This window comes from Knufia obscura (genome assembly GCF_036327395.1).
Source record: "Knufia obscura strain CCFEE 5817 isolate CBS 148926 chromosome Unknown scaffold_22, whole genome shotgun sequence".
NCBI classification, from domain to species: domain Eukaryota; kingdom Fungi; phylum Ascomycota; class Eurotiomycetes; order Chaetothyriales; family Trichomeriaceae; genus Knufia; species Knufia obscura.
Genome location: NW_027042708.1, coordinates 1 through 136,696, shown reverse-complemented (window position 1 = coordinate 136,696; position 136,696 = coordinate 1). Strand labels below are relative to the sequence as shown.

Genomic DNA, 136,696 nt, shown 5'->3' with positions numbered 1-136,696 from the left:
CGTAGATCAAAGTGAAGATCTGTAGTTTATACCCAAAAGAGTTGCATAAAATTTATTTTCACCTAGCGAATTCGTGTTTGTCCAAAAGAAGAAATTCTCTGATCTGCGCTCTCTTTTCCTCCTACTTGATTCTTCCCAGTAATTAATGAATATACATATGGAAGATCAGAGACGACGCCCTGGGTTGAGCGACTCTGTCGGATGATACCCCGCCCCCCTTGACCGCTACACGTGACAGTGGTTATCCGACTCGTCGCGGGTCGGCTTCAACCTTGCAGCCCTTGCAGCACCTTGCATAACACTAAAATACCCCAAAAGGCCGACTGACTGATGCACTTGAACAGCTCTTTCCTCAGTAACTAGGCAAAGGACCGTGCTTTCTTACTGCATGATCTAATCTCAAATACAACTACCTTGACCTCACTCCTCACCGCAATACACCGCCGCAGACTCTAACACCTCATACCCACCGAAATCTTACAGACATAGAATGCATCTTCTGCCTCGGTCATCGTCCGCTACCTGTCACTTCCTGTTGGCATTCTCCGCCGATTCGTGTCAACGACCGGAAGGTGACGCTTGATTGACCGACGACAAGAGGCGCAAGCAACAGAAAACAGGAAAGTGAGGAATGCGACAAGACTTTTGTCACATAACCGACCGTCTTGGGCTCTTACAAAAGACTTGGGCCCTCGGTTGCTGGAGGGTTACATCCGTGACTCCAAGACTCGGACAAGATCAGAATTACAAACATTAGATGAGCACAGCTTGAAGAGGACCCGCATGAAGAACATTTTGACGAGATAGAAAGAAGTTGGCTGTGTTGTGTGTTTGCGCATGCGAACGTCATCGAATGACCCGTCATGGTATTTTTATGGTGCTTCGGTCGCGGCAACATGGAAGAGCCGCAATCTGAATACGACGAGCTGCCATATGGGCTGCGGTGGCGTATGCACTTCGGAAGTCTGGAGAGGGATCCTCACAGCGGGAACGAGGTGATGCGGATGTCGAATAACCGAATTGTACAGACACACTGCGAGAGCACGGAATACCAAGCGCTACAGCTCATAGACAAGCACACTTCCATACCAGCTTACCGGGTGATATCAATCTTCAACCGGCCGGAAGGCAAAGTTGTCGAGTACGAAGCAATACCAGGGAAACCACTGGAAAGTGTTTGGTCTGCTCTGAGCATGGACAAGAAGCGTCGCATAGTATCTGATATGGGACGTTTCATGGAACAGCTGAGGAAGATGACCCCTCCGAAGCATTTCGTCATCGGAGACTCGACCATGGGCGCCGCCCTGGACAGAAGATTTGGGCCCGGCAAGATCGGACCGTTCTACACATTAGACGCCTTTCATGACTACCTTCGACGAGGACACAAGCCGCAAGAGTTCCGGGGCGATTGCGTCGAGAAGGTTCACGAGAAACGACCTACAAGCGACCAATCGTATGTGCTCAAATTCACGCATGGGAACCTCACACCGAACAACATACTGGTCGATGATTCAGGGCGAGTCCGTGCACTAATTGGCTGGGAATGCTCAGGCTGGTACCCCGAATACTGGGAATACGTTCAGATGTGCCAGAACACGGACACAAACAGTTTGGCCGGGGAGGAATGGTTAGACATGATGAAAGGGGTTACGACAGCATATGACGATGAGCTACAGTGCGATCAAGCTATACGAACGAGATTTCGATCAGAAGATTATGGACGACCGAGAAGTGTTCGACCTCCAAGTCCGAGTCCTAGCGTTTTGAGGATGGAGCGAGATGAGATCGATGATAAGAATACTGAGAATACGAGTGGTTGAAACATCTACGAATTGGGCAAAGAGCTCTCCGGATGATAGACAGTACGGGGCAGACTCGTCTACATGCACGAACAGCAGCCGGATCGACGAGCGCAATCAATCCTAGGAGCCTTTTCCTCCCCGCTAGGCAAACACCAGCAGACCAATATTCCTCGGCGCCGTGCACGAGACCCCCTCGTGCCGAGACAATAGCTGTGGTCGATCAAGGAGCTCGGAATGCTTGGCGCTCTTCGTGCCGGTCATCATCTTCTACTGTGACGACTTGCATGCTTCTCACAGAATGAACAAGCTCGAGCACAGCACCCAAACAAGTTGGGGGCACAACGGTCTTGCTTGTAAACTGTGAAGCACGTCATTTATGCCATGTTCTCTATTTTATCTATCTTATCTACGACCTGACGATCGATATCTCAGATCGGCCAGCTAAATATCGTCTACCAAGCATTGTTGGTCGTCAATGTCGCTGCATTCAGTCCGAGGAACACGGTGCCATCCGTATGTGCTATGGCAGAATGTACATCTTGTCAGCTTTCTTGATCTTGAAGAAATGCAGCCATACTTGGTGGAAAAGGCGATCAATTCATGGACGTTTGCTGGAACATTTCTATCTCAGATTATGACTTATGGCTAACGGAACTATGGAGTACTGGGATTTACGAAGATGAAGTGTTTCTGCATAGCATAGCGATGGAGTAACATATGGAAAGCACTGGCATCAGCTGTCCGGGTCTGATTTGAGATATTTTAGCTACTACATGATTAATAGATTGGTAGACAGAAAGAAGTCGATTGCACTTTACATCCATATCTTTCCTGAAAACCCTATCAAGAGGTATCGATCGATCTGCTTACCTGTGAAGTCGAACGCGTGCTGCGTCCACTTTCATGCCGTCCGAGTCTACTACCATGTCTCGAGAGTAGGTCTGGCTGGCACAATCCGCGCCTTGTGATAAGGGTGATTAGCTTCATGTCCGTGGCTATTGTTGTTTCGTCTGCTACATGTGACTACGACGTCATATTGGATGTGACTCTGATTCTGGCTATGGTTCGTGTGGTAGGATCGTCCATGCTGAATTAATTTGTGAGTGTTACACGTTGTTGATACATCAAGGAGGGAGTTAGGGTTCGAGCTTCGACCCATAAGCGAGCGGGTGGATGTGGTATGGCGCAGAGGCACTCTGCCAGGTGCAGTTCATGCCGGAGCTTCCATAGGCAGCATCCCTAGAGAAATGATTCACGGTCGTTATTGCCGTGGGCGTCGTCGGCTTTGTTTCACTGGAGTATATCGATGAGATCAAGGTCCGAGTATGAGACGTGGGTCCGCGCATAGACGAACAGCCTACATACGGTGAGCGCGCCGAAGGTGTGAAGCGGCTTCGGTACGTTGTTGCACAACTTTTGCGGGCACCGGATGCTTGGGGAGCTTTGAAACATCGCGTCAACTTGGTGCCGTCTGCGGGTGGTCGTCGATGATTCGAATGCTCATTGGATGCCTAGAGCGCCGTTGTGGTTGACATGGTACTTTTCTCAGTTGCGTCCGGGGATGTCGCTGCATACTCGTGCATGCATAAGCGATAGAAAAGGAATAGAAGCCAACGAGCGCATGAACACGTAGCATGCTTACCAATGTGTAATCGTGCGTCTGGTTCGCGCCGAGATGCTTAGTTGCATCATTAGCTGAGTCGATCGAGGTTAGGATTCAGTTTTTGAGGATCCGATATGTGGTTCGTTGGAGATTGGGTCGCTGTGCATATCTATAGAATCGGCAGATCAAGTGACCCGGTACTCACTGGACAGTACAAGGACCGATGCGATATCGGAAGTAAAATGGCCGTGCGTTGATGCTCGTATCGTGCTACTCATAACGCCGTTCTTGTCGGCGAGCCATGCTCGCTTTCGAGCATGCCGTTGATGGCGTGGAGATTGTGCTCAGCCGCAACTGCGTCAACTGGCGCAGCCTCGATAGTGGCAGAGATTCGTCGTCAGCTGGCCTCGATGGTGGTGACCGTGCGCAAGACGGTCGAAGCACGATGACGGTGCATTGTCGTGTCAGATCGGAGTTGCTTCTTCTTCTGCGTGGGCCAAACACGTGGGGAGACGAGGTCTCTGGTTATGAGAAGCCACCGATGAAATCTCCGAACGTGAGCGGAAGCTCACAGACATAGAAAATATTGCTGGTGCACACGCAATTTGATGGCACTGCTGCATTGCATCGTCACTCGAAGGATGGAGAGAGGCGCTGCAGGACGAGGAAACTTTATAAGAGTGCTTTGCAGCCCAACTGCAATGCTACCAATGAGGTGTGGTCTGCCCATTTGACACTGGTCGAATGCGCGAGGGCCTGAGCGCAGGCATAGATGAAGGAATAAGGCAGCCTCAGATTACTCTGCGGGCCGTGACGCGGGACTGCGGAACCTTTGATCAGATGTGATAGATAGAATACGCGATGCACCTGGTATCATGCACATGTGAGGTGTACTCAGCGCTAGAAAATGACACACGGAAGATTGGAAGGATAAATGCAGTTGTGTTTAGAAGTAGCGAATGAGCGTTGGCAGCCCCCAGAGGCTGCAGCACGACTGGTCAGAACCTCCGCAACTTTATTGTTTTGTCTGTGTTACGAGGCAGAACGGGGGGCAGCACAGACCTCGTTGCCCGACTTCAGAACAGGATCTGAAGGCAACGACCTCCGGATCCTAGACAAGCATACGAGGCCCAGCATCAGGCTTTGCCTATTCTTCGTTTGCGGCGTGCGCTATGCTATACTTATATGAGCTGCTCAAGGCGCACAAATGACCAGCCGGTATGCGAAGGGAAGTTGGTTGGGACGCCGCGGCCTAGAGTAGGGCTGGATGATCTGACTGCGAGCCGCTGGCAGGAGCTTCATACCCAGTCATGGTTCGCTGCCTTTCCTTTGTATCCTGCTGTCGATGACGATAACGTTGGTGAGCACGATAGCTGTTGTTGGGTGAAAGGGCTGCATGTTAGTAATTCGGAAGCGGCTCGGGCAGCACCTTCACATTCTTCTTCGTTGTGTCCCATCGCGGTGTCCCTCAACTCCTGCATAATGCATCATACTAGAGACTCAGACCAGAACTCCAGTCTATCCACATCGATGGCATGCACCGTAGTCCTGGTAGTTGTGGCTTCAATCTCTTCATCCGCGCGACACGCCAGGCAAGGGAGCTAGCCCGCATATGAATATGGACTTTGCTCGTCGGTAGGCGGTGAAGGCAGATTTGTTTTATGGTGAAGGAGTCGAAGGCACAAAGCATTGCTGCAAAGCCACTCTCGGCGTCTGCCGCCTCATCCAGCGAAGCAAGACAGACCTGAGTGACGCCAATTCTTTAGCCCGCATGCAACCCTGGATGCTTGAAAAATGGCAACGTTAGGCATAGATTTCTTCCCCACTTGGTGTGCGTCGGATTTCTTTGCTGGGCCAATATTCATGAGGACAGTCCCCAGGGCTTCTCAATTCACATCGCTGAGCAATTCAGCATCGTTTGACGACTGCGAACATTATCTTACAGGCTTCAGCAGCAATAGATCGGAGCACGAGAACTGCCATTCTGCTGCATCCCATTACACACAGACATCATTCTCGTTGCTTTAGCCGCTTTGGAGGATTACTGAGGGACTACAGTCAACGAGCTCGGTGGTACGACATCTGCTCAGCATCAAATCAGCTCAAGTCCTCGAGCAATACTCCGACACTCAAGTCTCCTGTTCGATTTCATTCGAGTCTCTTAACCCACCCATCAAATATCGTGCTACCTCAGATGCGCATACCGGTATTTCTAGCCTGTGCCTCGTCGCACTTTGTGCTTGTCCGACGGCGAATGGCCATTGGCCAAGTTGAGCACAATGGATTTGGGAAATAGACATACCTCGCCGCCCCGGCCAATGACGCCGGACCAACCTCAACACCGCCATTTCCCCTTCAAGTCAATGCTGATGCAGAGGCTTCATTCCATCTTTGTCAGAGATGAGTCACGCTCTCAGAGTCCGGAACAGATTGATGATGGCTGTGATGACATCTCACCGTGGCCTTCGGTCTTGTCGAACGACCAACAGAAATTGCCACGCCCATCGAAGGACAAGGAACGGCCAATTACCGGCTTGCCGCGGCAGGCTACTTTCAGACGACAGAACTCGGAACGCAGAGAGAGATTATGTCCTGTCGAACCATTGCCCCAAGAAAGGCGGACCGTATCTGCATCACGACACGTCTCGACCAGTAGCGTTAGAAGGTTAAGGGCGCGATCATCGCCTCCTCCTACGAACCCATACCATTCATCAGCCCCAGCTGTGGCTTCGACCACAGAGACCGCACCGTCTGAGACTGCTCCGATCGACGTTCTTGCCGCATCGGACGATACAGAACCGGGGCCTGATCGAATACACGATGACAGTGTCTTCGACTACGAGGAACGACCTTCTCGGCCTCATTCGAGGACATCGTCTGTGTCGTGGATGGACGATGAGCAACAACGAGCTCAACTGCAGATGGAACTCGACACACGGTGGATTTTGAACTTGAGCATGCACTTCCGTGATAAGTCTGATCGAGAGAAGTTCTTCGTAACATATGCTGAGACACCCACAAGGTGGCGGAGAGTCACTGTGTCCTGCGACTACCGTGATGCTGAGCCTGGCTCGCTAGAAAACGACCTCAGAGAGCTACAATTTCAACGCGACAAAAGTTTGGCTGTCTACGAAGCGATCCGTGAGTCTTTACCGGACATACAATTCTACGAGACTGTGACCAACCTCAAACTCGAGACGAGTGAAGGCCGTTTGCACGTACATGTCACCGAGGATGTGAATGAGATCATTCAGTACCCTTCTCGATGCATGGTCAGGCACATCCTTGATGATGAGAATCACACCTCCAAACCTCTAGAGCTTTGTGAGAAGGACATCGCCTTCGATGCACATCTATCAGGATTTGTATACCGAGTGTGGCACGAGAGCAAGGTCTACATCAAGAAGGAGATTCCCAGTCCTGATACGATTGACGAATTCCTGTACGAGATCAATGCCCTTCATGCCTTGCAAGATTCAGAGAATGTCATTAAGCTCGAAGCCATCATCCTGGATGATCACAAACAGGTTGTCAAAGGACTTCTCATAAGCCATGCCGAACGAGGTGCCGTCGTGGATCTTCTATACGACGATAGAGGTAGAATTCCTTGGCATCATCGCGAGCTTTGGGCTCGTCAAGCGATAATCGGTCTTCGTGACATTCATGAGGAGGGGTATGTGCAAGGTGACTTCACTCTTTCGAATATTGTTGTCGATGAGAAAAACGACGCGAAGATCATCGACATTAACAGGCGTGGTTGTCCAGTTGGCTGGGAGCCTCCTGAGATTGCACAGAAGATTGCTAGCAACCAGAGAATTTCCATGTATATTGGTGAGAAGTCCGACTTGTATCAGCTCGGCATGACTCTGTGGGCTCTCGCTATGGACGACGATGAACCAGAAAGACACGACCCTCCGCTTATGACAGACGAATTCCCTTCCGAAGTGCCTGAATGGTTCCGAAACATTGTCCGCATTTGTCTTTCTCAAAGACCACGAGATCGCTTGTCGGCAAAGGAGCTTGTCAAACTGTTCCCTCTCCCAGCAGAACCTGACATGTGTCCTCCTCAACAGGTAGAAATTCCGCCTCGGCCGCACGCGGTTTTCCGAACAGAACCCAAACACTACATCGATCCCAACGCAGCAGTCGAACGTGATGATCTGGAACGCTTTAAGCAGGAAGAAGAAGAGCTCCTGTACTCACCACAGAGCTCAAAGGAAGATTGGACCTTCACCTATCCAATATCGTCAGACCAGGATTTCGAGAGTTCGGCGTCCGGAGCGGAGGGTCACCGTGGGCGCAGGCCGGTGTACAATGTTGAGCAGCCATCCATTGACGAGCAAATGAAGCGGACTGTGGTATACCGGCCGAACGACAGGGCTTATCGCGATGCAGACCCTCTGGTTTTCGAACCCATAGCCGACCAAGAGCGGAAATACGATGGAGATGCAGCGGAAACAAGCCTTTCCCCTGTCAAAAATGATATCCCTAGCCTAGGTCAAACGAGTACAACTAGTAGGCACGAACGGTTTGTGGACGTCAGCAACGAGCAAGCTACTGGCTGCTTAAGTACCATGACACTAGCGCCTACAATCATCGCGAAATCACCAAGTCCTTTCCGACTACCAGTTTGGCGACGTTCATTATCAGAGAGCACGCCACGCAACAGTGGTGCGAGACTGGGTCTGGGCGCTAGAAGCGAGTCGCCCGAGGTTAGCCCTCGATCTACCTCAATTTCCCTGCCTGGACGGCCTCAATCTGCTGAGCCAGCCTCATCTGCTCGTAGTAGTAACGAAACGATTTCTGTTTGTGGTGGGAGTGTGGGTGAGACGACTTTCTCAGGCACAACCTGTTTCACAGATTCCTCGGCCAGGGATGATCTCCACCACAAAACTTCACGACCCAGGATCCCTGATGAGCCTCGGCACGCTGAAGCCACGGATCCAATTCTCTTCGAACTCCCCGTTATTCCCAGCGTCACCTGAAGATACTAGTTAACGAGGGTGCTTTGCATTGCATTTATAAAGTGATGAAGACACGAACCATCGGGACGAACCCGGACCATGAGAATGTGGGGCTGTCGTTTGCATTCCTTCTTGATTTGGCGTTCCGGGTGCAAACAGGTGCATTTGTCAAGGTCACAGCTCAACTTGACGGCGGTATAGGATCGAATATTGCATTTTTGACAGGACAGAACGATGCTTCACAGCGGCTATCAAATGGGCAACGAACAGTACGAGGACATGAACACGACCTAATGGCATTAGCGATGGATACCAGGAGGCATGGTGGCGTTATCTGGAGTCATGGGCGGCACGAATCTTGGACATGTCCATATTGGCCCCCGGGCGGGCTGTCGATTTTGAGCGAGCATAGTAACATGGTCCTTCTTGGACCATTTTTGAGACCCCACCCTAGCGAGCAAGCTTCAGCTGGGACAAGCATCAACGATGATCATGAATTGCAGTAGCAAATATGGAAGAATGCATGGTGTGCACGTCCTCTTGGTATTGGTGCCTGCCCAGTCTTCCATCTCTAGCACTGATAGCACAATGCGAGGCAAGCAAGGTACTCCTTGGTCGTAGATGAGCTAGCTTGTGCATGCCCAAAATATGGCAAGTGAGCCGAGTCGGAGTGGTCGGTCTTACTCCGTACTGCTTAACTTACTTTCCATCTCTTCTCTTCTTCAAACGACTCTGTGTCGGCGTTCACCGTCTCGAATTTAGGCTGAATGCTAAGCTTAAGCTTAGATGACTGCCGTTCGAGCAGACCATGAAAAAACTATGAGGATGAGGTGGTCAATATCGATGACGTTTGTGTAGAACGAGCACTTCTCAGCCAATCATGACCCCCAGCTTGCTCAGAACTGATGCAATGTGAGACAAATGTGGCAGGTGAGTAAAATCTCATTGTGAGGGATCTAGAAGCTCTCAAGCAGAAAAGACTGGGGTGTGCCACGTAGGATCACTTTTATACCAACACTGAAGCTGTTGTAAGAACGTAATTCATCCTCACTTCGACCCAAACACAGCTATCAAATTCTGGAAAGTCTACTACAGAACAGTCCAACATGGCACCGGCAGCATCATTCAAAGCCGACTTCGCTCTCGGCGAAGCTCAACGCAAGCATGACAAGCCTCGAGTCGTCGTTACTGGCGGCTCCGGTAAGCTAGGACGAGCTACCGTCGCTCACCTGTCAGAGTCATGGGAGGTCATCAGCGTCGATACGAGAAGACCAGCAGGCATCTCGGAAGATGGCAAATCTGGTCTGAACGGCGCCTACCGACTAGTCGAGATCGATCTCGAGGACATGGGCTCTGTACTCGAGACGTTCCACAGTATCGACATGGGCTACGCTGGCGTCGATGCGGTCGTGCATCTTGCAGCCATTCCTAGTCCAGGCCAGACAAGCTCGAGCAGACAATTTCGCACTAATGTTATGTCCACCTACAATGTCCTTGAAGCCTGTCGAAAGCTCAACATCAAGAACATTGTATTGGCAAGCTCGGAGACACTGATCGGTATCCCATTCGACCCTCATCCACCAGAGTATCTGCCCATTGACGAAGCAACACCAAGACGACCAGAAAGTGCATACAGCTTGAGCAAACTGGTTGGCGAAACTGTTGCCGAGGAGTACACCAGATGGGATCCCACCACAAAGATTGTCAGTCTCCGTTTCTCGAACGTTATGCTTCCTTCCGAGTATGCCAACTTCGAGGGTTGGCAGGAAGACCCAAAACTGAGGTATTGGAATGCGTGGGGTTACATCGGTAAGCAATCATACTGTGCCTTCAGCGAGAGATGCTAACAAACACTTTCTAGATGCACGCGATGGCGCTCAGTCGGTTGGCCTCGCTCTCAAGAAGGACTTTGTTGGTCACCATCAGTATCTCATCGCAGCGTCTGACACCTGCATGCGCAAATCCAACGATGAGCTCGTCAAGCATAGCTTCCCGAACGTCAAGTATACACCAACTAAAGGACCAAATGACACGTTGCTTTCCATCGACAAGGCCAGGAAGGAGCTTGGGTTCACCCCTCAGCATACTTGGCAGGAGGAAGCCAAGAAGCTCACAATCTAGAATGAATGACTGATTGTTGTCGGTCGTCAAGCAGTCTAGCCTCGAGGAAGACACCGTCTGTACCAGAATATGGATGACTGCAACAAGGCTGCCCCGGCATTCCCAGCTCATCTCCTCAGCCTGTTTTACGCATAACTTCCATACGCTGATTAACAACTACACCGACTCTAGCTCCAGCGCGGCCCTGGTCATCATCTGGCACGAGATGGCAGAAGACCATCAGCATGCAAATATGTGGACGGCTAATTAGCTCGAAAAGACGTTGGAGCTTTCAAGACCGGATACGGTCTTGTGCCAAAGTTGATAAACCGAGAATGTGCCAGCGAAGCCTTCAAGGTGTTCTGGAGTACGTTCGGTCGAGGCTTGAGCGTATGTCGGCGGCGATGTTGACCAACTAACGCATCTTTGATTCGATACGGAGTGTGGCAATGAAAAAGAAGCTAGAGAGTCGCGCGAGGCGACAGTGAAAGCCTTGCCAACCGCCAAGCAAATATCGAAGCAACAGGGTGAAGGTTTCATACACCTTTACCTGCTTAGCTTTGTTGCACTTCGCCACTTCTGAAAACCTTTCAGCCTTCGCACTTCCTCTGCGAACTTCGTCCCTACATTCCACCTTCGTTACCCCTTCAATTGTTTACTGCTCTCGGTGCCCAGCTCGTCCATGTTCCGTGTCACCAACATGGCACCTTCAACCTACATCATGGACGAATCGCATGTCCAAAAGAGACTGTTGAACAAACATTTGCCAGCTGTTCGGGACATAGCATGGGCACAACTCCATGCCTCATACCTTCTGGACAGACACAGACATCGCGCGCTCACAGATAAGCAGATAGACGTTGTGCAGAAATTGTACGAAGACCAAGGAGGATTGTCCGCACCACGACTCGAAGCCCGCGAGCATCTGATTCGTTTTGGGTTCGGCGACGAGTGGTCAATCGCTGACAAGGAAGAGCAAGAGCAAGACGAAGAGAGTGAAGCGCCGGCAGCGAAGCGGCAGAAAACAATCGGCAAGAACAAGATTGCGTACACACCTATCTCTCGACTCAAAACCAGATATGGCGGTCTCATCGTCGATGAAGAGGACGAAGTTTTGTTACAAGAGACTCCAGATATCGGCACGAACCAAATTCCTGTGGGTGTCCTGCGAAACGATAGCACTCCAGCAAGACTAGTCACAGCAACAATCGACACCACAAACACGAAGCTCAAGTATACAGTTCAGTCGGCTGACAAAGATTTCGTGAGCGTGCCGGTCGACAAGGAGTATGAAGTCCAATCTGGCGAATCGTGGTACACAACAGGAGACATGGCGACAGATAGCAAGAAAATCATTTTTGGACGGCACCTACGGGAAAAGTCGTACAACGAGATACGCGAGTACGTCTTCACAGAATTGCGAAAAGATGCTGGCTTCTACAATGTATGGGGTTCATACGGTGATATGGTCAGTTACCCAGCCCTGGTGAGTGCTGTAAAGGAGATCGAACACTTCACTCACCATGCGAATACTTCCGGTGTCTGCGAGAACGACACAGCTCAGGCGGCTTTACATTGCGCTCAAGACATGGTGGACAGGCTGGAGCAAGCACACGAGTCGGCTGAAACTGCCATTCGCAGTATTAAGAACAAGAAGGACAAGGACGAGGTGGCAGACAAGATGAAAGGTATATGGATTTTCACAGGAGACGCCGTCAAGACTATGCTTTTGCGACGGGCCATCCTTGTCGACCAGGGACTGAGATGGCAGGCAGCGAAAAAAGGGTAGCCTCTGGCTACCATAGCGAGCCACTCTCGTGAGGGTGCTTCTTGGTGAGGACTGATCCACGTTTATGAAGAATCTGGTTCGTTATCAATCACCATACGCGACTGACATACTGGCCTTTCGGCGCACCCTCTCAAGCTTGAAGCACTCGCACATCAATCCATTTCTACTGCTTAATTCTGGCCACTACCGGTCCATTGCTTGTTTGTGTCCCTTCCTGACTCATACATTCTGCGACTTGCATTCATCGATACATCCACCACCCAACCGAACTCCCACCTTCAGGTCCAACCGGGCCCCCCTGCCCAGCATTATACCAACTGCTCTGCGGCATCCCTGGCGCATGCTGCATAGGATATGCATACCCTGAAGTCCGTTGCGCCGGCACGAACCTGACATGACCAGTGAGCCAGGACGTGGCTGTTGTGGTTTGCTGTGGTTCGCGCTGCAGCTCGCTATGTCTGAGTCTATCCGTTGCATAGGTAAAATTAAAGCGCGCGCGTAAAATGCGACGGGGCTTTTAGATCAGCAAGGCAGACCAGTCGGAATGCGATATCAAACGCGTCAAGCACATGATTCTGGTTGTCACCTGGGTATTGATTCAGGTCTGATTTCATAGACTCCTCTCACATTCTCATTCATACAGAGTATCTGTTCATCCTCTTTGACTCAGATATCCTGTTATATCTTCCTCGTCCAATAACGGCTTTCACCTGACGAATTCGCATCAGCATCTCATGGAAGAAAACAGAGTTATCCGTGTTGACAATGAAATACTGGAGAAGCTTAAAACATGGGCACGCGGGAGACCTGGATCCTCCAACCGCCAGGCACTAGAGCTACTAGGTCCGCAACTCGAGCCCGATATGAAAGCAGCACTGACTAAGTCTGTGGGAGAGGTATGGCTACATCTGAAGCATACAGGTTTAATAACAATCACTAACAAAGTATAGAGTTGTATGTGGCAGGTCGCAAGAATAAACGGACCAGCAGCTCTAAAGAACACAGAGCGTGATATGACCTTTATGGCCATCATTTGCTCGCAGACTTGTACATTCGATGGCGATCTCGTTGCAGAGGGGCAACAACATACCATCAAGAAAGGGAAAACAAGGGTCTGTGAGCCGACGGGAACATTCCTATGGGTTGAATTTAAGGTCTGAGATACCGTACTATATTCAACTATTCATTGCGCCGAGAACGGTGGATCTACCAAGTCTTCCACCCTCCACTACCAGACAGCCTTCCATTCTGATCTACTGCCGGAGTCCACTAACTCCCAGTGAAGGGTCCCTGAGGCCCCTGGAGCTGCTGGGGTACGAACGGCGGAGCGTAAGCAGGAAACGTAAAACCTACACGGTAGGGGTGGATGCCCCAGTAGTTTGGGGAGGGTGGTGAGGAATTTGGAAGTTGTAGGTGTTCGGATGAGAGCCGGCGATGTAGTTGTAGCCGCTGGATTGGTTGGGGTTGGGGTTCATTGTTGCGAAGGTGCATGAGGGTCAGTGTCTTGCGGTTGGAGCCAGGTGCTGGGGTTGTTAGTAGGTTGTTGCTGGCTTGTGATGCTACTCTTCCTGATGTGAGTTCGTAAGGAGAGAATGATCATCGCATGCTGCCTCTTTATGTCCATGTCTGTTGACACCTTGTTTGACTACCATCGCTGTTCCGTTGGTGGCGGTACGTCGGGCACCTTGGCTTATATCACCTGTTGAGCATATCTTCACTGCCCTTTCCGCATGGTAGAGGCGGACAAATTGCGTCCTAGTTCTCCAATCGTTCGCATGTTTTGGTTGTAATTCGATCTTGTTCGTTTAGAAAGCAGCACGTTCGTTCTTCTCCAAGCACACTGTTTGCAAAGCTTGGCCAGCCCTGTGAGCTCGGCGTGTGGTGAAGTTGGATGCACAGATGGGTATTCCCGCCAAATGTAGTAGCTCTCTTTGATACCTGGTCGACGTTTGAAGACTGTGGTCAGGCTGTGCTAAGCTAACATTAGTGGTAATGCTGCATTGATGAGTACTTCCCAGACGTAACGACTCGACTCGAAGTGTAGTGTCGTCTCTTGCTATACATTTTGTACACTCCTGCTCGACTCGGTGGTCATCTTCTCCCGTTCGACCACGCCTAAGAGCGCGTACATTGTCGCCTTCCGTCTCTGCCGTATTTTCCTCCTCCTGAGACACTCAGCCCATCTGAGCGGCGACCTTTGTAGGCACATCCACATCCTCAGCAAAGTCCATACCATCGGCAAGTCTCATGTTTGGACCTCTCTAAGGCCCTACAGACCGCGCGCCTGCACCTGTTGTCTCTTTGAATGGATACTGCACGCTATCTCCCTTCCTCAACCATATCTTCGTCCTCTTCTTGCTCACCTGGTGCTCCACAAATGCCTCTCTGCCATACTTGGCCTTCCACTCCCTGATAAATCTGGGATCCCACAGCTCAGAAGCTATTCCTAGATCTTTGCAGCAGCGAACCATAGCATTGGATTTGCAGCCCTCGGAGGCGGTTGGGATTCCGTCTTTAGAGAAATAATCTTGCTCGCCACGAGCTATCGAGACAAGTCTATCTCAGCGTCAGTAACTGTTCCATACACACCATGTTTTCTGCTCTTACCTTCCATGTGCTACCAATGCATACTCCCGCGTCACAGCCTTGTCTGTGACTATAGTCTCCCCTCGTGGTGCCAGACCCCATGCGCCTGGACCAAAGGCCTTATTCAGGGTCCTTCTGTACCATATTTCAGGCATGTAGACTATTCCATCAGGCTTAATCTCAACGGACTGAGGATCTATCGGTGCGAGTAGGACTTCGGCGGCTTCCTTTGGAAATGCTTCCTGACTGAGGCCATGGAACGACCTTGACCAGTCGACTCTGCTAGGGTCTGATTCGTTCAAAGGTAGGGAAGACGCCTGAGGTGTGGACTTGTCGGGTGACAGTGCATTCTCGGTTGAAGCTGCTGATGCTGTTGCTGGCTTGGCGGCCGCCTGTGCAAAGGAAGATGATCGCGTATAGAAGGTTCGTCGAGATGATGTTTGCAATTGTGATTGCGGCTGGAGGCACTGTCTCTGCGAAATTGCCTCACATTGTGATCTCACTGGCTGCTGCATCGACCGCCATGCTCGCAGAGCAAGTTTGGATGAATGCGGCATGCTTATATCGATTTGTGATTGACAAGGCGCGATGAGAACTTGAGCAGAATAATCTAAAGTATTGTATGCGACGCTGGAGGCAGGCGCGTCTAGTCACAGTTGCCGCAACGCCAAACCACCTGATTCTTCAGGCATTAACTAGCTCCCATCACCACCATCACCGTTATGCTATGCTATAGCTAATGGTACACAAGCCAAACGCACGTTGGGCTGACAGTCCTTAAGCGTTCTTGCTTGCGGTCCTCTGATCGTTTCCTTGTCTTTTCCAGCATTCTCGAAAGGCTTCCATCTACAATAGCAGTGTATCAGCGATGGACCGAGGCCACCGAATGTTGGGCCATTGGGGTTGCAAGAGCGACTCACCTCTTTCTTACAGACCCGCCAATCTTTATTGTCGTAGTAGCAGTCGTTCATTCGGAGTTGTTCATCTACAAAAGCATCAGCAGGTAACATTGCTCTGTCTTACTGCCGAGACCGACCTCTGCAACCTGTACTGAAGATCCGCTTGTCCCTAGCCACGCCATCAGCAATTGTCATCGTTGAGCTTTGATTTTTTGTCGAACCAGTCGTCAAATTCTTCTTCCAGTTCCTCCTTCGTGATCTTCTTCGCTGCTTCAGTCATCTTGATAGAGTCGATGTGCTGGTGATATAGAGGGAACACCGCGGGAAGAATTGGTTCCGAACCTCAAAACTCTCCACGCACATCAACATCATCAAGCACGATTTCACTACTTCTATAAAATGTCGTCCCGACGAATGAACGTTCTTGTCTACTCCGGTGCGATACAATCTCACGAGTCATGGTGGAAGAACGAAAATCTAATTTTGTTGTCAGGCAATGGCAGCACTGTCGAGTCAGTCCGGCACTGTCTATACACCCTCCGTCGGCTTCTATCCCCAAACTATGCTGTGATCCCAGTTACTGGTGACATGATTATCAAAGAGCCATGGCAATCGACATGTGCTGCTCTAGTATTTCCTGGCGGTGCTGACCAAGGTTACTGTCGGACATTGAATGGTGCTGGTAACCGGCGGATAAAGCAGTATGTCGAGCAAGGCGGGAAGTACATCGGCTTCTGTGCTGGCGGCTACTATGGGACAGCAAGAGTTGAGTTTGAGGTGGGCAACAGACTGCTCGAAGTGGTTGGTGACCGAGAGCTTGCTTTCTACCCGGGAACATCAAGAGGTTGTGCTTTCTCCGGTTTTGTTTATCACTCCGAAAAAGGCACACGAGCATCAGAACTATCTGTCAACAAGATTGCTCTCGCTTCCGGTTCGATACCAAATGTGCTGAAGTCCTACTACAATGGTGGAGGAGTATTTGTGGATGCACCAAGATATGCCGGTCAAGGCGTTGAGATCCTAGCCGACTACAACGACAAACTTGACGTCGATGCTGGTGAAGGTCGTGCCGCAATAGTCTACTGCAAAGTTGGTGAAGGATCAGCATTGTTGACAGGACCACATCCAGAGTTCGTCTTCGGTTTTTCCAAGCCAGTAGATAACTGGTCGCTAACAAAACCCAGGTTTGCGAGCCAGAATCTGCAACAACCGAAAGAAGATGTACCCGGTTTCAGCAAGGTTGTGGAGGTGCTTGCCAAGGATGAGAAGCACAGGATGGACTTCCTGAAAGCATGTCTGCTGAAGCTTGGATTGACCATCAATGAGGAACAAAATGTACCTTCCCTCTCTCATATCCATCTGTCTTCTATCGAACCCTCGAGTACCAAGAAAATCGTGCAAGACCTGCAAGAGATCACTGCGAAGGACGAACATGACCAGGATGTCGTCAAAGATGAAAATGACACGTTCCACATCATTCAGCCATCAGTATACAGCACGAACGACTTGCAGGAAGCACTTCCCAGTTCACAGCCCAGCACATCTGAAGCACAAGAGTCGCATGCTGACCAGACCTCTGGCAGTTCGAATGCGCCTACAAACCAGAGCTCCTCCACGGCCTCAATCTCAACACCAAGCTCTAGTACCGAAGCCGCAGCCGAACCTCAAATTCTCGACTACAACACCATCCCCAAAACCATCGCCATCCACGATACTACGTACCCTTCTGCAAAAGAAACACCCTACTTCAACCACTCCTCCTTCTACTCGAATCTAAAGTCCTACACCACAGCCCAACACCTCGACACCCCCACCTTCGCAACCCACCTCCTCTACGGCGAAGTCGTAACAAGCACAAACACCCTCCTCGAAAAGAACACGAAACTCCTCCGCCGTCTCCCCCACGGAACAACATTCACCGCGACCACACAATTAGCCGGCCGCGGCCGCGGCTCCAACGTCTGGGTCAGCCCAGCCGGCTCCCTAATGTTCAGCGTCGTAATCCGCCACCCCATGACGCACCTCTCCTCCGCACCAGTCGTATTCATCCAGTACCTCGCGGCAATGGCAATCGTCTCCGGAATCAAGAACTACGACGGAAACACTTACAAGTCCCTTCCCGTGAAATTGAAGTGGCCAAACGACATCTACGCCCTCGACCCGAGCAAAGCAAATACACCAGGCCTACCCGAAAACGAGAAGTACACCAAGATCGGCGGGATCCTAGTAAACAGCCACTACAACAGCAAGGAATACATCGCCGTCTGCGGCGCCGGCATAAACGTCAGTAACACGAGTCCCACCGTCTCCCTGAACGATCTGATACCTCTCCTCCCACAGGCGTATCGCGCGGCCCAACCCTTCCAGCTCGAGAAACTCCTCGCTAGTATCCTGGTGAGCTTAGAATCGCTCTACCAGCAATTCATGGCTACGGGTTTCGACAAAGTAATGGAGGATATGTACTACGCCCACTGGCTGCACATGGATCAGATCGTTACGATTGAGAGTGAGGGTGGAGTGAGAGCACAGATCAAGGGCATAACGAGGGACTATGGGTTGTTGGTGGCGGATGAGTTAGGCTGGGAGGATCGACCGATGGGGAAACGGATTACGCTTATGTCGGATAGTAATAGCTTTGATTTCTTTAGGGGACTTGTGAAGAGGAAGGTGTGATGGGTACTGATAGCGGCTGGTTTGGGAAAGAGCCTGTATAGAAGGGAAGATGTGAGAGACTTGGTAGGAACGGACTGGAAAGAGCATATTTAACCATCTTGTACTCCTGCAAATAAGCTTGATACTTCTATGGTACGCTAGCCATCTTCGTCCGGACCGTAGATGCAGCAGGCACAGCAAGCTAACTCAACCAAGGTGAATCGTATACTTGCTTTCGCGTATATATAAGACATGGCGTCCTCCCCACTCATCATACACAAATAATTCGCACCTGGCACTCTCGTCAAAAATGGCAAGCGCTACCAACATGCAGGATCCTGATTGTGCCAGGGCTCAACGTCCCTGTCCACACATATAACCCACGTCCACCGCCAACACCGCCGATACCGTCATCGCCGATGCCCACTGGTGTCCCCAGAGCCCAACTTCTGCTCTTCAGAGTCATGTCAACTCCAGGCCAACGTGCCTCATTTCCATGTCCAGCACTTGATCCCCGGTCTGACTACCGAGGAACAATTTTATGCCGCCGCCGCATCTGAACAGTACATTCCAGTGCCTGCATACAACGACGGTGTAGATCGTTGGACCAGCGGAGAGCTCCAGGAGGACACCATCTTTCAGTCCAATGAGACGGACATGGACTGGTCGTCCCCCTTCGACCACGCAGATCACGCTGGCATTGACAGCTGGGGTCCACCCGACCACGACCACATCGACCCATTCATTGACGGCTACATCGTTCCGCCTGGCGTCCTCCTCGATAACGAGCTGCCAGATTCCACATATCCCGACACGACGTACCCTGACATGTTTTTCGACCCCGTGTCGGCGGAGGGTATGGTGATGGCGTACCCCACGGTAACCCAGAACATGGTGGCGCCCCCCACAACGTCGGCCGTGGATATGATGCCTGACATGACAATGCCCGATACGGATACTGTTACATATGTATCTCCCAGCGTCGAGGAGTACCCCGGCTCAATCCAGGACACGCAGCAAGAAATCGCCGCTTGCCGACATAGGACCAACTTGTCTCTCGCAAATGCAAGGGATGTATTGGAGTCAATCGACCTGAACTCATCGACTGAAACTGTCGTTGAAACGGTGGACGCACTCAGTCGGGATGTCGATCAGTTACTCCTCGAGGTCCGGACTTCGGAAGCGGAACGGCCGAACTCATCATCTTGACTTTGACTGACTACCACGACTTATCCTAGCCCACCTCTAATCCAACCCACCATCCCCAAGAAATCACCCACCGGTCCGCTTCCGTCTCTTTGTAATCCCACTGAGGCAAGCAACCACCCCTCCACCATAAACCGACTGATCATCCCCGCGGCCGCTAGCCCACTCGCAACCAGATATCCGCAATCGAGCAGGATGAGGAGTGCCTCGATGTTGTTGACTAGGACGACCCAGCCGATGTATGATGCTGCGCGACTTGCGAAGGGGCCGCTTGAGCCGGAGTCTGCGTCTGTTGAGGATGAGGACGTGGGCCATATCACGAGGAGGATGGGGAAGAGTTTGGTGCATGAGGAGACGAGGAGGGCGGTGGATATTGCGCTTGGTGTGGCGAGGCCGGGGCGCGGGGTGTTTTGGGGGTCAGTGTCTGGGTTTGGCTGGCCTGTCGTTGATGTTGGCGATGTTAGGTCCGAGGATGTGTTGCGAGTGTGGGTCGCAGCTGTGGCTGTGGCCTGAGATGATGTTCTTGAGTGGTTGGCTGTGGTTTGGGCCTCAACGAGATCTTTCGGAGTGCCGAGTAGATACTGCGTTAACATACGAATCGTAATATGTTGAGCTAGCGTAGCCACGATATTAAGCGTGAGAAAGAAGAAGTATTGACTCAGAATTGGCCATGTTGTCAGGACACTGCCGGTGACACCCGCGACACCGTCTCTTGCAGATGTGCTGCCTTTCTCGATTCGTGCCCAGGTGATGTAGACGTCGAAAAGGACAAGGAGAATCCCGAGTCTAGCGATGGATGGATCTAGTCTGTCTTTGCGTCCTTTGGCGAACGATGTAGCAGTGTTGAGCCGGTTGAAGAGGAGGTGGCGGTAGACCTGAGAGATTTCAATCAGTATGAACTCTAGTATGGGCCAAAACAGCAGTGTTGAATGGGTGAAGAGCCAGATGCACATGGCGAGTCCATGTATTAGACCCTGCATGAAGAACAATGTCTTCATTGGTCGAGGCAATAGACGCAATTGACGCTCCTAGCCATCTGCCTTGAGTGGTCTGATGAATCTCCTATCTGCCTTCAGCGGTCTGAGGATATGGCCTAACATGGTGAGATATTATGCCGCAGGATCAGTGTAAGATATTGCGTAAGATCTGCTGTAAAGAGTGACGGGATCGATGATGTGGCAAGTTGAGATAATATCACGGGAATGAGATTCAATTATCGAAGGTTACCTTGATGGTACATGAAATCTGGCAATTCATGGTCATGCAATCTCCCGCGGCAATTGCAAAAGTCGGCGAAGTCAAGGAAAGTGCTTACCTGCGGCTTGATCAAGACCAGATCAATGAAAAGAACAACATAGTCATGCTCAACATATTTGTCGGCGAAGCGCTTGCAATTCGGACATTGTGTCAATCGTACACCCTTGCCGAGCGTTCGATCATCGGCCTTGCTGTAAGTTGTGTAGAGATGCGGTAGAGGGTGAGAGCAGGTGATGCAGAGCGGCATCTTGGTTGCTCCTGCTCGCAGTGCTCGAGAAGGGTTTCAGTCGCCGGGATGTGGTGAATGATGGATTGGTATCGTCAAATAGAATAGTATAATGACGAGATGAATCGTTGTGGCCAACATCGATGGCCGCCCAGTACAGGATTCTCGAGTCGCCGACGTAGTCATCTTCGAACGTATGCGTCCCAGACCGCCAATAAGTGCAACATCGTGTTGGGAGATGAGGTAGAAGGAACGATGAAGGGCTAAGAACCTCGATAACAATGCAACGTGTTTCGACACCGACATTAACGGTGAAGGACAAAATCGCCAAGACTTCCACGAGAACTGGTCATTGAGAATTTGTGGTCAACCTTGGTATTAGTATGGTTACAAAAAGTAATTCACGATGCGCAGACATGAGACGAACATCGATGGGACGGTATCGGATTGGTACCAGGAATATCAAAATATGTGTCAAACAACGAGTCCACATGAAGTGGCTAAGCTACAGATGAAAGGGCATGCGAAAGACCTTTTAGCATGGTTCATATATTGTGAGTTCAATTCTGCAAGAGCATGTCATCGTCTAGGTCATCGGCGCCGCGTCTTTCTTTCCCCACAGTGCCGCGTTGAGGCGACGTCGACTCCGCACCCTCGACATCCTCCTGCGCTAGTTGAGAAGACGGCAAGAACCCAGCATGGCCCCTCGGCACAGGTGGCGGCCTCGCAGCAGTACCGATCTCAAGCTCTTCTTCATCCTCGCTATCTGCCACTTCATCGATCTTTCTCTTTGCGCCAATTGATGCTTGAGCCGCAGAAGATGTCACGTCCTCCGGCATGCGCATGCTCTGGTCCTCCGCTTCCTCAGCATCTTCGAGGCCGAGGTTGCCCATAGCTTCCTCGTTGTCCTCACCAGGGAGTGGAGGTGAGCTTGGTAGTGCAATGTTGGTGATCGTGATTGGCTTCGGTGGTTCGACTGCATGTAAGCGGTTCTGGGATATATTAGCATCTGGCGAACAATAAAGGGCATCTTACTTCACCTTCAGAATAACAAACTTGATACCCTCAGCGCTGACCTCTTTTCCATTGAGCTTCTCCACTTCTACCACTCTCAAGGGCCACCTTTCTCTTATCCGCTGCTTTCTCGCTTCTTCACGGTCAAGGCTGGCCCAGTGGGTAGCTGGCCAAAGTTCCCTGTATATCACAATTCTGTTGCTCACATTCTCGTTCCATTGCTGAACGTTCAGAGCCGATCGTAGAACGGAGTTCTTACCTCCGTATTTGCGATGAGAGCTCACGCTGTTGGTCACCACTATAGCAATGTTTCGAGATGCGGCGACACGAGCAAGGCCGGCGGAGATGGCTGAGAGCATGGCTCCACGGCGTGCTGCGATGGATTTCGAGATGATGTCCTCTCGGGACAGAGAACCGTTCGTGGCGGCTGAGCTATTTGACACCTTCTCGCTCTGTGGCAAGCCAATCATTGCAATATTGGAAAGATTGTCAACAACCAGCAAAGTTGTGCCGCTGGGCGGGAAGTCTTGCGATGGGTGGAGGAGCACAGCCATCAGATGCGGAAAGCTAGAAACGTAGAGATGGTCCAGTCTCTCGTCGGCCGACTGTTGTTCATGGTCTTCGACACCATTGGTGATCGGTACCTCGCCTTCTTGACCTCGCTGTGGCGCTTCTAAGAATTGCTTCAGATGTGCGTACGGAAGCTGGGCCGAGGTATCAACCCAGACAACTCTCGCAGCATCATCTTCTCGTAACGCGTTTGCTGCAAGCTGTATAGCAAAGTGAGTCTTGCCACATCCAGGTGCTCCGTAAATTTCTGTCAGACGTCCCCTTGGCAGACCGCCATTGTCGGAAAGAGCTTCGTCTGTCGAGCACAATGTCGCATCTAGCGCGGTCAAGCTGGTAGAAATTGGCTTGTGCTTCTCGATGGCATCGAGCAGTGCTTCAGCACCGTTCAGTGTCGGCAGCCGATGTGCTGATGATGATATCTGAGAGAAGTTGTGGTAGTCCGATGAATCCTGGTCATCCATGTTGAGCAGGTCTCTTGGTAATTGTGTCGATGAGCACATGCGGCGTTCGTCGCCTCATCGTGGCGCGTGTCCAGTAAGCGTGTATGATGAACACGCTCGAGAATGTGCAACACTTTTGCAAAGTGCTTGCGTTACATGATATGAAGGAAGGAACGAGGTTCTACAGGCATCGTGACGCGTTGAGTGTCGACGCGCGAAGAAGGTTATTTTGTCCCCATAGGGTTAGCGCGGGTAAGTTCTGCACTGTGTGTTGCTGTTACATAACTATATCAGTTGCTGTGAACCCCGATCTTGAGGGGTTGGCTTACCTTCTTTCATATCAGACGAAATGGCACAAGATGTGACAGAGATCGTGAAGACGCTACATAAAAGAAAGCTGTTTCTCGGAATCACTTTCGAGCAGCTCCTTCTACTACTCTACCCACTTTTTCTGATACCAGTAGTATTTCTTTGGTACCGAGATCTTCGAAGAAGACGCTTCACACCCGAGGTACCGGCAGGATGCGTTCGACTAGGCAGACAAAGTGGTTCCAACACAGCCGATGAATATGAGAAGAAGTACGACGAAGGCACGAATGACCATTCGAAATGGCGAGTTAAAGCTCTCTACGTTCATCCCATCAAAAGTTGTGCTGGCGTCGAGCTGGATGAGGCAGAAGTCGACGTAGAGGGCTTCACTTACGATCGGAAATTCGCCTTCGCCGAATGGGTAGTCCCACCTGGGAAGAAAGAGCCCATGTGGGCTATTCGAACGCTGCGACAGACTGGGTATGAGAAGTTGGCTCTCGTTCGACCGGAGGTATGGATTCCACGAAAGAGTGATGCTGGCGACAAAGGGAGTTTGAGAAAAGTAGAACAGGAAGGATGTTTGATCATCAGATATCCCAACGTACCCTCTGGGTTTCTGGCGCCCCTCGACCGTCTCATGCTGAAGTGGGGTCTCATTCCGAAAGAGAGCTCGTTCAGTGTACCACTCAACCCAGGTAAAGATCATCGATATCCCGTAGAGACAGTGAAGGTCTGGGGAGACGACCCACAGTGGCTCAATATGCAAGAGCATATCCCCAATGACTTCAAGGAATGGCTGAAGATCAAGGACCCTCTTGCGATCTTCCGGGCTGATTCAGAGAATTACCGCAACCTCTTCGGCAATGCACCCCGAGAAGAGGAGGTAGGCTTTCAGCCCATCGTCGCTTTTCCGGACGCTTACCCTTTGCACTTGCTCAACATTGCTTCTGTGCACGACGTCAATAAGCACATTGCAGAGGACATCGAGCGGTTGTCTCTGCGCCGTTTTAGGGCAAACATCGTCGTAGAAGGACCATCAGCGTACGATGAGGATGACTGGAAGCGTATCTCGATCGGAGGCAATCAGCTATTCTCGTCTTGTCATACCACACGCTGCAAGGTATGCATGTTTCTTTGAGTTCTGTTTCTGCGCTGACAATGGTAGTTGCCAAACGTGGATCCTGATACGGCTGAGCGTCACCCTAAACAGCCAGATGCATTCTTGAGAAAGCATCGAGCCATCGATGCTGGAGACAAGCTTTCTGGGTGTTTAGGGATGCAACTTGTGCCTGCGAGGAGTGAGCGATTCAAGATACGCGTAGGTATGGGTATTGAAGTGCTTGAAAGAGGGGAGCATCACTTCGTCAAGTAGTAGTACTTGCACGCATCACTGTGTCAGCAGAGAGAGGTGATGAATTCGAGGTACATGATCAGACACCAGATTCCTGGTTTCGTCGATTGTCCTTGTCTCAGTGTGCCGTAAATTGTTGAAGTGGTTGTAGGGACTATTCGTCCAGTCCATAGCACCGATCATTCGTGCTTCAAACGACCCACGTGCTCCAAAGTGAAGAGTGCTCGGCATTGCTTGATGTGCATATGCACGCGATATCATAAGCACAAGCTTGAGGCAGTGCAACCATGCCATGCTTTACAGTGCATCTTCCGGCACACATCCGCGATGTAAAAGGCTGGGCATATTGTCCGCCCAAACGATAGATATGCCTTTCGGGGCAAGGACCGCTTAGCGAGGACCCCGCAGCGGGTGTTTCTGTCGGTATGATTTGCTTGAAAGACAATTTGCTCTGCAGTGGATCAGCTCAGAAGCAGAAGCTGTTTCGAGCGAGGTCGAGCTGGATGAGTTCTGAAGGTCATTGTCATCATTGCCAAGGGATGCCCAGATGACGGACTCGCTACCAGTCAACTAGCTGGACCTCCGCCTATGACAACTCGAAACTCTCCCATGACAAGATGGAATATGGCACATGCGATGCTTGATATTATTGCCTGATTGATCTCGTGCTCGTTCCTGCTTCTGATCATGTACTGTCTGAATTGCTAACATTCATTTACCACTACTGCTAACTGAACAAAACACGCTGCTCGTCGTCAAGTAGCTCGTCTGGTCTCCATTTGACGAAAACAAACAAAGCAGAATTCATCAGCCCACCTTTGTCGCTTCCGATTGTCTCACAGCATTTTGATGCTGGCAAGCTTATGGGAACAGTCTGCAATACTCATTTGGCGAACACCTCGCCGACGACGAAGAGCTTGTCGCGATATAAGCGAGCAGCCTGCCATTCAACCTGAGCTGTCACTAAAGCCCCCCCACCGAGTACTACCGACGTCAACAAGGTCAACAATCCGATCTGTGTACGATTGAAAGGAGTCATCGGGCTTGCCTGACTCACTGGTCGACGCAATCGTGCCGTCGCCAGCAACTATTTCAGCTACTCAAGCATCTACACCTCTCCCAGAGACAACACAAGCACCACAACCATGTCTGTCTACGCAGCAATAACGCAGCCTGCAAGTCCACCATCCACTTCTCCTGAAACCACGAAACAGTCACCGTCCAAAGAAGAACAAGAAGAGCTAGCATTCGGCCAAGTCTGGACAGGCGCAGGCCAGAAAGCCGACAAGCCCACAAGACCCGGCCTACAAGAAAGAAGGAAAAGCAGCGTCCAGTTCAGTACCGGTGCGGCAGAAGAGACCATCCGAAGGGAAAGCACATGTCCACCTATTCCACGACCATCGAACTCATCTGTACACCGAACACCCAGCCCTCCTCCACCAATTCCCTATACCAAAGGCATATCATTCGATACATTCACCACTCCTGATGCCGCAGCCGAGGCCTTCTCAATCCAGTACAAACACAACGACTTCAACTACACACCCCGCACCCGTACATTCATCGTTGGTACCGATGCGAAGGATTACTCCGAATACGCTCTAGAATGGACACTAGACGAACTAGTCGACGACGGAGATGAGATCGTCTGTTTGAGGGTTATCAGCGAAGAGAGCCAAGAGAGAAGAGACTACAGACGTGAAGCAGACCGCCTATTGAATTCCGTCATCGCAAAGAACGCCATAGAACGCAAAGCTATCAGCTTTAAGATGGAGTTGGCGGTAGGAAAAGTCACAGATGTGATTCAGAGCATGGTCAGTATTCCTCTCTCTGTGTCCTCAAGTATCACCATGGGATCCACCCAGCTAACATGTGTCTGCAGATCCACCTCTACGAACCAGTCGCAATAGTAGTCGGCACCCGCGGCCGCGCCCTAACCGGCATGCAAGGCCTAATGGGCCCGCGCGACAGCGTCAGTAAATACTGCCTACAGCGCTCCCCCGTCCCCACAATCGTCGTCCGCCCCTCCACAAAACGCACAAAGAAGAAGATGAAGCGGCAGGCTGAGGCCGGGAGGTCAGTCTACACGTCCATATTAACAAAAGCCGAGACCGCAGGTGGCCGACATGTAAGAGATAGGAAGGTCGACACGGGTGCTTTTTCAACGAAGGGGGGAGAGGAGGAGGCAGATGCGGTGCAGAAGGCTGTTGGGGAGCCGACGAAGAGAAGGGGTATCCTGAGGAATAATTATGGGGGGCCGATTGCACGGGTGACGAGCCATACGAGCGAGGCGGATGATGAGGATGATCCGAATACGCGGTTTGCGTTGCCGATTGGGTTCCTCTCCACTGAGAGCGCACCGAAGGCGGATCTAGCGATGAAGAGCCCGATTATCCAGGCGCTGGCGGAGTGGGATGATAGTCCACGGAACGGGAGTAGAACTAACAGTCCTGCGCCTGGTCCTAGACATAAGGGGGAGGAGTCCGAGGGTGCATTGACGGATAATTCGGATGATGATACGGTTGGGATGCCAACTATTGTGGATGAGAGGAGGCCAAGTACGAGGGCGACGACGCCGTGGCTGAATAGTATATTGAGTCGGCCGGAGCCGAAGAGGCCGGTGAGTAGGGAGAGGGGGAGTCGGAGTCGGAGTAGGTAACGACAAGACGGACATGACCAGAAAGAATTGGCTAGGGTCAACGATGTGATATGATTTACGAGAATTTGAGCGTTTTGAATATGGTTATTTGAAGATACTAAACACGGTATATTTCTTCCTGAAACGTTCATCTAGGCTTGCTATGCGTACTGTGGCACGTGGCGAGATTAGTGTATGCGTGCACTTTCTGTACAGTTCGCTCATGCCAGTAGGATATACTTGTGCTCCTTCCTCGTTGGCTCCTTCCTCATCAGCGTTATCGGTCGCAATCAGCGTCTGGAGTTGTGCGAAGAAGTCACCTTCTCTTTTAGCTGTGGATATCTTCTTGCCGGCGACAGGTTTGTGCCTAGCACTGTTTATTGGTATAACAGGTTTAGTAACGATCGCATTGAGCTAGATGTAGATAACTCGTAGTCGTAGTATTCGGCGGTAGATGATGTGGACATGCAACTAGGAAATTCATCAGTTTAGAATGTCGGAGTCGAGGAGTAAGAGATACTACAAGGTAGAGTCGCTTTTTCGACCTTGATATCTTCTAATCGTTGTGCGTCCGTTCGAGAGATTCGGTGCTGTAGCGATCGAGGAGGTTGGACCATTTTTAACCCTGGCCTTGGATTCGCCATTGGCCATCTTCACCTTGCGATATGTATTCTCGTTTCACTGGAGGTCGTGCTTTCGTCCATTTTAGCCTCTCAAGTCTCGATATACCTCGCCTTGCGCATGAGCTCCGACAAAGGATGACTCCCACCCATCCATTCGCATCTACAGCTTCGCGACCGGATTTCTTGCCTGGCATGATTCGACCTCCGCGGTCCCAGACTCAATCGACACGCTCTGCACGCATCGAGGATTTGATGCTGCAGACCAAACTGGTATGGACTCCAGGTCCCCGTCTGGCGTTCTAAGTCCTGTGCGCGAAGCAGTTCTACTAGGACCGCTGCGTTCATGCGCATGAGAGCTGTGGAGTTGGTATGTGTGCTTGACAGGCTTCGTCCTGTCTGGCGTTGTGGTGCGCCGAGGAGCTCGAAGGTGCTGTCGGGAAGGAACGTCGTCTTTGAGAAGTGGTGTGGGTCGGGCAGGAGATAGGCTGGTGAGCTTGGGAATGCGACACCACGGCCTATGACTGTTGCGTTAATGGATGTGTCTTTGTCTGTGATGAGAATCATTGACCCGATGTGGATGATTGAGTTGCCGGGATGAGGAACTGCGTTGGTGTACGTGATGTACTTGTCGCTGCTTCCGTAAGATATTTCTGAGACAAGGTATGCGTCTGTATCAGCGAGGGACGACAGGTTACCGTAGACTGGCTTGACTTTGGCCGGCGTCGAGGACACCGTGGCAATATGCCATATGTCGAAACTAGTGTAGTAGGTTCCCTTCAGCATGACCTTTGCCGTAACCTGCTGACGCAGGTTTGCATCGTTGTGTAGTTCCTCGATATGCGTCTGTGGGCATAGAAGGCCGATCTGATGGCAGAAAAGAGATGCTGTGTATGCCGAGGGTCCTGTCGTGTCACCAGGGGTACGATCTTGCTCCAACACCCATTCTGCAGCCCAGACGTCGTATGTCTCCAACAGAATTTGCAACAGTGGTTTGGCATAATCGATCCTCACGGTGCGTGTCGACTGTTCGTTGGCTAAGGAGAGCAAACCGTAGATCTTGTCTCGTGGGTCCTGGCATCCAGCGGATCGGAACTTGTGGACGAGCTCGGACAGGGAAACTGCCGTGCGCATCTCACGAGACTCCTTGAGGTATCGCATCAACTGGGTATACTGCGAGATCGAACTTCTCCTGTTCAAGCCTCTGGACTTTGGCTTGTATCCGGCCAGTGCAAATTCGAGATCATCCCAGCTGATGAAGCGTGATCCATAAAAGAGCCAGAGTCTTTTGGCAAGAACGATCTCTTGTATAATCCACAGCCTGCTCCAATACGGACGCTTGAGAATGTCCAGTAGGGCTTCGATGGCGGCAAATCCAGCGTCGTAGATGCGCCCATACGAAGTACCGGCAGACCTGAGTGCTTTCGTCTCTGCAATGAAGTCAAACACTAAGTCACTGTCTGTGGTTGGTGGTCCAAGCCAGGCATAGACAGAGTCCGCAGAGCGATAGATTTGTCCCATCATAGCCACCTGGGCATTGCGTTCATTGATGTCATCTTGGTTGATACAGAGGAAGTCTACCCAGACCTTCATGGGTTTGAACATGGATCGATACAATCCATGGAGGAAAGTGTAGAGAGAATTGCGTACTGAAATACGTTCACCGTCCAAGGTAATGCACGCTGTATCCTTTGGATCTCCCCATACGTAGGAGAGCGCATAAAAGGGATGAGCGTCGGCGAGAGGTATAGCTTCGAGACTACAGCTGAGCTCATGGCTCTGCTCATCGAGATCTATGCTCAGCAAGCGGATTTCGGATCTGTCTGGTTGGTAGTGTGTGCTAGGCGCCGGCTGACGCTTTGTTTCCTGCACAATTACTTCAGAGTCAGTGGTCGAAGTCGTAGTCAGTCGAATTCCAGAAGTGCCACGAAGCTCGACGTCGTGTCTTTGCAACCTAGCATGTGCGCGCATAGTTGACTGAATACTTCAAGTAGTGGTCGAGTCGTGCGAGGTGATGATGCAAGGTGTCTAGTCGTTGAAGTCGGCACATCAGTCAGTCTGATATTTGTCATTGTAGTCAATATTTGATGCACCAAGCTTTGCTTGTTGTAGCGTAAGTATAAATGTTAGATTCATGATGCTGTAGATCGATTCAAAAGTAGATGGCGGCCATTCTACCATGGCCGTGACCCCTGCCGCGTATCATTGAGCGTTCTTGAGTCATTTAGCATAGTAGGCTGAAACATCCTATCGACTGACCATAGTCGGGGCTACTAAGGCCCAGCGCTTAGACGTGGCTTGTGATGATCTTTGCGCCTTCCGCAATGGTACCTAGGTGTGCGTTGCCTTTTACCTCATTTTATCAGACGACCACCGCTTGATGCCTGAGGCAAGAATCAAGGGTCACGTGGCAGGCATTCAAGCGGCGGAGCGTCTAATCGCCCAACTTTTTAAATAGCTGTAACCGTGTAGTATAAAATAGACATATTAACTTCTACAGCAACACCACCAGACCAAAAAAGGCCTGAAATTCCGGGGATGCCTTCGGAAATCTATACCAGGCCTACTAAAGCTACTGAGAAATCGCCGAAGCGAAAGGGCTATCTTTAATTAAAAATTTCAGCATAGCTTCGCTTTACCTAAAAAAGCTCCCTTCTATTTACCTTCGTCGTTCTATCCCTTCCTTCTATACTTTATTTCTTACCTAGCTTTTAAGGATATTCAGTACTTTACGATATTTAGAAGATAAGGAAAGGATAAAACTTACTAGGTGTTAATGGAAAGACAGAGGTAGATAGGATAACAAGATTGTACCACACATCTACGCTAAAATAGAAATTGGGCGCTTAGACTCGCTGCGCGACTCAGCTTCATCACGTACCTTTTCAGCCTGAGGCCGCAGCTAGTCTGAGGAACTGAGGTAACGTTGCCTTGTCCGCTAGAAATAGTTGCACGCTAGACGCACCCAGACATCGATGGCAGCGCTTGGCGGTACAGGCTTTATTACAAGGCTGCTTTCGGTCAGCTAGTAGGTACTGTATCTACGCTGCGTAGAGAACACGAAACCAGAGTTGTTGTTTGAGCGTGGAGATCAGGCTACTGCCTGTACTGTATGCTGGACAGAATTCCACGACCATGGTAAATCGTCAAGGCAAAGGCAAAAGGAACGAGAGAAGAGCAACTCTGCTGGTATTGCTAGGTCTGAATGTAGCACGCTGATCGGGTCTCTTAATGACAACAAGAGATCGAGGATATCCCCTACCTTCTGAGCAGCCTCAATCGTCGACCCATTCGAAGTCCAGTCCTCCCGACACTACAGCAACTTCGCCATTTCTGGGACACAAGAACGTGCCGTCTGGCGTCACAGATGCGAGCTCCAACCATTCAGAATTCTGCCAATCACGAGGAAGAAAGAAGTGCTTGCGGATGGGACGCGATCGTCCATCTTCTGAGCTGAGATTGATCGTGCACACCCATGCATCATGGTCAATGAAAACGAAGGTCTGTTCGCCATACTGTGGTTGGAACGATGGTCTTCGAGTATTGAAGGTTGTAGGGGCCGATGGGCGGCGTGGCTGATAGGTGCCAACACGATCAGTCGCAATGAAGCCTAAGCCTACGCTGAAGGCTTTCGAAAGCTCGGCAGGTACGGACCGAACAGGAGCATATAACGCTCGTTTGCCACGGTCGATGTGCACCAACTCAATTAGCAGCAAATCTGTACGACGAGCAGCTTGCTTTGTGGTGCACCTTGTCTCGACAAAGATGAACTTAGCCTCACAAGACACGAGCACTTTCTTCGCAGCAACATTGGTCTCGGAAGGGCTAAGCGGATAAGTCTGTGACGGTCGTCGTGTCTTGTTTCCCAGATATGGAGGAGCGTTCGATTCTGTTATTCTGTCGTACTGGCAGGTTATGGTTTCAAGCATGTTGTACCATGGCATGATTCTCAAATGATCGGCGGCGAACCCCAGTAGCAAGCCATTGTCTGTTGGATGATTGATCCATCGATGCTCTTGAGCCTCAGGCAAAATACCAATAATCTCCTTTTCATCGATGTTGTAGATTTTGAGCGCTGTGCTAGTCACTACCAAGAGTAGACTGCCATCAAAGCTGAAGAGCAGTTGTCTGATCGTGTCTGACTCCCCGTATGACAAGAGCGGCTCTTGCTCGATGGTTCGGCTAATGTTATTGGCGTCAATGATGATAGTTCTGACACTGATGTCTCGGCTGAGATAGGCAATAGCAACCACGTTCCTTGCCGAACAGCAAGCGATATGGTCGACGCTGAAATAGATTTTGGAAAGAATAGATATCAGCGTTCCATCATATGTGTAGAGATATGCTTGGCCGACATCGTTGCCTGTCGCGTACATATCGCCGATGCAGTTCGTGGACATGGCGGTTACAGGTTCTGTGTCTTCATGATATAGATCCGACACCAGAGACGGCTGATTACTGCCATCGTGACTACTCTTGCTGTCACTGTTCTTGTCGTCGAACTCCATCAGTCGAAGCAACGCGTTGGGTTGCCAAGTGCTACAGTGCATATCTCGAATATCGTAGACACAGGCTTCATTTCGATCGATAGCCAGATCCTTGATTTCCTTGGGGCGAAATAAGTGGTAGATGGGCACGAAACGCTCGAAGTCCCATATACGCAGGGTTCCATCACCGCTGCTTGTGACAAACAATTTGCCATCCGCACTGCATTTTATGGCCCAGGACTTGATGTCTGACATCTGGTACTCGCCGTCGGTAGGGTGCCACTTGAAGACACAACCATCATTCCATATTCCCAGGAGGTGTCCACTGATAGGACTCCAGCAGAAAGCTTGAGCGTCGGTGTAATTTGAGCGCCAAGGTGACTGCGCGGAAGGTTTTCGGGAATGCCTTCTCTCGCATTGCGCCACGAATTGAGGCATCTTCGCCTTCAAAGACCAGACAGTGGGATGTGCTGCACGGTGACTGATGGCGACATGCGTGCCATCGGGGCTGAATTGAGCATTTCGTAGACCGCCGGTTCGCTGTAAGCGAAGCGCTCCGCGACGACAAGGGCCAACCATTTCCCAGTCAAAACAGGCCGACGACAAAGAGCACTTTCGAACGCAAGCGTCGTCCGATAAAGTAAGAAGCACCTCCTCTTGCTCGTCATCTATCCTGAAGGTCATTGCGATAGCCTTCATGTAACGGGGATTCCTCACGGTGAACAGGTGCCTCGCAGTACGGGTGTCCCATATTTTTGTTTTGTGAAATCCGTACGTAGCCAGACGATCGCCAAGCGCATTGAAGCACATTGCCAGGACTGGCTCTCCGTGGGAGAACGATCGAGCTTCTTCGCAAGTATTGGCATAGAAGAGTCTCACCATGCCATCCGCAGTAAGAATTGCGAAATGTCTTTCCAAGGCAGTAACAATGAGAGGCATGCTTTCACCAGCTATCAGAAACTTAGCCAAGCAGTCGTCCCATGCCTTTGCTGCTGTTTCTCGAATCTTCAGTGACAGAGCGGGAACGTTGGTGGCGAACTGTTGATGGATAGCGGAGCTCTCGGGGCAGAACGCCGGAATCAAATCGTAAATTGCTTTCGGGTGACGCACTATCTGAGCACCAAACTTACCAACAATCCTGATCAGGTCATGAGCCCATGAACGGAGGAGATCCTTGTGCGTGATACGATGAGTAAGAGGACTTCGTTCCTGGTCAGCGTTGTCAACGATTTTGAGGAAGCCTGTCAACGCTTTTGATGCATCAACCATCGTCCTCAAGTTTCCTGAACTGGCCAGGATCAGAATCCAATCCAATACAGCGCGACTTTGGAAAAGACTGACTAGCAAATTGAGAGATTCCTGATCAAGCCATCCATGGCTTGCTGTCAAATGGGCAGCCCAGGAAACTGCAGCATATTGAGCGAAACTCCTGCCTTTCGTAGGAGACGTCTGACGACCAGTCGCTGTTGTGTTGCACAACTTCTGCATGCACTTGCAGAAGAGGATCCGGTGCGCTCCTTGTGGAACAATGGAGTAGTTCAAGTCAGGAGTGGACAGAAGAAAGTCTCGAGCAGATGCGTGCATCATGCTGACATGAGACTTCTTATCGACAACTACAAACTCTCCACAAACCCTATGAACAGTCTGTCGCATGTCGATGATCCGTTTGTGCTCCGGACTCAAGGCATCAACAAGCTCCTCCAGGAGTAGTGGGTATCTGGAACATGATGCCCAGATAAGAATTGTTTGACCAAGCTGTTTGTCATTAGGTCTATGCCTGAAGGTATCAGCGAGTCGCTGGTCCATCCTTAAGTACAGAGGATTGAGCTCTGAGGGTACGGCATTCAGAGCAAGCTCCACGTCGTCTTCAGTAAGACATTCCAATATTTCCTTGACCACGAAGTGGACCCAAAGGAAGTTGCCATCGGCCTTTTTCAGAACCTGTCGCATAGTGTCCCTTCTGAAAGTGTCGTCGCCGAGCATGGAATCCATTTCATCTTCCACATACAGCTCTAAATCACTAGCATTGCTGTCAAGAGCGACCGTTTTGAGGTCGGTCCGTGGACGGACATGGCGAGCCAGACGATCCATGGAGGTTTCGATTTCTGGTAAAGCTCTACTGATAATAAGCAACCGTAGCGGTTGTGAGGCATCAGCGAGCTCAACAAACATCTTCATGACCAATTCCTTGGCCATTGAGATTTCTAACTCGTCGAGACCATCCACCACGATGAACACAGGCTCCTTCAGATGCGCCTTGAGTAGCGTCGAAACGAACAATTTCTTCCAAAGCATTTTGTACCCAGCTTTCGTTATGTTGAAACCATCATCAGCTAGACGGCAGAGCTTGCGCCGGTACTCTGGAACGAGCGAGGCGATTTGTAGCGCTATTGAGAGCATGAAAAGCGTGAGATTGTTTTTGACTTGGTCACCAGATCTAAAATAGTAGTAGGCACATGGCAACTGTTCCTCTTTGATGTGATCAATGATGCGGGACGCGGTGACCGACTTCCCAGACCCTGGCTTCCCATGACACCAGAGCACTCCCATATGGTTTGCATGATCTTCAAACCATGAGGTGAAAGCTTCGTGTCCGAGTATTGACTCACATGTCCCGTCAACGCGCTTTTCAGCAAAGTAATTATGGTCATCCTCCGGCGCCTCGTCAACGCCCAGGAAATTGCACACGCGTGCTTGCTCTTCTTCGGCGTAGTGTGGCACGTTTTGCTGCGCGTCTCTTTTGAACTTGGCGACCAGGTACCGTAAGACGTCACGAACCCTACCATAGTTCGCGTCTTCAATGGACCGAAATTTCGTGATGGTTGCATGGTTGGCGTGTAACGGTATAGATAGTTCGTTGGCATGTCCGATGAGAGCGTTCTCCTTCCGCAGCACGAGCATTTGAGAAGTGCCAACTGGCGTTGGCTGCGTCTCGTAAAAAGAGACTGTATCGACATACAGCATAAGGTCTCGGAACTGCTCGTTGATTTCTTCAAGTGGCTGTACGTGCTTCATCAGGTGGGAGAGCTCATGCGAAGTGGACCAGCCAGGTACACAAGCGGAGAGGACGTCAGTCAACACCTCGGAGAGATGAGCACCGCGGTGCGGTGTCGAAAAAAACACAAAGGCTGACACTGCTTGACCGATGTGCAAGAAGTCCGCGTTTGTGTTGTTCCTGCCTAGCAGGTACGCTTTCTTAGCGACTAAGCCACCAAGTCCATGCGACACGAAAATCAACGGCACGTCCCCCACATTGAGCGGACGATCCTCTTTGCCTGTCTTGAAGCGCAAATTCAAAAGCAGTTCTTTTGCCCAATCAGAAAACTCGAAGATATTAGTCGCATTCGCGGGTGAAGATTGTACGTTGTATCCGAAAGTCGAAATTCTTGTTGCAGCCAACATTTGCTCCACGGGCAACCACTGTTGCGGCCAAAAAGACTCTGGTACCGAATCTTGCATCCATGTTTCTTGACTCCCTCCGCCTATGGTATGAATAAACACAAGGTCCGCGATAGGGTTTCCGTCTGGCTCATGAAGCAAAGTTAGACCCAAGGGATCCAAGCTCCTAATCTTCGATAGGCTCCTGATTCTTCGAAACGCGTCGGCCTGGAGGTGCAATGAACTTGATGCCGTCGCTGGCGATGGTGGTTTATTAAGGTGATATGTTGATATGGAGTTCGGGATGTCGTTCGCATCCCACTGTTGTCCGGCTTCCTGCACTGTTCGCAAAACTCGGCCTGGTGAAGCCGGATGGCACTCGCCGAAGTTGTAGCTTGCAGCTCGTGGTGCACGAGGTTGGGAAGAACCCTATTATGAATGTTAGCACAGTATACCACTATCATGTATAGAGCGTATCGGTGTTTCAGCGACCGATCTGTGGTGATCGCTCCTTCTCTGCGTACCATCTCCAATTCACCAACATGTTCTGCGACCGAGGCGCGCTCGAGGCGGTGTCTTCACGCTCTGCTGTCGGATGTGATTCTCAAAGGACATGAGCACATCTGGGTTTCGCCAACACCATTTGACGGAGACGTCCCACAGGACCATCAACAGCAGCATGAGCACATGCAAGGCTGAAGAGTCCGTGAACATTCATCACAGCTCAGGGACACGTCCACGATGCTTGAATAGACCATGGTAGGTCTGGGCGCAGCAGGCCTGCGGCATGCCTGCCTGAACTTATGCACAGCGCTGCCATGTCAGGCGACGCGATGTGACTTTAAGCAGGATGATTCGCTAGCAAGGTGCAGAGGGAGGGTGGCGAAGTACTTTTGCTGAATCGATGACATGAAGCTTCGAAACGCTGGTTATGTACGAAATAGTACTGCACGAACTGCGATCGTAGCGCTGAGAATGTTGGCTGAAAAACCTATCATGTATTATTTGTGTCTTTCCCAACCATGGAGTCTGTTTGCCGCCGAATCCCCTGCGCATATGGAATTAAACATGCATGATTTTAGCGCTACGCTAAGCGTAGTGGTTTATAACTTTTCTTCTAGCGGTTGGATTTTAGTATAAAGAGTATCTTTATAATCCTTAGGAACGGGAGAGTATACTAATGTATAGAAGTAGTAAGTCATAGTTAATAATATCCTATTATTAGTACTTAGAAATCTAAGAGTAAAACTTAAGAACTACTTTTATCTTAAGTATATATAGCTACGCTAGGTATAAACTTATAGTTCTTAAGCTTTAGGCCTACTTATTTATCTAAGAAGTAATAGTTTATAAGGTTAAATTATTAAGTTTCTCTGTATTTCTAGCCTAATAATAAGTTAAACTTACTATCTTAAGAATATATAACTCTAGTTAATTTTATATATTTCTAAATATATATCTTACTATCTAAGTATATATCCTATTATTATATACTATAAAGAGAGCTTTACAAAAAAAGATATATAATTATATTATTACTTCTAGTTTAATAGCTTAATTTTAAGAAATCTAAGTTTAAGATATAAGTAGCTATTAAATAATAAATCTTTAACTTCTTTAAGCTAATACTACTCTTAAAACTATAATAAACTTAATAAAGAAGACTTTATCTAATAAAAGTACTCTACTAAAGTATATATATACTAAACGAATCTTATTAAGTAAGTACTCTTTTTAAGAAGATATTATACCTAATAAAGAGCTTTTATTATCTTCTAAGCTTATAGTCTATTATATAAGTAATACTAAACTAGGCCTATAGTCTTAATAATTTAAGATAGTTAATTTTGACTTAGAAAAATAAAGCTTACTTAGTTATCTAAGTTAAAGTAAATTATTAGAAATACGGAGGTCTACCTTAGAAAAAGGTTATAGAATCTAGCTAAATATAGCCTAGATTCGCCCGTATTACCCTATAGCCTTCTATTGCGATATACCGCCTTAGTATTCGTGATATTATCCTCTCTCTATAAGACGCGCGTCCCGAGCGTCTACCTCTCTACTCTACGGCGAGCTAAGCAAACGCTAGTCGCAACTACCGCGCTGCCTATAGGACTTAAACTCGTCGCCTTACTATAATAACTTTATCTGCGACTAATAGCGTTATAGCCTAAAATCTATAGGATACTAAAATAGACCTAGTACGTAAAAACGGACTAAGATATCTACGAAGTAGAGTATATAGGTACGGTATAGTATAGAGGTAGTACAAGAGCGTATAAGGTATACGAACGAAGTATACTTTAAGACCCGATTATATAACGATCGTTAAGGGGTTAAACTATTTTACTATCAATTTAACTTTCTACCCTTAATACGGATTAGTAGAGAGTATAAAGATTTATAAATCCGTAGGTTAAGTAAATCTAGACGTAAATCGAATATATAAATAAGCGGGTTATAAATCTATAGTAGAAGGTATACGTAGGCGATATATAGTTAAATCGGTACTAATTTACTTAAGAATCGGTAACAAGGCCTTATTACTTATACGTTATCGTCTATATTACTTAGACCTTATTATTATTATTATTATCGCCCTATTACGTTACGTATAAAGCTTAGTAGTTATACTTATATTGCCTTTATATTTAGATCGCGCCCTTATCTTTCTTAACTTTTTTCTTCCTTTATTAACTATAAGTAAAGTAGGTATTCGCCTCTATTTAAATTAATTATAATATTCTAAATTTACTTTAATATTATTATACTATTCTTATATACTATAACTAGTACTTATACTTCTATTAAAATCGTTTATAACTAAGTAGTAACTTAAAAACTTAAGTAAATAACTTAGGTAAGGCTATATACTAAGTTAGACTATACTTATTTAAAGTATACCTTTTACTATCCTTTAAAAGTATACTAAACTATAGCTATTCTAAGTATACCTTCGCTAACCTTTTAAAGTATACTTTTCGCTAACTATTAAAAACTACTAAAATATAACTACCTAAGGTATACCTTTAGTTAGCCGTTAACCTTTAGTAGCTACGGGTAATATATAATTACTACTAACTAATATCTACTAGTACTACGTTAATACTAATTTTTATTATTTATAATAGCTACTTAACTCTATTATTTAAACTATTACTCTACCCTACTAAATTAATCTTATTTCTAATTAAGTAAACCTAGGATAATTTAACTACGATACTAGCGCTAGGTATAATTAATAAAGGAGTTAATAGCTAATAATTCGTAGCCTATTCAATTACTTCTTAATTCCTTTTAACTTAAAATCGTCTTAATACTAACTAATTGTTACGGCACAAGGCTGAGTACATGCCTAGACTATCATGTGCAGGTGCACGTGCAAGCTTGGCGGACGCAGAGGTTTCACCTGCGCTTCGCATGCTTCTCGTCAGCGCTTCTCTAAGCGCTGAATCGATATCATAGCACATAGCTAGATCAGTGTATATTAGACGTTATTATCTCTCTTAGCCTTATCCGAGCGTACTAGCCACTATGTTATACTGGTCCTGATACTAATACTAATAACTACTAACCCTTAATTCGTAATTAATAATATCTAATTTGAATGTAATTAGTACTATTTACTAAGGTTATATCTCTAAGATATAGGTTAATCGCTATATATCTATAAGAGCTTATTAACGAGTAGGTAGCTTCTATAATATTACCGTTAATAATAAAGCTCTTAGCTATAACTTAAATACGAACGCCTACGGTTTATATTAAAAGTTTAATTAACTTAAATATAAGTCCTTATTAGCTTATATTTAGAACCTAGCTATTATATAACTCGTAACCGATATAGTTAATAATATTTAAGCTTACGATCTACCCTTAAACCTTAATATTTAAAAAGATATTAATATTAATACATATAGTATTTAAGTTAAAGATAATCGCTAATATTTATAGCTCTTACTAGTATAAATAAGGCTACTATTAAGCGAGTTAAGATTATTTAAAAGCTAATTAATACCTTTAATTATTATAAACTATATTAGTTAGGTCGTTTAACGGTTAGATATAAGAGATATAAGAAAGATCTTATAAAAAAGCCTAGTACGTAAAGAATAAGAGACCTATTACGTAACTTTCTAGAAAGGTAATAACTAGTTATATAGATAATTAGTAGAAACGATACTAATTAACTATAAACTAACTAAGACTTTTTATTTAAGACTATAGAAATAAGTATATAGATTATAACTCTTTTTTAGTATAGTTTATAGTTCTATAGTTAACCTAAGTTATACTAGAACTCTACCTATATATAATTTAATCTTATATTAAATACTTACTAGCGTTATATTCTACTTAGCTTACTAAGTAGAACTATAGAGGTTCTACTTATACTATTACTAATTACGTAAAGATACCGGTCTTATAATAGTTAACTCCTTCTCTTTACTTCCTTTAAAGAAGGTTTAACTTAATATTTTTACTTCTACCTTTTAACCCGTCTCTAATATCCTTTTCGCTACCTTTAATAGTAATAGTAGTCGTATTGGTCTTAATTCTATCTCTAAGAATACTATAAACTACCTTATTAACTGCTTTAAGGTATATTATAAGATAGCTAGTACTAATATAACCCTAATTAGTAACCTAAGCGATTATATAACCTAATTTAACGAGATATATTAACGAGTAGTAAGTTATAAGCGATACTAAGTATAAATCTAATTACTAATAAGTAGTAGTATATCGCTAATTTTAAGTTTAATAATAAAGAAGATAGCGAGGATATTATAATTACTTATAAGTCTATTACTACTAATAGTAAGGCCGATACCGAGGCTATTAATAGTAATAGTAGCGATAAAAACACTAACTGGATATAATATAATACGAGTTAAAATTAATATAATAAGTATTAGTTTTAAACTACGTTTAAATTAGTTTATATCTAGTATTTTAGGGTTAATATAGTAAATATTAAATCCGCAAAGAGTTTAGATTAATATATACTATACGATACCGTTTAGTAGTAATATAATAAGGTAGTAAAATTAATTCCTTTTACTATACCGCTAAGCTAAAATAATAATATATAACTCTATTTCGATTTTAATTACTATACGATATAATACCGAGTAGCTATATACTTAAGACGTAATTTATCTTTTTTTAATTTCTAAACTTATATAAGAATAGCCTTAACTTAAAGTATAACTTTTATTAATTTCTAAACTTATATAAGAATAGTCTTAATTTAAAGTATACTCTTTATTAATTTCTAAACTTATATAAGAATAGCCTTAATTTAGAGTATACTAAATAATAAATAGAGTCCTAGTTAATATTAAAATATAATATTTAGCCTCGTTTACCCTAACGCTTTCTAAAAAGAGAGCTAACGATAATAGTACTAGCCTTAGTATTAGTTATTCTTATTATAGCTTTAGAATATATAAAGAAAAGGATAAGAATAAGAGAGAGGAAAAGATAAATAGGTATTATATACCTAATTATAAAGGTATAGTAACGCTAAAGAGAAGAATAATTAATCTTTAAGTTCTAGAAAAGAGGAGAATATAAATAAGAGAGAAGAAGGTAGGAGTAGGTAATAAAGTAATCGTCTTTAAATATTCTACTAACGGTTCTTTACTATTCTACTAACTTAAGAAGGTTAGAATCATTTAACATTAAACGATTCCTTAAAGAGAATATCTAATAAGGTCTTTACTTAAGATATAATAATATAAGTTAAACCTAAAGCGAAGTCACGAAATAAGAGATTAAAAATAGCTTAATTAACGATTATATCTTATATCTTATAAATCGTAATTATAAAAGCTAGTATAAAAGGAAACTATATTTAAGAGTAGGTAACTACTTTACAATAAAACTCTTATTATTTATAAAGAATAAAAACGAAACCGAAGGCGAGTATAGAATCTATATAGTTATTAAAGCGAATAAGAATTACTATAAGAGAAAATACTTACTAATCTAAACCTACTCGCTATATAATATTAATAATAATACTAAGAGAGTCGTTAATAAGCCCGTATTTAGTTTAGGTATTTTTAGTAAGTATAAAACGAGTATTAATAAAGATAAAAATAGTTATATAAAGATTATTAACTTTATTAAAAAGCGGTTTACTAGTCTTTAAATCTTTATAAAAGGTAAATATAAGGTAAATTAACTACTATAGATCTTAAAGTCTATTATAGTTAAAGTTTTAAACTTTAGTCTTTATATTATAAATATAGAGGGCGTTAGCGAACGTAAGTATCTTAGTAAAGATAACGGCTTATATACGTAAGGTAAGGAGCCTTTAGTTATAATAAGTAACTTTATTAGCTTAAAAGTAATTAAGAGCTAGTTTAAACGAGTTAGTTCTTATTTTAGCTTAGTAGTAAATAATATTAAGTTTAATTATAATATTAAATTCGTAGTAAAGGGTATAGCTTAAAAGATTAGTAGGGTTTATAAGGGGGCCTTAGCTAAAGAAAGGTTAAGCTATAACGAGAAATAGCTAAAAAAAGTTACCTACTAGTACGATATTAAGCCCTTTAAAGAGCTCTTAGAACTAACTAAAAAATATTTTATAATACCGCTAATTAATCTATAAAAGTATTTTAAGCCTAATTATAAACTTCTTATTAATAATAAAGTACTAAATATATTAAAAGCGTACTTATATAGCTTAAAGGTTAGTTTAACTAAGCTTATTATATTTAATAGAGAACTATATTAGAAGTTAAAATAGGAAATAAAGCGTACGCCTAATAATACCGTAGGTAGTAACGCTTATAAGAGTCGCTTAAAGAATAGAATCGATTTAACTAGCTACTTTAGTTAGGTTTTAAAGGTATATTAATATAAGTATAATTATAAAAGACTTACTCTTTCTTATCTTACTATTAAAATTAATTAAAAACTAAGGAGAATAGAGTCTAGTAAGGATATTAATATAGTAATTAGTAACGAAGTTATAAAGCTAATATTATTTAACTTTAAGATTATTTAAAGTAAATATTAATCTTATAATAAGATTTATAAAATACTATTTCTTTTACTATTTCTAGTAGTTATTATTAATACTATATTAATTAATATATAAGCTTTAATTATATAGCCGATTAAGATTACGTAAGCTAAGTTAATTAGAATCCTTAACGATCGCGTTATTTTAGTAGAGTAGCTAGCGAGTAAAGTTAGTTTAAGAGGTATTAGTCTCCTACTAATTAATATTACTAGAGTCTTTAAAGTTATTCTTCGGATTAAGGGGTATTTCCTTTGTAAAGTTATCTTTAAATATAGTCTTATAAGTAGCTATCTAGTATTTATATATAGCTTAGAAGTTTAGAAATAGCTCTTAGAAATTATTAAGTTAAAGGAGATTCTATACCTCTTAAAAAGGAATATAGAGTATAAGCTTTATATAAGCGTAGTCTTTCTCTTATATAAGCTTATATTAAGAGTAGTAGCTTAAAAAATAAGTATTAGCTTAAGGTCGTATTTAATAAGTAGATAGTATATCTTAAAAATTAAAAGTATAAAGGAATTAAAGGTAGGTAATATAGTTATATTACTTAGGCTAAAGCTTATACTTTTATAACGAGTTATAGCTATATTTAAGATATACGCTCTTAATATTAGAATCGATATCGATATATAAATAAGTAAGTTACTAGTCTTTAGAGCGGTAGTTAATATTAATAACGGTACGGCTCCTCTCTTATAAAGAAAGATTAAGGAGGAGATAGTATATCTTTTAAGTAGATTAATTACACTTTCTAATAAAGCGGTTTATTATTTTTAAGATAAGGGAGAGTAAGAGCTATAACTATTAAAGTTAAAAAGGAGCGAGGCGATAATCTATTTATAGATTTCGGATTTTAACTTTACTTTTATATAGTACTTATTAATATAATTAAGAATAGCGCGCGATTCTATATATAAAGCGATATCTATATTAGCTATCTACGCTATAGATATAATTCGATTATAGTTATTAAGAATAGAATCGTTATACCTAAATTAAAAGCGTAGAAAGTTAAAACCGATAGGCTTTTTAATAACGGGTCGTTAGCGAGTAGTAAAGGGGTAATAGAAGCGATATTTAACTTCTTTAATAGCTTATTTCTTTCGCTAGTAATAGAGATTAGTATATTTATATTATTAAACGCGATTAATAATACTTAATAGAAGTTAAAGCTTATTAGTTTACTAATTAAGAGTAAAGAAGAGCGATATCTTATTTAAAAGTAACTAGCGGCTAGTCTATAAATTAATGATAGTAATATAGATTCTCTAAAACTAAGTAAATACTTTAATTGCTTTTATATTAATTTCGTTTAGTTTTAAAAACGAGTACCTACTACTTTAGTATATACCGTAGGTATATATAGATTTATAGCTTTACTATTTAGTATAAGACTAGTACTCTTAGATATTAAATTTAAAAAAAAGTATATAGCGTTTAAATAGGTTAAAGCAGCGTTAGTAATAATATATTATAATTAAAGAATTATTACGAACGTTACGATAAGCGATAATAATTTACTTTTAAAGCGTACTTAATCTCTATTGATTATAGTTAAAGAGAAGCTTATAAAGGCTATACTAGTAGTAATCCGCTATAGAGAGGGTTATAAAGAGATAAAGAGACCTAAGATTCTTAATATATACCTTTAGGTTTTAATATTAACTAGCTTAGAATAAACGAGTACTATAAAGGCTACTAGTATACTTAGTAATTAAGTTTAGAAGCGCTTAAGCCTTAAGTATATCGATATTAAAGGCTATATAAAGATTCTTAAAACTATATTTAATACGTTATTTAGAGAATCGCTTTATATACTAATATACTTTACTAGTAACCTAGTTTTATATATATATATTAAATACTATATATTAAAAGTAAGAATAGCGAGTAAACCTCTTATTATTATACTTAAGGAGGTAACGAATATACTTAATATAGAAGATTAACTAAATATAAGAAGTAATAAACTCGGCTTTACTAAGAGAGAATAAAGTAAGAAAGATAAGAAATAGAAGAACTTAAAATTAATTAAACTCCGATAATAGTATTTAGTAAAGTTCTAGAAGTATAAGGTATTACTAATACTAGAGAGCTAGTTTATTTTTTAATACTTTAAGTTTAACTATATTAGTAAGTAAATTAAGAACGATAAAGATATTAATACCTTCGCTAGTATCTTTAACTACCGACTTACTAATAGAAATAAAGATATTCTATATTAAGATTTAATTAATAACGAAGCCGTTTAAGGATAGTAGGCGAAGATATTTCTTACTTATTTATATATCGCAATAGCCGGAATAATAAAAGTAAAGGAAGTAAAGCTACTATTAAATAATAGGCTATTAAACGTAAAAGTTATACTTTAATTAGCGTATAAACTAGGGGTTAGTAGCGTTATTACTAACGAGTTAAAAAAGAATATGCTTAAGGTCTTTTGAAAGAAGAGAGAAGAAGTTATATACTTTACTAACGTCGCGAAGAAAGTTAATAATATACTCTTTATAACGATATTATAAGCTATAAATCTATTAAATCTTAAGAAAAATATATATATAGATAATAAGTATCTCCTTAATCTAGCTAAGGATTAGTAAAAAAGAAAGAAGGCTAGAATTAAGAAAGTTATTAATACTAAATATATACGGCTTTAAAATAAGCCTATATTAATTAATATATAAATACCGATTATAGATATTATTCTTTAGCTTAAGGTAAAACTATCTCTCTTAGTAATAAGTATAGAATTTAAGCTTTTTATCCTTAAGGGCTTTATAAAAGTTATTAATATACTATTAGTTAATATTTATTAAAGTAAAATTAGTAGGCTAGTTCGAGTTTAAAGTATCTAGTAGAGAATTAAAGATATAAAAAGAGCGACTTTAAGTACTAGTACTATACTAAGAGAGACTTTTTTAGCGATAAGTAGCCCTTAACCGTAATTAATAAGATAATAAACTCTTATCTTAAGAGTTACTAGCTTAAGATAATCGCTATAACGAATTAGCTTTGCTATTAGATAGTAAAGTTAAGGTTAGTAGCTCTTTAAATATAAATAAGTTATAATCTAGTAAGGGAAGGGACTCGATAAATAGTATAGTAAATATAGAGAACGACGTTTAATAGTAACTAAGGCTATATCGTAAAGAAGAAAGAAATTAAGAATTAAGTTAAGGGCTAAGAAACGTAATAAAATCCGTATTACTACTTAACTAAATATAGTATATAGAAGGTTTAGTACTAATTTATAGTTAAGCTATAAACCTTAGAGCCGCTTATTAGGTAACTATAATAGAATTAGTACTACTCGTACTTTATAGGAGCGCGGTTAATTAATAAAATAGTAGCGGACTAAGAGGAGCTTATTTAGTTATTTTCTTTCTTAAGGCGTTAGTACTAGCTTAATAGAACTAATAGATAGCGATAGATCGCGTTCTTTAGGCGAGTTAAAACTTATAAAGCAGACGTATATTCCGATAATTAGAATACGTTTTTACGTTAGGCTATAAAGAAAGAGAAGGCTTACTAGATAAGTTTATAGTATAATAGCCGCGAAGAAATATAACTTAAAGTAGAACGAAGAAGAATAAACGGTAATAAGAGTAGAGCTTTTATAAATTAGAATCGATATAGAATACAAAATCATATAATATAAAATTATATAATTTTATATTATATATAACTAATTAAATATACTAACTAATTAAAAGTATAGCTTTCTTAATATAATTTATAATAAGATTCCTACTTCGTAGGATTAAGAACTAACTTAAAACTAAATACAAGAACCGTACCCGTTTTAAGTAGAGGTCGTTATAGGTCTACAATTATACCCTATACTTACTCCGCTATATTTAGCTAGATAATATCAGAAACACGGAGGTCTACCTTAGAAAAAGATTATAGAATCTAGCTAAATATAGCCCGGATTCACTTATATTACCTTATAGCCTTCTATTACGATATACCGCCTTAGTATTCGTAATATAAATATATATTACTTAAACTATTAACTACTATAAATAAACTAAATATATATTATTTAATTTTAACTAAAAGTATAAGATTTACTAGAAACTTATATTAGTAAATCTTTTAGCTAAAGATATATTAAATTTTAAAAACATTAACTAAAAAATTCTCTTTAGCTAAGTAATATTAGTAATATATATTAAGTTTAGTAAAACCTAGGTTCTATAAGAAGATTATACTCTTAAGTTAATACTAAAACTAGTTTTACTACTTAATAATTAAATTTAAGTATATAAGAGTAGATAGTTTAGAAACTAAGAGATTACGTATAAAGTATTTACTTTTAAACTATTATAGCCTTACTAAGCCTTATTATTTCAGAACTCTAACTATATAGACTTAAGATATATATAAAGAGCTTACTATAATAAATATAAATATCTATAGGCCTAATAGTATAGTTCTACTAATTTTTTCTTATAAGCTCTAAGAGCGTATAGCTATACTAATCCTAATAAAGAGATATGTATATATATATATATATATATTAGTAGAATCTCCTTTTCCTTAGCTTTCTAACGATACTACTCCTGTCTATTTACGATTATTATATATAAAGTTAAGGAATACGTATAAAAGCGGAGTTAAAATCATGTATGTCTAATTCCATATGCGCAGGGGATAGAGATGATACGGGAGCTAGTTACGATTAGCGGCGATTCAGGGCGACCGCCGCTAAGCTTGGAGTGGTGTGCCTGTCACTCCATCCTGGCTACAGATGAAGAAGCATCAAAGTCTTTAATCGTTACTATCTCAGATTTCGTCTTCGAGTATTTACTTGATATCAGCCCAGATGAGTCTTGAGCGTTACAAGTTGGACCTGACCTCGTATGGAATTTCTAGCGCCGCGCTCCTACGCACATATTTCTGGAGGGCCGGGATTTGCCTGTCTATTTCTGTCAGAATTACAAGCGCTACGAGTCAGACACAACACGGCTGATCATACCTATATTTCAGCCTTCATATTGGGTGCAAGGACGATATTTGCATTATTTAGTCAGCTACTTCGCTATGAAGACAGTCGGAACAGTGAAAGACGTCCTTCCGGATGTTGGCAACAACTTCAAGCTAGATGAAAATGTCAGGACTGGTATACACATCTGCCTGTCCTTTGTGCTGTCGTAATAAATACGCTCAGCTTTGCCTTCCGGCAGCCAAGTAACAGATTTCATCGTACATGGAACTGCTGCCTGGACGCGCTCTACACGAATCGTTGTCAAGTTGGCTGACGGCAATGAGATGTCCTTTTTCTTGAAAGTCAGCAGGAGCCTTGGTTGATTCACTATAGTAGAGACTAGCCTGCTCTTCTAACAGTGCGTTGTCGTCGGCCGGCGTCTGTCGATGGACCAAGACAATGGCACCACGAGATGAGACTGGCGAATGAATCCAGCCTGCACCTCACGAAGACAATGTGCCATTAGAGGAAACTGTCTCGTCCCCCGAAGAACAAACATACAGCACCTTCACCAAACCTCAAAAGTGCTCATAGTCTGCCTGATCCCCTTCGCCGGCTTCTTCTCGCCATTCACCGCCTTCGTCTACTTTCCCGCCCTACGACACAATCGAAGCTGATGAACATAACCGTAACAGTCTACCTCCTAGTCCAAGCAATCGTCCCATCCATTCTCAGAGATCTAGCAAAACACATCGGCCGCCGCCCAGTCTACACAGCAGCAAGCATCGGCCTCGCCTTCCAACGCTCCTACGCCGCACTCCTCATCCTCCGCATGCTCCAAAGCGCCGGCAGCTCAGCCATCGTCGCCCTCGCCTACGCCGTCATCTCAGACATCGCCCGCCCCCACGAGAAAGGCATCTACGTCGGCGTATCGCACATAGGCTTCAACACCGCCCCCGCCCTCGGCCCCGTCATCGGCGGCCTCCTAGCCTCCCGCGTCGGCTGGCCCTGGATCTTCGTCTTCCTATCCTGCCTCTGCGGCTTCGTCCTCATCCTCCTCGCCTTCTTCCTCCCCGAAACAGCCCCCAACATAGTCGGCGACGGCAGCATCCCAGCCACAGCCCTCAACCGCACCATCTACACCTATCTCCGCCACGGCCGCGCCCAAACACACCAAAAACGCCCCAAATTCATCATGCCAAGCGTCATGCCCAGCCTCCGCCTCATCTTCCACAAGAACACATTTCCCGTCCTCCTCGCCAACGCAACATTCTACATGATGTACTCCGTCGTCCAAGCCACCCTCGCCCCCCTCGTCCAAATCCACTACGGCCTCTCCCCCTTCTCCGCAGGCCTCGGCTACCTCGGCTACGGCGTCACCGGCGCAATCGCCTCCGTCACAGTCGGCAAGATCACAGACCACGACTACATCGTCACCGCGCGCCAGCTAAACTTCACCATCGACCGCAAAAGGGCGACGATCTGCTGAAATTCCCGATTGAGAAGGCAAGATTACGCACAGTGTGGGTGTACATCGTCTTTGCATCGACAGCCCTGCTAGGCTACGGCTGGTGCGTACAGAAGAACATACATATTTCGGCGTCGATCGTGCTGCAGTTTGTGGTTGGGTTTGCGGTGACGGGGATCTTTAATGTTTGTAATACGTTGATTGTGGATGTGTTTCCGGAGGACTCGGCGAGTGCGAGTGCGTCTGTGAGTATTACGAGGTGCTTGATGGCGGCGGGGGGTGTGACTGTTGTGGAGCCGATTTTGAATGCTGTTGGGCCGGGATGGACGTTTACGATCGTGGCTGTGTTGTGTTATGCGACTGTGCCGGTGTTGGTTGTTGAGAGGCAGAGGGGGTGGCGGTGGAGGGTGGAGCGGGCGAGGAGAGAAAAGGCGAAAAAGATAGTAGTGATTGAGCAGAACGAGAAAGAGGGAGATGTGTCTGCGGGACACAGAGAAGTGACTGGAGAAAGTTGCGACCATAATAAGGTCGTAAGATGAAATCACCCAGTCAGCCCACGTTGAGAGCAGACTTCCTTCCAGCGGTGCGTCTAATCGTTCCTCGTCATTCATCATCGTGCTGTCTACATCTAGTCATACAGAGATGCCCCTTCCATCTCGCCTTCACGAGCGCTTCCCAAGCTCAATATCCGCATCCCAACTCGTATCATCCACCAAACTCCCACTCCCAATCGATCTTCCCAGAAACACCCCAACAGCCGTCAACACCACACTACAAATAAAGAACCCATCAAACCACTTCTGCACCCACCTCGGATCCAACATCCCAGATCCAAGCGCACTGTTAATCACACTCCCGACTTCCTTCGGCATCATACCCCTCAACATCAGCGCCGAGCTAATGACGTACATCCCCGAGATCTGACTAATCAGCAACGCGAAGTTCGTCCTCGTCGCATGTAACAGGCTGGGGACAAACCGCGAGAAGAGGTGGAATGTTTGCGTGACGGCGCTGAAACTTGCGAGGAGCATGGCGCCAGAAAGTAAAAAGGAGATCTGTTGGGCCCAACTTGCTTGGTCGAGGGAGGGGTAGACGTGGCGGGCGAAGAGGGCGATGGCGTAGGTTATCGGGTCGGTATCTGTGGTTGGGGCGGTGCTGAAGGTTCGTCGGAGGATTGAAATGGTGGTTGTGATGATTCGGTAGACGCAGTAGATGGAGAAGGTGTATTGGAAGGCTACCATGGCGCGGCCTAGTGCTGTGGTTGAGCGGAGTTGTTCCGCGCGTCGTTGGCGCATGATCGTGAGAGACGACTCGAGGCTGTCGGACATGGTTTCTAGTCCTGATATTTCCATTTCGAGGGTTTGTCGCGCTTGAAGTTCCGTGTTTCCACCGCGGAATGTGCCAATCACGCCTGATAGCCAGCCTTTTGATGATGGTGCCTGTGATATCTGTCGGTCTAGCTGCTGAAGTCGTGCCTTCTTCTCGCGGACCATATCTGTTGTTGCGTCTAGCCCGGTCTGTTTTCTAGCAATATCTGACTCGGAGACCAGCTTAGTCTTTGGACCAAAGTTGTGCCAGATGGCAGACACAGAAGCGAAGCCAGAGAGCAATGCCATGAGAGCCACGCCTGTTATACCCAGCCTATCCAGACACGCCTGGAAGACATTCTGTTTCTTTTGGATTGTGTCTTGTATGCTCTTACTTTCAGGTAGTAATGCGCCAATGGTCCAGAAAAGAAACAGAAAAGCTGCATAGCCGATGAACTCGAAGATCCATGCTAGTCGTCGCCGACCTTTGCTTTGGGAGTCGAGGAATTTGTAGCCTGACTTCGAGACTACGCTGTAGATGCCGAGTAGTGGGATAGCGATCACTAGTAGGGCAAGTAGGCCTACCACCGTAATCTGGAGGGCGGCACTTCGAGCGGTGGGGTTGAATGAATTCGAGATCTCGCAGAGAAGGAGTTCGGTCAAGACTGTGGAGAGGGCAATAGTCGAGGAGAAAGTGAGTGCCGCTATCCGCCTTGCCAGGTTTTGTGTTGGTGGTTCTTCGCGACCACTCGATGATGGTGGTGGTTGTTTGCTAGCAGATTTTGAGGAATGTTGTTCACTCTGCGCGAGGAGAAGCGGATATACCTTGCGATAGGCTATAACTGTCGCGAGGACGAATGTTGCGACGAAGGGCAAAGTCGAGAAGGCTGCTTTTGTGCCAAATCTTGACTGATGGGCATATGATGGTGTGCAGTCGTCGCAATCATCTGCTGAGGGCAACATTTTGACGTTGATGGCTGATGCCGGAACACTGCAAGAACTACATGGGCTCAGCGGTATGATTTCAAGTCGTGGAAGTCATGTAAGCCAGTCTGGCCTGATTGTCTACCATAACATGGTTGAAATCGGTGAATGTTTGGTCCAGAACGGACTGCGCCTGTGTCATGATGCGGCAGATGTCCGGGGCTGGGGTATCTTCGAAACACCTTCCGCTTTCGGTGAAACGTTTGCGGTTGCACCTGCCAATTCTTTCCGTTGGCCTTCTCTGTCCTGTCTATCTCTTAAACGAAGCTATATGCACCTTCACCAAGGCACAGCGGCGATGCTTCACGTCATCTAGTGTGCATCAAAAGCAGATACGAGTGGTCACGGAGGCAATTCTCCTATTCGGTATGGGAGATCGTGGTTCAGCGACTACTTCATGGCAAAAATGCATTCTATGCTATGCTTGTCTTCTGTCCCAAGTACCACTCTTATAGCGTGCATATAACTGTGGCACGAGCAATTTCTCTATCTGATGCAGCCGACCTCTTCCATTATTCTCACACTGTGTGCCACCTTAATTGTTTGCACGTTCCGACGCGAAAATTCTTCTATCGACGTCGTACTCGGCTACCTGGTTGTCTGTCAGCAATCTCTATTGGTTGGTGAGCCCAGATCGATACTTACACGTTTACAGTATGGGTTCCTCTTGTTGTATCGCAATCGAACACGCACCGTGCCCTCCCTGACTGGTTCGTCCAGCAACCGCTTCGGAGTCTCACCAGATGCCGACTGCACGACTTCTTTGTCATGTGCACTCAGTGTCGCAGCCCAACTTTCTTGCCCCCACTCTAGAAAGGCTTCTTGGTCGCGTCGATTTTTTGGAATACGCCAATTGTCCAAATCCAAACTTTCGAGCGCAGGACATCTTCTAATTCGAGGTCGAAATCCCAAATCTTGTCCCATTCTAGGGAATGGACGTACTGAAATAGCATGCTCGTAAGAGGTAGGACTTTCTTTTTGCCTCCTGTGCCATCGACATACATGTGAAGATGCTTGGAGAGGACGGGAAGGGCCTCTTCGCGGATGGTACGACAAGTTTGGAGTATCGCCAGCAAGTTTTCGTCTCTGATGCTCCATCCGCTGGTTGTGGATTGTCGATAGAAAAGGAGGATTCTCGTATCTGGCTCGAACATTGTCTGGAACTCTTGGAGGTTCGCATCGAGGAAGAGGAAGTCGTAAATTATGAGGCGCACTTCTGAAGGACATCGAAGGAATGTTGATTGGCCGCGGTGAGCTGCTAGACGAGTCTCTGAAGCCATATTTGATAACGATGCAAGTATACCTTGTGCTTGAGACATTTCGTAGTATGCAAGCAGGAATATTGAAATTTTGCATGAATGTGCGACTCTAATATTTCCGAAGTAGACCAAAGCACAAGTGACAAGCGAGCGAATCTAGATCATGTGATGTGGGCGTCACTGCCCGTGTTCGTTCGTTCTTTCGCTCAGGCTTTGAACCTTCACCTTGATGTTCATTTCTTGGTGGGGGGCCGTCATTGACAAACTTGAGAGACGGTGAAGATCCGAATGACGGGCCAAGGTTTGATCTTCCGCACTGCCCTCGCAGCTAGCCTTTGAGATCACGTTGATATCGCTGCTGACATCCTCGTACAATCTCACATAGTTGTACGTTACGCTCTCTCTGTCACCTTCACGAAGAAGTCCCACTGTACCATAGCCATCTTGTTGGCTTCTTTCCATGGCTGTATTGCATTGACGATCTGGAAATCGAACAACCGAAACAGCTGCGTAGTGATCTTGTAAATCTCCATTGTAGCGATGTTCCTTCCCGTACACATCATTGGGCCCAGGGAGAAGGGAACGTAACCTGAGTCGCGCAGTCTGCGCTTTGCTTCTTCCTCGTCTGGTGTCTCTGATGGCGTATATCTACTCTCTGTCTCGATCTCATCAAGGGCATCCTGCGCTTCAGCACCAGCCGCAGTCGCGTCCTCCCATCGCTCTGGCCGAAACACCTCCACGTCGTCGCCAAATATCTCCTTGTTCCTGGTGACAGCCCACTGGCTGATGCCCACACTCGTGCCTCCAGGGATGAAGTAGCCATTGATTACTGTTCCAGCTTTTGGCACTTCCTTGGGCAGCGGGCTTCCCACAATAGGATAAATCCGCATTGCCTCTTTCATGATAAGATCAACGTAAGGTACGTGTTTTCTCACCTCTTGGAATTGAGGAATCTTGCTTAGAGCACCTTTTTCATCTGCCGCATCGATCTCAGCTCGAAGACGTACTAGTACACGTGGATTAGTGGACACGTAGAGAACAACTGCACGTAGATGGGCAGCGACTGAATCTGAACCAGCGAGTATTGGGCCAAGTGATTCTTGCTCGAGCACCGGCCAGGGCATCGGGCCGTTCTCAGAGTCCGGATTGTTCTTGTCGATGATCCACTGCAGGATATCATTGTGCTGTACGGCTGATTCTTGCAGGTCTTTGTATCGCTGTCGCACTATGGCGTATGCTAGACCATGAACCTTGCCTGGGCCGGTTTTGTCGGTGTGTTTTGGCGCTAGGTACCTGAAAATCCACGGTGTGAATATGATCTTCGACAATACCGGAAGAAGAGCCATGATGTTGGCAGAAGTAAGCAGGCCGTGAAGAGAGCTGATAACGCCATCGACATCTGAGGCGGTCGCCAGGAAGCCAAGCGGCTTGCTGAATACCATGTCCATGACAATATCAAAAGCAGCGTACTGTGTGAAAGGTGCGAAGTCAATGACGGTGCCAACTCGTGCTTGTAGCTGATCAGTCCAAGTCAAAATGTGCTTATCCATGGTGGACTCGTTCTTTAGGATGGCTGACAACTGGTATCCGCCCATGATCAGCTTCTTCCGGCGGCTATGCTCTTTGACATCATGATAGTTGCTATGGGCGAGGTGCACGGGGTCCGCGCGAAGTGCAAGCCACCAATCAGCCTTGTCCCAATTTGACCATTCTGCGAAATAGGTAGAGTCATTGATTATAACTGTGTTGGGACTGACGCGTACGATGTGACCGTACTTCTCATGTAGCTTGATATGTTCGAGGTGCTGATGGCTCCCGAGGAAATGGTAGATTTGCCAGAACGGTGATAGTGCTGCCAGCAACGGACCTGGAACTTTGCGAAGAGGGTGCAGGAAGAGGTTATAGCAGCCGTATACCATAGAAGACAGAAAAGACAGTGCCAGGAAGAGACCCATAGGATGCATTGGGGGTAGGAGTAGTGGGACCATTTGTGCCGTTGCTCTTGGTCGTTCGTTCGTGTGATGATCAGACAGTGAAGTCAAGATTCTTGGAGACACACCAGGATCAGTGAGCGAGCGGGCTTCCGGCTACATACTTGTACTGTTAGCAATTACACAATGGTAACAGTAAACGCGCTTGTTGCGAATGTCGCTTTCGTGAAGTACACATGGTGCAAGAGGCCGTTCAGGCGTCCCGGCACCCTACCTTGACATTCAGAGATCAGCTGGTGGCAGATGATAGAACATGGGCTAAACAAAAGCTCAATCGTAATGCGTAATGCGGGATACCAAAAGATGAGGTAAGATTGGTTTCGAGGCAGCCGCGTTCCATGGTCAAAGACGCTTGATGGTAAGAACTCCGAACAGGGCGTTACTTCTTGCGACGGAACACTTTGGGCGACAAGCTCGGTACGAGAGGCTTGCTAAATGTTTCTCGAAGATCTCAGTCACGCTTTAAGGTAGTTGTCGCGTTGGATGTATCCCGCTAATGTCCGGATACGAGAGAAACGAAAGCACGCGTCGGCGAGGAAGTCTTGCATCGGAGACATGCACGCTAACCACAATACTCTTAGCTGCAAACCCGCAAATCAGGGCACGGTCTTTCGACCGTGTCCACACCTTTAGGTAGTTCCCCACACGTTTCCGAATTACGCACCGTTACCGCACGTCTCTACTGAGGGAACGTAAAATTTTCGGGAACTTTTCAAAATTTGGGACTGTTGCTTTTATTAGTACCTTACTATAAAACACACTTCCCAGGGCTAGATACGTAAGCATTTCCCACATTATAAGCGTACCTGATCTATAAAGGAATATAGGTAGTAAAGATCAAAATGATATCATAAATTCTCCGATTCGCTTAGCTAGCGCAGTGGTAATACGCCTACTAGCAGGAGTTTTTTGCATTTTAGCCTAGCCAAAAATTTTCGCACACGTGAATAATGTAGAGACGTTTAGCAAATCCGTACGCTTATCCCTTAGGCACGTCTACGACGGTCAGACGTACGTACAAAAAAATCACTATTTTAAGAGGTCTTTTTTAACAGACGTCTACGCAGTGGGAACAGTACTGACACAGTGCTAAGACCGTCATTTCTTTTGCTGATTTGCGGCTAAGCTGGAGCAAGTAAGCAACGCTAGCCATTCCGGGCGGGTGATTCTGGGCTCCTCCGGATCATGACTTGAGCTCCTGAGATGCCAACACGGCAAGTCCTTTGCTTCTATCGTCGAGGATGAAGGTCAGCATTCAGTAGCGGAGTCTATTGGCAAGTTGAGGTCATCTTGGAGCCAGAGGATGGTGGAAGAAGACGTGGTTGCACCTGAAAGTTGGTGATCTGTGAAATTTATTCATGAAAGGTCTAGCTCACTGTACTAATCATACCGGCCGTAGATCCAGAGCCATGCATCAACGAGACTCGACTTCGCAAGAGCAGCGTGAGTTTCAGCGGTCAAGCTGAATACGCGCACTCAGAAGCTGGATCTGGAGATTCAATTAAACTGGTATCATATGCTAAGAAAGCTCAGAAATCAATGCTATGATGCTCGATAAGGCTGAGCACTGCAAGCACTCTATACTGTGTTGTGCTGATGGTCGGTGGGTGCAAGTCCAATCTCATCCTCTCTGTCGTTATCACACTGCTGATTCTAGCCCGATCCACGCATTTGAGCAAAGTGGCCACTGACTAGGACCATGAGTATCCTTGACCGCCATATCAACCAGCGCAAGATATCTTTATCGGACGGGCGTTCTTCGAGAAGGGCGTCGACTCCTTACCCAATGTGGTATCTAGGACGCTGCCTTGCTTTTGCACTCGCAATATACACTCAGACCCCTCAACGATCTCTGCCTTGCTCAAGACAAAGTCGCAAGGTATGCACTGATATTGGTCCGCGCCTTTTGACGTCACAGTACACATGAGACCTGCATCATTGGCAGGGGAGATGTCGTGCATTCCGCTATGTGGTTTGACGAAGAGGCCATACTCTTTGCTATCGCTGCCGTGGAATCTGACATGTGTGTGACCTGAGACGGGCATGCAGCCTGTACCGTAATCCTCTCTTCCAGAGCGTGTAGAGATAGTGGGCTCGCCAGCCAATGCTTCCCCTTCTAGGCTTTGGGCACGCTTCTGCCCACCTGCGTAGCAGCTGATCTTTGTTGGTACACCAGGCATCGGGTACAGACCATCGCTGCTGGAGACGGTCTTCATACTAACTCCTCCATTTGACTTAGTGATTGTTATCGTGCAGTCGCCATCACGCAGCACCTCGATACCACCGATATCGAAATCGCAGGGTCCGCATGTCGACCTGAAGCCTGCATCAATGGAACAGCGAAGCTGTGGAGAATCGCCATTCAAGGTGTTGGACTTGCTATTCGGGCTGACGAACATGTTGAACACCTTGCCATTCTCGCTGTGGAGTCTGAGTTTCTGCATGTTTTCATCGCCAGCACAGCCAGCCAAGTCCGAATGGCGGGCCTCAAGGTCTAGTCTTGAGGCTGGCGACAGGTTTGTAATGTCAGGTATGACCGGGAAAGTATGAGCGCTGCCACCGAGCAGCAGGAGGACGCCCAGCAGCTGGCTGAGCCTTGAAATGCTTTGCATCATGGCGAGTGCTTAAGTAGATGAAGATGCTTGGAGAACAAAGATTGAGTTGCTTTAGAGATAGGTTCGTGGTCTGGGACAAAGTAATGATTGGGATATGATTGGGAAATGGTAATGAAAGGAAGGCCATGAGCAGAGACGTGGAACCACTCTTTATGCTCATCGAGGTAGGCATTGCCACGGTAGATGGTGACTGGACGGCTGCGTCTGTAAACAGAACCCCGAGGCGAAATCATATAGCTGTTTGCCTGTTCGTGACGACGGCCAGTTGTAGATGGCACGGCTGAAACCGGCAAGGGTGGGCGTTAGGTGACTGGCATTAGCAAACGTACAGACCTGCGCCTCCATAACGATGGCCGAACCGCTTCGGAAGACAGTAAAAAGTCGCAAAGAAGCGTACTGTGATGGAGATATGTGAGAACAAGATAGAAGCGTGACCAGGCGTGATATGTTGACAGAGGATCACGTGCAGACAGAGCCATGCTACTTAGGTACAGCCTCAGCTGTCACGAGCCCCAAGCTGTGCAGTGCGGATCGCTCGGAGTGAAGTAACATATCACCTTGTTCGCTGGAGGGGATGAGCAGTGCTGTTAGATTTGGGACAAGAGCATCGAATTCACGATGATGAATTGCGACTATGGGAAACGCATCATCATTATGCTCATCGCATCAATTCTGTCATGAAGAAAAGTTTGTGTACAATCACAAACCACGAAGATATGTCAAAAAGCAACTATGTAATAGATACTCCACTATGTAGTAAAAGTACTATGTACATTCCAAAAACCAACTTCGGTCGTCATGCCCCGTGTCACCTCCCCACAATTACTTATGACCAACCGTCATCAAAGACATCCCAAGAAGAAATTTACAAAAGCATGGCAATACCAGCGATGGCGAGAGCACCCATACCGGCAACCTCCTTGCTGGCGGCACCAGTGTACTTGGCAACGGCAGGGCCAGTGGTGGATGCGGAGTCTGGGACCTTGGCACCAGTACCGGCCGGGGCAGTACCCTCTGGGGCCTTGCTCGAGGCAACTGCGGTGGCAGAGCAAGTGCTTGGGTACATGGTGTAGGTGCTGTAGTAGCAGCTGGTGACAGCAGCTGGGGTGGACCAGGCAGACCAGGTCTCAGCTGAGGCAGAGGTTGTTGGCACAACTGGCTTGGTGGTTGTGCTGGCGCTGGAGCTGGAAGACCAGACGTTCCAGTCGTAGCTGGAGCTGGTTGGGTCAACAGGCTTGCTGCTGGTGGTGGAGCTGGCCCACTCAGACCAGGTCTCGGCAGAGCTGCTGGACTTGGTGCTGGAGATGGAGCTCGAGCTGGACTTGATGCTGGAGACGGAGCTCGAGCTGGCCCAGTTGTTCCAGTCCTCTCGCTTGTAGTTGGCCCAGGCAGTTGGGTCAGCGGACTTGCTGGAGGAGGTGGAGGAGCTCTCCCATGCGGACCAGGTAGCAGCATCAGTGGTGGCGCTGCTGGAGGTCTTGTGAGCGGAAGTGGTGCTGGATGTCTTGCCAGCTGAGGTGGTGCTGCTGGAAGCGGTCCATGCAGACCAGGTCTCGGCGGAGGAGCTGCTGCCAGTGGAGGCAACAGAGCTGGAGGTCTTCACAGCTGGGCTGGAGGTAACACAGACCTGGGTGGAGGTGACGGTTGGCTGGCAGTCAACTGGGTCCCACGCAGCCCAGGTAGAGGAGGTGGAAGCAGAAGAAGAGGCGGTTGAGCTCACTGGCTTGCTGCTAGTGGTGGAGGTGGACCACTCAGACCAGGTGTTGGCAGAGCTGGAAGCAGTCGAGGAGACTGGCTTGGTGGTGGTGCTGCTGGCGCTGGTCCACTGGGACCAGGTCTTTGGGTCTTCAGACTTGCTCGAGCTGATCGAGGCGCTGGAGCTAGTCCACTCAGACCAGGTGTTGGCAGAGCTGCTGGAGGAGCTCTTGCTGGAAGAGGTAGACTGGACAGGCTTGGTGGTCGTGCTCGAGCTAGTCCATGCCGACCATGTTGGGTCGACAGTGGTGCTGGTGGTAGGGGCAGCGGTGGTAGAGCTGCTCCATTGTTCCCACGCACCGGAAGAGGCGACAGCGGATGCTGAGGCGGCGCCAGCGAAGGCGGCAGCGGCGATGACAGACTTCATTTTGATTGTTGGTTGGTTGGGTACTCGAAAGAGTGACTATGGTCAGATATTATTGTAAAAGAGTGTGTATGAGTGTGTGACTGGAGAGAAAGAAAGTCAGCTTTGGCAGCTCGAGAGGTAGATTACTTATAGAACGCCATGTTGATCCTCCTGAACGTGCAGCTGCCCGTGCCAAGTACGCGATGCAGCGCACTTGGGGTGCTAGCAGAGATTGGTGGCGGTGCACCGGCAAGAACATGGCCTCTAATCCGCCTGAATAGACTTCCATCGAAGCATGCTTGCCGTTTTGATGGTTAGGCTTTTCTGGAGGATGAACAAGGTGAGCGCGGTGCTGGGTCCATGGTAACGAAGCAATTTGCCTCTGGCGCCGAGCCGGCTAAAAACGATCTGGATACGAGGTGACAGCGTGCTCTCAAGCTTCATTCTTGATCAAATCAAGCATCATGCCGGGCACAAGTCTCCGCCACTTGGAATTGAGGGTTCAGACATGGGTCAATTTCGATTTGTCAAGCAGAACCGTCTTCGCCAAGCGTGGCTCTCAGCTCCAGGTCTTAGCGTCGCAATCTGCGTTTCAAGGTGAGGAAACAAGACGAGGCTGACGGATGAGGCAAGTGCTTGCTAACGGTCGTGCATGCCAGAACAGGGGAGACTCCCGTTCGTATGGATCGAAATAGCAGTGATGCTCCATGCCGATCCCGCTGTTCTTCACCGACGCCGACGAGGCAACGTTTCAGCAACAAATCCTCCGACCCTTATACCACAGTAATCTCATGGTCGCCAGCGAGCCATGCGCAAACAGGCAGCCACGCAGGATACTTCAAGACTCATGGCTCATAGTCCTAACATGCATGCGATTGGACGGCCGAGAGGCGTCAGTCAAAGTCAACTCTCGAACATGCAACCTTACAGATCATCTCTGCGGAATTGCACCAGCTGAGGCGAACATGCGGCTCCGTGTGATTCGATGGCAAGTCCAGGGAAAGGAGAAGGACCAAGGTAGCAACCGTGGAGCATGCAACCATCAATATAGGTTAGCTCACTATCGGGCTAAAAAGCTCCAACCAGAACTCAGCTGCCCCTGGCTAATGTGAAATTATGTCCTTTCGCAAGCCACTCGCCAAGACATCTGGGGAACCGCAAGCAAAGCTTCAACCGCCGCGACCTCCACTATGACTACAAAAATCACAATCCTCTCACTTGAATTCGGCACTGCTCCATAAGGAAAACGCGCTGAGGCTCCAGGGTTCGTGAGAAGTGTCTCGTGTTGGAACTTGCATTCCTATTTTCTCATGACTGCGGTAAAAGGAGCGACCGATCGACCATCCTTCTGGTCCACGGTGCGATGCCATAGGTGTCAAAGAGATTGACGTGCGGATACGACAGGACTGACCAAAGTCCTACCATACAGACCACGGATGCACTTCCGGTCTGGTAGAAGTAGGAACGATGCAAGCAGCCGCATTCTTGCCATGCGCGAACCGGGCGAGGACTCCCGTCATTGCACTATCCTGAACGGCAACAGCTACGCGTTTTGTACATCCAGTCGCAGATTCTACCTATCAACATGAGTCCATGAAGTTGTAGCACCATAGCTCGACAAGATACTCACTACGCACAGAGCAGTTCGAAGAGACGGTACTGCATCTTGAAAGACGAGAGTCCTGCCTCGCTTTGCGCAGCAAGTCTGCCAGCAGGTCCTTCTTCCTGTCAAACGTACTCTGGTGATTTTGACTATGAAACAGCTTACCACTGCTGATGTAGCACAGCGCGATAGCACCTTCTACCTCCATTTCTTTCAATCTACTGCGATAAATTTGAGTCCTGGTCAAGCGAAAAGCAATATTGCAGTTACAGACAGGGGTTGTGCCTACAACATGTCGCCGAAGCATCCGTTCTGCGACAAACGACTCGAAGCCCCTTTCATCACGAGTATACCCCGGAAGGGTTCATAAACGTCACGGAACCCGAAGAGATGGTTTTGACCTGTCCAGATCGAAGTCGGAAGAAGAGACCTTCGATCGCAATCCAGGACGTTGCATCTGCAAATCGTGCAACGCAGGCACCGAAGACAAACAGGAAATGATGGTTTTTTCTTAGCTTATTTGCGTCCTTTGAGTCACCAAAATCTCTGACTGCAACGCACTCTCATTATCTTCAGATGACTCCCAAGCCGTCCATAGCGTGCGAATGCCAATGGGAGACCAAGTGAACTTTCCTCTACCACCGTACCGACAGCTACGAATCGAGGCAACGAGAAACCCCGAAGAACCACTAGCTGAGTCCCAGAGTGTTCAGAACCAAGTTCCTTCGCCATCAGCAGAGTCAAGACCAAGTCGACAGTGTGTCCGCTATATTTGCGAGGGCGGCAGGCAGGTTCCCTGTGACGATTCCACGATGCGATAGTAGCAGGACATTTTACGCCACTGACTCCAGGTTTACAGCATCCTCCAAAGCCTCGAAGACACAGTTCACAGATAGCACGAGGTTCACCCTGCTCACACGCATGTAGCACACAATGACAGCATTGATCTGGTACAGTAGCTTCACCAACGGCCATCATCCTGTCGCGACTGAAAGGAGGTCAGCTGCCACGTACAGACATCTACAGTAGGGTTCATCCGCCCGAGAGCTACATCCATCTACATAAATCGCGTCATAGACCTTGAAGGGCATGAGCCAGTGTCGGGTGACGTCTCTGAATCTTTGGCCGTGAACAATCTATGCGGCGGCTGGGAGAAATTGGAAGTGGTTCAGTCACTGTATGTCAGTATCAGTGGCAGGCTGAATGCTTTGCTCTCGAGGACTACGAGCTTTCGTAGACTCACTGCGAAGAATGCATGAAGCAGGGTAGCGATGCATTGTCGCCCCTGGAGTAGCAAATTGCGCATGAAATAACATGCATTTTGTCTATTCCACCATGCTTGTGGCTATGAAATGCACATCCCTCATGCTTAGTCATGCTTCGTGAATCTCATGCTCGTTCCTCGTTTCTTCTTCCTGGCGCCCTCCCCAACCCTCCCTTCCACACCGCGCCCCCAAAATCGCCACAACAACATCCATCCCCCCATCCCCCACCGGTGTCCTCCCCGCATCTCAAACTAACCACCCTACCACACCATCACAACCCCGAATCCCCACCCAGGTGCCCCCCGTCAATCAAGCTGAACTCCTAACCACATCATCGACTGCCTTAGCGAAATATGCGACGTTATTGGTGTTCAGACCGGCCATGGATATTCGACCGTTCTTGGTCATGTAGACGTGGTGCTTGTCTTGTATTTGGGCGACTTGGGACTCGTTTAGACCGGTGAAGCTGCAGAAATTAGCTAGGGTCCGAGTGAGTGCGGGCGTCCTCCTGGGTGCACAAATCCAGTTCAACGACAGCCCAGGATCTGGTCAGGAGAACGAACAGATTTGTCTCATCTCGCGGGTTTGAATCTGTGCATCCTGAAGGACGCCAGAGGGGAGGATTTGCTTACCTGAACATCCCAATCTGACTCGTAATATGATCCCACGTCCCCGGCGTCTCCAACTTATCCAACTCACTCTTCAACGCCTTCCTCATCTCAATAATCCGTCCCGACATAGTCCTCAGATCCTCCTCCCACTCGGCAAAAAGCTGCGGGTCATTCAACACCTTACTCGCGATCCTCGCCCCATAAGCCGGCGGGTTACTGATCTCACTCCTCTGCAGGATCGCCAGCTGACTTGCAATCCGCTTGACCGCATCTGCACTATCGCTCCCGGGTGCAACGACCCAGTGGAATGCGCCGGCCCGTTGACCGTAGAGACCGAAATTCTTGGCGAATGACTGGCAGACGCAGAGTTCGAAGCCCTGCTCGATGAAGTGGCGGATGGCGTAGTTATCCTGCGACAATGAACCAGTCGCGAAACCCTGGTATGCACAGTCGAGGAAGGGGAAGAGGTCTCGCTCTTTCATGACGGCGGCGATTTGGTGCCATTGGTCTTTCGTTGGGTCCACGCCTGTGGGATTATGTGCGCAGGGATGCAGGAGGATTACACTGCCGTTTGGTGCGGATTTAATCGTGCTGAGCATGCCGTCGAAGTCGAGCATTTTGGTCTTCTTGTCGAAGTAGGGATATGTCTTGATGTTTATGCCTACGTTGTTGAAGATCTGGTTGTGGTTTGCCCAGGTTGGGCTGGAGAGGTAGACGGTGGGTTGTTGCTTTGAGAATTTTGCGAGGAAGAGGGCGCCTAGGTGGACCGCTCCTGTGCCGCTGACGGTCTGGAAGGAGGCTGCGCGGGATTCTTTGATTGCGGGGGATTCGGGGCCTAGGATGAGTTTTTGTGCTGCTGAGGTGAACTCGGGCATGCCGGCTATGGGGAGGTATTCGTGGTTTAGGTTGGGGTCATCTCGTATTTGTTGGTCGGCCTGTCATATGGTCAGTATGTTGCTGCGCCCGCAGAGTAGATAGGTATTGTCACCTTCTTGACCACTGGTAGCACCCATGGCTTTGCGTTGTTATCTCTGTAGGCTCCGATACCTAGATCTACCTTCTTGTCGGATGTATCTTTCTTGTAGGCTGCCATCAACCCGAAGAGAGGGTCCTCGGCCGCCTGAGGACAGACATCCTGGCCGAACCGTGTTGCGTGGCCTATTGATCCCATATTTGCAGGTTGTTCACTGGTGTGCCCCCGAACTTGTTCTAACCGAGCCTGTGTTTGACTGGTACTATAGCGAGATAATCAGCTTGCGGTACTCACGAGACCGGCGGGATTCGAGCACTCGGGCGGACCCCACTATCTCAGGTTGCGGCCACAATAAATGTGGCATGTGCTTCACGTGATGGGCGTGGTGTGACTTACCTTTCGTCTTTCGATGGCGGTGAAGACATTGTGAAGATCTCAAAACAGTTTCAAATAAATTGAGCGTTCTGTTCCGTTGTTGCATGCGGCGCGCTTCCCCGAACCTGCGGTACTACGGGCAGGCTAGCGGTATGTATTCGAACTAGAATCTGGGGCAGCGGAGGCTTATATATGGCCCTGCAGGATTGGTCAGGAGCATGCCATTGCTGTCGACCGAGGCATGAGATCCGCATCTCCGTATTTGATTTGCCTCGTTGATTAATGCCATCATTCATGTCGTGTGTTTATTCTTACATGTGCTTGTGAGGATCATATATGCAAGGCACTACGGGCAGCTGCCCACGAGAATAGCTCGGTTGCCTTGGCCGAGGCTGACGAGGAAGAAACTAAATATCCTGCTCGGAAGATGGCCGTTCGCTTACAGGAGATTAAGATGAATGCTGGGAGGAGGTTATGAGCGAGCTTGTGACTCCTGACATTCTGAACGTTTCCTAAAATATCAGATCCCACACTATCAACCCAGCACACAGGTACAGTGTAGTATGATACAGAATCTTAGGTATCCTGGTCTTCTCCGTCGCTCTCTTCAATTCCTTGTTTCCCCTCTGAACATTCTCATCCGTCCGCTCAGCATTAACCACCAGGCTACTCACCATTTCACCCTGAACCTCCAGGTTCTCCTGTATAGTCTGCTGCATAGAACTGATCTCAAGTAGACTCTTCTCCACCTGCGTCACCTGGTTCAGCTGGTCATTATAGTGCTTCGCTAAGCTCGAGTTCTCCTCCTCGAATAGCTGTAACTGCTCAGGCGAAAGCTCTTGACCCACTTCTCCTCCATACGGGTCCAGCGCCGGGTTGTACTTATCCCGCCCTCGCATGTCCATATTCGAATACGAAGCATCGCCATCCACCCCAGTTACATCCTCGACGTTCCGCTGCAGCTTGACATTCCTATTCCGTTCATCATAAAGCATACTCGCCGCCTTCTCCCTCTGCCGCTCCGACCAGGTCTCAACCATATCATACTGTGAGCGCCAGACCTTCTCATACCAGAACCGTAAATAGTACAACACATCGTTCCGAAACCTGTAAACCGTGTCCTCACGGCCTTCTTCTTCCACTCGCTCTTCAGTCTTCCCTGCATCGCCTACACCTGCGTCGTTGCCACCCGCTGCCCACCGTAACAGGAAATTGGTCGACTTGCCATACTTGCTTTCAAGCCGCTTCTGCACCGTCTGATGCTGTATGTTGGCCGCTGTCCGCAGGTTCTCAATACTATCTCTGAGATCTCGTAGCAGTGCGTTTGTTTGAGATGTGACATCTTCCCGCTGGAGGTCTGTCATATATGTAGGCACTGTACCCAGTGCTGTTTGTATCTGGGAAGTAGTACGTCCATGTTTCTGGTTGCGCCGTGGCGGAGGGGCAGTCGAGAGGTAGGGCGTGCGTATTGCCCGGATGTAAGAGAGAAGATCGCGGATGGACTTGTTCTATGTTGCTGTCAGGTCATGGCTGATCATGCGACTGGTCATAACGTACTATCTGCTTTGCTTCTAGCAGGAAAGAATCGAGTGTCTTGAACGAGACGTGAGGATCTATGGGATCCGACTTGTGCGCTTCCACTAGTATTGAGGATAGCGTGGACGCGAGGTCTGTTGCTGATGCGAGATAGCTCATGGTGACAATAGGGTATAGGGTGGTATACAGATTTGGCTTCGACGCTTGTCGCGCGGTAGTACGAAGTCCTCGAGATGTGAACAGCTGTTGATTTGACTCCAGATCTGGTCAAAAGGACACAATCATTTTCACATGCGAGAAGTGCGTCATGGGGGTTCCATACGGTAGTCTACACCAGCTGATAGCGCAACTAGCTTCACGGAGCGGATTTTAATGAGAACAATTAGTCAAGGGGTATTGAAAATGCATAACTTTTGTTCTACCTTTCTACCATATGTATGTTCCTGCCTGACCGCGACGCATACACCTCGTGGACGGCCTGGCCGTTCTTTCCAGTCAACCATACACACTAGCAACATTGACATCCCATTGAGCTTTGGTCATTCTCATAGCAATATGTGCAGCCACACAATTACTTCTTGCCTCCCAGTCAGAATGAGTCTTCCAGCAGAAGAAGCAGGTTAGCTCTCGGAACCCTAATTTGTTTTCCATCCTGCTACTAGTAGCGACCACAACACTCCTCTCGTTTGCTAGCTTGTGTTGCTTGCGTAAGTGGCGCCGAAAATGATCTCCCCTGCCAAATACCCGCTGTGTTATGCCTTTGCGAAGGCACTGTGGAATTCTGTGTGGGCACGACGGTCCGTTGATATCAAACCCGCATATAGCACATACTGCACCATTGAGATCTGCAGGCTGTGAAAGGTTGCAAATCCAGAAGTCACGAGGTGCATGAGTATCTCGTTCATGTCTCTTCCATTGCTGCAGTTGGCCGAAAGACGCAGGACAATTCCGGAATGTGCAGTAATACTTAGAATTGTGCACTTTAGAGCCTTCACTGCAAGATGTTTCGTTGCCGCCTATAGCGGACTGCGCCTGTCTTCTGCGACCCTGTCGAGGCTCGGACATCGTGCTGCTGTTGAACCCGACCCTTTGAATGGGTAGATGGGCGAGTTCATAGACAGCTCTGGGCTGTACAGAAGTAGAGGAATGTGAGAAGATGTTTCGACCAGGAGTCCAGGAACCACAGAAATAGGTATGTTGCTCTGGCTGCATGCCGTGAGGATACTGGCTGCCGCCTGCAGGGGTGCATTGCAACATCTGCGAACGGGGGTCTCTGTATCCGAGTAGCTGGCTTTCGTCCGATATGTCATTGCCACTCGAGGCGTAATTGTGTACTCGACTTCCCAAGCATTGGACCAGTTGACAACGGGAATTGCTTGTGCTAGACTGGGCAGATTGGAACGACGGAGTAGAAAGGGTAGACCAGATAGGTGTTTGGTCTACTGTGTATGTGTACAGTGAACCCGTGCCTGTGACGGGGCCCCGAATATTGGAAATACGTCCTTGATGGAGGTTGCTATTCCCTATAATAATGTCCGACTGTTGCTCGGGAGCCCCGCGCAAAAGGTGTTGGTCAGGTTGCAAGTAAGAGGGTGAACTTTGTCTGCAGTCAAAGCATCCTTGGCCACAAGTCGAAGTCTCAAGCAAGTAGAGCGGTTGGCTGGCTGCGACTACGCCCTGGAGTTCATCATGCCTCGTGGCTTCAGGTGTTGGCAGGGCCGCGTCAAGATCGATTCGTCGCGCGCCTCGCTCAGGGCCGTAATGGTCTGAAAATGGTCAGCTGATAACATTGCTACGTAGAGATGACTGACCTCCTTGCTGCATGATAGTACCATTATTGGCGTACAAAGCAGGGGTCGAAGCCAGGAAACTCGTATCCTCAACATTGGGATACTGGCCGGGTTGTTGCATTTTCGTGTCCGCAGCGGCGGTGGTGGCCGCTGATGGTGGACGACTATAGGTTACGGAGTAGATCGGAGGCGTCGAGGAACCGAGATCCCTCGCGAGTACTGATGACAACCAATATACAATCCAATCAACAAAGTCAGCTTGGCTGATCGAGACCAACAAGAAAGTATATTCCGAGCCCGTTGTTGAATTTACAACTTGATGGGAGCCAGCAGCATCAGCTCTTTTTGTATGAGCTTTTCATCTCTTCGAGTCTGCGCTGACCTCAGGGAAGTTGCTAAGTGGCTGCACTCCCCTCCAAGAACTGGGTGACCAGCTCATCAGCCAACATCATGCTCCGCTCGATATCTAGGTGTTGTTGCCAGCCTCAAATTCCATGAGCAATGAGTTCGTAGAAATCAATGGAAACGGTCGTAGGAATTGGGATGGCGCTAAGACTGATGCGCAGCGTCTGTTGATTAGCGCCTCCGTGCAGCCCATTGCCTTTTCCACCCGGCTTCAAGCACTAACGAAGCCAGTGAGCACGTCCTTGTCAGTCGACAGATAGATCACAGTCTGTGATGCAGAACCTTTGAACCTGAGGTCCCGGGCAGTGTTGAGAGGTGTCGGATGGTCCTTGCCGGGCGACCAGGTGGAGCGCTGCACCCAGAAAACGCGAGCCTAAGCTCGTTTTGTCCTTAAAAGTCTCATCTTGGCAAGCCAACCTATTTTTCTTTACAGTACGTGTTCGACTCTTCAGCATATGAGAGCTCTTGAACATCAGATACGCAGAGTAATCGAGAGAGCAGCAGTCCGTGACGCTGTCGATGACCACAATGTTTGGGACGCGGAGTCGAAACGTCACTGGGTATACGTACCGCACCCTGACAAAGGTAGTGCTTGACGTACGGCTAGGTTCGGGCCGTTCACCAGACGTCGATGGATATAGCGGACTCAAGTTCCAACATGTGCTCGCCTACCGGTCAGCAGTCGAAAGCTGGTGGGAGTCGTCTTTCTTGAGATCCATGTCCAGTGCACACCGCTAAGCGCAGGGTTTGCTGGTAGAATAGTGTGCATAAGAGTGCTTGCAGCTACCACAACTATGTGTAGAAGACAAGCAAAGCGAGGCGATGCGGCCAGAGCATGGAAACTGCGAGGACACTGCAGCCTTTGTGCGCTTAGCGGCTCGCGTATGGAGATGTGGCTGTTGACCATGAAACCAGGAGGCTGCCGATCGGCGGTGTCCATTTAGTCTTGGCGACGACAGGTCTGGTAGGCCGGGGTGTGCTCTCCACGCCTGCAAAAGGAAGGATGCTCACCAAATGGCGTTGTCAAGTCATCCAAGTACCCAGGCTGTGCGATGCAATACTCAGGAAAGTTTGGCGCTTTGTTGATGATGTGTCAATGAACAACCAGAGGCCGCTACACTAGCGCCATAATTAACAAGATAGAGGACGTCTTCGCACCCAAGCATGCTTACGCCTAGCGGCGCGTCTGAGACACCATGCATCCTTGCTCTTCAATCTAAGGTCCCGTGCACGAAAGATAGCTGACACTTGTTCTGCGATTGACGCTGGCCGAGCCTTTTCGTGCATGATGCTGCAGCACGTACGCAGACCAAAACACCAGTAGCACTCCTCTGCAGATGTCCTTTGTTGATAATCAATGTTTCGATGTTCGCCCACGTCTCCGACAACATAGCTGTCTGCAGAGAGGCATCATGGAAAAGTGATATTAGATTCTATGGCGTGTCGACCTGCTCTTCTCGTCCGTGAGTGTAAATGTAGGTGATGCTTGCCTTTGCTGATGAATCCAGTAGTTGGTTGTGCGATAGGAGCCGTGATCCATGCTGCGCGTTCCAAGTGTTGGGGTAGCCAGTGTGCTTTGTAGCACGTGGTGGCATGGGTTGTCACAAGCGCGGGCTTCGTGACAAGAAAGACCTTCACAGATTCTCCAGAGGACCGAAGGAGTGGCCGCAGCCCAACGTGGAAAATATCACATTGACTGCAAAAAGCAGACTATCCTACAGCATATCCTCCCTCCACCTCGACCTCACTCTGCCCCACCCCTCTTTCTCTTCAATTCCACCTTTTTTCTCCATCCCCAGACCCCTCTCAATCCACTCTTGGCTCCCCATCTCACTCAATCGACTTAGCGCTCTCGCGAACGCAAATCTTTCCTCGTCGCCAGAGAACAAACTACTCTGCTTCATGACTCCCATGCTCAGACCCAGATCATCCATCATCATCCTCATTACGTCATCCACATCTGTGTGTCCATCTTCCTTGGCCTTCGCCGTCTTAGCCGCGACCTTCTTCTCCTCTGCATTTGTGCTTTCTGGCGTGGCCTGATTCTTGTTCGCGACAGCATCCAGGGATTCGTCAATCTCATCTTTCGACATGAAAAGTTGAGATAATGGCACGGCTGTGGTGAGCACCAACTTTGCCTGCGACTCGTACACCGCGTCGATAAAGGTGATGAAGCGTCTTGCCCAGTCACGCTGACGAAAACTCATGCCAGGAATATCAGTAACGATGAATGCGTTGTAGTGGCGCATCATCTCGATGTAGTCTGCGGCGCCTGTTGCTCGACCGATGAGCTCGTGGAACGTGAACTTTGCAGCACTGCCAGAGACGAGCGGGATCTCCACATCACGACCCCAGACTGAGATCGTGGTTGGATGTGGAGGGTCCTTCTCTGGATCGCCGAGGAAACCAAACCACTTCCTTGCATGAGTTTCAGCTGATCGATCAAGAGGATGGTGGTAGACGCCCGAGGGTGGCCTAGGCAATTTGCGATAGTCGGTCGAGGAATCGAGGTTAATGACTCGGAGCTGGCGTTTCAACAGGTTTATGCAGGGGATGAAGCTTTCTCGTTGAATTCCGTTCTTGTATAGGTCGTCTGGATGTCGATTCGAGGTTGTCACAATGACCACACCGTGCGACATTAGAGCCTGTATCAGTCGGCGCAAGATCATGGCATCTGCTACATCCGTACACTGAAACTCGTCAAAGCAGAGTAACGACGCTCCTTTTGCGATCTCTGCGGCCACGAAGGGCACGGCATCTAAATCGTTACCGTGCTGTAGGCGGACCTTGTGTAGTCGCTTATGCACATCCTGCATGAAATTGTGAAAGTGTATCCGTGTCTTGTGTTTTATGTTTGGCGGTGTCGTGTCATAGAATAAGTCCATAAGCATGGTCTTGCCGCTGCCCACATCGCCGAACATATATAGTCCCTTGGGCAGGTTCTCGGGTATCTCGAGGCTCGGGCCTTGTTTCTTCGAGCCACCAAAGAAACTGCCAAAGAACGACTTCTGCGGCGGCTGTAGGTCTTCTATCGAGGGCGGGATGACTTCTGGTGGGCTATACTCGCTCAGGGTCTCATAAAGGTCCTGTAGGTTTTCTATAATTGCTTGTCCGGGTCAGTGCTGGGCCAAGAGCTTGGGAACTGGGGACTGACTCCTCTGATGCTCATCTTCGCGTAGCTTTCGGCTGTGTATACGGTCGTTATACTCTTTTATAGGCCCATGGTCCTCTCTTTCTACAACCGTAGCCAATCCCCGGGCTTGCTGTTGCCATGGTTGCAGCAGCACTTTCGAGGACGCTTGGTGCTTCGGTCTTGCCTTTCTCGCGCATCTGGTGGTATTGCCGCTTGTTTGAAGCTGCCTCGACGTCCTCAGACAGCTCGAACATAGAGTTCGGCGCTGTGATAAGACCGCAGAATCGCTGCCGAGGATAAGCCTGAGGTAGGTTTGGAACGCGTTGTGCACGGGCCGTGGCGGGCACTTCATCGTGCTCAAAGTTTAGACAGGCTTTTTGCGAGCAAAAAGGAAGACATCAAGCGTAGCAGGAGTAGTCGAAGTGCAACGATTAGCATAGCAAGTTGGGAAGCTGCGACCTCGCATGTGCCATGGCTACTGCCATGCCACCTATCTTTGCGGAGCTGCTTTCCAACGGTCAATTGCCGAAAGGCCGAGAGCTGCCTCAGGCTGACATTATGAAGTACTAGAACAAGAAGGGAATTTGTTCCGATATAGAAGCCAGCAGCTGATCAAAATCTTGAGCATGAACGTCTATCTGAATTTCGAGCTCTTTATAATGTGTATCTTCTGGCTGACTTCAAAGGTTCAATCCTGCATTGAGCTGAGACAGATTCTTAACCAGATCAACCCCAGTCTGCCCACCCGTAGTCTTTGGACCTTCGTATCCCTTACGACGCGCACCCGCAAACCACCAAATCGTCAGGAGAATGGTAATGCCACCCCATAGCAAGCTGGCATAGTTCATGGTGGCGGCATCGGTGGGAAGCGCGAATGGGAAACAATAAATCACAAACCATACAATCATATATCCGCATGCAATAGCGTTGCATATGTACCCTAGTGGCCCTGTATTGAGGTGGAAAGTACCAAATGTAATGTTCTTGCGCCCGGTAATGAGATGGGGAAGGATTGCTGCAATGTATGAGGCGGATGACATGATGACAAAACTGCCAACAAATGCGTTGAAGGCGGTCAAGCTTCCAATATAAATGCAGCCGAGGATTGTTACCAGCGCTCCCGTCAGCAAAGTTGTGGTTACTGGGACGTCGAGCCTTGGGTGAATCCTCGACAATTGGTTCGGGAATGGGGTAGCTTTGTCTCTTGCAAGAGTCCAGAGGGTCCTTCCGGCCGTGATGTATAATCCTACCAAGCAGATAGCGATACAAATAAAGGCCAAGAACAAAAGTCCGATAGCACCCGCCGCAGAGCCAGTTCCTTGACGATAGATTTCGGCGATGGGATAAGCAGCTTCGAACAGCGCATCGTAGTCGTTGATGGCGTACATAATAGCAATCAGATAGGTGAATCCGGTGACGAAGCCAAGGGCCATCTGTAGACCGATCGCAATAGGCACGTTGCGTGCAGGGTTCGGTATCTCCTCAGAAAGGTGAGAGACAACATCAGGTACTCCAACGGAGTACGCACCATTGAGCATACCTGCCACAAACACGAAGCCGTTGGGGTACCCGATTTCTGCTGACCATTCACTCCAGACAAAGCTCGTCGTCGCATGTGGTGGGCGTCCATCTCGTCCAGGCATGACTGCTAGGACGATGATTGTGATGAAGAATCCTGCAAGGATGAAGACGATGCCAGCATTGTTGACCATCGGCATAGCTCGGTTGAAGAAGCAGACGGAGAGACAAGCCAGCCAAGTCGCGATGACATAGGCCACGAAGACGTGCCACCTTTCGGCGACGAAATTAGGATGGTTGAGAGCGTACATCTGAACCACGGTGTTGCCAATGATCGATGACATCGAGGCAGCTCCAAACACCCAAGCGAAGTAATTCCACCATCCTGCGAAGTAGCCATTGACGCGGCCCCAGCGCTTGCCAGGCGTGACTGACGCCCAGTGGTAGACTCCAGCGGATGATGGGATGGCGCTTGCGAGCTCTGCTAGGCTAAGAGCAACGATCCAGTAAAAGACAGAAACCGTGACGAACTCGTAGAGAACCCCTATAGTAGTAGATTAGCCGAGGTTGTCCACTGTTGGTGGGATGATAGACGTACCCGGAGGACCACCATTGAACAGTGCAACGAGGATACTTCCACCGGCAGCTGGCCATACGTTCCCAACCGTGATACCGATGCCAGCAAGCGACAGCAGGCTGAATTGTCGTTTCAGTTCTTGAACATGGCCCGAAGCGTTGACCAGGTCATCGGATATTGAGGCGCCATCTCGAGTTGAAAGCTCTCCGTGCTCATTTTCGTCCTTCTTGTCCATGGCAGATGCGCGTACGCTGAGTACGTGTCAAGAACAACCAGAGAAGCGCGTCGAGAAGGACACAAAGGCTAAGATCATGATGCATCAAGCTTTCTTATAAAGATAAGGTCCTTGAAGCCAGCTGCCGCTACTTCAATAAATCTCAACATGGTCATTGTCATCGTCTTGATACGATGTGTTCCAGGCATCTAATTGGTCAATTGCGGTATCGAGAACATCGACAAGGATAAATTGATCGCTGGTTGATCCATGATAAGCAGGCTCGCTTGCTGCCCACGAATCCTCCTCGGCGATGGACGTTGATCGAGTTTCGTTCTAAGGGTCAACAGGAAGGGCGATGTCCTGAAAAAGGTTTGGCTTCTTATCTGGAACGGACATGTGCACCATGTGCTAATTAATGTACTCGTACCAAGTAGCTGCAGGCTCGATGAGTGCATTTTGGCCTACTCACCTTAACGCAAGTCTTTGCATATCTCAAGCTTCTTCTAAGCTCTAAGAGAAGCTTTCGACGGTATATTCGGTTATGGCGACCTCACAAACGTCGTTCTTGGGCATCGAAGCATGTCACGTCTTCGTCACTGGTGCTGCTGGTGGTGTTGGCAGAGCTGTCGTTAGAGAGTTCTTAGGTAGGAAGTCTCGTATCTAGCTCACCAATGACAGTGCTGAGAGGTTGATGCAGTTAATGGCTGCAAAGTGACTGCATTTGACAGACGTGAGATCGACAAGACCTTGTACGACGACATCAGTGGGGTCACAGAACGACTGTTTGCCGTCACAGGAAATTTGAAGGATGAATCTTCCATACACAAGGCATTCGACGATGCAAAATCAAAGTTTGGCCCCGTGCAAGTTCTCATTGCAAATGCAGGTATCACGGATGAAAGTACGCACACTGCAATCTGGGATTTGAGTGTCGATAAGTGGGACGATGTCAACTCGAACAATGTGAGGGGTACATTCTTGACCATCAAGCATTTCCTGAGGCAGGTGAAGGATGTTCAAGAGACCACGAATAGGGAGCTCGAGAACATATCCATCGTGATCACTGGATCAGAAACAGGCGTCTTTGGACAGGAATACCATGCTGAATATGCAAGCGGTAAAGCTGGACTTCAATACGGTCTTGTCAAGACCGTTAAAAATGAAATTGTACGTCTGAATGGGAAAGCACGCATCAACGCTGTTGCTCCTGGGTGGATCAACACACCTTTGATTGGCGAACGTCTTGATGATCCAAAAGAGCTCTGGGCTGAAGCACAGGCCACTGTCGCGTTGAAGAAAATTGCTCAACCTGAGGACGTGGCTCGTTGTATGGCATTCCTCGCATCTCACCGTACAGCTGGGCATATCACCGGACAGTGCATCTCGGTCGATGGTGGCCAGGAAGGGCGGTTGCTCTGGAAGGAGGATCAAGTATTGGGTCCCAATAAGGGTCAACGACCCGAGGCCGCCCTTTCTCCTTCAATGCCAACAGAGCTGAGACCGCCTCGGCGTGCCAGACGTATGAGAATCTGTTTGTCAGTGGATTTTGACGCGATCAGCGGCTATCTCGGGACAGGGCATACACCAGAGAATACTCTTGCAGACTATTCTGCAGGCATCTTCAGCGCAAATGTCGGAGTTGACAGACTGCTGAGGTTATTCGCGAAGCATGATATCTCTGATAAGCTGACATGGTTCATACCAGGGCACAGCATGGAGACATTTCCCAAACAGACCTCGGCGATCGTGGCTAGTGGTGCTGAAATTGGCTTGCACGGTTACAGCCATGAAGGGGCATACGCCATGACCGTCGAGCAGGAGAAGGATGTGCTTGAGAAGTGCATCGAGCTTGCCACAAAACTCAAAGGGGGTAAGAGACCTGCCGGATATCGCGCGCCACTGTACCAAATTCGTGAGACGACCGTCAAGTTATTACAAGAACACGACTTCCTGTACGACAGCAGCATGAACGCGCACGACTCACTGCCGTATTACTTACCTAATCCTTTCCCCGGCCAGCCACCACACGTGCCAGACTATAGTCAGACTGCGGCTTCATGGATGAGGCCAACAGCTATCCCTCAACAGCCAGAAGCCGGCACAGCAGAAGCTAGTTCCGCGATGATCGAGATACCTGGGAGCTGGTATACCGAAGATATGACACCTTTAGGATTCTATCCATATACTGCGTCGACTCAAGGATATGTGAGTGTCGATGTCGTTGAAAAGATATGGTGGGATAGATTTGAATGGCTTTGGGAGAACGAGAGTTGGCTAGACGATGGACCTGGCAAGGGGTATGGCAGTATCTATCCCATGATCTGGCATCCAGAGAGTTCCGGACGGAACCACATTGTAGGCATGATTGATAAGTTCATCGGCAAGCTGGTCGCCAGAATGAAATCTGCAGGCGAAGGTGAGATCACTTTTGAGACGATGGAGACCGTCGCGAAAAGCTGGAAGGACAAATAGCTGTTGCCTTGAAACCGAAGATCAGTATTGAAATCATATCAAACTTGTGAATGAATTGCGCACGTGCGAGAATCTACCGCTTGTCAGGTACTACAGGTAGCAGCCTGAGGTCACGTCAGCGGCACGAAAAGTGTTCTCACGTAAACATAACATCTCCTGCTTGGGAACGCGTCATCTGGCCGTTCTCGATGAACCTCTCGCCTTAAATGTTGAACAGTCACTTGAGACATGATGTGAGCTGAAGGACGAGCTCGCTGGTCGAGAAGTGTGTTGTCGTGTCCAGGCCAGATCAAGGCACTGCACATGCTCATTTTCCGTATCGAGTGACCTCCGCCGCGAGCCGTGCTCAGTGGACTTCATCATATACCCTTTGCGTTTCTGGCCTACGAGGATTAACAGCATGAGTACTAACAAGTCGCGGCCATCGCCGCTGTCTACAAAGTCGTTTACCCGCTTTGAACCACCGGCATCGCCTGCCACTTCACACAGGAGCCGGGCTAGTACCGTAGCTTCACCAGTGTATCCCAGGAAATCAGTAGAAGAAGAGAGGCAGGATGTGTTCAACAAGAAGCAGGAAGAAGAAGAGGATGAACCCTCACCAAAGCTTGATAAGACATTGAGTCTCCCAGAGCGTTTCGATGAGTTGCCAATCGAGCTGGCCAGCTTGACAGACAGGTACGCGCACCGCTAGAAGAATGTCTATTGGAACTGATTGGTTGTGCAGGTTTGTCGAGTCTCTAGGCTCAAAAGCCTTCTCCGAACCTCCAAACATCGACCAAATCGCAGAGCTGTTCCAAGAGTTCTACGTCCGGGCATCGTCAAGCATATCTATCCATATAGCCTCTCTACGGTCGAAGCTCAATCGGGAACAGTCTCCTACTCCTTCGAAGAGCGGCAGTCGCCAGCGGCAGGTATCTGGGAAGAAGAGCAATGACTCATTGGCACCACCGGCAAATGGTGGCTCACAACTGCTCACTGCTTCGGAAGTCACTGAACGCCGGAAGCAGAGGAAAATGCTTGATTTCAAGAGGTTATTGCTCGAGGAAGCTGTTGAGAGAAGAGCCTGTGAGAAGGTCTACCATAAAATATGGCGACATAGAAGCACTCTAGACGAGGTCAAGGACGAAAAATTGCGCTCCAAAACTGCTGCTTTGGCCCTGGTTGGCATTGGTCTGCGCGATCTGGGTGTCGAGCTTGGAGAGAAGAGCGGCAAGACCCTCGAGGATATACAAGAAGCTCTGGCCCCAGCTCGAGAAGGGTTGATGCAGATGAATGACGAGCACTATCCACTGGGCAAGCTGCAGCACCTGACTGCCGCACATAAGGTGATAGTGGACACTCTATATTCGCTGCATGGCTCTTCCTCGTCGGCTGATGAGATCTTGCCTACCTTGATCTACACATTGATTAGTGCTCCTGTGGAAGGCATCAACATTATCAGCAATCTCAACTTCATACAGAGATTCCGAGCGAGCACAAGGATTGATGGCGAGGCTGCATACTGCATGACGAACCTGGAAGCAGCCATTGGCTTCCTCGAAGAAGTCGATCTAGCAAGTTTACGTGCAGACGAAGTGCCAGAGGGTCCAAAGAAGATCCCGTCCGGCCAAGAAACACCTTCTACCGAGAAGACGGAACCATTTCCAGCATTCTCAACGACTGCGCTTGCCTCGACCTCGACGGACTCTGTTTCTGCTTCAGGAAAACCCACACCACCTCAGGGCAATGGGGCAAAGGCTTTGGCATCTACACGACCTATGCCTTCTCCGAGACATCAACGAACACTGTCGGATCTGCTGAAACCCGTCCAGAATGCTAATGATGCAGTGCGCGCGTCAGCACGAGAAGGCCTAGATAATATCTCGAATACTTTGGACAACAGTCTCAAGTTTTTCTTTGGTCGACTGAAGGAGCAGGCCTCAGATCCTTACCGTGCGGACGATCTGACTGTACCGAAGACATTAGATGAAGCACGACAGCTTGTTAGTAAGCCACCAACCCCAGTGCTAGAGCAGGATGGCTCTGCAATCAGCGAGACGAGTTCAATTGCAGGCGACAACATGACTGAAAGCCCAGATGGTGTCGAGAAGCAGAAGCCAACACCAATTGGGGAGGACAAACTGCTTGGTTTATTTGGTGGACGACGATCAGCATCCGGCCCGAGTCGAGATCGTAGTGTTGACCGAGAAAGCCTACGGAGCAACTCAAGCGCCAAGAAGGTTGCTTTTGTTGCCGAAGGGGCATCGTCTGACGTCTCGAAGGCGGCAGCATCCGCAACACCTGCTGGCAACCCGCTTGACGCCATGAAGAACTTTGGAGGAAGTCTCAATCCTCTTGGGCACGTAGGCAGCGCCTTCAACGCCTTTGGCGGCACTTTCAAAGGGTTTGGGCGACCAGCAGCGACATCATCCCCACCACAGATCATCCCAGCTAGCAAGAAGGAAAATACCAAGCCGAGTTCTACTCCTGCCGCCACATCAGACTCGTCACTTACGACCGAAGACGAGCCAAAGATTGCAATATTCGTGGACAGGTCAGACAAAATTGCTAGTAAGATCAAATCAGTGTCACCACCCATCCAGAAATTCTTGCAAATAACAGACGCTTCTGAGCTGCAGATCAAGGATGTTTCTGCTTTGCTGTCGGACTACCAAAGATTGGCTAATGTGCTGAATGAGCTTGCTTCTCAAGATCCAGAAAGTCCTCAAGAGACGAAGTCCTGAATATCGTGACTACATGAAGTCCTATGAAAGAAATCAGTCAGTATCCGAGCGCACTGCAGCTCTGAGCTTTGCGCCTGGACGTCCAGAAGTGCACTGGACATTGAGGGAAAGTATTCCGAAAACCAGTCTTAAAATGGCAAAGCGCACCAAGAAGCCTCGGAAGCTTCCACAGCTTCCAGGCCGCTCATCTTGAACTTTGCAGCTCTCCCTAAGACCATTCACCTCTGCTATGGCCGAAGGTGTTCTCTACATTAGTACCATACTCTAACCAAGTTGTTGCTACTTGGCAATGATCACGACATCGACACCGTGCAAACTGTTCACCATTTTCGGCCGCATCGCAAATCCGTTGTCAAGTTCGCGATCACTTGCTAGGAGGCCTCGTCAGGCGTCACCTCGCCCTTCTCAAGGCGTATTCGGCAAGTCCTGCCCTCCTACCACTCAGCGAAAGAGCATATCGTCGTCTACCAGGATGGCGTCACGGAACAACGATTCTCAGGCCATGACACGGTTATCGAGACCACTTCCGGAAGGAACCATCGACTCGCATATGCATATCATACCCCCTGACTTCAAACGCTTTCCACTACAAGCAGCGGCACAGTACAAGCCGATACCTCATACTTTGGCCGACGCGCAGGCATTCTATACTCAGACATCAGGCCTGGGTATACCGAGGCCTCGGATGGTATTAACACAGGTCAGCATTTACGGTAACGACAACTCAGCCCTTCTCAGTGGTACTGCGGACCTTGAAGAACGAGGTCGAGGCGTCATCCAATGTGACCCAGCGCAAGTTACCATTGAGCAACTTGACGCATGGTGGCAGCAAGGCGCCCGAGGAGTTCGGATTAATCTTGTCAGTGTTGGCCAGTCCATCACAGAAGATGAGCTTCTGCCGTTGCTGCAAGCTTACATCGATAAGATCAGTCAGTCGAAAATGCCTGGCGGCGATAAGAGGTGGGTCATCGAAATGTTCCTGCCTCTCAAATCTATGCCAATGCTGCTCAACGTCCTTCCGAAGCTCAATGGCCGCGAGAAAGTGCGTTTCTGTCTCGATCATTTCGGAGGATTGAAGTTCAAGGACGATGCGCCCAGTTTCGGTCCGAACGACGATCCATACCTCATACCTGGCTTCAAGGAACTGGTACAGCTCATCACTGATCGATCACTACCTGAGGTGTATTTGAAGATATCTGCACAGTACCGTGTTGATCCAGAATATCCCTCGCAGGATGCACGGAGACGGCTAGACCCAGTCGGTAAAGAACTTGTGCAAAGAGCAGAAGATAGAGTCACCTGGGCGAGCGACTGGCCGCATACGAGGTTTGAGAACATCGACAGCGTGCCCTTCGTTGAGTCTTGCTACTCGTGGTGTGGCGAAGGCGCAGACGGAGATGCAAGGAAGGAAAAGCTCTTCAGGCTGAATTCCGAAAGGTTGTGGGACATGGCGCAAAATGTATGATCGACCTGTGACAGAGCTAAAGTGTGCTCGCCGTCCGAGGATTTCCTATCACCATACTGTCTGGCTCTCACATGTATGAGGATGTTCCCAACTGCTCGTCTCGAGGGAGTGTGACGCCTAGAAGGTCCCACTACTTCGTGGAAGCAATTCCGTTGCCTTCCCGACAAAACTGCTGCAATAGTACGGAACAACAACCACGCATATTGTTCGGCTGGCGCTTGTCAACCTAATGAGCAACAGGGAAATTTCACGGAGAAGCGGAGGAGCGGCACGAGCGGAAGCGCTAGCAGTCCCAAGCTTGCCCATGATTGGTGCGGCACGGCCATCATGCTCAAAAGACACTTCCATCATGAATTTCTGAGCAGTCCGGCACGTCCTCGATCGAATCGATCCTTTTCGTGGAATCATTCTTGATATGGCTTCATGCCAGATAAGCTACATCGTGGAGTCGCCAAGCTTCAATGAACTCTGTGTAAGGTAGAGTACTCTTCTCACAGTGCGTTCCTATCACGCAATACCTCTTGGTCGTTCGCGCTTCACGTCGCAGTATTGGCATTATTGAGTGGCTGCTTTCTCTAAGTGAGGGAGGGAAATACAGTCGGAAGGCTTGCTGCCATGATCAGTTGGCAGTATATGGTCTCGCCAAATCTGCCTGTACATGGCCTCGATGCCCAATCTCGCATGGAGGAAATCCTAGTTCTATCACTGCCGGCCGTCGCCCTCCATATTCCGGCCAGTATGTCAAACCCGCTCCAAACCTTCTTCCGTCAACCATTACACCTGCTTGCAGATCTAAGTATCCATTTCACGATCACCCAAGCTTCGTCTTCTGCAAGCCATCGCGGCGGCATGCATGTCTCAGCTGTACAAGAAGACACTTACGTGACGTCCGAGACGACTTCCAGCAAGCATAGGCTGACAACGGCATAATTACTACCTGGCCTCGAGATCTCTTGACTACACGATCTGCCCCACCAAAAGCTTCATTGCCGCAAGCCGTACGCTCGCTCATATCTCACTGCTTGCTGTCGATCCAAAGCCCTGCTGCCCCGCGGAAACCGCTTGTCGGCGTACTGCGATCTCCTCCTGCTCTTACAACCCCTCACTGTTTCGTTTCCCGGTCTGTAAGAATACCAACCTCGACTTCATTCATGTACTCGTTTCACCCCAACTCGCAGCAAGTCACTCACTCAACATCCATTCACTTGAGCCTCCCTTCCACTACATCCACCACCTCTAACCCCACCCATCATGCGCCCAACCACCCTTCTCCTCTTCACAACCCTAGCAACAAGCTACCCCATCTACGCAACCCTAAACATCGACAAGTCCACCGGCGCTCTCCGCCCGTCCTCCCTCATCACCCGCCAACTCGATCTCCTAGATCTCACCGCCAGCGACAACGCCGACAGTCCAACCGGCAGCAGCACCTCCGTCTGCGGCCTGCTAGGATGCGGATCTAGCTCGGAGAGTGCGAGTGATGTTACGAGCTCGAGTTCTTCATCTGCTTGTCGTAAGTTCATCTGCCCCTGGCTTTGTAAGAGGGACATGACACTAACGTGCGGTTGCGATGCGGCAGAGGCGCTAGGTGGATGTACGTCTAGTGCATCGGCTGCGTGTCAATTTGAGGTGGATGACGCCCAGGCTACGAATTCTTCTACGTCTTCGTCGCTTTGTGGGTCGGGGAGTTCGACGGATTCGTCGTCGTTTATTTCGCTTGGTGGGAGCAAGCTGAAGAGGTGGTTGGGGGTTGGTCATGTTGAGTATCAGAGGTAAGGTGCCTTAGGATCCAGGGATGAGATGAAGCAAGATTACAAACGGTGGTCTTGTGGGAGGTGCTGCAGTGGTCGCTGTTCGTACTGGAGTGGCCGCGCAAGTATCTTTCAGGTAGCCGACAATTCACGAAGGCTTGCAAAAACAGATAGATTCGATATTGGCTGTCCCGCCACGACTGTATGTGCTGTGCAACCAGGCATTTTACTCCGTAGCTTTTGCAAAAATGAAGTGAAAGGCAACAAAGGAGTTCTCGGTCCCTCCGTTGCAGGATTTCATAGCAATATGACTTGTGTTCCGTGAGGAACTGATATTGAACCTCCTGCTGAGCTTACATGACAGCTATGGACCCTCCATGAGAAGCATGCTAGTGGTCGGGATATCACGTGGACTATATACACTCCGGCCGCTATCATGTGACCTGGCAGCTGAGGTGTGTCCGGTGTCTTTCTTACTCGTGTACGTATCGCAGACACTTTCCGACATCGTTCCATCAGATCAATCGTCCACTTCTACTAACAATCTCAAGTTCCCATACATGGCGACCGGCAAGGCAGCGCCAAGTATGCTGGCTGGAGTTTCTGAAGATGCCGTGTCAGGCTGAATCGCTTGTGGCATGCTTTCATTGGCCGCTACAATGGCGACCACGAGGACGACTTTCTGTCGCTGACGCTGAGCATGTGAATGCAGATAAGTCTTCTGTTCGCGATCTTCATTCGATCTGGTTATCGCCATCAACTGACGCTTTACCTGAGCCGTCAGAGGCACACCAATGGCAGATGCCCATGACCTGCACTTTTGTAGCTGGCTGAATGACAAGCTCCGAACTTTGGCTGGGACATGGCGACGCCTGAGAGTGTCGGCCACTCTTTTCCGTCGATTAGTATCAACGACCAGGCGCGCGTGCACTTGGGCGATGTGCACAACCACATTACACCTTCTGACGATGAAAGACGATGCCACCAGGCACTAAAGACTAGCAATTACGAGCAACAGAAGAATGTCAACCCCAGACGAGCAGCGGGGACGTGTGAATGGGTCACAGAAAATGCGCAATTCAAGCGATGGCACCAATCGCAACACAACGACCTCCTCTGGATTTCAGCTGACCCCGGTTGCGGCAGATCAGTACTGTCGCGGTATTTGATAGATGAGTTTTTACCTCAGATCTATCCTGGAGCTACAGTATGCTACTATTTCTTTAAGGACAACGACGAACAATCACGTCTCAGCACAGCGCTTTGCGCAATCCTTCATCAGCTGTTCATTCTTCAACCAGATCAGCTTCGACACGCTCTTTCTGTATGGGATAGTACAGCAGACAAATTTGCACAAGAGCCAGCCGTTTTGTGGCGAGTTCTTCAGAATGCCGCTCTCGACGTTGAAGGTGACCTAGCCCCGATCATCTGCGTTGTGGATGCCCTTGATGAAAGCCGTGATGCCGATCGGCGCGAGCTGATCGGTCTCTTGTGCGACCTTTAACAAAGTGGTTCAGTGAAAGCACATGTGAAATTCCTCGTTACGAGCAGACCTTACGACAACGTTGAGCGGTGGTTCGAACGCATACCAGAGCATGCTTTGCTTCATATCAGGCTTCGGGGCGAGGATGAGAATGACTTGATTCACCGCGAGATTGACATGGTTGTCAAGGCTCGCGTCGAGGCCCTGGCCCAAGAGTTTGACCTGCTTCCAGACAAGCAAGCGCAACTGCTGGCGATCCTGCTCGATATGGGACATCGTACCTACCTTTGGCTCCACCTAGCAGTTGATGACATTCGAGAGGCATTCCATAACAGCTTCGACCCGAACAATGTCAAGATTGAGACAATTCCGTCCTCAGTCGAGGACGCTTATGAGCGCATACTCAGTAAAGTCAAACCTGGCCAGATCGCCATGGTGAGGACGATTTTGTGTCTCATACTGGCAGCCAGACGTCCTCTGAGCACCGAAGAAATGGCGTTGGCCGTTGCTGTGGATTCAATGGGGGCGTCCAATACCTCTGAGCTACCTTCTGTGAATGTGTCACATTTCGAGAAGCGCGTTCGAGACTGGTGTGGTCTTTTTGTGTTCATCAACGATCGCCGGATCTTTCTTTATTCACCAAACAGCCAAGGGGTTCCTTTTGCGCACGTCCCAGAACCAGGATTCAAGCGATAAAGCATGGAGAGCTTCCATGACTGAAGACGAGTGCGATCATATCATGGCACGATTGACCATTGATTATATACTACTGGACCGCTTTTCGGCATACTACGACGTTGGCGATATCAGGTGGCCAAGAAATGCATTCAAATTCAGATCGCGGCCTGGCGTTCGTGAAAGTGGTGCTTTTGTCAAGTACTCCTACTGGAACTGGGCTACCCATCTCCAGGGCAAGCTTGCCATGAATGATGGCGCCCTGCTTGACAAGGCGGTATCACTCTGTGACTCGACTTACACCTGGGATCCTGTCCGAAAATGGTTTCGAAGATATTACAGCCTGGCAGCAAATCCCCCTTTCCCGGACGACAGTATTATGGACCAACACGTCGCAGCTTACAGAGGTAACGACCTGGTACTAGAACGAATGTATGAAATACGTCCGTTTGACGTGAATGCGAAGGATTGTTTGGATTCCACAGCTCTGCATTGGGCTTTCCGGACGAAGGGCGAGATAGCCCGTCGAGTGCAACGATGGCTGATTCAGAAAGGCGCTGATGCTAACGCTCGAGATGATTGGGGAGATACAGCTATCACTTCACAGTTTGCTAAGACAAACATCAACGCTATCAAGCTAATGCTAGACGCGGGATATGAAATAGATAATGCTGATCACACTGGTCTTACAGCTCTTCACGAAGCAGTAGGGCAGAACGACAGTAATCTCGTCAAGCTATTGATCGCTCACAAGGTCAACCTAGAGATGGAAGATAAGCATGGCAACACCGCCCTGAACCTGGCAATCACTGCAGCAGCGCGGACATCAGCTTGCTACTGATCGAGGCAGGAGCTAATGTTAATCATGTCGATGGCTTTTCGGGTCGACATCCGCTTCAACAGGCATACGACAAGATCATGCCAACCACTTTTGAAGCATTACTTGACAAGGGCGCGCAATTTGACCATATGCAAGAAAGCGCGCAGTCCGGAGCTTTAGTGTATGCAGCAGCACGTGGCAGTGAATCGCTGGCGCGGAAATTCTTCGCGAAAGGTGCGGGTGTGCCCAACCATGATGCCTGGAACGACAGTGCATTAGACCTAGCTGCGAAGTATGGTCATCGTCGGATCGTTGCGATTCTCGTCGATGCAGGTGCTCAGCCTGAAATGGCTTCGACCAAAGCACAACTTGATGAGTGGAACATCCACCCACATCGGCTCGAACCAGTCTGAATACAGCTGAGACGTTCACGTCATCACCGACTGACGTGAAATCCTTTTGGTCGATATCACACGAGAAATGCGTCATCTCTTCGACCTCTCATGAAGAAAATAGCAACGGGTACATTGGCCACACAGTCACTTATCAAGTTATCATTCAGCAAGGGTACAGCACCATAGTCAAAACTGGGCGAAGCCGCCCTCCATGCAACCAACGTATCCCTCAGGCCCTATCCTCGGTCAGAATTGTTCAGTCTGATCATGTTGAACTTGAAGTCTTCTGGAGGACAGGGTTTTGTTATCAACTTCTTGTGGATAAGAAGAACGCAACAAGCCATTGCATCGATCACCGAGAGCCATACGCCACCGCTATGCACAATCCTCCTTGCCATCCAGCTTGGCACGATCTAGATGTCCCAATAATCATGTTTTCATACATACGCAGTCTCAGCCAATAAGCTAATCCGCCTTCCCATTACCTCCATGCCCACCCAACAGCCCCAACCCCTTCTCATCCCCATTCAGCTGGAAATATCCCTTCCTATCCTTCAACCCCCAAGCATTCAACTTCTCCCTATTCAACACACCCGTCGTCCTAGCAACATACAACACCACAAGCAAAAATACAAAAACACCCGCACTGCTCTCATACGGATGATACACCCAGCTGTTCTTAATCTGGAAGAAAATGTTCTCGATGAAGCCAATCGAGCTCTTTGACTGGATCTTCGGCGGGTCGGCAGTGACCTTTGACAGTGTCTCGAGAATCGAGACTCGTGAAGGTGTGATCCAGTTGCCTGTCTCGGTGACGTCCCAGAAGCGGCGGTTCTGCATTGTGTTAGCATGATTCCAAGACAACCGGATGGGCACAACTCACCTCCTCATCATTAATGATAACCCGCTCTCCATTATCAATATGCGCACCGAATGTAGTCCTCAACCACCGTTCCCAGAAGATCCCATCCACCCACGCAAAGCGGACCTGCTTCTTAAAGGAATCTTCCGTGATAGATATCGCCACACTCTTCGCCTGTCTCAGTGCACGCTGATCATTCCGATCTTGCGCTTCCTCGATCCTCAGCTGTTTGCTGTTTCGCATCTCCTGGCGCTCCTGCTGGAAAAGTTGTGTCTGCTTGTCCATCCACTCGATTGCGGCGCTCTGCAGTTCTCGTCTGCTCTCTTTGAATTCATCGGGGACTTCGCGGTTGAGGACTCCGAGGACGGTGAATTTGCCGTCCATGATTTCATGGGCGTTCGTGGCTGTTAGCTCGGGAACCAGGGGCAGCCAGACGCTCTGCATCCAGTTGAGGACTCTGCGGAAGTCGCGCATGTCTTTGGGCGAGAGGGCTGTGTAGTAGTTTGGTCGGCCACCTCTGCTGACGAGGAGTTTCGGCCAGGTGTGGATCTTGAACCTTGAGGCGAGGATATCGGAATCTGTCTTCACGATCCGCGCATGGCCGATCAAGCTGAGCGTTAGGCGGTCGAGTGCTGCGAAGTCCTCGGATGTGGTGGCGTGGTCGAAGAAGTAGACGAAGATGACATCTTCTGTCTCCTCCATCTCTCGGAATTGTGATGCGTCGACGTATTTCACGCTGCTGTCAAGCGCTTTCTGAGTGAAAGACATCAGATCTCCGAGTCCTCTGAGACCCTCATACTCGACTCGTTCGCCGCCACGGAAAAAGTAGACGGTTGGATATGCTGAGACTCGGGCATCCTTGCACAGTCTTGGCTCTGCGTCACAGTTGACTTCGCCGATGTTGAGTTTCCCTTGCATTTCGCGAGCAAGCTGTTGCCAGGTTGGAGCCAAGTGCTTGCAATGGGGACACCAAGGAGCGTAGAACTTAATAAACCATGGCTCTTGCGAAGTCGTAACCAGTTTCTGGAATGACTCAGCAGTCAATTGGACCGAGACGCCCTGAACATTCGGCGTCGGACCTGTCTTTGGTTTGTCTTTCCTACCCGACTTTGCAGTCTCGCTCGCCAGCTCAGAAGTGACAGTCTGGGCAGCCTTATCATTCTGCTTCTCGCCTGCTTCCTTGCCCTTGTCAACATTCTTGCTTTTGTCCTCAGCGTACAGTGGCGTTGCTCCCCTTTCGACACTTTTGGCGCCTGCCTTGGGCACTTTCACACCCTTGACAGGTCTTGAACCTGGCCTGATAGATTCCAGCTTTTCCTCAACATATCCACTAAAGTCGGCCATCGATCGTCCGCCATTGTACTTTTCGATCATTTTCCCGTCCTTGAACAGCAAAAACGTGGGCCATGCTTGTACGCCATTCTGCTGACAGATATCGCCGTATGCTACACAGTTCAGCTCAGCAAAATGAAAGTTGTAATAACCGTGGAAACTGTTCGGCGCATCCAGATCATGGGAGTCCTTTGGCTTTGATTTTGCGCTATCGAGCGGACTTTCGGTGTAGTAGAACTCGTAGAGCGTCTGCCAATGCGGCTTGATAGCATTGCAATGGCCACAGTAGGGAGAGTAGTGTTTCACCCACCTGGAAAGTCAGCCTCATCTCATTCTTCCGGCGCATGGCACTTACCAATATCCGTCCTTTATCGTCTCTGCGAACTCCTCGCCCTTGATATCCTTCATGGGCGGTACCTGGATGCCATTGAATACTGTGTACTCGACTGCCTCTTTTGTATCGGCAGGCGTGTCGCCCTGGACTGCTTCCTCAGCCAGTAATTCTGCTTTCGCGGGCTCAAAGTCTTTCGGTCTCGCGTTCACTAGCGCCAGGGCGGAGAGCGCCCACGCCAGCACTGCTGGCTTCATCGTGGTGGTTGTAACAGTCGACGCGCAATGTCGGGGATGTGTAATAGGCTCTAGAGGGCGATATTGATCGTCGAACAATGTTCAGTGGCGATGTTTACAATGTGGTCCTACGGTCTATTAGGCTGAGTCTTCGAGATGTTTGAGCGAGTGTATGTGAGTGGGATGAGCACCGCCCGGATCAAGTGAGGGACCAGAATGTTCAGAAGGGGTGGCAGATCGTCCCTGAACCAAGGCGCAATCGACAAAGCCAACCAAGACTCCGATTCGTCAGCTAATCCCCAGATTCTCACGTGTGAATTCAGATTGCCATTACGGACGAGCAGTCAGTCGAGTAGCGTAGCAGAGGAGTACGGTTGCTCTTTGTCGTTCAAGTGCACCTTCCGCCAGCTTAGAGCTGCCAAAAATGGCAGGTAGACCGACATGAACGTCAGGATCGCAACTTCCCTCTAAGTACCCGTGCCTGCCTTGCACAGCGCAGAAGTCCATACAACTCTAGTCAGTAACCAAGGCAGTCACACCTTTCTCGAAACAGCTTCTAGGAGCAATCTCATCACCATGCGACCCTCACGGCAGCTCCACGCAACTGTCAAATCGGCGGCCCGGTACCTCGAAGCCAACACACCCACAGGCCTTACAGGTCTACCAACACATCCCTCGCCGCGGCCAGCTCTTCTTTACACATACTCACAGACACTGCAAAAGCTGAAGCAGCTACCCAGCTCATCAGTCTACAGACAGTCATGCGAAGCTCTCACGAAACACCGCATGAAGGTTCTCGAAGAGATCAAACCGCCTGGCCATGAAGAGTGGCTACAACGAGTCACGAAAGCAATCGAGGCTAACCCTGAAGCCTACGGAAGCTTTAGGCGTGATGACGGTAGCCTGACACATACACAGGAATCGGTGCAGCAGAAGATCAGTTGGGATGGCGCGGTGACAAGAAATGATGCAAGGAGGGAAGGGCCAGGCACAGAAACTGAAGCGGATCAGAAGTCTGAATATGTTGTCAGAGATATTCTCAGGACGGACAAGGAGGCAGTGGAGGGCGTGCGTGCGAAGGTGTCAGATTTGGAGATCGAGCCGCCTTTGACTGCTGATCAGTATGTGGCACATATGTAGATGTACTGCGCGGACAGGACGAAGAGCTAACACATTGCGTAGGATCAACGAGGTCGAGAACAAGATCGGCGCAGGTCTGATTGAGGAGGTGTTGCAGGTTGCGGAAGGAGAACTGATACTGGTTGACGAGATGTTGGCTAGCAGAGCGTAGGTCTTTCTTGTCCAGGACAGGAGAGTTGAGAATGCTAACAATATACAGATGGGAAGACCTCGAGGAGAAGTCGCCGCCAGGGCAGTGGGAGTACTTCGACCGAGGAGATAGGGTGTAATCCTGCCTCGCATTCAGTACCTTTTAGCGCACGACACTGTACAGAAAGAACATATGAACGAGTTCGATTATCCGAATGCTTCCCTTGCCTAACACCATCTGCGCAAAACCGATCTCAAGGTCAACCTTGACTGCGTCGGAAATCACTGCTCCAGCCTCCCTCCTTCCACTTGCGCACACAAATGCAAATGGTTCACTTTCCGCAAACCTGATCCCTCATTAGATAATCGTGCGCTTGTAATCTGTGTCGACAGTGCTTTGAGAGCACTATACTCTAACTCTGTCCAGACATCGTGTGCCTCTCCTCGACCCTAAAACGCCATTCTGAAGCAGCTTTTCGGCGACCTCCAACAGAACTCAAGCGGAAGATGGCTGCTGAGTCGTGCCGCCATGTCTTGCGAATTGTGCGATGGAATTCCCTCAATTTTCGAGCCCCCATCTGCTGCTGCCCACAGACGCTTATGTTCTCGATCGAGGTCTTCATATCCCCCCTGAGAAGCAGTTAAGGACCAGGCATGATCAGTACGTGGATACGTGGTCGAGGTGCGCTAGGCTGCCAGTTGTTAGGTATCTGCCTCCTTCAATAAGTAGGACGAGGCATTTCGGCTATGAAATTCTGTAGGTAAAGTCATGGGAGTCGCCGCGCGCTCAAGCAGAGATGCCGGCTGTGCCTCCTCGAGGTGTCTGCTATGGCGGTGGATTTCATCAGTAGTATACGACTCTTACATATCATTTACCTTGCTTGTTCCCTGCTCAGGTCACACTTCGAGGCTGCCACGTATACTGCGGTCGATGCTAGGTGCTCGTGACCGGCGTTGGTTCTTGAGTCTCCTGAGCATACCTGGCGACGCTTATGGGAGTTCTGCCCTGGTGAGTATATGCTTGACTCAAATTGAGGCCAAACTATACCCTATCGGGAGAAGGGACGAGTCAAAGCTTGGGTTTTGTCCCTTCGGGAATAGCGACCAAGTGTGCAGTATGAGGACTACGAAACTCTCGAAGGTCCTGCAGTACTATCTCATTTCGCGTCTGCAACGTCGGCAATATTACCTCCTTTACCTTAGAGTAGCAGCATCGGCATCGTGTCAAGGTGATCCAGCTTCGTTGTGATTAACTCGATGTCTGACGTACAGTTGAGCTCGCATTCCGGAATGACGTTACTATGTGTGGTGCTTTAGTCAAATGGAGCTCCATTTGGGAGCATCAGTACTTCTAGCCATTCCGAAATCGTGTGATGTTCAAAGTCAAATGTCGGATGTGGAACTGTTGAATCGCCTGCTATCCACCTTTACGAGAACCATCTACCTATTCTTCGCTGTCTGACAATCCCATTGGTACGGAATCCAGCAACTTGGCGTTACGACTCTAGCGACGTTCGCCCAAGCAAGACCCTCTGTGACACGATGTTGTTGCAGTATGATACTATGGGTGCATGCCGTCTGGTGGGCCGTGTCCGTCGAAGATGAATTTGGGATGATCTACACAGAACCTCTAGAGCTCAGATGCGCCGAAGCTCGTGGGACCTGCCACCAGTCCCGGCCGTGTTTCAAAAAGCTTGAACTTGTGAAGAAACTTCCCTCATACGTTCTAGTTCTTGAGGTTGACGCTTTTTGCGAAGCCATGGGCATGCAGAAAGAACCATTATCCGAGGCACAGGGCGAACAACTCTCAGGGCCATGGCCTACTACCCTACACGACTTGCTGTCTGAAGCAGAAGAGAAATACAGCTCGCGAACCGCCGTGACATGCTTGCACCAGGATGGCGATCGGTATACCGCAATTAGTGGCAGCACCAGCTCGCCCTATCTGAAATGGACCCATGCGGAGTTGGCACGCGCAAGCACTGCATTTGCTGTGGCCTTGGTGGCAGCTGGCGTACGGTCTGGCATGAGAATTGTCGCGTTCCTCCCAAACTGCATCGAGTTTCACATTGCGTTCAAGGCAGCGGTCAAACTGAATTGTCCATTTGCTCCACTGAATCCGAGGACAGTCGGCAATGCCGAGGAAGTCAGGAACGTTTTTGATGTGGTCGGACCATCGGTGGTGATAGCAGAGAACACGACCACGGCGAAGAAGTTGACAACATCCTCTTCAGAGTCCTTACAGACGCTTAACCTCAGGCTCATAGCCGATTCGTCCCACGATGAAGAAGCACCTGATTCATGGCAGAGCTTTGGTGATTTCCTGCAAGCACCAATTCACGAGCAGGTACCAAATGATCTGGAAATCACCAGGACCGAGGACGACGTGGTACTTGTGCTGATGACTAGTGGCACTACGTCTCTACCAAAAGGCTGTCCACACACAAATCGATCATATACAGCAAATCTCAGAGCCAACACGTGGACACAATTGTTTGACAAGACTAGGACTGTGTGTGCTCATCTTCCTCCTTCCCATTGTAAGGAATCACTTGTGCCACTCCCAAAAGCTAGTCAGCCGTGACTAACGACGATTGCAGTATTTGGACTCAGCCAGATATACATGTCTCTGATCTCTGGGGTTCCGGTTATCCATCCTTCGTCATATTTCGACGCTGGATCAACCCTCAAAGCTCTACGAGATGAGCAGTGCTCGGATCTGGCGGGCGTCCCTTCCATGCTAACCTCTTTGTTATCCCACCCTGATCTTGGTAAGACGAATACAACGTGCCTCAAACACGTAGTCGTTGCGGGCGCGACGGTAACGACAGAAGAGCTGAAGAGTTTCCAGGATGCTCTTGGTGCGCAGAAAGTATGCCAATCATACGGGATGACCGAAGCTGCACCAGCAGCTGGAAGGAGATATGATGAGCTTCCGACTTATGTTACGGAAGAATTGACGTCGGGCATCACTCTGCCTGGTGTGAAGATCCGGGTTTGCGACCCTGAGACAGGAAAAGTTGTTCCACGCGGGCAGGCAGGGGAATGCCATATTGGTGGCAACGTCGTGATCACAAAGTATTGGTATGGATCTACGAAGAGAGAAGACAGCACTCTCTACACAGACGAACTAGGTGCATGGGTGAAAACTGGCGACAAGGCAATCATGACCGAACACGGAGAGATTTCCATCATTGGTCGTTACAAACATCTTATCATCCATGGAGGGGAGAACATCTCACCCAAAGCAATCGAAGATCTGCTATTTAGGGACTTCGATCTTGCAGCAGATGTCGTTGGTGTTCCGGATGAAGTCGCTGGTGAAGTGCCTGTGGCAGTAATCAAGAAGAAAGAAGGCCAAGAAGTAGAAGAAGCGGTAGTCACGGAGGATCTCGTCAAGAATTTGGGACCGTCCTTTGCACTTGAGTCTATTATCGACACTAACAAGTTGGGCTTGGAGGACTTTCCCAAAACGTCTACCGGCAAGGTCCAGAAGAATGAATTGCAAGAGCAAGTTGTGCAATATCTGGAAAATGAATCGCAGCAACAACGCAGCCCATTGCAGAATGGACAACGAGACGTCGGGGAGCTAACACAAGTGCTGATTCGATTATGGACCCGGCTGCTCGGTGTCAGCGAAGGAACGATCACGCCAGATTCGCCCATAGATGTGTGGGCTGACAGCCTGACACTGGGCCGTTTCCCTAGACTTCTACAGAAGGAGACTGGCCAGTCTTTACGCGTGCAGGAGCTAATGGACAATGCTACACCATCAGCACAGGCGACTCTTCTTGCTTCTGGCGACAGCCTTGGTAAGCCTCAAAACCATCAACCATTCCCACCAAGTGAAGATCCACCAACTCCAGAAGAAATGATACATGCCCAGGGCGACAATGTTCGCGCTCAGCACACCATAGACGTTTGCAGGGCGACATTGAAGCCACTAGGCTTGGACTGGGAAGATGTGCAAGATGTGTTGCCGATGTACAGCTTCCAGGAGCATTATCTCCGAAAGCGGCGGCCACAAAGCAACAATCATCGCCATGCTTGGGTTTGCTCCAGAACCAACCTACAGAATGCACGCAGAGCCATTGAAGGTACCCTCTCACGCCATGATATGCTACGCACAATGGCAGTCAGGCTCGACGATGGCACTTGTCTTCACGTCGTGGTGCGTCCTTCCCGCAAGTGGTACGATCAGTGCATCACCATCTTAGATTCCGTCGACACAGCAGAGAGTCTGAAGCGTTTAGCTTGGAACGATCCTGAGATAGACCATGCATGTATTCCAGGTCCGTTATTCCGAATTCTGCTCACCCATATCCGGGACGAGGAATGCACAGCCATGGTCTACATAGGTCAACACTCAGCCTTCGATGGTATCAGCTTGCCCTTCTTCATCGAAGACCTGGATGTGCTACTCGGAGATCCCGAGGCCACTCCTCCATCCAGCCCCGTACAGTACAAAGCATACGCTTACCATCACTACAATTTGAGGACATCACAATCCGCCAGACGCGCAGTGGCATTCCACGTCCAAAGGTTGCAAGGTCTCCGCTCGAAGCGCTCCGCCCTGTTTCCTACTCAAAGAGCACCCGAATGGTTCAAAGGCAGCTCCGAAGGCTGGACAGACCAGTCCACAGGCCAACTCGGTCCCGCCCGCAAACCAGCAGGTCCCAACAGTGGTCAAGGTGCCGAAGGGCTCTCGGAAACCTGTAACCTGGAAGGCATCCAACATTTGAAGAGCGTCCATGGAATCGAAGCGTCAACGGTGGTCAAAACCGCTCTCGTACTCCTTAACACGCGACACACAGGCCGACCTTTTGCTCTATTCGCACAATTGCAAGCCGCAAGGTCATGGCCGTTCCTCGAGGAGTGGCAAAACGCACTCATGCCACCAGCGATGAATATCGCCGGGCCGACCTTTCAAGCCGCCGTGATATCCGTCGATGCCGCCCCTCAATGCACAGTCCTCGAACTACTGAGTCGTATACAGAAAGAGCAAGAATTACTGAACAAGCACGCACATGCTCCCTTCGGCGACATCGCGGCTGCCTTGGGAGAAGACGGCGAAACCATGATCGAAGTGCAGCGGCGTCAGACCTTCAATTGGTTGCCGGGCACCTCGGAGGCAGAGCTTAAGAATCTGCGCAAGGTTCAGCAAGTGAGTCGGACAGATGTGGGCATCCTTTGGAATTGCGTGCAATTGAAGAACGAGCAGGTAAAGGTTGCGCCGAGCTGGGACGATGCACAGCTGACGTTGGAGGAGATGGAGGCGATGTTGAAGGAGATTGTTGGAATTGCGGAGAGTATTGTAAAGGAGAAGAATTGGGAGAGCAAAATCTGCGATCTGTGATAGCACTCGGGACTCTGAAGCCAAGATTCGTCCAGTATCGACAGCCTTTTGTTTCTTCCCAATACTTTGAGCGACATCACCCGCCGGTCGCAACCTCGGCTTCATACCGTCTACCTTGCCTGCTTCGACATCGCTGGTATCAGGTCCGCAACTTCCTTTTCATCGTTGCGGTGCGTCAACAAGTCGCATCTGTCAGTATTCACAAACAACGGCGCGACTCTGCAACGAATTTGTCCTCGACCTGCCGTACCTGGTCTCATTTCTCCTGAGGGATAGCATGACGCCTGCGACGTTGATGAGTCGTTTCCACCTGAAGCTGCTTCAAAAGCTTAAGCAGTCTCTCCTTGGCGTAATCCATGCGCATATGGACGACGAGGCTATCGCTTGCCTGGGCCTCTAACGTCTCCAGGTTTCTGCAAGCCTTCCGCTCGGTCTCGCGAATGATGTTGTGCACAACTTGATCCCAGTACTTTGAGGTTCTAGCAAGTGCTCTGGAGCTACCACGGAGAACTGGCAGGTACCGCGCGATTTCGTGGTGTATCTCTGGCGAGAGATCCATGAGTCGTGCCATGGTTTGCTGGAGTCATCAGATGGTATAGCAAAGACACGTTGTTGACTTACTGCGAAAAGTCGTTCCCTGGCTGGACGGACCATTTGAGGCCAAGTTATTGCGATTGTTCGGTCATACGAAAACCAAAGGACCAGATCAAGAGAAGGAGATACAAAGCCATTAGTATTTGTCTTGCTGGCTTGGCAGGCGCATGTGTGCTTCACCGAAATCTTCACTCGAGCATCAGAGACACACAACTTTCCGACTCTTTAGGCTCACAAATCGCTCACATAGCGTTCATGAACGAGAACTCTATGCCAATCTGGACTGAATCTCATCGGCAGCTCCAAAGCCGGCTTACATCCAGCGCCAGCAAGCAGCGTAATGGCTCATGGACTGCGACAGTAACCAACACCTCCCAGCACAACTTTGCGATGTGGAACGACAAAGCCAAAGGTCTCTTCCAGCTTGCTTCATGTTTATCACCAAAAGAGCATCATCATCATATCCACCGCCTTCCCAAGACTCAACCTTGATCATGTCACGTTCCAATTTTGCAGAGCAGCAACGACCTCGATCCTATCCCACTCAAGCGCATACCAAACACTTCTCAGCACGGGAAGCCGCGCAACAACGATTGCTCTCGCCTCGAATCTGCGTTCGCATAAGATCATACTCACTTCTCTCCCTCGTCCGCGGCAAGTCCAACGTCAACCCCTCTTCAATCCAGCTCTTGATCTGCCTGATAGGCCTCATCTTTTCATTCAAGCGCCACCTCTGCCTTCTATTTCTCCTACCAGACTTCTTTTCTGCCTCGAGCGCTTGCAGTCGTTCATCAATTGGCGCAAGAACCACACTCTTGAGCGCAATTGATGTCGCGGCGACTTTGAGCATGTCTTTCACTGGCCACTTGCATGGAAGTAATTGGAGTCGGCGGTCGATCGGGAGAAGTACCACATCTGTGAGCCTACTTGAGGTGCCATCGATGCTGAGCATCTCTTCCAGCGGCCACTTGCAGCCGAGGGTTCGTAGTCGGTGTTCTATTGGAACTTGAAGCAATACCACGTTTCTGAGGACAGGTGAGGCGGCGGCGAGGATGAGGATATCTCTCAATGGCCATTTGCAATGGTGGTTGGCAACGAGGTGTTCGATAATCTGGATATGCAGCTCAGTCGGTAGGTCTAGGAGGTGTCCCATCTTGGTCTACGCCGTCGGACGCTGCACCGAAGGAAACCGCTCTAGCTTTCTTGGAGTGTTGGCAATCAGCACTATCTGTGGGCTTCTGTGATCGAAGTGATTTAAGCATGAGGACACCGAAAGTTAAAACGCACGGAAGAAGATGAAAACCGAATGCCAGTGCTGGAGGAAGAAAGCTTGTGGTTTTGCCTAGTGACGAAGCTGTCACTAACAACTTCACATCTAGCGTCTTACGGCGCATGTCAGTCACTTTTGTCGGGTTCGTGCCTGAATGAGCGAGTATGTCCCGAACCGGCTCTGTCACTCTCACATAGTCCTTTCTAGCTACTGGATTGGGGACCTTGACCCGTGCTAGCAAGCAACGCAACGGTCATAGTGACTGAGGCCTCGCAATACAACGATCCGACATTTCACCACAATGCCACGAGTCCTAATCAGGTCGACTTAGCTTATCGATGTCACCGATACCGCCTGATCCATTGGCCATCAATAAACCCAGTGAGAACGTCGAACTTGACGCTATAATCTTGACAGCATCAATATCCACTCCTCCCAGCTTGAAATCGAACGACTGCCAGATGTCTCCCGCACAAGTTTGCGACCTTCACGGTCATCAGGCTCACCAATACAATTCCCATCGCCATATCGACCCACCAGCATCTGATAATCAGTTGTATAACGCCCAAACATCCCCAGCTTCCGCTCCACCGTCAATGCCCTCCCATCCTCAACGACCCCCCTAATCTCCTTGCAATACGCAATGTGCCTGCACAACCTCGATCTCTTCTTGTAGTTCTGCTTGCCAGCCAGAGTCTTCTTTCTCCGCTCAATGGCGCGGATTCTCTGGTCGATCATGTCGAGGACGAGATCTTTGAAGTAAGTTGTGGTTGCTGCGACGTTGAGGATTTCTCGGAGGTTCCAGGTTTTCTCGTGTTCTGTGAAGAAGGGGGTGAGGATTTGGATGTGGAGTTCGGGGGGAGGGAGAGGAGGTGGGCCATTGTGGGCTTGGAATTAGTGGCGTAATGGATCAGGATGAGACGGGTTCGCGACTTGTTGACTGGTTGAGAGATGTGGTGGAGGTTACTGCGGACGTTGACGACTTTCGAAGTCAATGAGGATGTGTTGTAGTGCTTAAATTCTTTTTGGACCAACGCCAGGTTATGCATTATTATTGCACTGATCTTGGTTGTCACTTGTCACCTAGCCGCCTTTACCCTGCCAGCATTGACCATTCTATCACTTCAATGCCAACTTGAGCCTACCAAGCCCTCGACACAACTGCTGATCCGCGTATCAACTCCTAACCTCCACGACCTGCTTGTCCTTCTGTCCAGCCTTGAATAACACCTCCCTCAATACATGGAGCTTTTAGACAGGCTGAAGATTGCCGTTATTGGCTTGTACCTGAAAGCAAGTGACGGGCGATGTATCGATGGGTCGCGGGTTGGAGGTTTGCGAGGCGTGCCATGATGCTGTGCTGAGGTGAGTTACACACGCGTTCGGTGGGGACCTGCCTGTGAAGCTCTAAATGTTGAATGATGTTTACTGTCTGTAATGACTCTGACTCTTCCGAAGAGCAATGCTTCCCGTCCGGGTATGCTGACAACTGTAACGGCAGGACATACGGCACAAGAAGTGCCTGTGCCGGAATCAAGTCGAATCTCGACCTCACTCTCCCGCGACCACGTTGGAGTGAGAAGTTGCGCGCTTGCTTGCCCATCGCCGTCGACACTCGTCTTTGAGATGTCGATCCATGGCTGCGGATCGGCCAAGACGATACTCGAGTTCGTTGTCTACTTGTATGGTTTCGTCCCTACGGTCATGAAAGACCTGCGTTCCGTCGTCTAAACGCTGTATATCGAATTTGAACTCTGTCCCTGCGCGATAAGATGCACTTTCCCTACTGGCCTCCCATTCAGGGATTTCACTTTCGTGCCGGTGTCCCTCAAGTGACCACTTGTGCGTTTGGCTTTCAGGATTCGTAGTATTGATTCGTGGTTGTGCTGGAGTGATACGAGACTTGCTGAGCACGAACCGTCAATATATGATATCAAGACCTGCCCGAGTAATACTTACGGTGCTTGCCGTTGTTCCCTCTTGGGTATGGTAGGTCGCCCGTTGGGTTTCATCATGGTCGTTGGTCTGCTTGGCATGGGCTCAGTCACATTGTATGGCGTATCATAATACATCGACCGGCCCTGAGCTAGATCTCGTGCTTCCTCATCTTCGGCCCATCGACGCCGGCCGGCATTTCCTGCTCGCGAGGACGATGAGCGATGCACGATCAAGATGTCAATGTTCACTAGATTTGCAATCTCCTGTAAAGCTGCTTCATCATTCGTCTTCGCTTTGACGCAAGAAGTTACAAACTCAGATTTCATGTCCTCTTGGTCCTGTCGGGATGTTTGACAGAGTCGGGTTTGCGCGGCTCGAGCCGTGCTGGTCTTTGTCGCTAAACCCAGGGTGTCGCAGTCCCTATAATACCGCCCACAGGTTGAGCAGAAGAACTCGCCGAGCTTTGAAACTGTCATCCTGGATTGGCAGATTGCACACTTCGCATCTTGCGACCTCAGGTAGATCGACAGCACAACCCGGCAGCCTTGCTTTATGCCGCTTCCAGAAATCCAGTCCGTCTCTCGAATAGCAGGCCCTCGTCTCGAGCCAAGCGTAGGGTTGAATTGACCCTCTTGAACCAGCTTCTGGCCAGGTCTACCTTCGTAGTACACTTCAAGGAATGCTTTCAAAAGCGTAAAGTGTCCACAATGAGACAGCGGGACTCGTCGTGTTGCGCCAGAAGCGTCTTCCAGGACAATGCAATCGCCAGACCAACCAGACAAGCGCTGCGTGAATTGTGGAAGGACAAGATAACGGGCTAATCCGAAGGCAAGAGCAGCTGCCAGAGCTGGCAACGCTCTTTCGCCTTGGTGCTTTGTGGGATGACCATTCTCAGGTGAGGTGCTCTCGCATAGGCTGTAAGACAGGAATGCCAGAAAAAATGCAACGAGATCCTGAATGGAGCTTCCACCGTTCTGTAGAGACGCTGCGGTAACACCCAGGCGCACCATACCGTCGTCTAGCTTGCCATCGTCAGAGTTGTCGTTTGGGTGGGTTAGGAATGTGAGAGCCTTTGGAAAGAATGCCAAGAGCACAGAGAGCAGGTCTCGATCCACTCGAGAGGCTTTCGTTCCTTGGACAGCACATATCAAGGTCTCTAGATCCCGTCGCTTGTTATCTGAAGCAGGCTCTGGCGTACTTTTCTGACCATCGACGCGAGGAATATCACCTTCGTGAGCACGACCCTCTGAGCATCGTCCTTGATCGTCATTTCCAGCAGCACATTGACCAGAGAGCGCGTCAATTGTATGCTTAATGTGCCATTTTCGAACAGGATCGTAAGCATAGCGTGTCCCAGTCGGATGCTCAGGATGGGTTCCGCTGGCTCTAGAGATTTCCCTCAGGCTTGGTGCTCTTGAGTCAATCCCGAAAACAAGGCATGCATGCCCAATGTGATAAACATTGGTAGTATGTCTATCGCCCTGTTGCACGATCGCATGCCCTCCAATTGTGGTCTCAGCAAACTGATGGGACGCCATCGACCGCACAAGATTCGACGTACACAACCAGATGAGCGTAGACAGACTCGAACATCGACCATACCGTGTGGTCGATCAGGAGCGCCTCATGAGCATACTGCTAATGTGTCGAAACAGCCGTAGAAGGCAGAAATCTCGAGTACGGGGCGCAGTCACGGCTTCGATGCCAAGCGCAGTCTGCGCCATCCGTGGTCTCACAGGCTGTGAGATATCGTCCGTCTGCCTCCCCACTGGATCGATTCTGCTGTGTAACCCAACATCTGTTTGCTGCGTATGATCGTCAACTTTGTGTCACGCAGCTCGAACCTTCTGCAGCGCGCCGCCATACCTGGCTATATGAAAAGAGGATGAGTCTGATGAAGCCCAGACGACCGGCACTCTCTCGACGTGACATCTCTGTTGTAAGCAATTAACAGTACGTAAGCTAGAATGAAATGACAGGAGTGATGTAGGATTAAAGCCGCGCAGTGTCCGGCACCTTGTTTGACCATCTAACACTGTGTACCCAGCCAACGTCAAAGCAACTTCAGGAAGGAGTAACCCAATGGCAGCGCATCATCCTAAGTCAAGGTCGATGGCGTATAGACATTAATATTTGTCGTTGACCATGGTAGGAGCGCAGCTTGGTTCGAGCAGGTTCGAACAACCGCCGTTGATCAGGTGTGTTTGCCTTGTTTGCCACCCCTGGAACTTGACAGCTAGAAGTCATGTGTCGTCCTTCTAGCATCTCCCAACCAGATCAAGTACTCACCTGCTCCATCGATGCTCCATCCATCACTTCCCTGGCTACCAAGTACCTCATTGAATAACTTCTACCTCAGCGATCACTGTAAGAACGAATCGTGGCCAAGCTCAACCACCCTCGTCCCAGCTCTACATTATAAAACATCACTTCCTCTTTGCCATCAAGGCGATCTTTGATGAACGTCAAGTCGAGTCGCCTCTTTTGTACTTCCGCCCACAGCCGCATTTCACTGTCCTTCAAGCCCATTCTGCCCTGTCCTTGATTGAAGACCACGCATCCTTTTTCGGATTCTTGACATCGTTGGCGAACCACATCGGACACTATCGCTCGCCAGTACGTAGATGTCTTTGCGAGATGGCACAATGTGTCGCTGATCTCAGAGCGCGGCTGTCGGGAGTCGTCGATAAGATAGGTGACGATCTGTAGATGCAGTTCGGCGGGGAGGTTCATGAGATTCGTCGTGGCCCACTGCAGGTCGTTAGCGAAGATACGATAAGACTTTCTAACCAACTTCTTTACCCGAGCCTTGCGAAGATACAGAGGGAAGTACCCAATGGTGATCGATAACAGTAGTAAACAATCCAGAAATCCTGTTGATCGACGTATAGAGATTGAGATTGTCTAAGGTAGTACCAAACATGGAAGTGACAGTGAAACAGGTCGTCTGTTTCCACCTTCACTCAACTAGTGCCCGCGGAGAAGCAGCCCCGGCCTCAAAGTGAGCAGCGCTGACGTAGCCTTCGCTCTCTCTCTCTCTCGCCGCTGCTTCACTTAGCTTCATGGACCCCAATGACAAAGTGGTTTCACTTCTGACCTGCTCACCCGTCAATCACCCCATACAACGTCCGCACACTAACACCTACACCACCAACGTGTTCACACCACCCGACAACCATTCCGACCGCCCTCTGCCCTCCCATCCTCCAACAACCATCTCGAATACCCCCACGACCCTCCCCCCTCAACACCCTCTCGACCTCCCCAGGCAAATCATACCCAAACAACGCCTCATTATACCTCCCCCAACCCCCCATCTTCGTCCCAATCCAAATAGCAGCGTACATAACATACTCCATCAAAACACCCATGTCCATTTTGCGCCCACTCATGCGTTGACTCTGCTTGTAGATCATTGCCACTCTCGGCTTGCGGAACGAGACATACGCACTAAGTGCCTTTCCGATTGCGCGCTTCTGTACACACACTGCATGGGCACCACCGGTGGGCGCCGGAAGGGCTAGGTAGTGTTTCAAGAACAGCGCCAACGCCTCCGCATCCTCGAGCGCTTGACACGCGCCCTGACCACTGCTAGGTTGCAGGGCGTGGGCTGCGTCGCCGACGAGGACCATGTTACTATTACTCTTATTGCCATGCGAGATCCAAGTCGGCAGCTCAGGCGTAGTGTACGTCGGATACATATGTTCGATGGACTCGTTCTCCTCGATATAGTCGAGGATTGCTTGGATGTTGGGGTTGGACCAGGATCTGTGGCGGTGGAGGAGGTCCTGCAGGGCGCGGTGTTTGTTGAATGTGATTTTAAGAGCTGACTCTGAGTGTGAAGTTGCGGTGCTGGTGATGGTGGTATCCTGCTGGTAGGGTCGTGGAGAGTCGGACGAGAATGTGCTCCACCATGCTGCTAGGGCCCCGGTGCTAGCATTGCCGGATGCACCATGTGAGACGGGGCCAATGTAGCCGTGGCCGAAAAAGCCGTTGGGTCCGAAGGTTATGGACATTGCGGTGGGGTCGTAGTTTGTCTTTGCGAGGACTGAGCTTGGGATGAAACCTCCTAGACCAGTGAGGCCCTCGTAGTGAGGTGTTATGTAGTCTTTCTTCTTAGCGGCTTGTCTTGTTAGCCATTGCAGCCAGGACTGTGGTTCGAGATCCTTGTTGTCTTTGAAGATGGTCTGCCGGACGATACTGTGGAGGCCGTCGGCTCCGATGAGGAGATCGGCTGAATCCTTCGTATTGTCGGTGAAGTGGAGGATTACCTTGCCGTCTGGTGAGTCCTCGATAGAGGTGACTTTCTTCTTGGACACTGCATCGCGATTGATGCTCAGGACCTGATCTCGGAGGACTTCCCATGCTACCTGTCGAGCAATCATGACAGTATCAGTGGTCTTGCCATCTCCTTGACCTTCATTCCCAGTCGAAGCCTGAACATTCGCATCAACGATGTTCCAGCCTCGAGCAGTCATGATCCGCCACTTGGACACACAGTTACCTTTCTGCTGGATCTGCCTCAGCACGCTGCCATCGTCGTCCAGCCGTCTAAGTACGGCGAGGCCATTCTTACCAAGACCAATGGCGTTTCCAATGATCTTAACTGTGAAAAGAGATTCGTTTTCCGAGCGTTGCAATTCTTCGCGGCCGGGAGCGTCATACTCCATCTGCTTGATGTCGTATGCTTCATAGATTGTGATTGAGTAGTCATTAGGGTGGTCGCGGGCTAGATGCTTATGGAGGAAGATGTAGGAAGAGAGACCAGCGATGCCGGCACCAACAATGATGACCTTCATGTCGGCATCGAGGTGTGGTAGCTGGCAAAAGTACCATTGGAGATATCACCATGGTAGCATTGTGAGCCATGAGATGATATTAATGTGCTAGTAAACCTGTTGCCTGCCAACGTCAGTGCACTGGATCGTGAAAGGTAAGACGAGATCTTCTGAACATGGTGCATATGATAATCTGGTGTCGATGGAAAACGATGATGCCTGAAGGACAAGAGATGTGATTGGCAGAAACCGTGTTGTGTCTCGTATTCGTAAGATTGTCACGGGTCGAGAGCAGCATTCGCTAAGACAATGCAGACGCATCAAGACATGTCGAAAGATAGGGTGGGAGGTTGTAGCAATTCTGCATTGTGACCGCTTCAGGTGGGCATGCAGAAACCGAAGACCAAAAGCTCGATCGCCGCCACAAATGCTCGCTGCTCGCTGAATGCACGCGACGATGCGGCCTGAACGCCAGGACATGCGTTCCGAAGGAAGTGTCATCTACTTCCACAGCTTGCCTAGCGACACCTCCTTATCATCGTGCTTGTTCAGCACCTTGGCTGTGGCCAGGTCGAAATCTTCTTGTGTCACATGTACTCTCCTTTCTCTTAGGGCAAACATGCCAGCTTCGGTGCACACACCCTTCAACTCGGCACCAGAGCATCCATTCATCTTCTCGGCAATCTTCTTCAGGTCAATTCCTCTTGTCAAGTTCATGCTCCGTGAGTGGATTCTCAGGATATCAGCTCTGGCATCGACGGATGGCGGAGGGAACTCGATCTTTCGGTCTATGCGACCGGGTCTAAGTAGTGCAGGGTCGAGGATGTCGAGTCTGTTGGTTGCCATGATGACCTTGATGTTCTTTGTGGGTTCGAAACCGTCCAGCTGATTGAGCAGTTCCAACATTGTTCTCTGGACTTCAGAATCACCACCACTGCTTCCTTCTACTCGTGATGAGCCTATACTGTCGATTTCGTCCATGAAAATGATTGATGGGGCTTGCTCCCTTGCCATGACGAACAATTCTCTGACCATCCTGCTACCCTCACCGATGTACTTCTGCACCAGCTCTGAACCCGAGACTCTGATGAACTTGCAGTCTGCGTGATGTGCGACAGCTCTTGCTAACAGAGTCTTTCCGGTACCTGGAGGACCATACAGCAGGACACCCTTGGGTTGTGCTATGCCTAACGAATCGAACAATTCTGGGTGGTTCAGACCAAGTTCGATGACCTCCTTGATCTCTTTTATCTGCTGGTCTAGGCCGCCGATTGTGTCGTAGGTGCTGTCTGGTACTTTTTCGACCATCATAAGCGAGACTAGAGGATCGACTGAGGAAGGAAGCATCTTCTCGAGTTTGTACGAATCGCTTAGTAGGGACACTCGTTTGCCGACTGTGAGTTTCGCAATGTCTACATCGTCTGCTATATCGACGACTGATAGAATCGTTAGCTTCTGTTCCACAACAGCCAGAGAATCAGGACCTACCATATTTGCCTTCTGGATGTACTTTGACGAGCACCTTCTTAGTGCCCATGACCTTGACGACTTCTCCGACATATGAGCCGGGCTGCTGTAATAGGCCCAGTTCCTCCCGTAGTAACCGCACCCTCGAGTTGTAGTCATTTCGTTGTGCTTCTAGACGTCTAAGGACTGCTTGACCCTTGATGATCTCTAGTTTGATGCCTTCGATCTTGTTTTGGTAGAAGCTGTCGAGCGCCATCTGAGCCAACGATGCCAGTGGCCTTCAGAACCGATATTCGAGGGAGAAGGACTGTGGATAGTATTTGCGCGGAATGGTGAACCGGATAGTGTTGAGATCTGTATTGTTTGAGGCGTGGTTATGGGTGGCAGCAGCAGGAACGCGACATCTGCGGAAGCCTCCAATCACCATGACGCCGCACCGGTCGGCTAGCGTAATTTATGTGCAAACATAACAAACAGAACTGCAGATCATTGAGCTCCCCCGAATCCGCGCAAAGAAGTTGGCAAGGAACAGCAGCTCAAGACACGTGCAACAGCCACTGCAGTCTGTTCGACATTCTCAGCGCAGCACTTCTCATGGCTGCTGCTGTTTCTCCCGAGGCGGGCAACAAAAGCCTCTTCGACCAGATCAGAAATGCTGATCCGACAGAGGTAGAAAAGCGCCAGCGAGCCATCAACGACCGCATCCACGCGACCTTCCAGCAGAGCCAGAAGCGTGTGGCCAGCCTGATGGACGAGAACTCGACTCTGCCGACCACAGTCTCCTCAGTATCTGTTCTGGGCGCACCAAATACCAGACATTCATTCCTCAAGACCATAGTTGACCCGCTGCTGAGCGCAAACAGAGATCGACCATACACCCAAGCTGAGCTCGTGAGAGAAGCTTCAGCTGCTGCCTCTAAGCTCTCCAAATTCGATATCTTCCACCCGGGCATATCTGTCTACATCGATAAGCCCGACAAGACCGACCCAAACACAACGCCTACAGATGTCGCCATATATTACACCGTGAAAGAGAAGTCAAAGGTCTTTGCGAAGACTGGTACAGATGTTGGGAACGCTGAGGGCTCGGCCTATGCGAATGTACAGTGGAGGAACTTGTTTGGTGGAGCAGAATCTCTGGATGTAAATGCTTCTTTAGGTACGAGGACACGATCCTCCTACCAAGCGAGTCTTGAGACTCCTGTACTTGCCAACCCACATTCTCGATTCCAGGTTGGAGGAGTTCAAAGCACAACCCAGAAGGTCTTCGCGAGTCACGAAGAAGTTCTCCGAGGAGGATGGGGCAAGTTTCGCTATCTGAGCAATTCCGGCACACTACACGAATTTGGCTACAATGGCTTCTGGCGGCAGTTAACAGGACTCTCCCAGAATGCTTCGCCAACAGTACGGAACGATGCTGGAGACACCTTCAAGAGCAGTTTGAGTCATACATGGACAAATGACAAGAGAGACAATCCGATATTACCTACCACTGGTTACCTAACGAGAACGAGCAATGAGCTTGCTGGATTTGGTCCGCTAGCTGGAGACGTTGCTTTCTTCAAGTCAGAACTCGAGACACAGCAAGCACTGCAGATACCCATACCAGGCATCAAAGGCGATAGTGGTGTGAGCTTTACCACAGGCTTTCGAGCTGGCCTACTGTATCCGCTTACGCTGAGTGGCGCTAGCCAGCCTTCACTATCAAGGATAAACGATAGATTTCAGCTTGGAGGCCCGACTGACGTTCGAGGTTTCCGATTATCGGGACTCGGGCCTAGAGACGGTGCCGACGCGGTGGGAGGAGACGTGTTTGCGGCAGGAAGCGCCAATTTGCTGTTTCCACTGCCCAAAGTCGGTGTCGATAAGCCATTGAGATTACAAGCTTTCGTGAATGGCGGTCGACTGCTGGCACTGCGACCGAAAGAGAAGGAAGGTTCACTGTCAAGCGATGAGGTGGCACAGTCCATGAAGGATACTATCTCAGAGCTTGGCAATGGCCTGCCTAGCATGTCGGCTGGCGTTGGCCTTGTATATGCTCATCCTGCTGCGAGATTTGAGTTGAACTTCTCCCTACCGCTGGTGTTAAGAAAAGGCGAAGAGGGCCGGAAAGGACTGCAGTTCGGCATCGGTATCAACTTCCTGTAGACTATACATAGCGAATACATGCGTATTGAGACTTCACTCTTGCCTTCTTGATCGAGAAAGGGATGCCAAGGTTGCGCTGATGGCATGACTTGCAGCCGTAGAAACTGCGGCACATGCTCGGTTCAAATTGTTGACCGCATGTGCTTCGTTCACGTTCGTTGTCCGCAACTCTGGTCACAATTCAGAGGAACGTGGAAAGAACAAATCGCACTGCATGAGAACAGACTTAGATTTCGTACCTGCCCTCGCGAACGAACTTCGACCGCTATTTTATCCACGCCCTGATCCTGAACACAACTCCCTCCCACTTTTAAAGCCTAACCACCCTACTGCGCACAATCAACTTCCGCCCTGCCCACGCTGGCACAATCGTTCTCATAGCACACAAAGTTCCGTACCCGCCATGGCATACTACAACCAGGGCTATCAGCCTTCACCCGCACCGCAAACTGCGCAGAACCTCAATTTCTACCAGTCGAACTACGGGCCAGGTGTAAGCGGCCACACGACGCCCTCACAAGCCTCATACGGCGCGTACCCAGGCGCAGGCACGCCGAATGCCTACCCAGCGTATGGCTCTGGTGTTTCAGCGGGCTTTGGTGCACCAGGTGTAAGCGGACGAATGGGCGAGCAGGGCGGTCTCAGAACAGGCTGGATTGCTGCATTCAGCACGGAGGGGTACGAAGGGGAGCCAGGCCTGATGGAAGAGCTGGGTGTGAACTTCGGGCATATCAAGACGAAAGTGAGTTGAACACCTGGACACCACATCGAATCTGCGTATTCGCATTATCTCTACCGCAGAAGACCCCCACCACGATCTGGCCCGTTCCAACTCTCAAGATATACTGACATCCTCTCACAGACCCAAGCAGTCCTCAACCCCATCTCCCGCCCCTCTCCCCACATAATGGACGACTCCGACCTCTGGGGCGCCCTCATCTACGTCTGTGCCTACGGCGCATTCCTCGCTCTATCCGGCAAGTTCGCCTGGGGCTACATCTACGGCATCGCCCTCTTCGGCTCAATAGCACTCCACTGGATATTCGCATTGATGACACCGCCCGGTGACCCAAATGAACAACCGCAAGACCAGTACGCACAGATGCAGGCGCAGGGATTACGAGACCACGCAGATGTCGGTGGACATTTCTCTGCTACACTTACGTATTCGAGGAGTGCGAGTGTGTTGGGGTATTGTTTTCTGCCGTTGAGTCTAATTGCGCTGTTCGGTGTGTTGTTGCCTATGGATTCGTTCTGGGGGTATTGTTTGACGGCTGCTGCTGTGGGTTGGTGCACATATAGCAGTTCGGGCATGTTCGTGTCCGTGGGTAGGATGTCTGGCATGAGAGGGTTGGTAGCGTATCCGCTTGCGTTGTTTTATTGTGGTTTCGGCATTATGGGCATCTTCTCTAGCAGGGGAGTTGGTCCGCTGGAAGGGAAGCTCGGCTAAAGATTTTACGACGAAATGAGACGAAAATGACAACAGCTGTCGAAACCTTCCCTGAACGAGCATGTTGCCTCCTGTGAGATCCATCTGGTAGTGGCTAAAAGCTACTGACCCACCTGGACTAGGTACCTTCCTATCTTGAGGTGGCCAACCGTCTTAGTCCTCGCATTCATTGTTCGGTATGATGGCACATCTAGACGCCGAACACAACCATGTTCTTTGTTGGTTGCCGAGAGCACAGGATTCTTTGTTGCCACTCTCCCACCCATGTCGATAACGCAAACTTCCCACCCACGACACTTAGCCATCGGGTCTACCGAAGCTCACCGCCTCAATCGGGTTCAGATCGCCCTTAGTGCTCAGCGCCTGCAGTGGGATAGGATACTCGCAAAAAAAATATGAAGTACCTCTCCGCTCTCCTAGCCCTCACAGCAACAACCATCCTCACCACCAAAGCACAAGGCTTCAGCGATGAGTACCTCGTCCAAGCGTGCAAGGGTTTCCCCTATTTTACCGTAATCTGTGTATGTAAGCCACCGCACCGCACCGCATACTAAACACCACACCGCACCTCATTGTCCCTTCAGTTCTCCCTCTACACCATATCTCCTAGGAAGCTATCCATTCAGTAGCTAGTCCGCTAACATCCACCCGAACCCTTAGCTAACCGACATCTCATACGTCCAATGTGACGGCACCGATAACGTCCCTGTCGAATGGAGGGTACCAGACGGCGTAATCTGTCACCAGGGCATTGTTGGATCGAAAACTGATATCCTCGATAGGGGGGTGCCAAGTACGGCGCGGACGTATGACCTGCAGAGTTATGGGGCGACGGTGGCGCCGACTGCTACGGGTTAAGTAGGTTGGTGGGCTAGATATGTTCGATGGGGAAGAGCTGTTGGTGGGTGGGGCCTTTTCGTTTTGGAGGAATAGGAGATGGTGGGGGCGGCGGAAGATAGTTACAAATATAGGCTGGACTGGACGGTGTGGTGCCGTGTAGATAGCGCATGAAAATGTGAGATACGCAAGCGGTGCGGGAGCGGGCAATTTGTGTCCTGGGGTGCATCCATCACGGTTGGTCACGTCTTTGGTGTGGAAGAGCGTATACACGGTTACATGTTGCGTTTTGGAGAGTGAGATCTGTATGCTCGGGTCTGGGGGCTGGAAATTGTCACAGGGTTGAATTAGGTGCATTTCGGTGCAGTCCGATGTAGACCCATCGAGGTGGTCTCGGGTAGGGCAGAGGAAATGAAGACAGGAAGGAGGATGGAGAAAGGGAGACAAGGATGCTCGAGGGGTTGAGTTGGAGATCTGTAGCTATGGTCGTAATAAGAAGGTAGCCCGAACCGGTGTACACGGGCTTCAGCCTTTGGCGCCGTTAGTAAATGGCGACGTTCGGAACCGTGTTTGTTGAATAAACCTTGCCTTATGAATCAGACGAAAATTGGGTTAAAGGACCACCCCTGTTAGCTAAGCCTAAGGCGTTATTAGCTCTTATAACTAGCTTCCTTTAGTTAAGCTTAATAATATAAGATTAGAAGTTTACTTATTTTAATTAAGACCTTATTTTCGTTTAATTATATATATATATATTTAAAGTTTACTATAATAAAAAGCGTATTAGGTTATTTAAACCGATTAAATAGCTATTCTGATAAGTTATATACTCTCTATATAGACCAAGATTCCTTAAACGAGTTTAGTAAATTTAAAAATATTAATTTAGTAAAAAGAATATTTTATTTTATAGAGAGGTAATTTAAAACTTATAATCGCTTTAATTCTATAAATAGAACTCTTAATAGTATTTAGTTATAGTATTTATATATACCTAGACTTTATTTATAATTTTAGAAGTTAATTAAGATACTAATATTTAATCTTAAATAGCTATTTTATTATTAATCTTTTAAGAGTTAAGTTTATATAGCGATTATATAAAAACTAACTAATTATAATTTTGTATTTAGTATATATAAGTACCTTCCTTATATTTAACTATTCTTTTTAATTTACTATCTTTTTATCTAATTTTTAGAGCCGAGTTTATAGATTTTATAAAGAATATCTTTAAATACTTAGTTTTAGATTTATTAAGAAAGAATTTATAAATTACTAGTACTTTATTATTAGAACTTTAGTTTAGAAATTAAATAAATTTATATTTAATAGTTAAATAGAGATTTTATAATTATTTACTTATTATAATATAGTAACTTATATCCTATTTACTACTTATTATTTATTTTTAAATACTACTTACCTTAGTTCCTTTACCTTTTATCTTATTATATATTATTATTACTAATTACTACTAATTTTATACTTAGTATTTATTTCTATTTTATTATACCTTAAAAATCGTATATAAGATATAATATATATTATAAAAGAAGTTAAGTAAGTATATAGAGTAATTAAGAATAAATAAAAGTATTTTTAAATTAGTATTAAGCTATTTTAAAAGTAAAGATAATACTTTAGAACTAAGTTAACAACGTAATATAAAAGTCTATAAAAGAGATTTAAATACTATAGTATATATAAATTAAGACGTTATACTAAATATTATATAAGTCTTTAAGTATTCTTTTATAAACTAAAACTAGCTTTAGAAAAAGTATTATTTTTTTAGCTATTAACTAAACTTATAAAGAAGTTAAAAAACGAAGATAATATAATATTAATAATTAGTTTACTAAACTCGCCTATAAAATAATAAGTTGAATTACTTAATTATTAACTTAATATTCTAAGAATTTATAAACTCGTTATTATCTATAATAAGAATTATATTAATAATATATATAATAGAATAAGAGTTAAAGAATTTAGTTATAATAAGTTTAATATATATTTAAATATATTTAAATAAATATATATTAGTCTTATTTATAGTAATTTTATAGTTTATATTAATTTAAAATTAGCTTACTTATATAGATTTTATAAGTATATAATTAAAAGTACTAGCTTTTAAAGCTATTAAATATTCTTTATTATTATTAAAGCGTATTATATTATTTAATAACTAGACTTTTATAAAGAATATAATAAGTTTAGATTACTTCGCTTTATACTAAGTAACTAAACTTATATATTTAAGATATTTATTATACTTAGCTTATTAATATATAATACGATTTTAATAAAAAGATCTTTTTTATAATAAAAGTATATCTTTATTAATATAACTATAAACTAATTTAAAATTTATATTAATATTTATTATATAAAAGCTATTACTTAAAATAAATATAATTTATGTATTTTAATACTAGATAAATATAAGAATAAGAAGTTTTTTATTTTATATAAGATAATTATATTCTTTAATAATTATAAAATAACGAGATAAATATATAATATATTATAAATATAGCTTTATATAGCTAAGGTATTATTAAAAGATATTAAAAAAGCGATTAAGTCGTATTATATTATCTTATTTAAAAAAACTAATAAGAAGATACTTAAGGATTTTACTAATTTAAATAATAAGGTTTATATTCTATTCGCTATTAATACTATTAAGATAAAAGTAGATACTATAAGTATAAAACTTATTATTTAATAGAGTAGTAAGTAATAGCTTAAGAATATTAGTAAGATAATAATTATTATATAATATACTAAGCGCGTTATATACTATTAGTAATTTAAAGAAAAGAGTTATTTTATTTAGATTCTACTTATATAGATTAGGTAGTCTAATTCTTAATATTTTTTTAGATTTAAAGAGTTTAATAATATAGACCTCTTTAATAAGATTAAGGTACTAAAGGCTTAAATAGCCTTAAGAGTCTATAAGTAAAAGTAGAAATAGCGGTAATAGCTAAAATAGTAATAAAATAAATAATAAAAGGCTACTCGCTTTTAAAAGACTTATAGTAATCTAAATATATAGTAGTATATTACTAAGCCTAATTAACTTTTTATAAAGGCTATTATTTAGAAAGATAGTATTATTAAAACTATTTTTAATTACGATAAAAAGTATAATAAGCTTTATTTTTTATAAAAAAAAAGTTTTATAGAGATACCTATATTAGGCTATATTAAAGATATTTTATAGTTATAACTCTATAATTTAAAGTCTATTAAAGTAGTATAACTTATAATATTATTCTTTATATTATTTAAAGTAAAGGGGTAATAAGCTTCTTAAAGTATAACGCTAAGTACTAGTCTAATACGAGTACCTCCTAACGGACTATATTACTCTACTACTGTAATACGCGCTCTAAGCGCTTCTCTAAATTAAATAAATACTACTTAACGAATAGTAACTCTTAGGCTTTCTAAGTAAGTAAATCCCGTCCTATACGAGCTTCCGCTTTTAACTTTAATTTTTAAGACTCTAAAGTGTTAAACTCGCTTTAAGAGAATTCCTTATTATAACCTTTACGGTTCTTCCGTATATAAGGATTATATATCGTAACTCCTATTATTATTAGGTATAGATTACTATACTTTTTATAATTTATATATAGAGCTATCGCTTTACTACTTACTCTTTTAATATTATTTACGGTTTTATAGCGGTAAGTAATTAAGGATTTAGGATAAGAACGTTTCTAGATACCTATTAAAAAAGAAGAAGATATCGTTAGAAAAGACTTATAATAGATATATAGGCGTAGATAACTTCTTATATTATTACTAAGATTCGTTCTTAGGATAAGAACTATTCTTAAAAAAGAATAGTATTATACACTAGCCTAATTATAACTAGGTAAAATACGTAAATATAGCTATTAAGCGGCTAGTACGACTAATAAACTAATTAAAAGAAATTATACTAAGTAACTACTATATTAGGCTTAGCTTTAGGTATGTTAGCTCTATTAGATCTATTTACTCTATAATAGAGTAGATAGAGCGTATAGAGTATATAGAAGATATATACCGCTTCTAAGCGAGCTATACTCTTTAGATACTCTTTATAGTTAACTTATATTACGTACTTACTCTTACTAGTTCTAGCTAGTTTCTAGTTCCTAGCTAAGCCCTATTACTATACTAATACCTAATAACCTTATAATAGTTAAATTTATACTTAATATTTTATCTTAAGATACTTGAGATAATTTATATATTAATAGCTATAATAAATAACTAAGGCTCTTATTTATATAGTAGTTATTTTAGTAAACCTTAAACTCTTTTTTAATAAAAGATTTTAAGTCGGTTAAGTATATTTATTATTTAGAGGTATTAACTAATAACTTAATTAATAGGGTATAAAGATATATATTAGATATTATTTATAACTTAAATATTAAAGTTAATTAATTTATTAAGTTTGTTCTTTTTATACTAGGTCTTTTTTTATTTTTATAAGTTAACTAAATACTTCTTTAAAATAATATTTACTAATTACTAATTTATAGCTTTTATATATTTTATCTAAACGATATAATATAGTTTATATTAGTATATAGTTTATTTACTTATATTATTAAAACTAACTAATATATCTTTAAGTATATACTATAATAGTATAATATTATTAAGTTTAATAATATTAAAGAGCGCTATATAGAGTATAATATTAAATAGAAAGTAAATATTATTTACGAATTTATTATTAGTATTAACTAAACGCGTCTTTTCTTAGATTTTATCTTTATTATAAAGTATATAAATAACTTAGTAAATTCGCTTTCTTATCTAGGCGATTATTTTTATAATTTCTTTAAATAGTAGAATAGCGATTTAATTATTACTTTATTACTAGTTTATACTTTTTAGTTTAAAAAGTAATATAAGTATTATAGCTATACTAGTAGTAGTTATTTTTTTCGGCTATTAAAGCTTTTTATATCTTTAAGTAATACGAACTTATATTACTTAAAGTATTTAAGAGCGAGCTTTATAAGCTTTATATAAAATATATTCTTAATTAGTTAATATATCTCTTTAAAGCTTTTCTTATTTACTTTATACGAAGTAAATACTAAATACTAAGTATAGGAAAGTATTAAGAAGTTATTAATAAGACCTTTAAAATAATAGTAAAGAATAGCGTTAATATAATTAAACCTAAGATACTACAGTTTTATAATAGATAGTATTTATTATATTTTATTAAAGGTAAACTTATATATTATAAGACTTAACTATATAATTTAGATTCTTTAAATAGTTATAGCGTTCTTAAAAACTAGAATTAGGTTTTTAATTTATTATTTATTATCCTTATTAAGTTTAAATTAATTAAGATAAATCGCTTTAAATATCTTAATATTACTACTTTTAATTACCTTATTAAATAAAAGCTTTTATAAGATTATAATAATAGATTTCTATTATAGTATTTATTTCTTCTCTCTTAGTAATATACTATTAAATAAGTTAGAAATCGTTTTCTTTAGCGTAGTATTTATCTTAGTATAAATATTTAAGCTATAATCCGTTATTATAATTTATATTAGCTTTATTATCAACTCTATTTTTCTTAAATATATTCTTAATAACTTCTTAATATAATAAGCTTATATTTACTTATCTTATTAATTCTTTTATATATCTTTTAAAGAATTTAGTAAAATAATATTCCTTATAATACTACTTTATTAATAACTTTATATTTTAGCGAATACAATATAAAAGTTATATAAAACTAGTAGTATAGTAATAGTATTAAGATTCCTTACTAATAGTTATTTATTATATATTATTAATAATATTAAAGTTATTATAGTATATTTTACGATTTAGATATTAGTTTATATTCTTTAAGATTTCTTTATATCTAAATTCTACCTTATAAATTAGCTAATTTACTCTATTATAGCTAGGATATATTCTTAAATAATAAAGATAGTTAATACTTACTTAGATAAGACTCTATAATTAAAGAAAGATACTAGAGCTCGCTTTTATATAGCTAAAGCTTTATATAAAGAGATATTATAATAGGCCTAGTTTATTACGTATTAAATCTATATTTAATAACTTATTAAGAACTAATATACTTAGTTTTATTTAGTAAATAAGCTTATAAAGATATTATTAATAGGATTTAATACTATACTAAGATAATCTTTTTAATAATACTAATACTCGCTATCTTCTTTAAGGTATTTACTTTAAAAGGTAGTAAGATATAGCGTTAAAAGCTTTTTACGGAATTTAAATATAATACTAGATTATAAGTACTAGCTAAATCTTATATATTCTCCTATATATACTTAATAAATTTTAGTAACTATTTATATAGTTACTAAAATAATATAATATAATTTTAAACCTTTAAGTATATAAGTATAAGCTTATTTATTTAAAAACTAAGTTTTTATATATAGAATACCCTTTTAAATACTTTATACTAACTTTTATATTCTTTAAACTTAGCTACTATTATATATATAAATAACTAGATAACTAATATATTAAAATAGTCTTATAGCTATTACTAAGTCTTTTTTAGAAACTTTTAAATAGTATTAGGTAATAAGTTATTACGTAAAAATCTTAACTAATAATATCTTTAAAAAGATAGTACTTTACGCTTTATATTATTCTTTATTATACTAAATTATTATTATTTTACTAATATATCAAAAGCTTTATTTTAATTTTACTAGATTAGATTATTAATCGCTTATTAATTAGCTATTCTTTAGTATATAAGCTTTATTACTATTACTATCGCCTATACTTTTTATTAAAGTTATCTTATTTCTTTATAATATTATTTCTTTTATATATTTTTTTCTTTTTAGTATATTATCTTAGCTCTTAGTTATTTTTTATACTCTAGTTCTTAGTACTATTATAGGCCTAAAAAGCGATTTTTAAAAGTAAATATACCTAAGTTTTTATTTAATTAAGAATTTAAGTCCGCCTTTAATTCTATATTTATATTATACTTAAGTAGTAATAATAGTATTTTATACTAAGAAGTACTAATTACGAGAACGGGAGGGGCAAAGGCGCCACTGCAAAGGTGAACACAAAATCAAGAAATAGGCTCTACCCTAGTGATGGCGTTGTCCACCAGACGCAGAATCTATTCCCAGCGCTTCCCCAAGATCTTCTTTTGGAAAGCGAATCTGGAAGATAGCTTTGACACGTGCTGTATCTTATCCATAGCTTTTTATGCATATTCCTTCAAGCACTTCAGCAACATATCGTTAACTATCCCTCGATATGCGTCATGTCCATCAAAGCCAGTCTATAAAGAGCGACGCCATAAATCCAATAGCATACACAATAATCTTGTATCTACTTCTGTTCGATAGCATATCGAATTCGTGTCCAGGACAAAGTCAGCCCAGAAGTTTTCAGACACTAGTATCTCTTTCTGCTTATCACTGAAAAGTGTCAGCAAGACTAAGTCTAGTAAAGCTTCATCCCACTTGTTATTTTCCAGATAGAAGCCGTATTCCACAAGTAGGAAATCATTGTTATGGCTTCCGTAGCTGATGAAGACTTCCTCGCCCTTCTCTAAATTTGACACAGCGGTGAAGTTGTAACATGCTGGCGAGAAAGAGACCTTGCATCCTTTCGGAGAGTGATTGAAGTAGTCAGCGAACGGTACCAGAGCAAGACACTCTTCGGCATCTCGCTGCTCATCGGACTCTGGCGGGGTATAGTAAAACGTTCGGGTGCCTACGACAAACCAGCTGTAAATAAAATCATCATATGCTACGTTTGATCTCTTTTTCCTCCGTCTAACCTAAGGCTTGTCAACAGAGACTTCGTAACTGGTTGGTGGTACAGTCCTTCCAGCTTCTAGATGGAAATTCTGGCGATGGTATTCGGGCTAAGACTCGATCAAGTAGTTCGCTCAGATAAAATCGTTTCAGCCATGGACGTGGCCTTTGTCATTTTTCTGCTTGATACGTAGCTATTAAATGTTCCGCTGCAGTCATCCCAGCCCTCACGGCAATGTCATGTGCTTTCAACCCGTACGTGATCTTGCCACACCCAGAATCGTTCGCGTGCTTCTTGTATTGATCGAATAGTAATAGGCTGATTGCACGATGTTTTGTGTTTTGGATATCCACATTTCCAAAGTCTGCTTCCCATTGAGTGCCAACGTCGCGCCATTGAGCTTCTGCATGGCGGTCAACCATTTTGCTGAGAAGGCACTGCACAGTCAGAGGTGAACCGACAAAGGCTGCTCGTCCAGTTCGGGCAATTCTCGAGTGTACAGGCGCTGCAACGTACGTAGTTCTTCCCATTCTTTCTCCGGCAACTTCATCCATGGCGCTCCAGTCACCACGAATCCCCTATTGATTGCGGCCATAGGCGCACCATGCCACCGTTTCCCGCCTCGAGGAAGGGAACCTGGCATTGCTAGTCCCTCCTTTTGCAACGCTTTCATCTCTGCATGGACATGGACAAACGAAATGTCCCTCAGCATACCGCCAGCTAGCTGCGCGGCCGTGAATTGACGGCCGCTTTACCTCTTCCTGCTCTCGAATTGGATATCGTACACAAGAACAACGAGAAACTTGTATCTAAAAGGATATGTTCAGAAGGCTGTATAGCTCGGTCTGATCGTGCGGAAAGGTTCTTTAATAAGCATGAATGCATAATGGCTACTGAGTTGTTTATAGGAGGGATGTTTGGTTAAAGCTGTCTAAGCGTAAAAGAGCGACTAAATACATATTGCTCCGTACAGCTAGACTCGTCTGTCTACTATAGCTAACGCCAGTAGTAAGACTGAGACGAGTCATGCAACAAAGAGCATAGACCTGCACAAACATTGACACAGACATAAAGTATATACCGCGCTTCATCTAGTAACTTCTCCTATCCAAGTCTTCAATCAACCTCAGTGCCATCTTTGGTCATCTATACCAGATATGTCGCTTCAAGGACAAATATCGAATCGGAACATAGCGTATCTGCCACTGTCTTTGAGGTTTAGGAATCCTTCATCGTTGATGGTAAGTTCCCTAGACCCAGTGCTTTTGAAGTACACGAAGTAGAGGTAATTTGCTCCATGATGTGGGTATTCTTGCGCCCACTCATTGTTGTGCTTTTGATAAAACCTGGTTCGGTTCAACGTGAATGTCGAGTCATCTGGGTCATCAGACTCGTAAGTGCTGAGCCAATCCCCAGCCCGTGACAGATAAAGGCCACTGTTAACGTGTTTCAGGGCAAATCCATCATCACGCTGTTCGAAGATGAAGATAGAGTTGTCATCGTAGTCCTCCTTGGCTGAAATCCAGGCATTCACGCCAGTATCGTTCGACGGTACCAGAGTCCCTATAGAGACAACTTCCGCCCAGTCCGTATCTGTCTTTTGGTACTTCAGCACATCAATACGACATTTGTCACCATGCTGAACTTGAACTTCCTCGCTGCCGCGGGCGCCGTAGTAGTTGTCTGAAGGATGATATATCCGCAGATTGATCGTGGGCAGCTCTTGGCCGCGAACCTGTTGGAAGGGTTGAGCCGTCGCTCCCATCCTTTTCTGGTCTCCCTTCGAGGACCCACATTTTAATTCAGGGTTGTTAACGATGTGAAGAGAGTTCTTCTGGTTTTGGCAGGCTAGATAGATGTTTAGAAAGCCCGATAGACTGGTAGGTTTACCATCTCGACCGTTATATCAACCACTCGAGGAGACCCTGCGCCCTACTTACAAGCACCGCCCCTCATGATGCCATGTCTGCGTTCGACCAGATCTTCGATGCTATGTCGATCTGATCGCCGCTGCGCGGTGTGGAAGCCAGTCGAGCTCAGGTAAAAAGATGGGGCGGTGGAGGTGATAATTGGTTTGTTCATATCTACGGATTCTGTGGAATCCTTTGACATAAGGCGTATCATTCGAAGTTGACGCAATGTACAAGTCGATCTGATTGGTCCTAGATTACTTCTGTTATACGAAAGTCACACTCTGTGGAGTGTTACTGGAGGTATCCGGGGAGCAGAGTTAGCGCCTGATCATGATCATGACTCTCTCAATCTTACCGTCGTATAATAAGCATAACGATACTGATTAGTCTAATTAAACGCTAGTAGATCTTTTATTTTAAGAGAAAAAGTCTACGAAGCTTAGTTTCCGAATTCTTAAGGTAAAGATAATACGATACTCGGTAACGATCAGTCGCTTTAGTTCAAGATATATTAATTCGTAAGTAAATAAAGGTAGCGTTTCACTATCGATAGAGTGTCGGATTTAGCGTAACGCCGAGTATTACTATCTAGAGTAGATCTGTCCGGGTGAGTATCGGGTAAGGCTGACTCACGTGACGGTGAGCCGGAGTTGAGCTAGAGCGGAGCCGTGAGCTCGATGCGCATTTCCTGGATCTTGGTCGGCACTTGTCTCCGTTGACAGGAGATGTTTAGTTTTCGGCTTGACATCATGCTTGCATCCAGTGCTCAACTATGCCCATGGGTTATGCGACGACGCTGGAAGTGTCCGATGCGATCAGTATTCCTCATTGCCGTATCTACAGCATTGTGCTACTATCGGTCTCTTCTCAACATCTCAGGCTCGTGGCTTTGATCTGGACTACTTGCGCCCCTCACGTTAAGCGACTCAACGAGATTGCACTTGTCCTACGTTTCTTTCCGGATATGCATTCAAAATTCGAACAAAAAAGTCGCTTTCTAACGTGGCATAGAAGACAATCATGATAGGAGTCAGAGATTTGACTCGGATCTCATGAAACATCGTGGTTGGGGATCAACTGAAGTCGTAGAATTAATCTCAGCCCTATGTCACTAGCATTTTTTACAGACCCCAGTCCTCCATAATCACAATTGCTGCCTTCTCAGCCACCATGTACACAGGACCCTGTAGCGATAAATGTCAGCTTAGCAGCGCTGAAGGAGGGCGAAAAGCAAACCCTACAGCAGGAGTTGGTCAACTTACCATGATATGATCATCAGGAACCACGGGGAAAATGCTCGAGTCAACCACACGCAAACCCTTCACACCATAAACTCGCAAGCGGTCGTCTACCACGCCTCCTTGATCCTGCGGTAACATCTGACATGTACCTACAGCATGATAAGCTGTCGTTGCAGTGTCGAGAATATATCTGTCATCATGGGTTAGTAAGCCCACAAGATGAGCCACATACAACGGCGACTTACTCTAAGATCTCTTCATCGGTCTGCACAGCAGGTCCCGGGCTTACCTCTCCTCCTGCTGGTCCGATCGTCCACTGCTGAATCTGGGGTTGCTGGAGAATTGATCGCATACGCTTGAACGCCTCAATGGCTATCCGCCGGTCCGTCTCGGCTCCCATATAATTGAGATTAATGGCTGGCGAGTCGATGATCTGGTTCGATTGCAGGCTGACGTTTCCACGAGCTACAGGTGCTAGGACACCAGCTGTGAGCGAGAAGTAGGATTCATTCTTGCGCGGGGCGTATTGAGGTGTTGGTAAGAGAGGGAAAAATGTCGGCTCCCAATAGTACTCGATATGTGCTTGGTCCTCACGGGAACCGATCAGCTCGGTAGCATTGAGGGATTCGAGTTCCCCTTTCGAGAGCTTCTGGAAGCCATGGGTTGAGCCCGAACCGGGATACGACAGAGGTCCAGTGTGGCTCTGCTGATATTCCTGCCCGGCCACCTGCATCCGGCTAATATCGTTGATGAGAAACTCTGTAGAGGCAGCTTCCTGAACACGGACATTGATGCTGTAGTAGAAATGATCTTGCATGTTCTGGCCGACGTTCGGGTTTGCGACATAGATAGGGATGCCGTTCGTAGACAGTATTTCTTGTGGCCCTATCCCAGAGAGCATGAGTAATTGCGGTGTTTGGTGACAGCCAGCGCTCAAGATCACTTCCTTCTTGGCGGTGATATTCCGGGTGCTGCCACCAGCTAGATCTGTGTAGACGACCCCAGTTGCCACGAAGTTCGAGCCTTGCTGCTCTAGGATGATTTGTCTAACTTGTGAGAGCATCCGTAGTTCGAGGTTAGGGCGACTCTTCGCTTGCTCAAAGTAGTTGTTGTAGGAGGAACTCCGCTGATAGTCTGAAGTGATGGTGTTGGGAATTTGTTTGATGCCAACGTTGGTTCCCAACGTCAGTTCTTGCACTGGCTCTACACCAATAGCACCAATTGCCTCGATGAATGAAACAGAGGATTCGGGGTACCATGGTGGGTAAGTGAGTGGAACAGGCCCATTGCCGAAGGACGCTGGATCGTACGTGAAGAAATCCATATCGTTCAGGTTCTGCGGGAGGAACGAGGTGCTCTGCAAACGCTTAGCGGCATTTCCCCAACGATGTTTCAAGTCTCTGGATTACCTTCCTGAATAAGGGGAACACATCTGTCCAGCTCCAATTTGCATTGCCAAGCTCTTGCCATTTGTTGTATATGCTAGATGAACCTCGCCCATACACCATACCATTGATTGCTGACGAGCCACCTGAGGTGCGGCCTCCTAGTTGTGTGTGAGTCATTCTATCTGACCGACTGCAGATGTCGAATCACTTACGGTGGTAAGTAATTTGACGGTCCTTCAAGGTTACCTGGGGAATAGAAACGAATCCGCTATCGATTACCGTACCTTCGTTGTGTCAGAGCATTATTCTCCAAAGTGTGTTCGAGTTGACTTGCCCAGCAGATTCAAGGCGGCACCTGGTGTCCTGTAGTTCGCAACAACATCTGGCTGTTCTCCACCCTCCAACACCAACACTGTCTGATCTGGATTCTCGGAGAGCCTTGCTGCAAGTGCGAGGCCTGCTGTTCCGCCTGTTGACAAACCTTGTTAACGTCTCGATACGCATACCATGGAAGTCTCAGGAATAACCTACCACCTACAATGACAAAGTCATATGGTGAACCTCCATCCGTGTGCCACTCGTCCCACGCTGACTCTGCACTAGAGGACGACGCAAATAAGACGCAAATGGCGCTCAAGCTCGACAGCACGCTCGCCAGCAATTTCACCATCGTGAATCTAGGAGAATATACCTATGGCACAAGTAGACCGTGCGGCATTGAGGGGAATATAGGACGACTGAACCTGCGAGATCATGGTCATCGGCCATCGTTCACGAACCTCATTTGAATCGCAAACTTTTGAGCACATGCCAACAATGTAGCGTTGTTACCATGATTCCTCCTTCCCAGACCCAAACTTCTCACTTGGAGCTTGGTGAAGACGCTGATCGCTATGTCATTTCCCTGTGGACGGCGCCATCACTGATGAAAGTTTTATGTCAACGGTGGAGAGCACGGCACCACAGCCTACACTTTCCGGCAATAGACTGAACAACAAAGCGGAGGCTATCAACCTATCGATCAAGATAGCGAGACGACTATAGTATTCAAATTGCGGAGCCGTTCCTGAAGACTGACTAAAATGGGTCATCACCTGTCCGAAGTAAGAGCAGCCAAGAAATGTTCTTTCAGAGATCGGCCTACAAGTGCTCCACCAGTCAGTTCCGATCGACATCACTGCGCGATAGCTAGGACATTATGCTGTCAGATCTCCCATTCAAGCTTCCCATTTGTCAGGCGCTCGGTTGTCGCTATCCACATACTCGATACGACCAGTGCTAGATAAGCGACCACTCCACTTGTTGTCGACGAAAATGTATCTCAGAGCGCAAGTGGGCTTCCACACCTTCAAGTCTGGGCAGATTGCTCGCTCAACACGACAAGCCTATTTGGCCAAATGTTGTCGTACCTCAGCAGGGTTCCCCACCAAGACTACGCCATTTATCTTCACATCAGGCTTGACGATAACATGTGACGTAGGCTTCTTCGAGCTCACGGGAGAGTCAACTGGGTTGAGAACAGTGGGACTTGGTGAATGGCTCTCTCGTCTCGCGTCTGGTATGAATTGTCAAGCAGTTTTCCACAGCGTTTTCATCATATCATCCGCACCGAAGACGATATCAGTTGACGTTCACATCTTCGTGTCTGTCTGTGGTAACAATGTTGTTCTCCGGCATCAGAAGGCTGACGCTATGCGCTCTTCACATCTCGCTCTTGCTTGACTGCGCACTCACTTCTCCTATCCAAAACAGCAAACGCACGGACGGGCAATCCTACGACTTTATCATCATTGGAGGTACGCCAACTCGTGTATGCTGAAAAGCCAGACCGGTCACTATACTCACATCTAGGGTGTTGAAGGTGGAAACGCTGGTCTCGCGCTTGCTGCCAGATTGACAGAATCCGGGGACCAATCTGTTCTCGTGCTCGAAGCAGGACAGGAGCCCAGTCTCATCGCTTCGTACAAGCCTCCGGGAGCAGACCTGCAGGTGTTGGGTAAATTGTGCTTGCACTGTCAGGATACAGAAGAAACTGACCGAACACAGGAACTCAGATTGACTGGGGTTTTGTTACAAGGCCGCAGAAGGGCTTGCACAACCGTGTCATTGGCTACAACCGTGAGTCAACCTACCGAGAATCTGTTGCATATCGCTGAAACCATGTCAGGTGGACGTTGCCTTGGCGGCAGCACTTCGATTAATGGTCTTGCCTACGGCCGCGGGTCTTCCAGCATATACGACCTTTGGCAATTGTTGGGCAATCCAGGCTGGTCCTGGAACGATGTGGTCTCGTTCTTCAAAAAGGTTAGCGATGTCGAAAAGATCCCACGAATTTGACCGTTTACGAAATTCTTCAGAGCACAAGCCTAGCACCGAGCACGACAGATGTCCGCTATGCGACGTACGACGTTGACGCCTACTCGGCGGATGGTCCAGTGAAGCTAAATTATCCGGGGTTTTTCCAACCATCGTCCGCGGCATTTGTCGATGGCCTTGCAGCACAGAATATTACCCCAGTGACAGTTGAGCTGAATTCAGGTGAGATTTGGTGCGCTCTACTCGGCATACGTGAATACTAAGGTGCCAAGGGAACAATGTCGGAGCGAAGCAAGAGCCTCTGACCATTGACGCGATGTTTCAGCGCAGTTCCAGTTTCGATAACTATTACCAACAGGCGAAGTCGCGTCCGAATCTCAAAGTGCTGACCTTGGCTGCAGTTCGGCAAATCATGATCAGTCAAAATGGACCCGCATTAGCAGCCACCGGTGTTGTGTATATGGACCAGAATACAGGGATGGTTATGAATGCAACTGCCAACAAAGAGGTCATTTTAAGTGCCGGTTCAATACAGACCCCGCAGCTTCTGATGCTTTCTGTTAGTGTTCCATGCCCCCAGCTGCATCAAGCCACTAACGCTCGAGGTTCATAGGGTATCGGTCCATCGCAGGAGCTGCAGAAGAACGGCATTGACATCATGCTTGATAACCCCAACATTGGCGCTAAGTTCGTACATTTCAAGGATTCCAATTTTGGGGTTTGGAGATGACAGGCAACTAACTGATCATTGTAGCCTAGAAGACCATCCCTACTTCAGTCTCATCATCCGAGCCAATCCCTCAGCATCCTCATCCATGTTTTACAACGATATCTCAAAGTTGCAGCAAGTCGAAATGGAGTACACTCAAAACAAGTCCGGCCCATTCACAGCACCTGTTGGCACCGCTTTCGGATTTGAGAAAATTTCAGAAACGGAGCTCGCAAGTCTCGGTGCGTCTCCAGAGTACCTCTCCACTCGCGCGAACCAAGCGCATGTTGAGTATTACTATGAGTCAGTCTTCTACCCGACGAGGCCAACGCCGCAGTATCCACCTGCATTGAATGAATCGTTCTTCTCAATCACTGCAGGCATAATTGCTCCTGCGTCCAAGGGAAGTATCACGTTGCAATCATCGCTAATTATGGATGCGCCGATGATTGACCCAAATGTACGTATGCTCCTTGCACGAGAATGCCTGAACAACGAGAGGAGGCATGCTGATCTATCGCACAGTATCTCACCGCAGAAATGGACCAAAAAATGGCCATCCGCTCCTTTCGCCAGCTTCGAAAACTCCTTTCCGATCCAAGTCTGCAGCAGTATGCGCTAGGGCCAAACTATGGTGAGGTAGCACCCGGACCCAGCGTAGATTCGGATGAGGAAATTCTCGAGTAAGGCCACTTTCCCTTGATTTGCCAGTATATGTTCTGACGCACGGTGTCCTTAGTTATATCCGCACCACAGCCGTGACGGTGTGGCATGCCTCGGGGACCTGCGCAATGCTCCCTCGTGGTAGTGGAGGGGTGGTGGACAGCAACTTGAAAGTGTACGGTGTGGACGGTCTGAGAATTGTCGACGCGAGCATCATGCCTGTCATACCGGATCAGCATACCATGGCTGCAGTGTATATGATTGCGGAGAAAGCAGCGGCCATGATCAAGCAGGAATATGGCTTCTAATTCCTTGATCGAGCGCACAGGAGGCGAAGTGTCCGTGGATGACGCCGTTCAAAGAGCGACCGGCCTTTCCGGTTAGAGCACGGCAGCAAAGGAGATGGTGCAGTATTGAGGTCTCCATCGTCATAATGATTAAGAGCGCATTTCTACTATCATAGAAGCCCTCTAATCAGGACCCTCTAATCTAAAACGTTCCTAGCTTACAAGCAATGCTTATCACTAAAACGCGAGACAAAAACCCCAGTATACGGCAAAGAATAAGCCTACTAATGTCACGAATTGCCAAGATATTCCCCGAGATTCGGTCATCTGCCGCACGTCCTCTACTTGCTCACCCTCATCGAGTGCGTCAATAAACATGCATAAAGCAAGTGGCTCGGCCGACATGACGACGTCGCAGAGAAAGTCCTGCAACTCTTCCTTCGTCCAGGCATTATCCGAGCCCCCTGGCTCTTTCAATGCAAATTTGGTGGTGAATAAAGAGCGCATAGAAGGACATGCGCACAGGAGTTGATAAGTGAGCGAACGGTATAGTCCTAAGCTCGACTTCTCGAGAGAGGTAGGAGCCCGAGCATTGAAGAAGTAGTGAACCACTGTCTGCTGGATGCTCTGCTTTTGTATCTCTTTTTGTGTCTGTTCTAGAGCCTTCTTCATGATGGTCGATTTGCCGCAGCCAGGCTTGCCCTTGATCCATAGGAAACCATTGTGGTCACTCACGTCCCGAACTGTGCGCCATTCTTGAAAGTCCTTGTGCTGAAACAACCACTCGCAGGTCCTCGATAGGGCTTTCATGACATTGCGTTCACGAGCATCGATTCGGTCGAACAGGAACGATTTGAGGAGACCTTCGTACTTGTCTATACCGTTGTCTGTCGTGTCATGTGGAGAGCCGTCCTTGGAGGATTCATGTCGGTCACCCAAATGCACTGAAGCTGGACCACTGATACTGATGTTGCCGTACCCATGACCGTGTCTTTGTACAGGAAAACGCTCGCCGTCCGTTTTTTCCAGTCTAGCTCTCTTCGCCGGCGTCTCACCCATCTCATGGTCGTGGGTGTGAATCGAGAGCCAGCAGTATCGTCACTCAGCAGACCAACAGTGAGGGTGGAAGCTTAGGTCGAGTGGCGAGAGATGACAGAGACGGAGGGAAATCAGGGCTATCAGTATGCTTGAACGATGTTTGGAAACACATAATCATGTCGAGGACATTGAGCCCTGCGAAGCGTGAATCAAGTTGCATGCAGGCGCTGCCAGTGCCCTGCCGGAACGTCGTTCGTACGTGTTCAAACACGTCGGACTACCCGTGGTTACATCCAGCTACGGAAAACGCCGCATAACGCACGAAGTGGCCTTTATTGCTGCTAAACAACATACCTAGAAACTCCAACCACATCAGTCACGCTGACCCGGTTACTCAGATGCCATCGGAGCGATACCTCATAGAGTTTGCGCCGCAGAACAGGGACGGAGAAGAGGAATTGACAAACAAGTGTGAGCATTGCCTGCTTGTTGTCAGCAAAGAAGATGAGGGCTATGATCCAAGTGTCCTACGATGACTCCGTGCAGATGTTCTTTCCTTTGCCACGTAAATGTTGGACCTTTGAAAAAGACGATGATCGTGTGAGTGGCCGCCATTGACACAGTCATCAGCGCTGTCTCGACGTGCAATGTCCGGAAAGTCGACAGCGAAAGTCCAAAATGATCTGCCGTGGCACCGTGGTGGGTACTCAAGTACAACGGCACCATATTGCTCACAGCCAAGATGCCAGCCTTCTGGCCGATCGAGACCATTGTGCTATGTTTGAACAGCAGCCGGGTAAATTCTCGTCACTCATCATTCGGAATCGGACAGGATCCATACGGCGATTTTCAGGACTAATCGTTGAAACTCTTTCAAAGGAAGTGAAATGACGTCCGACTCCTTGCGTTCACACCACGTACGAAGTGTGGCTACTTTGGATAATCTCATCCGAAAGCCACCAAAAGATGATCATGCTTAGCGACAGTCGGGAGTCTTTGCGCATCTGCGGTAGACATCCTCCAGGAAAGAACGTGCTACGGCAAGTGCATCGGCGAATTCGGGAGCCCGCTTGTGAAGTTGCTCGATTAGATCCTCTCGGGCTATTGCATTGGGGATTTTGGACCTAAATCCGATCGTCAGTACAAATTTGCGTCAACTACCTTGACTTCAGCTTCGGCATACTGACAGAGGAATCTTGAGCCCCAGGCACACAATCTCTTCGCCGAAACGTCGAACAAGTTCGGACCAAAACTGTCCGTGGTTCCTGCACCAAGTCACATGATCGATCATCTTCGTCTTCTCCATGTGCGGATCACCGAGCTCGGCAAGGTGAAGCTGTACGAGGCGTGTCTTGACTATGGAGGCACCACAAATCCCACGGCCGCGGCGGATCCTGGGCCTTTGTTTGAGGTCACGCAGTCGTTTGCCTGTCCATCGCAAGAAATCATCATCTGCCAATCTGTGTTTTTCCAACGACTCTTGGACGCTGAAAGTAGCACGATCGTACAAAATGAAGTACCTGTACAGATCAAGGCGCTGAAAGATTCCAATCAGCCAATACGTCATCTGGGTCGTTCTGAGTTGATGTTGTAGCTTGATCAAAGCCCCCGAGCTGCTCTTCCTATCACTAACATCAACGGTGAGTGGTAACCCAACTACGATAGAGTCATCGCCCTGAAGCCATCCGAAGATCGCTTTTTGACTCTCTTTGAGCTGCGTCACGAAGCCATTCTTCTCCACGTACCTTATTAGTCGACCTTATTCGTGGGGTGCTCTCCTTAGCCTGAGGTTTGGTCTTTGCAGGTCGTCGCTATCGTCCGGGTTTCACATTATCCTGTGAACACATCAGTGCGTCTGAACGCGCCTCCGTACTAGAGCCGCCAACACATTCACTAGAATCACGCTGGCTGTCCGAAACATTGAGAGCTTCCTGCTGACCAGCAGCAGAGCGAACGAATGTAACGACGCCATCAGAGGCCTCCCCTGGCCCGTCATCACTTGCAGACCGAATGACATATTCATCGAAGAAGGAGTCAGGAAATGGCTGATCAGATTCAGGATCAGCCCCGTGGAAGTCAAGGTCTGATCCGTGGCCATTCTCGGTGGGCCCACATGGTCCTGTAGTGCCGCAGGGTGAACCGTCTATAGAGATCGATGGTGCATCGGTGTCCAGTCCATCAATTGTGTTGTAGGGTAGTGTGGGTAAAGCTGCCACGAACTTTTCTGCTAGACCACAGTCATCGCGGACGGTGCCAGACACGTCTGCGTCAACGACTTTGTAAGAAGCAGCGACACGAAGTAGATGCTGGTATAGACGCAACTGCAGCGCAGGGTAAGTTGCAAGTTCGTTATAGATCCCCTGGATGGCACTTAAACCGGCCGGCGGCTCAAGCGCGTCCAACATTGCTTTGGGAACGAGATCAATCACATCAATTTTTCTGAAGGAGTGTCATCACCACAATGACTTGTCAATGAAAGAAAGGAATGACAAGGCATCGAGTCAACTCCATCGAACGAACGAACGATGCGTGAAAGGATGGAAGAGAATGAAAGTCGGCATTGTGCAGGAACAAAAAAGACCACGGTGTGGCCTTTCTTTCGAATTCCATCTGCCTCTGGTTTTCCATGTGATTCTACGAGCAAACCTGCTGTTGCACCTCTCTGAGCCTTCTGGACGCCATCGACAAATAGTTCATGGCACCCCTAGATATAAGCGTTCAGCCTCTGCGGTGGATTAGACTTGAAGCGAGGGAAGACATGATATATCTAAGCAGATTTTGTGGGCTCGAAAGCCAAATCTGTCAGGGGGTAGGGCACCAGCCTATCGATTTCCTATAGACCGGTCTACAGGAAATGCTGGATGAAGCTCGGCGCTAATTAGCGCTTGCTGAACGCCGACTTTCCGCTTCGCCGTCCTTTTTTCCGCCTCAGAGCATAAAATTGCAGTTTGACCGAGACAGACTACACCTGATTAAACGATAAAGATGTACCGTACGTAGCCGACTATACTAACTGAGGTACAACTAGAAGCGGCTATAGAGTACCGATAGGTATAAGATGGAGAGGAAGGATTCTAAGGAATTTTGTTAGGTAGTGCGGAAAAAAGCTATGTTAACACAGTAGTAACTAGACGTATATTCTAGAGCTCACTACTAATTAGATAACTTCGCGCCCCTTAAACCAAACGCGTTATCATCCCTAGTGCAAAACCCCGCGAAATACAAAAGGATAAAATATCCACGCTGTCTTTTTAAGACTTTGATTCCGTTGAGGAAGATAACGATTAATCGACCCTATAGACCCTTATTAAGCCGGTTACCGAGTTTAATACTACTATTAAGTATTAAAGCGTTACCGTTTAGAAGGCCTCAGCCGAGTTAAGTGAACTTAAAGCGGAGCAGTAGACGCTAAAAATATAGGATGCCGAGTCTTAGCGCGAGATTCGTACGCTTCGAGGATAACTGAGTATCCTGACGGTATCGCTTCCTTTAATACAGTCGTAGGCTTTAGTGGTTGCTAATATAGACGTTATCCAGCCTATTCTCTAACTAATAGCTAGTCTTTTACGAACTTAGAGCGTAGACGCGTCTAAGAAGAAGTAGAGTTGCCTCCGAATCGGTACCTAGGGACAGTAAGAAAAACAGTACGATAGTACAAGATTTATAAGATACTTCGCTACAGATATAGCTAATAAATATATTTAAAATACACGGTATAAGACAGCTGCGATTAAAGACGTTAATATAGTAGGGGTAGAAATCAGAAAGATTAGATACGTTATCCGCTTTAAAGGTTAATAGTTAACGAAAAAGGTAAGAGTAAATACAGAATGGCTATAAAAGCTAGGCAGCGAGACGAAGCTAGTTAAGCCTCGATATAGAGTAGTTATTCGTGAAATCCCTAACGGCCGGTATCGTTCTGCCGGAGGATAAGTAAGAGGTTATTAATAAGATCATAGAAGAGAATAAATAGTAGGCTATAAACCCTATTACTTACGATACTACGTGGCTTAAACAGAGTGGCAAGGCACTGGGCGTTATTGCCTCGCTTACGATCCGGGATGACACCGCAGAAGCGGCTTAATGGATAGTTATGGACTGGATGATCTGTGACTAGCGATAAATCGGGAGCGTCGAGCTGTACCAGGTGAAGAGGATTAGGTGTTACCGGTGCCAGAGATTTAGACACCTGGTATGGTAATTCACGGAAACTTCGGTTCAAAACACTGCAGCGATAACTACGACCGACAGGACTCTCCACCTGGCACAAATGCTCAATGTGCTAACGGTGGCAGCCCACACACGACTGGAGCTGGAGGATGCCCGGGACGGCATTATAGAGAACCATACAATGATCAAATTCAACCTTCGTCTACTGCAGCTGAACATGATGGAGTCGCGAGCGGGAATGGAAGCACTAATTAACGATTAAGAAACACAAGAGCTTGGCATATTCTTAATACAGGAACCGCTTCTCGCCGTATATCAAACTCACGTCCATTATCGTCTATAGCATAGATATTAGCCCATTGACGAGGAAGATAACACCTGCAGACGAAGCCTAATCTATATTAATAAAGAGGATTTAGATATCGGCGCACCGATAAATTGACTGCGATTATTCGGATGTGACGGTGATTAAGCTATGGACGAAGAATAGCGAGATACTCACCTTCTCGGTCTACTTCCCACCACTGACCTACCATCACCTCTATAGGTTCGGTAAACGACCTGGCCGGACTATAAAACAAGTCCTAATAGTGCTGGATAATACCAACGACTAAGCAATACTTAGGAATAGAAAACTTACTTTTATAGCGTTCCATCTAAGAGGAGCGTTTAAGGGGGTTAATAGCGACTCTAGACGCTCGTCTGTCGGAAAGAGGTATCACCGCCCCGGTAAGGAGGTGGATTTAGAGCTTTATACAAGATTAAGTAGCCAGTATCCAGTTTAATGGTTTTAGGATAGAGGCCGAGGTCTTATCTCTCGCAGGACTAGCGCAGGGGACACCTGTGAGTCCTTACTACAGTGAAGAGGGTAGCCCTACTGCGAATTATTCCGGCCTTTCCGACGGTAGCCACTCAAGCCCTAGATATCGAATGCCATATGTTACTAACACATCTGCGGTTGAAGCAACGAGCTTAGGACGTAATCGTAAGATTATATACGGTCTCGGACTACCAGCCGCTCGCTAAGGTCGTCGAGCGAACAAACGAAAGGCGAGACGGCAGAAGAATGTTACGGACCACATTGGCCAGGCCGCTATGCGGCCAGGAACGAAGGATATAGGAAAGTCTACCGAGGAAGCCTAGCACGTGAAAGGTCACGTGACTATCCGAAAGAGGCAACTGTGGTATGCTGGGTTTGTGGTATGTTGGATTGTCGACACACTAATATACCAGTACACCAGCATACCGTGCCAATACTTCCTCATTGGGAATACCTGTTGAGGTATATGAGAACGAGTTCCCTATGTAATACTTCTATAGTCTTCGTAGTTAACCTAAGTTATACTAGAACCCTACCTGTGTATAACTTGACCTTGTATTGAATACTCACTGGCCTAATATCCCACTTAGCTTACTTGAGTAGAACTATAGAGGTTCTACTCGTACTATTACTGGTCACGTGGAGACACCGGCCTTATAACATTTTGACTACTATACTCACTGAGTGCGATAGCCTATGAGTACAGGTAGCCCTATTAAGTTTGCTCAAAGAGAGCCCAGTAGCAGACTATAATCACCAACAGGAATAACGGACAGCTTTTAATCATTGAACGTATCATTACTAAGGATGTCTTTAATAGGATCAAATAGTAGGTCCAACGCCTCCGTTACTAACCTCGCGTTATTAGGAACTAAGAACGGTGAATTGAAGATTAAGGAACCTGAACCCTTTAATGGGGATCCTGTAAGCTTCAAAGGCTTTAAACAGCAGGTTAGAGTGTGCCTTCGATTTTTAACCCTTTAGGAGCAGGAGGATAAGGTCCTCTGGGTCGCAAATTATCTGCGAGATGGAGCCCGGAAGTGGCTTGAGCCACATCTGGACGACTTCTTGGACTACCCTAACAAGAACGACCGAAAGCTACGAACTAACGAGCTCTTCGGGAACGTTAGAATACTCCTTAAGGACATAGAAAAGTTGTACGGTAGCGTCGATGAGCTTAAGAAAGCCGAACGACAAATGCATAGCCTTAGGTAGACTGGAGCTGTCGCTACCTACACTGCTGAGTTTCAGCAGATTGCTGGACGACTGGAATGGGACGAATCCGCACTGGCAGCTAAGTACTACTTCGGACTTAAGGACTTCATTAAAGACAAGATTTCAGAGCGTGAGGATGAACCTAACGGGCTTAACGGACTTATCGAGGTCGCTACGAAGATCGACTCCCGCGCTTAGGAAAGGAAGATAGAGAAGTCGCGAAATATAGAGTACTCTAGAAAGAGGTTCATGAGCAAAGGGGGTAACAAGCAATTCTATCGACGGGACCCTAATGCTATGGATTGGCAGGCTAATCAAGCAATCAAGTTTGATAAACGGCCAGGAAAGAAGAGGATATTCGCGCTACAATAAAAGAAGTTCACACTAAAGAAAAGAACTATAACGGATGCATAATAGAAGCGATACCGTAACGGCGAATGCCTCTAGTGTAGAAAGAAAGGACACTATGTACGAGAGTGTCGAAATTTAGGGAAACAAGTTAACATAGCCGAGAAACAACCTGTATAGGAGAAGATCTCCGAAAGAGACAGGGACACCTCACTCAACGAGTAAAATAAGGAACTCGACATAAGCGACACCCGACACCCGGAGCACAGCTATATATCGTGGACTGCCTGCTACGAGGATAACTGTTACGTCTATAAGAGCGACAAAGATGGCTCTGGATGGTATCCGAAGAAACCGCGTAAGGTAAAGAAGCCTATGCGACAAGCTAACGTACACGAAGCAATGATCCCTATGGAAAGAGATCCCCGGGTGATTAGCTGCAACGAAGAAGGAACCACTTATAAGACATGGTATTAGAGACAAAAGATAACGGATGAAGCGATCGCTTACGGTACGACGCTTACTAACGTAATCCACGATCTAAACGGACCACGACAGACTATACCTATACTCATGTTTCTTAGATACGATACTTCGTAAGCTATAGAAAAGAAATTACCTATACGACAGGCTAATACGCATAAAAGGGTAAATGACAGCGCATAAGACCCTAGCGTCGTGCGATACGACGAGGAGGACGACTGTCTAATTTTAGAAACACGATACTGGAAATAAGTTAAGAGTGAATATGAAGCCGAACAGAACGGTACCGAGATCGGTTAGCTTATTCACGATCTTATAGGGCCACGAAGATACGAGGTAATATAGATAGTCCTAGATACAGATATAAAAACCTTAGAGAAATACAAGGAACCACTTAAACGCAAATACGGACCCAGTATCGAGTACGAAATCCAAAAACGCTAAGAAAAGCTTAAACTGAAAGATTACTCATTTAGTGAAGACGAGGTTAGCAAAATGATTAATGAATATACGGAATATATGGAGAAATTAGCTGAAGAAGTTAAACAACAAGCCAATCAATTAAGAAAACGAGACCCTCCACAAACGTCCACGATTCTATGGGACAATAAGTAGATCATTATACAGACTAATCAGTAGGTATATATGAATTACATAACGTTCGAGGAAAGGATACCAGGGGTATGCCGTTGCAAGAAACCGCGAACGAGGGTTTATGCATTAAAGGCACCTCACGGGTAAACCTACGACTGTATTAAGCTAAACATCCGTGGAGGAGCCGCAGTACAGTGGGGACCCGATAACGGAAAAACGGTGGCTCGATACTCGCTCGTGGAGCTACGCTTACTACTATATACTGGCAATACACCGAGACCAGCTATGACGTCGGAATATCCCGAGTTAGAATATTTCTCTTCGGAAGCAGAGACTTTAGATAAAGAGAAGGATGCGACCACGACGATTGTGGGACGACACAATAACAGAATAGTAATCCGGACCAACCGATGGTTCTAGGATTGGTGCACGGATCCAAACTGTGAGTAAGAGGCTCAGTACCGACACAAGTTTTTTAACCCTAATAGCCTACCGAGAGGGGAATACACCGAGAGTATATAGAGTATCTGTCACTCTAAGGACTGTAGGAAGGTAATGAATGCTCCTAGTCCCTATGTATACTAGACATGTATGGTACAGAATAAATAGACTATACCGCTATCCTACTTTAAACGTCTACTACGCTAGGATACGCCTGAGGTAGAACGATACGCCGAAAGATTGGACGCAGTTAATGAAGCGATATCGGACTTCGAACTAAACAGTATATTAAAAAACGATAAGGCCGTCGTAAGCCGAGATAACTAGCGATGAGGCCGTAGAAAGTCTGTAACCTAACAGCTAAGGAAAAGAACCTTGAGCTAATAGAGGTCACCGCGCGCATAAATGGAAAGACCGTCAGGGTAATGGTGGATACGGGAGCCAATGTGAGCTTAGTATCCTAAAGCTTCGTTACTTAATGCCTACGGGGCACGAGAAAAGAGAAGCAGGAGCTATACTTACTAAAAGGAATGAATTAGAACTACAGTAAGGTATCTAAGGAAATTCGAATGGCTCGAGTACAACATTAGGATAAGTATTATCTTATAGACCTAGATGTTATTAAGAACCTTAATGCGGAATGTATATTAGGACTGGATTAGCTGGACTAAATAGGATTCCTGATTGACCCCTTAAGAAGATAATTAATGAATCGATTACAGTTCGAATTTAAATAATGTGTAATAGTAGTCTGGGCGAGGCCGCTTTACCGCGATACAACTATCGAGAAACAGGTGAATCGGATGGCTAAGATAAACGATTAGAAATAGGAGATAGAACAAGCGTTGAACGAATTAGAAATACCTTATGAGTACCGAGACTATAAGGATCTGTTTAAAGATAATAAAACACGAACCGCTTTACTAAGACACTAACCGTAGGACCACGAAATACTATTAGTTGAGGGGAAGAACCCGACTAAGGAACGTATCTATCCTCTATTACGAGCACAAGAGATAGAGCTATGAAAATACATCGACGAGAATATAAAGAAAGGATTTATCTAACCCTCGAAATCACCGGCTAGATACCCGATTCTCTTCGTACTAAAGAAAGATGGATCTCTTCAACTATGCGTCGATTACCGGAAACTTAACGAGATCACCATCAAAAACAGTTACCCCTTACCGTTAATATCTAAGTTGCAGGACCGACTCCAAGGAGCTAAATGGTTTACGGCCTTAGACCTTCGCGGAGCATACAACCTAATTCGCATGAAGGAAGGTGAAGAATAGAAGACCGCTTTTAGCACTCGCTATGGACTCTATGAGTACTAAGTAATGCCTTTCGGCCTTACCAACGCGCCTACGTCATGTCAAGCACTCATTAACGAAGCTCTATACGAAGGACTCGATATCTTTGTAATAGCTTACTTAGATGATATACTAGTGTTCTCTAAGACGAGGGAAGAATATATTAAGTATGTTCGATAGGTCATGGAACGACTTCGAGAAAGAGAGCTAAAGCTTAAGCTAGAGAAATGTGAGTTCTTTAAACACGAAGTTCCGTTCCTAGGATCTATCGTTGGCGACTATGGTGTTAGACCGAACCCAGCGAAAGTATAGTCTGTGCTGGATTGGCCCGAACTAAAAAATGTTAAGGAAGTGCAGAGTTTCCTTGGGCTAGCTAACTACTACCGACGATTCATTGAAGGATTCTCACGAATCGCTTCACCACTGTCAGTATTAATAAAGAAGGGACTATAATTCACTATAGGAACCGAAGTACGAGCTGCTTTTAAACGACTAAAAGAGCTATTCACTAAAGCACCTATACTAGTCTGCTTCGATCCAGAAAAAAGGATAGTTATCGAGACCGATGCCTCAGGATTTGCTATCGCTGTAGTTATTAGTTAACCGGATAACAAGGGAAAGATGCGACCAGTCGCATACTACTCTAGGAAGATGTCACCCGCTGAGACTAATTACGAGATTCACGATATG

The 136,696-nt window shown here is 47.2% G+C and overlaps 45 protein-coding genes across 45 annotated transcripts; 23 read left to right on the top strand and 22 right to left on the bottom strand.

The window, feature by feature from the left end:
- Nucleotides 1-896: 896 nt before the first annotated feature.
- On the top strand, nt 897-1,820 carry PMZ80_010936 (uncharacterized protein; the record flags this gene model as incomplete). Its single annotated transcript, XM_064879324.1, has 1 exon — nt 897-1,820. The coding sequence occupies one exon, from the start codon at nt 897-899 to the stop codon at nt 1,818-1,820; it is 924 nt and encodes a 307-aa protein (XP_064724907.1).
- A 3,864-nt stretch (nt 1,821-5,684) lies between these two features.
- On the top strand, nt 5,685-8,390 carry PMZ80_010935 (uncharacterized protein; the record flags this gene model as incomplete). The annotated part of the gene is made up of 1 exon (XM_064879323.1): nt 5,685-8,390. One exon carries the CDS (start codon nt 5,685-5,687, stop codon nt 8,388-8,390), a length of 2,706 nt encoding a protein of 901 aa, XP_064724906.1.
- A 1,085-nt stretch (nt 8,391-9,475) lies between these two features.
- PMZ80_010934 (uncharacterized protein) lies at nt 9,476-10,490 on the top strand (the record flags this gene model as incomplete). The annotated part of the gene is made up of 2 exons (XM_064879322.1): nt 9,476-10,178; nt 10,231-10,490. 2 exons carry the CDS (start codon nt 9,476-9,478, stop codon nt 10,488-10,490), a joined length of 963 nt encoding a protein of 320 aa, XP_064724905.1.
- A 679-nt stretch (nt 10,491-11,169) lies between these two features.
- PMZ80_010933 (uncharacterized protein) lies at nt 11,170-12,258 on the top strand (the record flags this gene model as incomplete). Its single annotated transcript, XM_064879321.1, has 1 exon — nt 11,170-12,258. One exon carries the CDS (start codon nt 11,170-11,172, stop codon nt 12,256-12,258), a length of 1,089 nt encoding a protein of 362 aa, XP_064724904.1.
- A 2,261-nt stretch (nt 12,259-14,519) lies between these two features.
- PMZ80_010932 (uncharacterized protein) lies at nt 14,520-16,023 on the bottom strand (the record flags this gene model as incomplete). The annotated part of the gene is made up of 5 exons (XM_064879320.1): nt 14,520-14,814; nt 14,866-15,236; nt 15,765-15,829; nt 15,881-15,912; nt 15,965-16,023. 5 exons carry the CDS (start codon nt 16,021-16,023, stop codon nt 14,520-14,522), a joined length of 822 nt encoding a protein of 273 aa, XP_064724903.1.
- A 119-nt stretch (nt 16,024-16,142) lies between these two features.
- Nucleotides 16,143-18,416, top strand: BPL1 (biotin holocarboxylase synthetase; the record flags this gene model as incomplete). Its single annotated transcript, XM_064879319.1, has 1 exon — nt 16,143-18,416. The coding sequence occupies one exon, from the start codon at nt 16,143-16,145 to the stop codon at nt 18,414-18,416; it is 2,274 nt and encodes a 757-aa protein (XP_064724902.1).
- A 289-nt stretch (nt 18,417-18,705) lies between these two features.
- PMZ80_010930 (uncharacterized protein) lies at nt 18,706-19,604 on the top strand (the record flags this gene model as incomplete). The annotated part of the gene is made up of 2 exons (XM_064879318.1): nt 18,706-18,754; nt 18,856-19,604. The coding sequence occupies 2 exons, from the start codon at nt 18,706-18,708 to the stop codon at nt 19,602-19,604; spliced, it is 798 nt and encodes a 265-aa protein (XP_064724901.1).
- A 20-nt stretch (nt 19,605-19,624) lies between these two features.
- On the bottom strand, nt 19,625-21,105 carry PMZ80_010929 (uncharacterized protein; the record flags this gene model as incomplete). Its single annotated transcript, XM_064879317.1, has 2 exons — nt 19,625-20,476; nt 20,917-21,105. The coding sequence occupies 2 exons, from the start codon at nt 21,103-21,105 to the stop codon at nt 19,625-19,627; spliced, it is 1,041 nt and encodes a 346-aa protein (XP_064724900.1).
- A 539-nt stretch (nt 21,106-21,644) lies between these two features.
- On the bottom strand, nt 21,645-23,129 carry PMZ80_010928 (uncharacterized protein; the record flags this gene model as incomplete). Its single annotated transcript, XM_064879316.1, has 2 exons — nt 21,645-22,076; nt 22,125-23,129. 2 exons carry the CDS (start codon nt 23,127-23,129, stop codon nt 21,645-21,647), a joined length of 1,437 nt encoding a protein of 478 aa, XP_064724899.1.
- Nucleotides 23,130-23,457: 328 nt separating this feature from the next.
- Nucleotides 23,458-24,789, top strand: PMZ80_010927 (uncharacterized protein; the record flags this gene model as incomplete). Its single annotated transcript, XM_064879315.1, has 2 exons — nt 23,458-24,537; nt 24,583-24,789. The coding sequence occupies 2 exons, from the start codon at nt 23,458-23,460 to the stop codon at nt 24,787-24,789; spliced, it is 1,287 nt and encodes a 428-aa protein (XP_064724898.1).
- Nucleotides 24,790-25,913: 1,124 nt separating this feature from the next.
- PMZ80_010926 (uncharacterized protein) lies at nt 25,914-27,427 on the top strand (the record flags this gene model as incomplete). The annotated part of the gene is made up of 2 exons (XM_064879314.1): nt 25,914-26,582; nt 26,651-27,427. The coding sequence occupies 2 exons, from the start codon at nt 25,914-25,916 to the stop codon at nt 27,425-27,427; spliced, it is 1,446 nt and encodes a 481-aa protein (XP_064724897.1).
- Nucleotides 27,428-28,119: 692 nt separating this feature from the next.
- PMZ80_010925 (uncharacterized protein) lies at nt 28,120-29,997 on the bottom strand (the record flags this gene model as incomplete). The annotated part of the gene is made up of 1 exon (XM_064879313.1): nt 28,120-29,997. One exon carries the CDS (start codon nt 29,995-29,997, stop codon nt 28,120-28,122), a length of 1,878 nt encoding a protein of 625 aa, XP_064724896.1.
- Nucleotides 29,998-31,301: 1,304 nt separating this feature from the next.
- On the bottom strand, nt 31,302-35,972 carry PMZ80_010924 (uncharacterized protein; the record flags this gene model as incomplete). The annotated part of the gene is made up of 1 exon (XM_064879312.1): nt 31,302-35,972. One exon carries the CDS (start codon nt 35,970-35,972, stop codon nt 31,302-31,304), a length of 4,671 nt encoding a protein of 1,556 aa, XP_064724895.1.
- Nucleotides 35,973-48,536: 12,564 nt separating this feature from the next.
- Nucleotides 48,537-49,867, top strand: PMZ80_010923 (uncharacterized protein; the record flags this gene model as incomplete). Its single annotated transcript, XM_064879311.1, has 2 exons — nt 48,537-49,292; nt 49,334-49,867. The coding sequence occupies 2 exons, from the start codon at nt 48,537-48,539 to the stop codon at nt 49,865-49,867; spliced, it is 1,290 nt and encodes a 429-aa protein (XP_064724894.1).
- A 123-nt stretch (nt 49,868-49,990) lies between these two features.
- PMZ80_010922 (uncharacterized protein) lies at nt 49,991-51,598 on the bottom strand (the record flags this gene model as incomplete). Its single annotated transcript, XM_064879310.1, has 1 exon — nt 49,991-51,598. The coding sequence occupies one exon, from the start codon at nt 51,596-51,598 to the stop codon at nt 49,991-49,993; it is 1,608 nt and encodes a 535-aa protein (XP_064724893.1).
- An 830-nt stretch (nt 51,599-52,428) lies between these two features.
- Nucleotides 52,429-52,899, bottom strand: PMZ80_010921 (uncharacterized protein; the record flags this gene model as incomplete). The annotated part of the gene is made up of 1 exon (XM_064879309.1): nt 52,429-52,899. The coding sequence occupies one exon, from the start codon at nt 52,897-52,899 to the stop codon at nt 52,429-52,431; it is 471 nt and encodes a 156-aa protein (XP_064724892.1).
- Nucleotides 52,900-53,270: 371 nt separating this feature from the next.
- Nucleotides 53,271-54,842, bottom strand: PMZ80_010920 (uncharacterized protein; the record flags this gene model as incomplete). Its single annotated transcript, XM_064879308.1, has 1 exon — nt 53,271-54,842. The coding sequence occupies one exon, from the start codon at nt 54,840-54,842 to the stop codon at nt 53,271-53,273; it is 1,572 nt and encodes a 523-aa protein (XP_064724891.1).
- Nucleotides 54,843-56,590: 1,748 nt separating this feature from the next.
- On the bottom strand, nt 56,591-57,484 carry PMZ80_010919 (uncharacterized protein; the record flags this gene model as incomplete). The annotated part of the gene is made up of 1 exon (XM_064879307.1): nt 56,591-57,484. The coding sequence occupies one exon, from the start codon at nt 57,482-57,484 to the stop codon at nt 56,591-56,593; it is 894 nt and encodes a 297-aa protein (XP_064724890.1).
- Nucleotides 57,485-58,349: 865 nt separating this feature from the next.
- Nucleotides 58,350-59,606, bottom strand: PMZ80_010918 (uncharacterized protein; the record flags this gene model as incomplete). The annotated part of the gene is made up of 1 exon (XM_064879306.1): nt 58,350-59,606. One exon carries the CDS (start codon nt 59,604-59,606, stop codon nt 58,350-58,352), a length of 1,257 nt encoding a protein of 418 aa, XP_064724889.1.
- A 3,156-nt stretch (nt 59,607-62,762) lies between these two features.
- Nucleotides 62,763-64,235, bottom strand: aat2 (Aspartate aminotransferase, cytoplasmic; the record flags this gene model as incomplete). Its single annotated transcript, XM_064879305.1, has 3 exons — nt 62,763-62,919; nt 63,086-63,999; nt 64,053-64,235. The coding sequence occupies 3 exons, from the start codon at nt 64,233-64,235 to the stop codon at nt 62,763-62,765; spliced, it is 1,254 nt and encodes a 417-aa protein (XP_064724888.1).
- Nucleotides 64,236-64,924: 689 nt separating this feature from the next.
- UFE1 (syntaxin ufe1) lies at nt 64,925-66,107 on the bottom strand (the record flags this gene model as incomplete). Its single annotated transcript, XM_064879304.1, has 2 exons — nt 64,925-65,920; nt 65,970-66,107. The coding sequence occupies 2 exons, from the start codon at nt 66,105-66,107 to the stop codon at nt 64,925-64,927; spliced, it is 1,134 nt and encodes a 377-aa protein (XP_064724887.1).
- Nucleotides 66,108-69,858: 3,751 nt separating this feature from the next.
- On the bottom strand, nt 69,859-71,530 carry AFG1 (ATPase; the record flags this gene model as incomplete). Its single annotated transcript, XM_064879303.1, has 3 exons — nt 69,859-71,229; nt 71,298-71,329; nt 71,383-71,530. 3 exons carry the CDS (start codon nt 71,528-71,530, stop codon nt 69,859-69,861), a joined length of 1,551 nt encoding a protein of 516 aa, XP_064724886.1.
- Nucleotides 71,531-71,956: 426 nt separating this feature from the next.
- PMZ80_010914 (uncharacterized protein) lies at nt 71,957-73,606 on the bottom strand (the record flags this gene model as incomplete). Its single annotated transcript, XM_064879302.1, has 2 exons — nt 71,957-73,338; nt 73,393-73,606. 2 exons carry the CDS (start codon nt 73,604-73,606, stop codon nt 71,957-71,959), a joined length of 1,596 nt encoding a protein of 531 aa, XP_064724885.1.
- Nucleotides 73,607-74,129: 523 nt separating this feature from the next.
- PMZ80_010913 (putative secondary metabolism biosynthetic enzyme) lies at nt 74,130-76,060 on the top strand (the record flags this gene model as incomplete). Its single annotated transcript, XM_064879301.1, has 2 exons — nt 74,130-74,232; nt 74,286-76,060. The coding sequence occupies 2 exons, from the start codon at nt 74,130-74,132 to the stop codon at nt 76,058-76,060; spliced, it is 1,878 nt and encodes a 625-aa protein (XP_064724884.1).
- A 400-nt stretch (nt 76,061-76,460) lies between these two features.
- On the top strand, nt 76,461-78,783 carry PMZ80_010912 (uncharacterized protein; the record flags this gene model as incomplete). The annotated part of the gene is made up of 2 exons (XM_064879300.1): nt 76,461-76,735; nt 76,785-78,783. 2 exons carry the CDS (start codon nt 76,461-76,463, stop codon nt 78,781-78,783), a joined length of 2,274 nt encoding a protein of 757 aa, XP_064724883.1.
- A 472-nt stretch (nt 78,784-79,255) lies between these two features.
- Nucleotides 79,256-80,248, top strand: PMZ80_010911 (uncharacterized protein; the record flags this gene model as incomplete). Its single annotated transcript, XM_064879299.1, has 1 exon — nt 79,256-80,248. One exon carries the CDS (start codon nt 79,256-79,258, stop codon nt 80,246-80,248), a length of 993 nt encoding a protein of 330 aa, XP_064724882.1.
- Nucleotides 80,249-81,499: 1,251 nt separating this feature from the next.
- PMZ80_010910 (uncharacterized protein) lies at nt 81,500-82,024 on the top strand (the record flags this gene model as incomplete). The annotated part of the gene is made up of 2 exons (XM_064879298.1): nt 81,500-81,761; nt 81,828-82,024. 2 exons carry the CDS (start codon nt 81,500-81,502, stop codon nt 82,022-82,024), a joined length of 459 nt encoding a protein of 152 aa, XP_064724881.1.
- An 837-nt stretch (nt 82,025-82,861) lies between these two features.
- PMZ80_010909 (uncharacterized protein) lies at nt 82,862-84,178 on the top strand (the record flags this gene model as incomplete). Its single annotated transcript, XM_064879297.1, has 2 exons — nt 82,862-83,456; nt 83,517-84,178. The coding sequence occupies 2 exons, from the start codon at nt 82,862-82,864 to the stop codon at nt 84,176-84,178; spliced, it is 1,257 nt and encodes a 418-aa protein (XP_064724880.1).
- Nucleotides 84,179-84,221: 43 nt separating this feature from the next.
- PMZ80_010908 (uncharacterized protein) lies at nt 84,222-84,998 on the top strand (the record flags this gene model as incomplete). Its single annotated transcript, XM_064879296.1, has 1 exon — nt 84,222-84,998. The coding sequence occupies one exon, from the start codon at nt 84,222-84,224 to the stop codon at nt 84,996-84,998; it is 777 nt and encodes a 258-aa protein (XP_064724879.1).
- Nucleotides 84,999-85,075: 77 nt separating this feature from the next.
- Nucleotides 85,076-85,390, top strand: PMZ80_010907 (uncharacterized protein; the record flags this gene model as incomplete). The annotated part of the gene is made up of 1 exon (XM_064879295.1): nt 85,076-85,390. The coding sequence occupies one exon, from the start codon at nt 85,076-85,078 to the stop codon at nt 85,388-85,390; it is 315 nt and encodes a 104-aa protein (XP_064724878.1).
- A 447-nt stretch (nt 85,391-85,837) lies between these two features.
- On the bottom strand, nt 85,838-88,154 carry PMZ80_010906 (uncharacterized protein; the record flags this gene model as incomplete). Its single annotated transcript, XM_064879294.1, has 3 exons — nt 85,838-86,206; nt 86,256-87,876; nt 87,922-88,154. 3 exons carry the CDS (start codon nt 88,152-88,154, stop codon nt 85,838-85,840), a joined length of 2,223 nt encoding a protein of 740 aa, XP_064724877.1.
- Nucleotides 88,155-88,709: 555 nt separating this feature from the next.
- PMZ80_010905 (uncharacterized protein) lies at nt 88,710-89,542 on the top strand (the record flags this gene model as incomplete). Its single annotated transcript, XM_064879293.1, has 3 exons — nt 88,710-89,254; nt 89,316-89,420; nt 89,473-89,542. 3 exons carry the CDS (start codon nt 88,710-88,712, stop codon nt 89,540-89,542), a joined length of 720 nt encoding a protein of 239 aa, XP_064724876.1.
- A 1,619-nt stretch (nt 89,543-91,161) lies between these two features.
- Nucleotides 91,162-94,758, top strand: PMZ80_010904 (NRPS; the record flags this gene model as incomplete). Its single annotated transcript, XM_064879292.1, has 2 exons — nt 91,162-91,942; nt 92,003-94,758. The coding sequence occupies 2 exons, from the start codon at nt 91,162-91,164 to the stop codon at nt 94,756-94,758; spliced, it is 3,537 nt and encodes a 1,178-aa protein (XP_064724875.1).
- A 2,266-nt stretch (nt 94,759-97,024) lies between these two features.
- Nucleotides 97,025-100,098, bottom strand: PMZ80_010903 (uncharacterized protein; the record flags this gene model as incomplete). Its single annotated transcript, XM_064879291.1, has 3 exons — nt 97,025-97,509; nt 98,410-98,528; nt 98,582-100,098. 3 exons carry the CDS (start codon nt 100,096-100,098, stop codon nt 97,025-97,027), a joined length of 2,121 nt encoding a protein of 706 aa, XP_064724874.1.
- Nucleotides 100,099-101,661: 1,563 nt separating this feature from the next.
- Nucleotides 101,662-103,359, bottom strand: PMZ80_010902 (uncharacterized protein; the record flags this gene model as incomplete). Its single annotated transcript, XM_064879290.1, has 1 exon — nt 101,662-103,359. One exon carries the CDS (start codon nt 103,357-103,359, stop codon nt 101,662-101,664), a length of 1,698 nt encoding a protein of 565 aa, XP_064724873.1.
- Nucleotides 103,360-103,839: 480 nt separating this feature from the next.
- On the bottom strand, nt 103,840-105,061 carry LET1 (26S protease regulatory subunit 8; the record flags this gene model as incomplete). The annotated part of the gene is made up of 2 exons (XM_064879289.1): nt 103,840-104,774; nt 104,827-105,061. 2 exons carry the CDS (start codon nt 105,059-105,061, stop codon nt 103,840-103,842), a joined length of 1,170 nt encoding a protein of 389 aa, XP_064724872.1.
- Nucleotides 105,062-105,399: 338 nt separating this feature from the next.
- On the top strand, nt 105,400-106,953 carry PMZ80_010900 (uncharacterized protein; the record flags this gene model as incomplete). Its single annotated transcript, XM_064879288.1, has 1 exon — nt 105,400-106,953. One exon carries the CDS (start codon nt 105,400-105,402, stop codon nt 106,951-106,953), a length of 1,554 nt encoding a protein of 517 aa, XP_064724871.1.
- Nucleotides 106,954-107,356: 403 nt separating this feature from the next.
- PMZ80_010899 (uncharacterized protein) lies at nt 107,357-108,403 on the top strand (the record flags this gene model as incomplete). The annotated part of the gene is made up of 2 exons (XM_064879287.1): nt 107,357-107,695; nt 107,816-108,403. 2 exons carry the CDS (start codon nt 107,357-107,359, stop codon nt 108,401-108,403), a joined length of 927 nt encoding a protein of 308 aa, XP_064724870.1.
- Nucleotides 108,404-108,798: 395 nt separating this feature from the next.
- PMZ80_010898 (uncharacterized protein) lies at nt 108,799-109,261 on the top strand (the record flags this gene model as incomplete). The annotated part of the gene is made up of 2 exons (XM_064879286.1): nt 108,799-108,924; nt 109,064-109,261. 2 exons carry the CDS (start codon nt 108,799-108,801, stop codon nt 109,259-109,261), a joined length of 324 nt encoding a protein of 107 aa, XP_064724869.1.
- Nucleotides 109,262-118,232: 8,971 nt separating this feature from the next.
- On the bottom strand, nt 118,233-118,832 carry PMZ80_010897 (uncharacterized protein; the record flags this gene model as incomplete). Its single annotated transcript, XM_064879285.1, has 1 exon — nt 118,233-118,832. The coding sequence occupies one exon, from the start codon at nt 118,830-118,832 to the stop codon at nt 118,233-118,235; it is 600 nt and encodes a 199-aa protein (XP_064724868.1).
- A 1,269-nt stretch (nt 118,833-120,101) lies between these two features.
- PMZ80_010896 (uncharacterized protein) lies at nt 120,102-122,279 on the bottom strand (the record flags this gene model as incomplete). Its single annotated transcript, XM_064879284.1, has 7 exons — nt 120,102-120,164; nt 120,243-120,411; nt 120,467-121,578; nt 121,631-121,767; nt 121,822-121,893; nt 121,944-122,078; nt 122,141-122,279. 7 exons carry the CDS (start codon nt 122,277-122,279, stop codon nt 120,102-120,104), a joined length of 1,827 nt encoding a protein of 608 aa, XP_064724867.1.
- A 990-nt stretch (nt 122,280-123,269) lies between these two features.
- PMZ80_010895 (uncharacterized protein) lies at nt 123,270-125,605 on the top strand (the record flags this gene model as incomplete). The annotated part of the gene is made up of 10 exons (XM_064879283.1): nt 123,270-123,419; nt 123,461-123,605; nt 123,656-123,727; nt 123,777-123,913; nt 123,967-124,147; nt 124,198-124,484; nt 124,539-124,612; nt 124,680-125,094; nt 125,160-125,317; nt 125,374-125,605. 10 exons carry the CDS (start codon nt 123,270-123,272, stop codon nt 125,603-125,605), a joined length of 1,851 nt encoding a protein of 616 aa, XP_064724866.1.
- A 216-nt stretch (nt 125,606-125,821) lies between these two features.
- On the bottom strand, nt 125,822-126,643 carry PMZ80_010894 (uncharacterized protein; the record flags this gene model as incomplete). The annotated part of the gene is made up of 1 exon (XM_064879282.1): nt 125,822-126,643. One exon carries the CDS (start codon nt 126,641-126,643, stop codon nt 125,822-125,824), a length of 822 nt encoding a protein of 273 aa, XP_064724865.1.
- A 1,790-nt stretch (nt 126,644-128,433) lies between these two features.
- Nucleotides 128,434-129,027, bottom strand: PMZ80_010893 (uncharacterized protein; the record flags this gene model as incomplete). Its single annotated transcript, XM_064879281.1, has 1 exon — nt 128,434-129,027. The coding sequence occupies one exon, from the start codon at nt 129,025-129,027 to the stop codon at nt 128,434-128,436; it is 594 nt and encodes a 197-aa protein (XP_064724864.1).
- A 3,392-nt stretch (nt 129,028-132,419) lies between these two features.
- Nucleotides 132,420-132,827, top strand: PMZ80_010892 (uncharacterized protein; the record flags this gene model as incomplete). Its single annotated transcript, XM_064879280.1, has 2 exons — nt 132,420-132,536; nt 132,597-132,827. The coding sequence occupies 2 exons, from the start codon at nt 132,420-132,422 to the stop codon at nt 132,825-132,827; spliced, it is 348 nt and encodes a 115-aa protein (XP_064724863.1).
- Nucleotides 132,828-136,696: the final 3,869 nt, after the last annotated feature.